The sequence below is a fragment of the Pleurodeles waltl genome, chromosome 10 (genome assembly GCF_031143425.1).
Source record: "Pleurodeles waltl isolate 20211129_DDA chromosome 10, aPleWal1.hap1.20221129, whole genome shotgun sequence".
NCBI classification, from domain to species: Eukaryota; Metazoa; Chordata; class Amphibia; order Caudata; family Salamandridae; genus Pleurodeles; species Pleurodeles waltl.
The window spans coordinates 773,046,815-773,190,993 of record NC_090449.1 but is presented as its reverse complement, the minus strand read 5'-3'; positions in this window follow the sequence as shown (position 1 = coordinate 773,190,993).

Sequence of the window (144,179 nt, the reverse complement as noted above, 5' to 3'; positions counted from 1 at the left end):
TCCTACAACCACTACCTCTTCCTCCACTCCCAAACCCCCTCCATCTACCCGTCCCAGGGTGTCTAAAAAAACTTTTCCTGGCTAACATTGACCTCTTGCCTACAATTCCCCCCGTCCTTCCCCTAGGGCCAGGCTTTCCAGGTCCCTGCCCAGCACCTCAGCCACCACATCCCCAGGCACAGTGGTGCCAGCAACTGCGGAGCCATGGAGTGCGCCAACCATCAGGGCTGCCAGTGTGCCACGGAGCGAGGGCAAGGACATTCTGCCACCTGCTGAGGTTAAAAAGGTGCCCACATCCCGGAGGGAGAAGCCAAAAACACCTGCCACCAAGGGGTCAGCGAAAACAAAAGGGGATAGTGGCAAGACAACTTGGCCACCATCAAAAGTGGGGAAGGGCCAAAAACAGAAGGGCAGGTCAGGATCGTGCACTGTGGCACAGACTGAGGGACCAGTGTCACACCTTCTGTCCATATCCACGCCAACCTGTACGGCGGAGAACACCACCACCTGCACCGCCACCTGCACCACCACCAGCACCGCTACCTGCACCGCCTCCGGCACGTCTACAGCCGCTGCGACAGTCCCCAGCCTCTTCCCCGGTGGGCAGCCGTCCGAGGCTGCAGGCGACATCCTGCTTTCTCACTCAGCTGGTGCTGACACATGCTCCGCCACCACCGACCCTGCCGCCAGCAGCGCCGCCACAGACCCCGCCGCCAGCACCGCCACCACAGACCCCGCAGCCAGCACCGCCGCCATAGACCCCGCAGCCAGCACCGCTGCCAAAGACCCCACCGCAAGCACCGCCATGAATGACACTGCCGCAAGCACCGCCAGCGGCTCCACGACGTCCTCAGACAGTGGCACCACCGCAGACATGGCTACCATCCCCAGTGGTTAGTCGTCCGAGGCTGGTGGTGAGTTCAAGGACCCTGGGCAGCTTCCATGAAGCATCACTGTCATCATAGTCGTCACCTGCATAAGAATGCGAAGCCGCAGCAGTGTGGGGTATGTCTCTGCCTCCATGGCATATTCTGCAACCTGCACCTTGGCAATCTCATGGCACACACACCCAGGAGAGTGTATTGTTCTGGCCACACTGCACGTGGAGGACTCTGGGCCCCATGCCCCCTCCAGAACCAGTGGAGAGATACATCCACTACCTCAGTCCTTGGCAGGATGAAGCACTCTGGGCATCATGCCCCCTCCGGAACCAGTGGAGAGATACATCCACTACCTCAGTCCTTGGCAGGATGAAGCACTCTGGGCACCATGCCCCCTCCGGAACCAGTGGAGAGATACATCCACTACCTCAGTCCTTGGCAGGATGAAGCCCTCTGGGCACAAAGCCCCCTCCAGAACCACACCCACTACCTCAGTCCTTGGCAGGATGAAGCACTCTGGGCACAAAGCCCCCTCCAGAACCAGTGGAGAGATAAATCCACTACCTCAGTCCTTGGCAAGATGAAGCACTCTGGGCACAAAGCCCCCTCCAGAACCAGTGGAGACTGTTATCCACTTGAGAGACTGTGGCTTTGCACTCCCCAGGATACAGCAGTGGGCAAACCACCCACTGGAAAGACTTGAGAGACTGTGGCTTTGCACTCCCCAGGATACAGCAGTGGGCAAACCACCCACTGGAAAGACTTGAGAGACTGTGGCTTTGCACTCCCCAGGATAAAGCAGTGGGCAAACCACCCACTGGAGAGACTGGAGAGACTGTGGCTTTGCACTTCCCAGGATAAAGCAGTGGGCAAACCACCCACTTGGGAGACTTGAGAGACTGTGGCTTTGCACTCCCCAGGATAAAGCAGTGGGCAAACCACCCACTGGAGAGACTTGAGAGACTGTGGCTTTGCAATCCCCAGGATAAAGCAGTGGGCAAACCACCCACTGGAAGGACTTGAGAGACTGTGACTTTGCACTCCCCAGGACCAAACTGTGGGCATGGAGCCCCCTCGTGGAGCAGTGGCGTTGTTCATTCATCAAGCTGAGGTGCCCCCCTCCCCCTCGCCCTGAGGTGCCTGTATATTTTCTATCTGATGCCCCTCCAGTGTTCTCTCCTTTTGGAGTTAGGTATCATGTGTGGGCCTCGCACCATGCATTTTGGGCCCAGCGGTCCACGGACAATGATTGGTGCACTATCCGGACTTGTGTATTTGGTGTACATAATTGTATATACTGGATTTAGAATTTTGATAATGATATTTCACATGATTACATTTGTTCAAATCAATTCCTTTTGTCCTTGCGTTCTTCCAGAGGTTGGGGGGGGTGTATATGTAATGTTGCAGCATGTATTTGTGTGTATGGTGTTGTGGGTGGTTGTGGGGTGGGGGTGTTGCGTATGTGTGTCACTTTCTTTTCCCTCCCCACTCCCCTGTGTTGTAGGTCTAGTACTCACCGTGGTCGTCGCCGCCGTCGTTGGAGCTCCTGATAGAGGAGCAGGAAGACCATCATCGGCAGTATCTGCAATTCAGGCTCCATGGGTCCTGGTTCCTCGTGGGGTGTAGAAAGGTGAGTGTTTTCCCTTCTGTGTACTGTTTCCGCCGTGGTTTTGTTTGCATTGGTTCCACCCCAGAAAAGGTGGCGGATAGGCCTGTTGTGATAGGGTGGGCGGTACTTTGTCTTCCGCCTGTCTGTTGGCGGTGTCCACCGCGCTGTTTGTTTGTCCCGCAGTGACGGTCGGAGTGTTAAAGTGGCTGGCTATGTTGCCGGTTTCCGCCACGGTCGTAATCCAATTTTTTTCTCCGCCGGACTGTTTGCGGTATTACCGCCGCTTTAACACCGACTGCCAGGGTTGTAATGGGGCTCCTATATGTATGAAGGTAGAATACAATACAATAAATACATCTCCTGGCCTGCACTAATTGTAGCACCATAACTGTCGGCTGTCAGGCAGTCAATGGTACCTCATACAGGTTCCATAATAATTCACTTATACAGCTTGACACATTTGCGCTCACATAAGGTAAACCTGCTAATCGATCATGTCCATCACCCAGTGCTGTATCTGTCTACATAAATTAAACCACCCATCACTAACTGAACAGGCATGGAATAATTAAAGAGATCAGCCATGTGCCGATGGCCAATGGGGGACTTTAATTTAGTCCAACACTGCAGGACCCAACACCCATATCCTATGACCGCTTCTTGACAACTCACACTGACAATAATTTGCAATTGATATTCACCAAGTACATCCTAGCAGATCTCTCCACAATTTTCCCTCCAACCTCCCTCCAACCTATGCCTGCTCAGGGTCATAAACTTTAAACAAAATATCTCTGAATGGACCATTTAGTACAGATAAGAGGACTATGATCATAATAAATGCCATAAAGGGTACAAAGCTGTCAGTTTGCTGAAAACCATAAACAACATGTGTGTTGTCTCTCACACTTCTTCATCCATCACACCGCTAAGAGCTGCGCCATAAAACATGAAAACCACAACACAGTGGTCATCATGAATGACATGGAAACACCTCTCACATAGGATCAAGACAAAGGCAATTCACTTCCAACTATACAATCTGCGTGGGGTAGCACGCTACCCAATTAGGCAACCACTTCAGTGTCCCACAAAGGGATAGTAAGAGCTAAATAAATGTTACAATACAATACATATACAATCAGGAGGACAGTTAAAAACATTACTATTTCCTAGATAACTGCATCTCCCCACATCACAGCACAAGAACCTAGTAAGTCAGTCCTACCCTCAAGCGCAGTCTTCAGCTTTCAATGCACAGATTGAGAACAACCCAACCAGCAAACTGTTTTCAATAAACAGGTAAGCTCAAAGGGCCGACCTAAGGTTCGCTGGGGGTATTATATAGTTATGTTCTTTCATATATCACATTTATGGCCCACAATAATTCTAAGACCATAATACGCAGTGGTCAGTAGCCAATTGTAATTTATACCTCTTACATTCATATAAGACATAGCTGCTATGAAGGTTGACCATAACTATTACTATACAACCAAAAAAACAGACATCACCAAATGAACAGACATGGAATAACTGAAAAAACTGCCACACACTGCTGGAGAATTCAGACGACCTTAATATAGTATGTTACTTCAGGTCCCAAATATCTATACACCCTAACCTCTTCTTTACTTCTCACAATGACACTTCGACATGGGATGACAGTAAAAATACCCTTTCCAGTAGGCCTCTCCACTTATCTCTCCCTCCAACCATGCCAGCTCAGGAACACAACTATAGATAAACATCTCACATTGGACAACCCAGTGCAGTAACCATCTAAGCAGACTATAATCATAAGAAATACCACAAAAGAACCGGCAGAGCTGTTCAGAGATACCAGCACACAGAAAACCATAAAAGTATGTGGCTATCCCTCACACTTTAGCATCCAAGTCTACTACGTGCTACATCCTATAACATGATAACTGCACCTGTTCATGACACAGAAACATTTTCCACATAGGATCACACACCAAAGACAATACCCTTCCAACTACACACTCTACATTGCGTAGCTTGCTACACATGTAGGTAACCACTTCAGTGCCCCACATAACGGTAGTAAGTGCTATATAAATGCTGCAATACTATACAATAGATTAAATACAATACCTAACACCAACGTATAATTTGTCATTTGCAGCCGTGCTGGGAGATGTTGGATATTCTCTCACCTACGAGTGCTCCTTGGTGGTGGCAGAATGATCAAGTAATTGCTTTGTAGGAGCCTTACTTTTCAAACGGATGATGATGGAGCTGTTTTTGTTCCTCTGTTGTCTCTTCCAGAAAGGAATATAGGAGTGTTCTTTGTCCTTTTCGAAGGAACTAACCTGATTTGTGAAAATCTTTTCCACCTCTCTGAAGCCACAGACTTCAAAGTCTCATCCTAGGACTTCATTTGTTTGGTTGTCTTCAACCGAAGAGTAGACCCATTAAATGGCAATTTTCTTTAATTTCACTATTTTTGATCTCTTTTCTCCCCTGTCTCACCTTGGCAAAAAATGTCCTACATTTGTAATAGGAATAGAGGTGATTGATAGTATTGCAGTGTTATATCATCTGTTGATTGGTTCCTGGACAGCCATTGTTAAAGTCAATAGTTAAGCCCTGATGAAGTCCCTTGTTGGACAAAACGTGTTGGCTGGTCTGCATGGCAGTGTAAAGAAAATCAGTAAAGCTCTATTGTGATACTACTACACGGCTCCTCATTGGATGAATGGAGGCTGAACCAGATTTGCGAGGACTATTATTTTTGATGCCTTGATGAACTTTTGAAACTTTTATTTCTCACATAAATAATTTTGGTATGTACTACAAGCGCTCCTCATCATTCTGTGGGGTTGTGGTTCAGAGAGGTACAGCCTGGAACATTAAATTCATTTGCACCAACTACTACCGAGGAATCAGCTGGTACCAACTCTTCCAGAAACCACTGAACTACTTTTCAAGAACCCTCTTCACTATCTGAACTGAAGATGGGTTTGTGAAGGCTAGCATCATGGCATCTAATAATCCAGGAACTAATGGGATGAAGTTGCAGCTTAGTTTGGATTATCTCAAGAATAAGTGAAGTTCTTACTTCTGGATTGGAGATCTGAAGATTAAACTTCTTTGCCGCCCAGTTGAGAAGTTTCTGACAAGTGACAAGTTCACCCATTGGAGAGGTTCTTGTAGGAACAGAATCCAAAGACGCTGGACAAAACTCATGGCAGCCAAAAAAGGAGGATGCAGAGCTAGAACACAGAGAAGATTTACACTGTGGTCATCTCTATACACTGCCTGACTTAGACCCTCAAGACCCATGATGCCTGTATAGAGTGACATATTCTAGCTCTTCTTCAATACATCTCTTACGGGAACAACCAGGTGGAGATCTTTCTCTGGACTGTAGATGACACTCCTCTCTATAGCCAACATTCTCCTAGCTAGGTTGAGTAACAGTTTTCAGGGCCTCAAAAGAAGGCTACTGAGTAGGCTGAACTCTCTACAGTGAGCTTAGTGCCACAGGAGGATGGAGTTAATCACCTTCCACAGACCAAACTGCTACCACCACCATAGATGGCTCCAGCAAGAAAGGCAACAAAGGAACAGCTCTCTTTCTAGATTTGCGGCAGATGACACTAAAGTTCTATCCAAAAAGGGAGAGATCCTGAGAGACATGGAGCCCTTAAGTGCCAGAATGGCCCATGCAGACAAGGGTTGACTCAGAAATCTCTGAATCCCTTGCTATTAACGTGTGTTTGTGTGTGTCTTTGTGTTCAGTGGCTAGACACTGATCTTCCCCTTCTGCTCTTTGATATCTAGCACCTCCATTCTGATTGTCTCAATGCCAAACAGGATCCGGAGAGATGGTGATAACAAGCTGATGCCAATTTACCTTCAGAAGTGGCCTCTGGGGTAATGAGAGAGTGAAATCAATCAGTCACTCTGGATTTGTAAAGCACGGCTAATCACCAGAGAGAGTATCCAGGTGTCGGAGGTATGGCGGCAGGGGGCTCAGTTGAACATCCAGGTCTTGAGTCCTTTTCTGAATTAAAGCAGGGATGATGAGGTCCGTAGGTGAAGCAGGAGGTTGTTCCAGACCTTAGCAGTGAGGTTGCTATGGCAGATGGGGGGGATTGAAGTAGAGGGAGGTGGAGCGCAGGTCTCTGGAGGGAAGGTGGATGTTCAGTCGATGGTTGCTGTATGCTGGTCCCCGATGGTGGAAGGCTTTGAAGGTGTGGATCAACATCTTGAACTGTCTTCTGAGTGGGTAGCCAGTGCAGATTCTTGAGTTGGGGGGGTAATGTGAGTTCATCTGGGGATGTCTGGGGCCAGCCTGCTTGCTGCAATTTGAATCGTTTGTAGTCTCTTGAGGAGGTGCGAGGTGATTCCAATGCAGAGTGTGTTGTCTAGTCAGCTGGTGACAAGGGCATGTGTGACGGTGCATCCGGTATCGATGGGGAGCCACTTGAAAATCCTGTGGAGCATGCAGGGAGTGAGGAAGCAGGCTGAAGAGACTGCACTGATCTGTCTTCTCATAGTGAGCTTATCGTCTGGGGTGATGCCCAGGTTGCAGGCATGGTCAGTCGGAGTGGGTGAGGGTTGAAGTTCAGGGGGCCACCCATCGTCGTCCCATGGGGATGTGTTGTTCTGGAAAATCAGCACTTCCATCTTGTCTGTGTTGAGTGGTAGGCAGTTGTCTGTCATCCAGTCAGCAATGTTCATCATGTACCTGAAGAAGTTGGTCAGCATAGCAGAGGGCTTTTCTGATAACGAGGATGATCTGGGTATCGTCGGCGTAGGATATGATGCTCAGTCCATACGATCTGACGACGTTGGGCAAAGGAGTCATGTAGGTGTTGAACAGGGTGGGGCTGAGGGACGAACATTGAGGGAATCCGCAGATGGTGTTCTTGAGTAAAGGACGGAAGGCAGATTCTCTGGGCTCAACCAGTGAGAAAGGAGGCGATCCACTTGAGGGCATCTCCCTGGATTCCAACCACTGAAGCCTTCTAATCAAGGTGTGGTGTGATAATATGAATGAATGAATGCATAATTTATTGTACAGATAATAAAATCCAATACAATTCAAACAAAAAAGAAGAGCGATCAGGAATACATTTACAATCGAATGTTAAATACATACCAAAAAAACTCCATAATTTAAATGCACATACCACAGTAAGAAACATTCCCACATAATAATATAAAACCCTCAATAAAAATAAAGCTGGACCGCCAGAGCCCAGATCCCCACATGATGCATGATAAACAGAGGAGCTCACAGTACTCAAAGCCCTAAAGTACTTTAGTGCGTTGAATGATCATTAAGTTAGATACCAATGCGGATCGCAGCCCAAGGTGCAACATTGAAGCTCAGCAACCTGGCAAATTACTACAAACCAACAAGAGCGGGAGACAATTCCAAACATAATTATCCCCTAAATTTGGTTTGGGCGATTTTAATAGATTTGGTCAGTAACACCTTCAGCATTAAATTCGCAGGAGCCAGGGACTTAATAATGGCCTGTCGACAGGAGCGAATCCCTAGTTCCTTCCACTTACTCCAAAGCAAAGATCTACAAGCCTTAAGTAGAGCTGGACCCAAACAGACCACATGTTCAATTGTCTCCTCCGCGTTACCTCAACCCCTACACATCACCCCTCTCCAGGAGTTAACCACCATAAGGGTAAATGTTTAAAAAAAAAACAATCACCCATCCATAAGGCCAGAAAGGCTGTGATAATGTGTTGAATGCTGCTGAGATGTTAAGGAGGATCAGGGCTGCTGTTGTTCCTTGGTCAAGGAGGGATCTAATGTCCTCTGAGGATACAATCAAGGCATTTTTTGTGCTATGGTTGGTGCAGAATCCAGATTGGGAAATATCCAGAAGATTGTTGTTCTCCAGGTGATCTGTGAGCTGGTGGCCTTCTCTATGACTGGTAGGAAAGGGGAGCAAAAAGATGTAGCAATAGTTCTTGATTCGTCTGAAGGTTTCTTGAGTAGGGGTTTGATTTCTGCATGCTTCCATTCTTCAGAAAATGTGTCCACGGTGATGGATGCGTTGAGGATGGTGGTGAGCACGCTGCTGATGGTCTTGCTCCTGAGGTTGACGGTGTGGTGGGGGCAGGGGTCGGATGGAACTCCAGAGTAGACGGAGAGCATAATGGCTCTAGTGTCTTGTGTGGTGAGCTAGTTCGAGGTAGATCGCAGGTGGTCGTGTTCTGCATCGGTAGGATAGGGTTGGCTGAGGATGTTGATGGGTTGGGGTTTTGAAGTTACTGTAGATGGCAGAGATTTGTCATGGAAGATGTTCACCGGGGAGTTGCAGAGTTTCTGTGAAGGAGTGATGCAGTTTTCAGTGGCTGTGTGGCTGGAGAACTCTCTGATGTTGTTGAAGAGACCCTTGCTGCGGCTGAAGCTCGCTTCAATGTGGTCGGCCAGGGCGCTTTGTCTGTCTTTTTCCGCAGTCAGTGCTATTGGTTGAGGGCAATTTTGAACTCTGTATGGTCTGTGGGCTCCCTGTTGGTGTACCACTTCCTTTTGAATTGTTCGCAGATGTGCTTCATGGTTCTTAGTTTTGTTGTGTACCAATTGGCTTGCTTAGAGGATTTTTTAAGGTTTGCTGGGGGCGACTCTGTCAGTGCAGTTTGTGATCCATGCAGAGAAGTTCTTGACTTGTTCTAGGTTGGTTGTGGAGTGGCGACCCTGAAACCGGCTCCATGATGCTTGTTTCCGGTCCAGGAAGAACCTGGCCCGGCAGTTCGGGCTGGACTGTTCCCATGGGTAACAGGGTCAAGACTGATTTGCATATGGCTGAGTTCAAACTGGGGTGGCATGGTGAGCAAAAGAATTGATGGATTAAACCCAGATCTGTGACTGGGGGTGAATGTTTGATTGGTTCCGCATTCCGTCCATCATTTGTGTTTGCTTTGCTTTTGTCGCCATAAGTGCGCCTGGTATGCCCAGACGTGGGTCCCGGGCTCATTGTGGCACTGGATTCCAGCTAGCCTGGCTGATGAAGGGTGATACCCTGAAACCGGTCCCAGGATGCTTGTTTCCGGTACAGGGAGAACCTGGCCTGGCAGTTCGGGCTGGACTGTTCCCATGGGGAACAGGATCAAGACTGATTTGCATTTGGCTTAGTTCAAAAAGGGGTGGCATGGTGAGCAAAAGAATTGATGGATTAAACCCAGATCTGTGACTGGCGGTGAATGTTTGATTGGTTCTGCATTCAGTTTGCTTTCCTTTTGTTGCCATAAGTGCGCCGGGTATGCCCAGAAGTGGGTCCCGGGCTCATTGTGCCACTGGATTCAAGCTAGCCTGGCTGATGAAGGGTGATACCCTGAAACTGGTCCCAGGATGCTTGTTTCCAGTCCAGGGAGAACCTGGCCTGGCAGTTCAGGCTGGACTGTTCCCATGGGGAACAGGGTCAAGACTGATTTGCATATGGCTAAGTTTAAACAGGGGTGGCATGGTGAGGAAAATAATTAATGGATTAAACCCAGATCTGTGACTGGGGAGAATGTTTGATTAGTTCCGCATTCCGTCCATCATTTGTGTTTGCTTTGGTGATTGAAGATAAGCTTTGGTGTAGCAGGAGAAGAAGCAGTGCTGGCAAGAGGAAGGTCCTACCATGGATTGGGGGAAGGTGCAGCAGCAATTGTTGTTGAGGCATCCTGGGTCCAGGGCTTAAAGCTCAGCTGTGGAGTAACTTTAGGTGGCTGTCGGGCCAGTTCCTGGTGCTGGACACTGTTTAGACGTGGACGGGCTTGCCTTTGGTCCTGGGAGGTGTGAGGGGGTAGCAGGAGGCGGGAGGGAACAGAGCAGGAAAAAATGGCGGGAGCAGTGAGCAACAGGAATAAACAAGCATTTGCAATGCAACGGGTCTCACATTTGCTCGAGTTAGAGCTAGTAGCGTTGTAAACTCCTAACAGGACTTTTCTTGCCACACAAATTACAAGAAAAAAAAACACTGCGGGATCGCGCTATGTAAAATGCAGCGCGATCACGCTGAAATTGAAAACGGAAAAACAAGCGAGATTGCGCTATGTAACCACAGCGCGATCGCACTGCGTGGAAAATAAAAAGATAAAGTAGTCCGGAAACAGTGCTGAAAACATCGAGCCTCAAATGGTTTCAGTAGTTTATCGGTGCTGTGTAGGTGGGCTAAACACCAGAAAGGGCATGACTTATGCAAGCGGATTTTAAAAGGCAAGCCCACGAACCAATGAAAGTGACTGACGTGACATGGGCGTGGTTAGAAGCCCAAAGAGAGATTACAGCATGGGACAGAGCGCTTTGCACACGCCCTTAAAAAGGGCAAACAGCAGTGAAAATAAAAGCAGCACAAAAGAGCAGAGAGCTACACAGCAAGTGAGGGACTATGTTAGTCCCAGATACAGATTGAGCCTCCGATGGGGCTGATTCAGAGTTTGGTGGAGGGGGTTACTCCGTCACAAACGTGACGGATGGCCCGTCCACCGTATTACTATCCCATAATAGCCTATGGAGATCGTAATATGGCGGAAAGGATAGTCTGCCAAACTCTAAATCAGGCCCATAGTCTTTGATGGAGAGAGATGCAGGAAGACACACCCCAAAGACATTGTGGCTATTATTCTTCAACACCTTACCCCAACAGGGAGGAAAGCACTAAGGTGTCAAATAAAGGCAAAAAAGCTAGATTTGGTGCTGAAAGCCACATAATGTTTAATGTAGAGCATGATTATACGTCATGCTTTATAATCTTTACTTCGTTGATTATAAACTTGAACAGCTGCCATTAATACAGCTTTGTATAAAAAAGCTAACATTCCCAAAAGTCTTGGGATAACATGACAACCAATCATCTCTGGCCAATGCCCACACAGTCAATTTTCTATTTCCATGCTGCCTCTTTTCTTTGGCGATGTGTGCTGTGACTGCCACATGGAGCCTCCCGTACAATCTGGAGATTGACACCCCCAGCAGGCATGTATTCCTCACGCCGTTCTTTTTCAGGCTTTTTTCGCCGATTTGCCATTTTCAGGTGCCATAGGCATATTTCCTGTATAATCATGGCCGTGGGGTTGGTACAGCACTCGCGCGGCTGTCCTCGCGCTGTGTAAAATTGCCCTATGAGCCCATTAATTGGTAAGATAACGCCCGCAGAGCCTGCACTTGGTTTCTCAAGTCTCACCAAGTTTTATAAGGGACACAGTCCTAGGCTGACCCACAATAATTTTGGGGTGTGGTGTCCCTGATTGGAGAATCCGGTCTCCCCATAAAGGTTTACTGGACAACCAGTACCACATTGCCACCTATAATTCATATTGCAGCTTTTTTGTGGACGCCATGTGAAAGCACATATATTGAGGAGGAGGAGGCTTTGTCCTTCCTTCCCTGGGATCACGTTGATGCCTCCATTCACAGGGTAGTTGCAGAGTCTATTGCCTCTGTGGGACAACATCTTTACTGGCAGATTGCAGAGGAATATGCGAAAAACGAACTCTCAGACAATCCCTGATAATGGAACCACATGCCCAAAACAAAAATACATAAGCCTGCGTTTCTGGCCCACACACAACTACCTGATGGAAACCCACTTTAGACCCACTATCTACCCTTCTCTGAATATGGGGACAAGGATGATTCCTATGGGGACTCGGATGAAGAGGCAGGCCGCTCGCAGCCCTGGCTTCCTCCATCAAAAAACTACAACTCGGACCCCCACCCCCAACAACTGAAGGGACTACGGTATTGTTGGATCCCCATGATATCATTCATCCGTGATCAGTGGAATGGGTGCTTGCTACTAAGGTAATAAAATATGTTGCAGGCCATCTGTGCAAACCATTAGAGAAAGAGGCCCACAGCTGCCTTCAGGTTGAGTGCCCCCGACTCTCGTTGGAGAGAAAGTAGCCCTTACCCGTGAAACTGATACCAGGAAGGCCACCTTCCTAGCTAAGTTCATCAGAGATCCCAAGAATGGGATCGATCGAACTGCTGTTCATGCCAGGACAAACTCCTGGATGCAGTGAGACCCATTACAACAATTTTAGACATGGCTGAGGAAGCAGTGCTCAGACTCCCTACTATCCCCAGAGGTCCTCTCAGACTGGGCTCAGCAAGCCATTATGTTTTAGGGAATTAACTGCACCCTCTTCACTAAGTGCCGCTGCTCTCTCCTGATTAAAGGGGACCCCAAGCTGGGGGATCTAGCATCGTCAGAAGCAGGTCCGGTGGCCCAAGGGGCTCTTTTTGGCAACCCATTTGTCAAGGAACTTGGGAGGTTTGTAGCCACCTTTTAATCCCTTGATAAGGCCCAGACTTCTATCAAACTGATTTTCAAATCACATGTTTTTCACAGGGCTGGCAATTGCAGCGGGCCACTCGGACAGCAACCCCTCTTATAACCCCCCGCCCCGGTCAAGGCTCGAGACACAGACAATAAAAGGACCAAGCATGTTTTGCTTCTTTCTATCCCATCAGAGGCCAGCAGTTCTGCAGCAGAGGAGGATCCAGAGGACGGACCTCCAACTCCACCAATCACGGCAAGTTCTCAGTTAAAAGTACAAGGCCGTCTGGTGATTTTTTCCACATTGGGGCATTTCTCACTACAGTCCTATGGGTCCTTCCGACCATCCAAACAGAGTTCTATGGTTCATCCAGACAATGGGCTTGGCCCAGGCCTCTAACCTTTTCCTCCACAGAGACCACCTTTATAGACAAAGAGGTGACTGCCATCCTCCACAAAGAGGTTATTTGCAAAACCTCTCCACACATACAAGTTTCAGCAACCTTTTTCTGGTCGACAAGCGGAATGGAGGTCAATGTCTAGTAATCAATCTCAGGGATTTCAACGAATGCCTGGTGTACTGCCATTTCAAGATGGAGGGGATTTATCTTCTCTGGGACGTGCTCCACCTATTCGATTGGATGGTACGCCTGGACCCAAAGGACGCTTATTTGACCATCTTGATCTTCCCACCTCGTCTGCATTTTCTTCAGCTTCTGTGGCAAAACCAGACATTCAAATTCACTACTCTTCCCTTCGGCCTGTCATCTGCACTAGGGTGCTTCACAAAGATCCTCTGGCCTGGGGTAGAGCAGCTATGCACACGGGGCTGAGAATTATAATTTATTTGGAAGACATGCTTATCATGAATCAACGTCCCCGAAAGGTCCCTTCAACAACAAACAACCATGAATCTTTTGGAAAGCCTCAGCTATGTGATGAACATGTGCAAATATCTCTTAACCCCCTCCCAAAACACAGAATTCCTGGGATTTGTGATAGACTTCCGACAGCCTCCGTGACTCTCCCGTCCTGGAAGGTAGTGAAGATTTGTCACAAACTGCGACAATCTCTCTCCGGAAGGTTTAAGTCCCTTCGGCAAATAGCACGGCTAGTGGGCCTACTTTCGTCATCTATTCAGACAATGGTGGTCATTGCAACCCTGGCGGTCGGTGTTAAAGCGGCGGTAAGACCGCCAACAGGCCGGGGGTAAACATTTTACAACTACGACCATGGTGGAAACCGCCAACAAAGACAGCCACTTTAACACTCCGACCGCCACGGCGGTACAAACAAACAGCGCGGCAGTCACTGCCAACAGACAGACGGAGGACAAAGTACCGCCCACAGTATCACAACTTACCAATCCGTCACCTTTTCTGGGGCGGATTCACCGTGGATAAAAACACGGCGGAAACAGGATTCCGAAGGGAATACGCTTACCTCTACACACCCCACAAGGAATCAGGACACCATGGAGCCAGAACTCCAAATTCTCCCTGCGATAGTCTTCTTGCTCCTCTACCAGGAGCACGAACGCCGGCGGCGAAGACCACGGTGAGTACTGCCCTACGACACAGGGGAGAGGGGAGGGAAAAAACAGGGACACACGCAACACGCAACACCCCCACCCACACCCTCACCCACGACAACACACACACTAATACATATTGATACATCACATTTACACCCCCAACCCACCCGGAAGAATGCAAAGACAAAAGAAAATGAGTGTAACCATTGTAATATATTAAAAGCAAGTAGGCAAAAATATATGTATACACCATTAACAAAATACACACCAAGCATAGTAGTCCAGATAGTTCTCCAATTAAGTCCGTGGAACACTGGGCCCACACAGTATGGGCGAGGCCCACACAAGATCCCAGACCATGACGGAGAAAACACTGCAGGGGCATCAGAGAGCAACTAAACAGGCACCTCAGGGGAAGGGAAAGGGGGGCACCTTAGCCGGTTGAGTGCACGGCACCAAATCCACGAGAGGGCCACATGCCCACTGTTCCATCCTGGGGGTGCAAAGCCACAGTCTCTCAAGTCTCTACAGTGGGTGGGTTGCCCACTGTTCCATCCTGGGGAGTGCAAAGCCACAGTCTCTCAAGTCTCTACAGTGGGTGGCTTGCCCACTGTTCAATCCTGGGGAGTGCAAAGCCACAGTCTCTCAAGTCTATACAGTGGGTGGGTTGCCCACTGTTCCATCCTGGGGAGTGCAAAGCCACAGTCTCTCAAGTCTCTACAGTGGGTGGGTTGCCCACTGTTCCATCCTGGGGAGTGCAAAGCCACAGTCTCTCAAGTCTCTACAGTGGGTGGGTTGCCCACTGTTCAATCCTGGGGAGTGCAAAGCCACAGTCTCTCAAGTCTCTACAGTGGGTGGTTTGCCCACTGTTCAATCCTGGGGAGTGCAAAGCCACAGTCTCTCAAGTCTCTACAGTGGGTGGTTTGCCCACTGTTCAATCCTGGGGAGTGCAAAGCCACAGTCTCTCAAGTCTCTACAGTGGGCGGTTTGCCCACTGTTCCATCCTGGGGAGTGCAAAGCCACAGTCTCTCAAGTGGATGCCTTTCTCCACTGGTTCTGGAGGGGGCATGGTGCCCAGAGTGCTTCATCCTGATAAGGACAGAGGTAGTGGATGCCTTTCTCCACTGGTTCTGGAGGGGGCATGGTGCCCAGAGTGATTCATCCTGTTAAGGACAGAGGTAGTGGATGGATCTCTCCACTGGTTCTGGAGCGGGCATGGTGCCCAGAGTGCTTCATTTTGCCCGTGCTGGACTCAGTAGCGTCAGCGCCCTTGGCGTTCATGGGCCAGCTTTGCTTGGGACGGCGGTGCCCTGTTCAGCGCTGCTTGAGACGGCGGTGCCCTGTTCAGCGGTGCTTGGAGCGGCGGGCTCCTTTGCAGTGACTCAGCTGCTGGAGGTCCTTCATGGCCCAGCGGGGCTTGTGCTGGCGGTCCTCTCTGTCCTAGCGGGGCTTGTCCCGGTCGGTCCTCTCTAGCCCAGCGGGGCTTTGGCTGGCAGTCCTCTCTGTCCCAGTGAGGCTTGTGCTGGCGGTCCTCTCTGTCCCAGCGGGGCTTGTGCTGGCGGTCCTCTCTGTCCCAGCGGGGCTTGTGCTGGCGGTCCTTCATGACCCAGCGGGGCTTGTGCTGGCGGTCCTCTCTGTCCCAGCGGGGCTTGAGCTGGTGGTCCTTTCTGTCCCAGCGGGGATGATGGCGGTCACCTCCAGGGCAGCTGGGCTGGTGCTTGCGGTGGCCTCCTGGGCAGCTGGGCTGGTGGCGGTGGCCTCCTGGGCAGCTGGGCTGGTGCTGGCGGTGGCCTCCTGGGCAGCAGGGATGATGGTGGTTGCCTCCTGGGCAGCTGGGCTGGTGCTGGCCTCCTGGGCAGCGGGGATGATGGCGGTTGCCTCCTGGGCAGCTGGGCTGGTGCTGGCGGTGGCCTCCTGGGCTGGTGGCGGTGGCCTCCTGGGCAGCTGGGTTGGTTCTGGCGGTGGCCTCCTGGGCAGCGGGGACGATGGCGGTCTTCTTCACCATGCTGCTCTTCCCAGACTTGCTGAGTTTCTTGTACCCCTTCCCCACCTTGGAAGGTGTCGCAGCTGACTCCACACTCCCACCGGGACCCCTGGGAGCGGCTTTGGTGGCTGGAGTCTTCCCCCTCTCCTGCCGGGCACTGGCCAACTTCTGATGCTTGACAGGTGGTGGACTGTCTGTGCTGTGGCTCCGTGCGACACTGGCTGCCCTGGTGGTCGGTGCACTCCAGATTCCGGTGACTACAGGCACCACTGGTCCCGGAGATGTTGTGGCTGAGGTGCTAGTTCGGGACCTAGGAGACGGACGGGGTGGGAGAGGTGTGGGAAAGAGGTCAAGGTTGGACAGGAAAACATTTTTGGAGACACTGGGACGGGTAGCTGGAGGGGGTTTGGGAGTGGAGGAAGAGGTTGTGGTTGTAGGAGGTGTTCATTTGCTGACTTTGGGTGAAGGTGCATGCGCTGGAGGCTGTTGTGAGGTTGATGGGTGTTGGGTGGTGTGTGCCTGCGTTTGTGTATCTTGGGAGGGGGCGTCACAGACACACTGGGAGAGGACACAGGTGACGTGTGAATGGTAGTGGGGGTGATGACTGCACAGGAGCGGAGCGTGATGGTAGGTGTGCTGGTGATGATAGTAGTGGCTGTAGAGGTAGTGCATGCAGGTGTGAGTGTAGACGAGACTGGGAGGGAGGAGGGAGACGAGGAGGAGGGGGATACAGTGGAGGCAGTGGATGTTTGTGTGTCTGCATGTGTGTGATACTTGCGTGAGTGCTTGTGGGATGTGTGGTGCTTATGTTTGCCTGAGCTTCCCTTGTGTGTTGACGTGTGTGCATGCTGGTCTAGAGGTGTGCTTGGGATAGGCTGGGGTACAGGGGATTGGGTCTGGGTGGAGGAAGTTGGAGGGGGGAGGCTAGAGACAGGGACAATGGCTGCCATCAGTGCTGAGGCCAGAGTCTGAAAAACTTGCTGAAGGGCCGCCTGACTAGAATGAATGCCCTCCAGGAATGCATTAGGTTGTTGCAACTGCCTTTCTACACCCTGGATGGCATTCAAAATGGTACACTGCCCAACAGTGAGGGACCTGAGGAGGTCAATGGCCTCCTCACTGAGGGCAGCAGGGGTGACTGGGGCAGGGCCTGAGGTGCCTGGGGCGAAGGTGATGCCCACCCTCCCGGGTGAGCGGGCACGGGGCAAAGGCTGAGGGGCTGCTGGGAGGGCAGGTGCTGGAAGGGGGGGTGGCGGCTGTAGATGGGGGGGCACAGATGTTGCCGTCACCACAAGGGAGCTCCCATCAGAGGACGAGTCTGTGTCAATGGTCTCAGCATCCGTCCCCACTGTGGAGCTCCCCTTGCCCTCCGTCCCACTGGTGAAGTCCGATTCTGTAGTGTGGCCCTCCATGGCCATGTGGGATGCAGCCCCCTCGTGCTCCGGTGCGACTGCTCCTCCGCCTGACGATGCTAATGCACACAAGAACAGGGAGACCACAAAAAGGGGGGTGGAGGACAGAAGAAAGGCATGTTGAGTGCATGCATTACGGCTACCGTTGGCAGACACGACAGACACACAAGCCCCCTGCACTACGCCGCGCTCTTGGGCTCCACTGTTCAATTCCTGGGAAATGGCCTACTAGGCTATGGATGACATCTGCTCACATGGATGACACAGGGGCATGACTAGGTGTACTTGACACTCTACAGAGGTGAGGTGGGCTGCCACATGGCCTGCCTTACAGAGGGACCTTGCCTACGGAAATCGCCCTGGCCTAGGGAAACCCACAGCCCACCTCCCCTACCCAGACCCCTCCACTGCGCGCAAAATCAGCACAATGAGAGTGTACTCACCCCCTTGTGGCTGCTGTGATGCCCTCAAGTGCCCATCCAACTCCGGGTACGCTACCGCCAGGATCCTGAACATCAGGGGGGTCATGGTGCGACGGGAACCCCTCCCACGTTGGGAGGCCATCCCCAGCTGAGCCTCTGCCGTCTTCTTGCTCCAGGGGCGAATGTCCTCCCATCTTTTCCGGCAGTGGGTGCTCCGTCTGTGTTAGACTCCCAGGGTCCGGACGTCCTTGGCGATGGCACGCCAAATATATTTCTTCTGGTGGGCGCTGACCTACATGAATTGTACAGGGGGAAGAGAAACTTATTACCAACTGCACCGTCACAGTCATTGGCCCCCATCCCTACCCTTGGCACGTGGCACATGCACTCACCGTCGTTTCATGCATGCCTCAATCTCCCCCACGCCCCCATCTTTCATCCACCCCAGTCCACACAGGCATAGCCCATACAGCATGCTCCCAGAGTACTTACCTGTTTGTCTGGAGGACCGTAGAGTAGCGTGTACTGGGGGAGGACCCCATCCACGAGTTTCTCCAACTCCTCCAATGTGAAGGCAGGGGCCCTTTCCCCAGACACTCGAGCCATTGTCTCTTCCAGACCGAGGTCACAGCAGCACTTGCAGTGTAGGTCCTCTCCTGTCGAAGATCAGGTATCGAGTGATTCAAGTGATAGAAAATGGCGGTCACGTCGGCGGCGGTGCGTACCGTCACCGCCGGCGTACATCCTCATTGGCTCCTGGGACCCATAGGGTCCAATGTTAACTAATGCAGCATTGCACCGCGGTCTTCGACCGCCTACCGCGATGGTGTACAATGCCAGCGCAGTTACCTCACATCCCACTGTCCCACTTTACAGGTCAGGCAGCTGCCATTTCAGTGGCCTACATGGCTTCATTTTCAACTGCGTCACACATACCTAGGCCTAGACTCAACACAAATACAGGCCACTTTTTAGATTATGGTTGGTGTTCTGTGTAAGCTGTGTGTACGTACCTCTGAGTTGTTTGACTCTGTGCTCGCTGTTGTCCTTCATACGCACCGTCCGCTGGGACATGTGAGGAATGGCGGTATCCTCCGGTGTAATGACCGTTGGTGGACCTGTCGACAATGGAGGAAAGACATGTGATCATCACATACAGGCTTGACCGTGCCACAATCCAGGAACTGTGTACCCAGTTGGAGCCAGACCTGATGTCAGCTATCAGTCATCCCACAGGAATCCCCCCTCAAGTGCAGGTGCTGTCAGTGCTCCATTTCCTTGCAAGTGGGTCATTTCAAACTACAGTGGCCATAGCATCAGGGATCTACCAGCCTATGATTTCCAACGTGTTGTCCAGAGCATTGTCTGCCCTGCTGAAACACATGTGGAGCTACATCGTTTTCCCTCAGCTGGAGGATTTGCCTACAGTGAAAGGTGATTTCTATGCCCTGGGACATATCCCCAACATCATAAGTGCCATTGATTGGACACATGTGGCTTTGGTACCCCCCCCCCACAGGAGTGAACAGGTGTACAGAAACCAGAAGAGTTATCATTTGATGAATGTACAGATGGTATGTTTGGCAGACCAGTACATCTCCCATGTGAATGCCAAGTTCCCTGGCTCAGTGCATGACGCCTACATCCTGCGGAATAGCAGCATCCCTTATGTGATGGGTCAACTCCAGAGGCACCGTGTCTGAAGGCCAGGTTCAGGTGCCTCCATATGACCGGTGGATCCCTATTCTACTCACCAAAGAAGGTGTGCCAGATCATCGCGGCCTGCTGTATGCTTCACAACTTGGCTTTGCGATGACAGGTGCCTTTTCTGCAGGAGGATGGTCCAGATGGCGGTGTCGTTGCAGTTGTGGAGCCTGTGGACAGTGAAGACGAGGAAGCAGAAGAAGAAGACATGGAGAACAGGGGCTCAGTGATCCAGCAATATTTCCAGTGAAACACAGGTAAGAATACAAACCTGCCTACTACATGTACTTTAACACTACTACCTCTCTACTATCTGTCGTTTTCACCCAGTGTATGGTCACTGAGTTGTCACTTTCCCTTATGATTTCACAGATGTGGGTCCCACAGTGTGACTTCTGCTTTGATTCCTCATGGACTAGAGCTGTGTGATATAGGTATGTTGACATTACAAATGAAAGAGCTTTTTGCCACAGTAATTGCTAATACAGTATTCTGAAATCACAGACTGATTCCAGATTGTTTTGTGCTTTAAGGTTGTTTATTTTAGTGCTCTAAATTGGAGGGGTGGGCAAAATGGTGAGGGGTGATGGCGGAGGAATGTCCATGGCAGAGTCTAGTCTATTAGTCTCACAGGTGCATTGCCCAAATGGGCATACGAAGTGGAGCTGGGGCAGTTTATGGATGGACAGGGTGACAAAGTGGGACAGTAGGATAACAATCAGGGTGGTCTCATTTCTTGGTGGGGGTCTTGGCATCGTTCTCTGTCTTTGTCCTGGATCTCAGGGACCGTTTGCGAGGTGGTTCTCCCTCTGCAGGGGGTAGGGTGCTGGTGTGGTGGTCCTGTGGCGGTGCCTCCTGTCCACTAGCGCCGGCGGAGGTGGTGGGCAGTTCATCGTCCAGGCTAGTGTCAGGGGCCCTTTGTGGTGCCACAGTGTCCCTCCTGGTGTTGAGTACTTCCTTCAGCACCCCTACGATGGTGCCCAGGGTGGAATTGATGGTTCTGAGTTCCTCCCTGAAGCCCAAATACTGTTCCTCCTGCAGGCGAGGGGTCTCCTGAAACTTGGCCAGTACCGTTGCCATCGTCTCCTGGGAGTGGTGGTAGGCTCCCATGATGTTGGAGAGGGCCTCGTGGAGAGTGGGTTCCCTGGGCCTGTCCACCCCTTGTCACACTGCAGCCCTCCCAGTTCCCCTGTGTTCCTGGGCCTCCGTCCCCTGGACCGTGTGCCCACTACCACTGCCCCCAGGTCCCTGTTGTTGTTGGGGTGGTGGGTTAGCCTGGGTTCCCTGTAGTGGTGGACACACTGCTGATTGACGTGTCCTGGGGACGGAGGTTTGGGCCCCTGGGTGGGTGTTGTGCTGGTGTTTCCAGAGGGGGGAAGCTCTGTGGTGGCCTGTGACTGAGTGAGGGGAACCAACTTTCACGAGGTCCCCGATGGGCCGGGCTGGTCATCTAGATCCAGTTGGCCAGAGGTGCTTTCATCACTGTGGGCCTCTTCTGTTGGTAATGTGGGCATGTGTGGACCCTCCTGTCCGGTGACGTTGGGTAGGGGTCCTGCAGGGGTATAAAAGGATGTTTATTACATCTGTGTGTGCCATGGTGTGCAATGGATGGGTGACCGTGTACCTCAGTACTTGCATTCCTGTGTGGGACCTTGTGTGATGATGGTTTAGGGGGGTGTATGGGTATGTGCAGTGGCCATGCTTTAGTGATGGGTGTCCATGCTTTATTGTTGCATGCAGGGCTTGGGGTTAGGATGTGTGGTTTGTGATTTTGGGACATTTGTGAGGAGTTAGAGTGATTGGGGTGAGGGTGGGGATATGTGCTGGCATGCAGGTAGTGTGGGGGATGTAATAGTTAAGATTTGACTTACCTGAGTCCATTCCTCCACCTACTCCTGCGAGGCCCTCAGGATGCAGAATTGCCAAGACCTGCTCCTCCCATGTTGTTAGTTGTGGGGGAGGAGGTGGGGGTCCGCCGCCAGTCCGCTGAACCGCAAGGTGGTGTCTTGAGACCACGGAACGCACCTTCCCCCGTAGGTCGTTCCACCTCTTCCTGATGTCCTCCCGATTTCTTGGGTGCTGTCCCACTACGTTGACCCTGTCCACTATTCTTCGCCATAGCTCGTTCTTCCTTGCAATTGAGGTGTGCTGCACCTGTGATCCGAATAGCTGTGGCTCTACCCGGACGATTTCCTCCACCATGACCCTGAGCTCCTCCTCCGAGAACCTGGTGTGTCTTTGCCATGCCATGGGGTGGTGTAGGTGATGTGTGGGGTGGTGTGTGTGGTGATAAGTGTGCTGATATGTAGTGGTGTGTAGTGTGAGGTACGTGGAAGTTATGTGTGTTATGGTGTTGAGTGCCTGTGGATGCTAGTATTGTTGATGGTGGTGTCTCTCTCTGGCCTTCGTTAGTGATTTTTGGTCATAGGGGTTTGTGGGTGATGTGGGTGTGTGTTTTATATTGTATTGGGTGTGTGAGAGTGGTGTGTGTATGTCTATCAGGTGTGTGTATTTCAAATTGTCCAATGTGGTAGTGTTTTGTATATGTGTGTGTATTTTGAGCGCGGCGGTGTGTACCGCCAATGGAATACCGCGGTTGAAAGACCGCCGTGTGGATTCGTGGGTCGTGATAGTGTGGGAGTATTTCTGTTGGCGTGACGGTGGAGGATTTGTTTTCGCCAGTTTATCACTGACCTCTGGTGTGGCGGACTTGTGTGGGTGTCTGAATTTTGACGGATTCCGTGCTGTGGGGCATAATAGCTTTCGCGATTTTCCACGGCCGCGGTGGTGTGTTGGCGGTCTTCTGGACAGCGGTATGCAGCTTTTACCGCCAATGTTGTAATGACCGCCAATATCTCCAGTGCCACTGCACTACCAAGGGTTACAGCGTCTAAAGGCCCATCATCACTTCAGAAAGGGCTTGACATACTTCCAACGAGTCCCATGTCTGACGAAGCCAGGCCAGAGATCCTATGCTGGCCTTCCCACGTGGAGGTCTGGGACAAGAGGGTGATCTTTAGTTCCAACCCAGACTTGATAATCGATGCCAGCAGATTGGGCTGGGGCACTCACTGTGGGGAACTCTCCACTGGAGGAAGCTGGTCACATGAAGAACAGGGGTTACACATCAATTGCCTGGAGTTCCTGGCGGGCTCATTCGCGGTCTGATGCTGGACCAAGGATAGAATCCAAACCTGTATCCTCCTCCAGATGCACAACATGTCAGCTGTATGTTACATCAACCATCTCAGGGGAACCAGATCGAAAACTCTCTCAGACCTGGCAAAGGAGTTCTAGCAGTATTGCCTGGACCAACACATTTCGGTCACGACTAAATATCTTCCAGGCCAAGCGAATTAGGTGGCAGACTGGCACTCCTGTCCCCTTCACAACTCGAACCAATGCAAACTGGACTCAGATGTCTTCTTGATCTGAGACAGGTGAGGTCCCTTCTTGGTGGATCTGTTTGCCTCCCGCCTGTACCATCAAGTGCAACAGTTCTTTAGCTGGAGACCAGACCCCTCAGCTGTGGTAACTGATGCACTTTTTCAGGACTGGATGCTGGAGAGGGGCTATGCATTTCCCATGATAACCAGGGCATCTGCCCAAATGCGGAGGCAGCAGGCGGACATGATTTTGGTGAAGCTGGTTTGTAGGTCACAAGTTTGGTTCCCCAGTTCTGATGGAACTATTTTAGGATTATCCAATCCTTCTCCCCCTCTTTCCGTCTCTCCTCTGGATTCAAACCTCATGCCGCATTGGCTGATAACGCAAGGCTTCTTCTTTCTCATGGCATGGTGGATTACCAGAAACACTGGAAAATCCCAGAGCTTTCAAGCCATGCTGAGGTCCTCTTGTCCCAAGCCTGGGCAGACAGTGCAACCAAGCAGTACAGATTGGCCTGGACAAGATGGATGGGTTGGTGTGTACGACAGAGTCTGGATCCAGTGCATGCAGAGGTAGTCCAGATTCTGAACTTCTTGTCTGAGTTGTCTTCTGAGGGGGTGGCCCATAGCTCCAAAAATACTTTCTGTTCTGCTATTTCTGCAGGGCATACGCCTATTTATGGTTCCCTAGTGGGAGAACACCTTTTGTGTGGAGATTGTCGAGGGATATTCACCTCTCCTTGCCTCTAGAACCCCAGTATTCGGTTCTGTGAGATATTAACCATGCCATCAACCTGTTAATCCCCTGGCAACATAATAGGGTTTTGTCCTGGAAAGAGCTGTCAGATAAGTTGACTACATTAGTGTGCCTGGTGCCCTGTCAAAGAGTCTGTGACGTTCGAGCCCTGGATATTATAGGAAGTGTATTTTCCCCTAACGGGGATGGACTAAATCCAATATCTGCATAATTTCTTACCCAGCATTAGCTGACTCCCCGAAACTGTTTGTAGTGAGGTGCTTGAAAACATATGAAGTAATGACTGATTGCCTTCTAAAAGCCACAGAGCCATTTCTCACCCCACGACTACCCGTTGGGTCCTGCAGGAAGCAGGTATTAACGTGGGAATCGTTGGGGCACACTCTGAGAGATGGGTTTGGACCTCCAGAGCCTTCCATTTAGGAGTCCGTTTGGAAGATATCATGAATGTGGTGGATTGCTCGCTGTACTCCACCTTCAAGAGGTTTTACTTCAAACCGGTGGGAGATGTGGCACAGCTGGTAATCAGCAAGCTTTAAACTAGCATAATTCTCGCCTCCGGTCCTGACTTAGAATTAAACATTTCCTAACAAACATAAAAGAAAGTTTCAATTCCATTAACGACATGGAGGCAAGGATTATCCCACCCAGCAAGACGTTCTCAAGTGGCCCCCCGTTTTCAGTAAGTGATTGATTTGAACTGCCTTGTTGTTGATTGTGATGTTTTTCCGCTCATGTGTAATTGAGTTTCTGAAAATGTCTATGGCTGACTGCGTTGCTATTACCTATAACAGCTGTTTTCTTCTATAAGAATTGATAACTTGTTGAATTTAACCATCCTTACCTTTGGCTTTTACTTTCTCAGGGAATGATGGTTCCAAACATGATTTGTGAGTTTGGGATGGTAGCATGATTTGCATGAAGAAAAAAGCAGCATGGAAACAGAAGATGAGCACTACTTCGAGATGACTCCTTGTCATGTTATGTTATCCAAAGGACTTTTAGAAATGTCAATTATTTTATACAAAGCTTTGTTAATGGGTGCTGTTCAAGTTTATAATCAGCAAAGAAAAGACTATAAAGCACAATCCTTGCCTCTGTATCCTTAATAGAATTGAAACTTTCTGTTATGTTTCTTAGGAAATTTTCATTGTGTCCAGGATCTTCCACACAGAGTGAAAAACAATCAAACTGACTGTAACTTTTCTGGGCAAGATGGGATACTTTAGGCTTCCAATGTTTTTATAGGAGCACCATTTCCTTTTATTTTACAATACTTAAAATATTTTAAATGGTGTTTGTCAGTCAAATGCACTGCTGTTTCACAGTAAATATTTAAGTTTCAGCATATTTCTTTTCATGGACTGGGCTGAGAAATAAGGGAATTTGTCTTTAAATTTGTGTTCAGAGATCTCACTCATGTCCAGAAATATTCTACCTTTTAAGAATATCAGAAGGAATCCCATGGTGAAGAAATAAGGGACCTATTTTGGTCTATTACAAGAGGTGTAACTCTATCTAAGAACAGACATAATGGGAAAAAGATAGTTTATTTGGAGGCTGAACATCACCACCACTTTTAAATTCAAAAGTCTATTTTGAAAATTAGACTATGCATTTATGATTATGATATTATGGTAAATTGCATTACATTTCATACATGAATTATAGAACTTATTTTATATAATGTTTCATACCAAAGTGATTGTCTTTCTAATGGTTGTAAACATCACATTTTCATATATCATTTTAAATAGTATTCCACTTATTCACCTCTGCAGGATGAAAGTCTGAGTTGGGCTAGTCGGGATTCCCGCTCTCGACCTCCAGTTCACTCTAGATGCTTGCACTGATGGCTTAACTTGCTGACCCACTTTGAAGAGGAATGAAGCGCAGCAGTCAATTGCATCATAGTATTAGAATCTTATGCTATGAAGTCATACAACACTGTTCATCCTTCAGACATGGTCTCTGATGAACTCTAACACAGGAGGTTCAAAAAGAATTCTTTAGCAACTTTGCATTATAATGCCTATTTAGATTCTGAGGCATGCATGTGTAGGTTATCCGCACAGCATTTTCTTAAACCCAATTAACAAAATATAGCAACATTAAAAAGCCAGATGGATGATTATGAATTAATTTATAGTTTGTACTTTGGAATTTTACCAGAAATCAAGGAATATAAATGTTCCACCTCTTCCAGGTTACTCTGGAAATAAAACAAAACAGTGGAATAAAAGTTCACCAACAAAACCTAATATTGCATACCAACAGTGTTGGAATCAAATGTGGCTTCCCATCAACTCTCAGCTCATTTCAATGTCCAAATTCGCAAAGGTAAATAGCCATGTGTACATTTACTCCTGTATATTTAATACTACAGCTAGGTTGAAAGTCTACACTTTTCTTGTATTTAACATTTCTGAGTGTATATTTACACTTAGGTGTTTACTTTCATGTCTCCACCCCATCACTTCAGCCAGTGAAGACATCTAGGGCCATATTTATACTTTTTGACGCAAAACTGCGCTAACGCAGTTTTGCGCCCCAAAAATTTGCGGCGGCTAACGCCATTCTGAAGCACCATGCGGGCGTCGTATTTATTGAATGGTGTTAGCCGGCGTTAGCCGACCGGCGCTGCCTGGTGTGCGTGAAAAAAAACGATGTACACCAGGCAGCGCCGGCGTAGGGAAAAATGGCGTTTGGGCGTCCAAAAATGGGGCAAGTCAGGCTGAGGCAAAAAAATCGCCTTAACCCGATTTGCGCCATTTGTTTTTGGCGCCCAGACGCCATTAACATGACTCCTGTCTTAGCAAAGACAGGAGTCATGCCCCCTTGCCCAATGGCCATGCCCAGGGGACTTATGTCCCCTGGGCATGGTCATTGGGCATAGTGGCATGTAGGGGGGCACAAATCAGGCCCCCCTATGCCACAATTTTTTTTTAAAAAAAATACTTACCACAACTTACCTTTTCTTCCCTGGGATGGGTCCCTCCATCCTTGGGTTTCCTCCTGGGGTGGGCAAGGGTGGCAGGGGGTATCCCTGGGGGCAGGGGAGGGCACCTCTGGGCTCATTCTGAGCCCACAGGTCCCTTAACGCCTGCCCTGACCCAGGCGTTAAAAAGAGGCGCAAATGCAGGTTTTTTTGCCCCGCCCACTCCCGGGCGTCATTTTTGCCCGGGAGTATAAATACCACGCACATGCCTGGGAGTCATTTTTTAAGACGGGAACACCTACCTTGCATCTCATTAACGCAAGGAAGGTGTTCACGCCCAAAAATGACGCTAACTCCATGAACTTTGGCGCTAGACGCGTCTAACGCCAAAGTATAAATATGGAGTTAGTTTTGCGTCGAATTTGCGTCGAAAAAAACGACGCAAATTCGGCGCAAACTGAGTATAAATATGCCCCCTAATACTGAATTTACTAGTTTAAAATTACTACCAGTAACTTTTCACACCTAGGTGGAGATCTCCGCTGCCATGGTAGAGATCTCCTTATAGGAAAGTATAGGGAAAAATATTGAAGTTTATTATTCTTAAAACATTTTTTTTAAATACAAACATAAAATATAATTGTAAATTAATTTGAAATATGTATTCTAAAGTTAGAACTATTAAAAATGAAATGCAGCAGCAAATTAACTTATTAAATTAAATGCATTTTAAATAATTATGTAATTGAAACATGGATAGTATTTTCAAATAATATTTCTTAAAAAATAATATTAAATAACTCCGACCCTCAGTAACATTTTTATTTTTATTTGAAAAGTATTATATATTATGTTATGTGTAGCATTAATTTAAATTTATTTTAGTTTTTTTTACCAATACTTAAGTATATATAATTTTATTTTTAAACTTAGTTTATTACATTTTAAAATAAATACATTAATTAATAATTATACGTATATGTATACATTATTTGTGTCTGCATGTGTGTGTGTGTGTGCATGTGTGCATATTACAATTTGAAATAATTTGATTTAACACTATTTCTATGTAATAGTGTTCTAAGTTCCTGTCTCTTTTTTTCCTATGAGTCACCAAGTGTGGCAGTTGACTTAGTCCAAGGATGGGCTTAGATTTAGTTTTCTATTGTTTTCTCATATTTGGGGCTGTAGTAGCTATATAAGAGTTGTTTGTGAGTAGCAATGGCTTACTTGTTTGTGTGTGAACGTTTGTAGTGGCCTTTCCCTTCCTAAACACCTTTGAGTTTTCCGTAAACACCTCCCATTTTGATATATTACCAATGTTCTGGCCATTCCCCTTGTACCTCTCACATTACACCTACATTTTATGTTTATGAGTGCAGAGATTTCCATCACATTGGCAAAGATCTCAGCATTGAAATGATAAGATAGACAAAGATCTCCACATGTGAGTTTGTGGAGAGCATTTTGTAGCACATGGATAGTATTACTGTAGCACGACTTTAGGTACTATAAAATGCAGTTTGTCCATCAGGCCATAAATCTTTATGTGCCTCAGCAGAAAGGGCATTTGTTTCAAGAAAGCAATCAATGGAAGTTATTATTTTTTGAAGGGATAAAAATGTACAACTTGTGTTTTTTTTTGCCAGTGGTAGAAGATATGTGTATTTCATGGGGAATAGTTGAGCAGGACTGGGGGACAGTAACTATAAGTAAAAGTAAGATATGCATGGCCTCTTTCACAACACTTATTAGTATTTTTGAATGGTAGAAGCTCACTTTTTCTGGAAAGGCATCTGCTCCTGATTCTAACATAAGCAAAAGTAGGATGGGTAAAGGATTTGACCGAGTGAAGTTGAGTCTTACACAAAACATAAGCAATTTTAAAAATCTGGCACTAAGGTGCATCCTTTTTAATAATACAGGAGAAGCAAAATGTCACATAAGCTCCAATACCATAAAAAGGAATATCAGCTAAATATTTGCAAAGCAGTTGATGATACGTTAGGTTGGAGGAAATATGAAATCTAATTTCTTATTGCATACTGATCACAGGTAATACTGTGTCAACAAAGAGGGATATGGCCAGTGTCAAATTATAGATGCAAGATTTAAGAAAGGCTTTGGGGGAAACCCCCTACTGTGGCCACAAAGGAATTTCAAATTTTGGACTTAAATGAATTTGGGGCTTAGGAATTGGTACCTTATTTAAATAATATATATATAACCGGAAGAATCACAAGATCCTGGAAAGTATGCGGGTCATTCCGACCCTGGCGGTCGGTGGCCGCCAGGGCCACCGACCACGGGAGCACCGCCAACAGGCTGGCGGTGCTCCTACGAGCATTCTGACCGCGGCGGTTTAGCCGCGGTCAGACGCGGAAAGCCAGCGGTCTCCCGCTGACTTTCCGCCGCTCGTAGGAATCCTCCATGGCTGCGGAGCGCGCTCCGCAGCCATGGAGGATTCCGACTCCCCCTCCCGCCATCCAGTTCCTGGCGGTTCTCCCGCCGGGAACCGGATGGCGGGAGGGGGAGTCGCGGGGCCCCTGGGGGCCCCTGCCGTGCCCATGCCTATGGCATGGGCACGGCAGGGGCCCCCGTAAGAGGGCCCCTAAAAGTATTTCAGTGTCTGCAAAGCAGACACTGAAATACGCGACGGGTGCAACTGCACCCGTCGCACCTTCCCACTCCGCCGGCTCTATTACGAGCCGGCGTCATCGTGGGAAGGGAGTTTTCCCCTGGGCTGGCGGGCGGTCTTGCGAAGACCGCCCGCCAGCCCAGGGGAAAACTCGGAATACCCTCCGCGGTCTTTCGACCGCGGAGCGGTATTTCGGAGGGGGGAAGTCTGGCGGGCGGCCTCCGCCGCCCGTCAGACTCAGAATTAGGGCCTATGTCTCTTAAAATGAATCCTGTGAGTGAATTGATTCCTTTTCTCATTCATTGTTTAAAAGCCACCTTTATGCTGACCACTGGTAGAGAGCTTAATTTTGGAAAATTAAGGATGACGTATGTAGGGTAGATTCAGTATATCCATTGAAACAGAAGAGGGGTGAGAGGCAAGAGCTGGGCTGAAGTATATCTTCTTACTAAAAAAAACACAAAATCCTACAGACAAAAAAAATGTCACAAATAGAGATTATAACTTTTGTTGTTTATTTCTCCATCAGGTTCATATAGACAACCAAAAACAAATACATTTCCCACCAATTATGGCGGGTTAAACAACATCAGATAAGCCAATCAATATTCCCATTGAAGAGGTGATGATCTGTAATGTTTCCCTTCTTTCTTCGCCATTCCAGCAGCAGATAGGTGCTTTCTGTTTTCTCTCCACAGAATTGCCTTTTTTGCCTTGGCTTACTTGTGCTTAATGTACAATGTCACTAGTGTATGTATTTGATACTATCTTTGGTAAAAGTAACAGTTTCGTTACTTTGCAGGGAGCTGCAGGATTGGATTCCGATTCCCTTGTGGATGATTTGATCTGCTCGGCCGCACTTACCACTTCGGTCCTCAGATAGCTAGAGGGCCCTTTCCTCACTGCACGAGTCTTTTCCTGACTGCTGGGAATTTAGGAGTCTTCTGCAGTCCCACAGATTAAAAAACATGGTGGTTGAGCATCGGTTAAGTCTAGAGTGCAGAAGGCACTGCCCTGAGAGCCTAGAGAATAACGCCCATGCAGGGTTCAGTATTGTTCAACACCCCCCAGGGGTCTGTAGTCTGTTTTCTGTACAGGGATAGCCAATGCTCTGCCCATAATTTCATATAACACACAGGGTGATGTTCCCTCCTCTACTAAGGCCCAGCCTACTAAAGTTGTCAGATCCCTGACTGCCATATTCCATTCCTCGCGGCCACTCATCAGGCCCTCTAAGCACTTTTTATTATTAGGACTTTGGTCTCCCTATTTGGTCGACCAACTACAATGTTTCAGGGGGACGATGAGGAGAGCATGGAGGAAGAAGGGGTATATCCTTTGGGAATCCTACCTGGTAGAGAATGTGGATGCCTCAGTTTAGCGGGCTACTAGAACAGCCCTGGAGGCCTCGGAGAAGAACCTGACTGAGTTGGCCAACGCCCATTCTAAACTCCGCCCCTGGAGGGAAGATACTCCAGGATTTTCTAAGTGGCCCACAGAACCTCCAGGGTAGCCCAAACCACCTAAACCCATCAGAGATCATCATTCTGAAGATGTTTTTGATCACCTCAATAAGGCGTTCCTAGCAAGTGACTCGCATTCTGGGGCACAGGAGGATTAGTTCCCTGTTCAGTAACCAGGACCCTTTTTTGGTGGAGCCACCATCCCCGTGATACAACCTCAATATTCCCCCCTCCATCCTCAGATGAAGACAAGGACGCGCGGAGACCCTAGCACTCCACATCAGACCCTTCAAATTTATCTTCTGGTCACACAACTCAGACAGACCAATTACTAGTGGACATGTTGGACCCTGATGATACATAGCAGCCTAGTCCTCTCGCTGGGTCCCAGTGGAAAAGGTGGTAGCCTATGTGGAGGCTAAGGTCTGCACACCTCTGGACAAGGAGGTCTGCAATAGGCTACGGGCCGAATGCCCCAGGCCTACCTTGGAGGGGAAAGTAGCCCTCACCCCTGAGATAGGTGCAAAAAGGCTACCTTCCTGGCTAAATGTATCAAAGATCACAAGAAGGGCATCAACCAATACCTGAAGAAGACCAATGGGCCATAGTCTTCTTGGGGAATGCCAACTGTGCTGTCTCTACTGAGAGATTCTGCTTCCTTCTAATCAAGATAGACACTAAGCTTGGGGACCTCGCCACCACAGAGGCAGGTCTGGTGGTGATGGGAGGCCTGTTCGAGGACCCCTTTATCAAGGAGCTGGGGAGGTTTGTATCTACCTTCACCTGCCTAGATGAGGTGCAGGCATCTATTAAAAAAGATTTCTCCACCAAGGTTTTTCCTGGAGCAGGCAGAGGTAGCGGGTGCTCGGCAGGCCACTTATGTTACAGTGCCTTCCAAAGAAGACAGTGCCCCAGAAGAGGTATCTATCAAGACCCATCTAAATTGGGGACTTTCTTCCATTTCCACAGAGGCACCTTCAGAGGTGGAGCCGCATCCTATACCTACTCAGGTAAGAACGTCATCCCTGCATCCTATGGAAGTGCGGGCAGGCATGCAGTTTTTTCATAACTGGGTTTTTCTGACCTCAGACGTCTGGATTTTGCAAACAGTAAGGGGCTTTCACCTAGAGTTCTACGGGTCTCCCATACAATAGATTCCTCCTCAAAGGCTAGTTTTTTCAGAGACCCAGGCTCAACTCATAGATTGAGGTTTCCAACCTTCTAGCCAAGAGAGACACAGTCAGGTCCTCTCTTCACCTGGGTTCATCAGCAACATCCTTACTGGTGATAAATCTTCAGGATTTCAATGAGTGGTTGGTATACCACCAGTTGAAGATGGAATGCATTCACCTTCTGAGAGACATCCTGAAACCGGGAGACTGGCTTGTTGGACTCGACCTGAAGGATGCCATCTCACTATTCCCATCTTTGAGCCATACAGCTGCTTTCTTCAATTCATGTGGGATCATCTGGTGTTCAAGTTTTCCGCACTCCCCTTCGGCCTCTTTTCAGCACCTTGGTGCTTTATGAAGGTGATAAGCCCAGAGATGGAATAATTTAGAATGCATGGCATTCATCTCATTGTCTACTTAGATGACATACTTCTGGTGGATCAGTCACCGGATCAGCTGAGGACACATTTGTCTTCTGCAATCTCCCTGATGGAAGATATGGGGCTTGTGGTCAATTACGACAAGTCAGACATTATTCCCTCTCAGAGAATTCTGTTCCTGGGATTTTTTAATAGACTTCTTACAGACTTACCTTAGTCTTCCCACCAAGAAGCTGTTGAAGATCAGTAAGGAACTGAGAAGAGCACTTGCCACTCTAAAATGCACAGATAGCTTGCCAGTGTGGTAGGACTTCTCTCATCCTCCAGCCAGGTGATGTTTCCTGGACCACTTCACTTCAGAGCACTCCAGAAGCTAAAGGCCTCACACATCCGAAGAGGACTCACCAATTCAGAACTAGTTCCTCTTTTGTCAGAGGCCAGGGAAAAGATTCAGTGGTGGCTAGGTCACGTGGCGGAGTGGAACGGAAGGGAAATCTTTGGTTCTCAACCGAACATTGTAAGCAAGTCGGATGCCAGCACACTCAGCTGGGGTGACAGCTGTGGAGAATCTTCTACAGAAAGACCCTGGTCAGAACATGAATGACACCTGCACATCAATTGGTTGGAACTCCTGGCTGGGTCATTCGTGATCAAGTTTTGGACCAAGGACTGAGCCAGGGCTGTGTGCCTTTCTGGATGGATAACAATAAGGGACATCACTACAATTGCGCAGGGCTTGCAGAATTACTGCCTGTACAACCAAATCTCTGTGGTGGCAGATTATCTTCCGGGCAAGGTCAACCCAGTAGCGGATTGGAACTCCAGATTTCTCACCAATTAGAACGTCTGGCACCTGGACCCTCCCATGTTCCACTCTCTGTCCCAGACCTTCAGCCTGTATTCAGTGGAACTTTGTGAGTCCAGATAAGATCATCAAATTCACAGATACTTCAGTTGGAGGCTGAACCTGGTGTCGGCTGCAACTGAGGCATTTCTGCCCAATTGGAGCAGGGAACAGGGCTACGTCTTTCCCCTCTTAGCAAAAATAATGAGGGTCACGACACAGGTTAGGCTGCAGCAAGCATACTTAGTGCTGATCACTCTGGTCTGGAGATCTCAAGCTTAGTTTCCAGTTCTTCTGGTGCTTTCCTGTGGCTTTCCAATTGGTCTCCCCCATTATCTTTACATTCTGAGGAATCCAGATGGCCTTCCACACCAGATGGTTCAGGACAATGGTCTATCTTTGATTGCCAGGAGGTTTACTGGCAGAGATGGAAGATCCCAGGCATTTCAAACAAAACTCAGATGTTTATCCTCAAGGCATGGACAAAAGGTTAAAAGATACAGATCTGTGTGGGGATGATGGCTGGGTTGTTGTCATCAACAACACATGGATCCTGTGGAATCAGGCGTTTGTTAAAATTCTGAATTTCCTGTTGAAAATGGCTCATCAAAGCATTGCATACAGACTGGTAATAAAGTTAAGTCGGCTAAATCAGCAGGACACCTTTGAGTGGCTGGTCAACCTTTCGGGGAACACCCTCATTGTGCAAGCTGTTAAGAGGTATCTGACTGCCTCTCCCACCGGAACCACAGTACTCAACCCTCAATGTCAATCTTGTTCTTAATCTATTTTTGTCCTGGCCTCAGAACAAGTATCTGAGTAGGAAGGAACTAGATAAGATGGTGATGTTACTGTGTTTGGTGTCTTGCATGTGTGTATCTGATGTTAGAGCTCTTGACCCATCAGGTCATGGGGTCTCCTTTACTGTTTCTATGTCTACCAAAACTCATCACACTAAGGTGATCTCATACCTGGCCTTTCATGGCTTTCCCAAGTTGTGAGAGGGGGATTGTTTTAAAACTTTTGAGCATGTCACTGAGGAGGTCAGACCTATAAAGGAAAAACAACTGCTCATTGCTCTTAGGAAACTTTTAAAATGGTTTCTTCACAAACTATAGCCTGATAGGTCAGCTGGATCACGCAAAAGGCAGGGACAGACACCACCCAACTTGATGTCTAGTCTGCAAGAGGAGCCATGGCTTCTAAAGTCTTTATGGTAGAAGCAAGACTGCAGGACATCATGAATGAGGCAGCTTGGTCCTTCAATTTCGTATTTAGGAGGATTTACTTTAAACCTTTTGGGGATATCGCCTCTTTGGTGGTAGGTAAGCTTTAACTTGCATCCTCCTCGCTTCTGGTCCTGGCATAGAATGAAACATTTCCTACCAATCATAAATGCACATTTCAATTCTATAAAGGATACGGAGGCAAGGATTATCCAACCCCACAAAGTTCGGATTATTTGTCTTCTTCCTGATGGTTAAAGGGTGAAATTAAGTGGAGCACTGACTGCTTAAAACGTGACACATATTTGCAGGTAACTTCAATAATTTGTCATACTGTAATGATGACAATAATAATAATCAAAGTACACAAGATGGATTAAGCATTTTCATGAATATCTCTTTTAATCTGAAGGCACAGACCAAAATAGAGACGGATGAAGCTGCTGTCAAAGAAAGAGGAGGAACATTCCAGATCATTAACTCTTCAGTGGGGATGCTGTTCCTGTTTCCCCACCCTCTGCTTGATGGGATACATAGTTGTTTTGGTCATCTATATGAAGTTGCTGGAGAAGAAAGGAAAAAAGTTATGCAAATTCCTCGCCTTTGTGTTCTTAATAGAATTTAAATGTTTCTTTATGATTTCTAGAAACATTTTCATTCTGACCTATTAAAGAATGTGCGGTCAGCAATGTTAGTAGGCTTTCGCCTCCAAGGCTGTGCCGGTTTAAATGATGCAAGACCCTCGTCCACCTGAGTGGAATGATTCATATTTAGATCTGCTCCTCATCCAGGCTTACTTAATAGTAGTCTAGAAAGACTCCCGCAATGGGAGCTATTACTGGAGATCTTTCTGTTATTATGCTTGATATAATCATGGGAATATACACAACTAAATGTTGCTAAGGGTATCTATCGGAAAACTAAGAAGACTATTTTTGGGAGTCTATAGAAAGAGTAAAAATAGTATATATTGGGGGTGTGGCTAAGCCCCAGCCAAGATACCCGCAACATAACAGAGCCCTGCAACTGCTAATTTGAATCCCCCACACATCCAACTATACATCCGTCAGTGCTACAAGGACTGGCAGAGCCCGAGGTGCGAGAGCGGCCCGGGACTGAATGGTGTGATTATCGACCGTCAAGGCCACCCTGAAGTTGCAGGAAGCAGCTGGTGCGGCCTAGAGGTTGTGAGGCAGCCATTTGAGCAGGTGTGGGCCTGGAGCTGGGGGGGAGAGACTTTCCCTGCCCCTCCCGTCCTACCTGAAGCACCAATGGAGAGACGACAGAGGAGTGGCTGACTGCTGCGGGAAGCGAGTGCTGAACAAGGGACTCTGGGGGGCCTGGACAAAAAAAAAAGCTCTGCACATCCAGCGAGGCAGAGACCACAAGGAGCATTGTGATCCTTTCCATCCCTTGCTTCTGTGGAGTGGACGAGGTGTGGCCGAACAGCAGAGGGTCCCATCGGCCAGCGATCAACTGCTGATCACCAGCAGTGTAGCACACGCCTAAGACGGATAGCCTGCGGCACCTGGACAGGCCTGAGATGCTTACGGTGAAGGATGGGCCTGAGAAGAGGCAAGAAGGCCCCAGGAACTTTTGGGCATCTGCTTTCCTGAGAAGGCTGTGTGCGGTGAGTGGGGCATGGGTGTTATTCCCTCATAGCCTGGTTTGATAGTTCCTCGTCTCTCTTTCCCCCAGAACTCTTGGGGCCATAGAAGAGGTGATAGCCAGACAAAAAAAACTGTTATAGCAATTTGGGGGATAAAGGCCCCTCGGAGCCTGACCTTTTAGGCATGCTATAGCTGCAGTGACACATTTGGTGAGAGACTTGAAGTGGCCATTTGAAGTGGTGGATGGTGACTGGGCTCTGAGGACACAGACACGGGTGGGCAAGAGGCTATAGACAGCCCAGTGCCGCGCACATGTTAGGGCTAACAGATAGAGAGGAATTGCTGGGAAGACCAGGCGGCCGAGAGGCAAACCGTGTTGAGTGCAACAGAAGAGGAGGTTTGCAGTCTAGTGTCTCGGGAGCTGCCTGGAGGTGCCCTACTCAATATGGTGAGAAACAAGGAACTGCCGCCTCCATAATTGAACAAAATGGACAAATATGCCATTCAGAGACCGCCAAAGGGACCGTAGTAGGGGAAGATGCAGGGAGAGATCCGACTGAATAACAGAATTCCACAGCAGAACCATCACTGAGGGCAATAATGGCACCCATCCGAGGCCTCAAAGGCTCACTAGAACCAAAATAGGATGCTGTGACAGTTGATGTCACATGCCTCTCTGCAGACCTTAAAAAAGTCACAGAAAAGGTCACAACTGCTGAGTCAGACATTGCTCATCTGCAGTCCACCTCCAAGAGACTAGACAGTCAAGTGCAGTTTCTCACTAAGAAATATGAGAGGATCATGGTCCGGGTTGAAGATCAGGAGGGCAAAGCAAGGAGGAACAATATTAGAGTGGTGGGGTTTCCGGAGGGAGCAGAGGGTCTGAGTGTTGAACTCTTTCTAGAGGACCTCATCACCAAAACACTTCACCTCAAGAGACTATCTAACTTAATTACAATAGAAAGAGCACATAGTGCTCCGGTCCCCCTACCACTTCCTCTGGCCCCTCCCACAGTCATCATTGTAAGGGGATTTACCTTCTGTGAAAGGGATGCGATACTGCAAGCAGCCAGGTCTTGCGGTGACCTCCAGTTTGAGAATACCATAATCTGGATCTTCCAGACATTACACTCCAGGTGCGACAAGAAGTTGTTTTCAAGAAGTCAAAGAGGCAATGCGTGAGAGTAAATTTAAGTATATGATGCTCTTTCCGGCGCGCCTATGAGTGATTGCAGAGGGTAAGGCATGGCATTCCACTATGCCAAAGGAGGCGTGGCTTGATGGTTGGCGTACCTCGAGCCGCTGAGCCAAGTGTGACAACAGAGGCAGGCATTGAGGAAACGAAAAAGAAGGTAAACACTTGATCAGTCATAACCCTAGGCAGGACACAGAGCAATCAGCACCATCATAAAATGCTAACTCTGCTCTACGGCTAACCGAGGAACCTCCGGGCTGGAGCACAGATGCACTTCATTGAGGTGTAGGTGCTGGAGTGTGATGTGGGGTCCTGACCTGAGGGAAAAGATGAGCCTTGGATCGGTCTCAACTGTGATGAGTGGGTGAAACAAGTTTATTTTGAGGGGAGGGAACGGGACAATGCATGATATAGAGATTCGGTCCAGGTGCGTGACAAACAGGAACAAAAAAGGAAATGTGGGTATTCGAAGCAACTGTTTTTTAAATTTTTTGTTGAAAGCCAGTAGAGGTGGCGCTAGCCCACCCAAGAGAGTTAAGCTTTTACTATGGGCGACAGGCACTCCGTCGGTTGGAGCGGGTGTGCAGTTCTAAGCCTGTTTTGTTGGGTAGCAGTGTGGGAGGAGTTAAGTAACCAGAGACAACTGCGTTGAGTTTGTGTATCATGTTCTTTTATCATTGTAAAAGTACAATCCCTGAATGCATTGACATCGAATGTCAATGGGTTGGGTAGCAGAATCAAGCATACCATAGTCTTGCAATAACTGCGCTGATATAATCCTTTTATAGGAGACGCACCTGAAGGGAAATAAATATAAAGCCAAGGATAGGTTTGGGTACTCTTTAGTAGCACACAAAGGCTACACCACAGATTCCAGTGGAGTAGGTATCCTTATAAAAAAATCAGGCTCTTTTATTTCAACTTGCACCTGATGGGATCTCCTTGGCTGATATGTGGTGATATCAGGAGTCTGCGAGGGACACAAGTTCAATATTTGTATGCCACACCAAAGCTACAGGAACCTACACTCACTGATATTGGGGCCCTATTGTAGGAAATGCCACCCGGGATCCTTATACGAGGAGGTGACCTGAATTTGTTCTGCACATGCAGCTATTTCCGCTCGGACTACCTGCTCACCTTATGGGCCTACGTAAAGAAATTTAGGGTGGCCTCCCATCGCCAATGAGGGATCTCAGACCACTCACTAGCGGGGGAGAGATCATTGGGTCCAACTAAGACACACACATTGCCCACTGGGCTAGTCCCCTGTAACCTGTAGGACAAGATGGAACAATACTTTGAAGAAAACATGGATTCAGTGAACCCAGCCTGCATCTTGTGGGAGGCCTTCAAGACAGTTATTCAGGGGCATACACAGGACCTAATAGGGCAGAAAGAGAAGGAGCACAAATTACAATGTGAAACGCTTGAGCGGGATATTGATGCTTTGGAGGCCCGATGTCAGTCGGGGGCCAAGGGAAGGGAGTTAGCCTCCAGCATCAGCTGTATCTTAAGAGACAGAAGCTGCAAGTGCTGGTGAAACACCATGGCTCACGCACTAGCATCCCAATGGCGACTATATGACGTTGGGGACAAAGCCAATAAACTGTTGGTGTAGCTTGGTAAACAGGAGCAGTCCCGGGTCAGGGAGATAATAGACCCCAAGGGGGTCTCCACATGTGTCCAACTATGCTATTGCAGAGGCTTTCGTGACATATTATGAGGGGCTATATTATTCGGTGACCCTGGAGACTGAGGGGGGCTGCTCAGACCTCCTGAAAGATATCCAACTTCCCTTAGCTGTCGGATAAGGACACAGATGCCCTGGAAGGGGACTGACTGAAGAAGAAGTTGCTTTAGCATTGCAATGCCTCCAGCCGAGCAAGGCAGTGGGATCTAAAGGTCTAGCGGCAGAGATTTTTAAATGCATGACGACAAAGTGGCAAAACATATGTTGACCATGTTTCAGGAGGCAAGAAGGGAGGGGATACTGCCAGTGGACCAGAGGGGCACGACAATAGTGGTAATTCAGAACAAAGGAGCCTCCTACAGGCCTATCTGTCTGCTAAATATAGAGGTCAAAGTATTGGCGAAGAACTTAGCGACTTGACTAGGGACGGTAATCACTAAAATGATACACCCAGACCTATCTGGTTTCATGTCACTTGGGAGTACAAATTTACCAGACGGGGAACAAGCAGCACTTATTTCCCTTGATGCCAGCATGGCCTTTGACAGTGTGGAGAGGCCCTATATCTTTGCTACTCTTGAGAGGTTTGGGCTTGGTCCATAGTTTTGTGGCTGGAGTCAACTCCTATACCAGGAATCAATGGCTCAGGAGCGGGTCAATGTTACACTCTCCAGGGCCTTCGCCCTGTATAGGTGCTGTTGGCAGGAGTGCTTGCTTACCCCCTACACTACTTGCACTAGCACTTGAGTCTCTAGTGGCATGGGTCCATCAGGACCCCTTGAGAGAGAGCACTGGAACCAGTAGGACATGGGAAGAGGGTATTTCGCTATGTGCTGATGGCATATTGCTCTAAGTCATCATATTTGCATTGGTCCATTGATAGGATAATGCAGATTTTCTGCATTTTTAAGGAGCACTCAGGATATCAATTAAACTGGGATAAATCCTTGGTCTATCCACTGGCAGGGGCCCCTGCGCTGCCTCCGGACTGCTCTGCGTTGATCGCCAGACACGGCTTTACATACCTGGGTGTGTATGTCACCAGCGACCTGGAACACTTCCTTTAGGTGAACCTTCTACCACAATTGAGTAGACTACATAGTGGGCAGCGCAACTTGTGACTGTCTATGACTGGGCATTTGCAGACCAGATGGAGCCGGCGCTTTTAGTAGATAGAGATGCGATGAGGAATGGACGCTATGAGTCCACATTATATACATGGTTGAATGAGTGGGCCTTGCCGATACACACCAGTACTTAGTGAAGGTTTGGTATCCGGCGATGCGCTCTTTGGGATGGAGAAATACCCTGAGTGCCTGAACCCGCTGTGGAGCAGTGATCTCCTGAGTGAGGTTGTAGCTCTGAGAGGATTTAAGAAATGGGCACTTCTGGATACTGATCATCTTGGGGATGTTTGAAGGGACCAGACATTGGTGACATTTGATAATCTCCAACAACAGTAAGAAATGGCAGAGACCCAGTCTTATAAATATGTACAGACATGCATTGTGCTGTCAAATGATGGAGGGTGACCAGCTGCCCGAATCGGCCCCACTGGAACCTATCTCCATGATTTATAAGAAGTTGATTCAAAATTCCCCTGCTCCATTGACCGCCCTACGTATGGCATGAGAGGGAGATGTTGGGGTATTAGAAGATGAAGATGGGGTGGAGGCGAAACAGAACCCCAGGGAGATGGCAATACAGGCTTGTTTTTGATTGATCCAATTGCTGATACTACACAGGACTCCAGGGTATTCCTGCATAAGATGAGCCTGGGGGATTCTCCACTTTGTCTGAGGCAATGTGGACGGGTGGGAATCTTCTTCCATGTACTATGGACCTGTCCCAAAATACAGTGGCTTGTGGCAGGGAGTTCCGGATAGTCTTGACTGGGGTACTCGGCAGGAAGTCCTCTTAGACCATAAACTGCCCCTCTTGAATATAGACAGAGAGGAGCTCTGGCCAAGGTACCAAAGTCTATGGATGATGACAGAGGCAGGGGTGGCAAAGTGCAATATAGCGCTTGTATAGGGAACAGGGACACCTACCGAAATAGAGGAGTAGAAGGCAGACCTGGATGTGTGCCAGGGGGCGGAATGAGTGGTCTACCAGAGTAGGGGATGCACCAAAAAATGGGACAAGCTATAGAGTGTCTGTTGCACTTACAGGGGTGTGAACAATGGAGGGGAGGGAGGGCAAGGGTAGGAAGGAAGGTAGACGTACGACCCACTCTAGAACTTTCACTGCTATTGTTAACAACATTGATGCTGCATGCTTAATATGTGTGTGAATTTGTTGCAAGCTATTTCTGCAGCCTGACGGATACTGTATCAAAAGCTGCTGCTTGTCTATTCTAAGCAATAATTGTTTTACGTTGACTAACATACAGATTTAAAAAAGAAAAAAGAAACATAGCAGGGTGTTTGAGGGTAGTAATTGATCCCCTCATCCCTTGATCGACTGTTTCAGCTAATGTTTAAGAGCCTTTGTAAGCCTGGGGCCCTCTACAGTACCTGGAAAACGAACTAGACCCATCTAAATCCAATGAAATGAGAGGTATGTGCTATAAATACGCAAAAATAATTACATTTGTATACGTGTGGTTCACTTTAAGCAGAATCGAGTTTTCACACCAGTTAAATAGAGATCAAAACCAAAAGCACATCAATGATATATGTGGAAAGCCAACATTATCACATTAAGAGGTTCCATACAGTAGCCTGTATAGGTAAAGATTGTATACAACTACCCCATAACAATCCATGCACCTACCACTCCCACAGTGTTTTCCTAAAAATCTATAAATGATGTGATAAAGTATTCCCTGTTCAAATATGTATAATACTTATAGGCTTACCCTATACAGATGAGATACTGGGCACCATTGAGCGGGCTCTGTTGTAACCCTCTATAGTTAATCATTACATAAATCAACTTTGAACCCTAGAATGAAAAGAAGATAGTTAAACCTCCTTCCTCAGTAGAGGAAGCAGTGTGAGTGATGAGGAATCTGCAGAAAAATAGAGAATCTACCAGAATCAGCGTTATTGGCGGTAAGTAACTTAAACTTCTGATGAAAACGTCTTCCTGCAGATTCTTCATTTTTGCAGGAATCCAGTAGTAATATTTAAGCAGGAGATGGAGCCGTAGAAATCGAGTCAGGGCAAAAAAATATGGGGCACAATCTGGCAAAATGAGAATGAACCCTTGGTTAGAAAGTAAAAAAGCAATGCTTCTTAGATTAGTACTTAAAATTGCATCGGGTGCAGCGTCTCCGATACTGGGCATGGGAACCATCTCCCTGCTTCCATGGAAAGCTGAATAAGAGCATCAACCTTCATCCTGAGGGAGTCTTATAGGTTAGCTGCTACCAGGGATATTCGCCACCTTCTGTGAATAACTTGACAGACCCAACATAGTGCCCAAGACCCCACAACGTCCTTTGTGTTGACTCAATGGACAGTACTGGTGTCTGACAGAATCTGGACGTTTCTCCCTCAAACCCTCAAATAGAAGGAAGAAAGGCCATCAGGGTAAGGCAGACCACTTGCAGGAAGAGTACATTTGTGTGCTGGCGCTGCTACACATGAACCAAAATCCCAACACCATCATGCCATCCAGTTGAGCACCCCATCCCACTGAGGAGGCAGCTGTGACCATGGTAGCCTGAGTTTCTGGGAATGAATACCAAATTCTTACAAGGTTGGAGGGGTACATACACCAGTGCAGAGCTTGCTGCACCTAAGACAAAGACGTTGCCTCCTCAGACACAAATGGTAGGCTCTCCTCTGCCATCTAGTGTCAGGCACCAACAGGATGCGTGAGGCCATGATGCACAAGTCCAGCTGAACCATGACCCCTTCTTGAGTCAGGCACAGTTGAATTATTGCCAAAATAGCAGCAATTATCTTGAGAGAAGCTGTGGTTTTCTTTAGACACAAGGGTGATTACTCTAGCTCACCATTATTCATTGGCCGAACCTGACCTTGGTAAAATCCACAGGCTGCCATGCCAACAAATAATCTATCTCAAGACTTTAAGTATTGTTTAAAAATGCCTCAAGGGATTTGGCCTTGATTTACTCAGCTCTGCATTTCACCAAATGTTCCCACCGCACTACTGCATTCTTCTAACACTAAGGGCCACGTGTACATAGCATTTTTCTTGTCGCAAATGTCCAGTTTTGCAGAATCGGGCCGTTTGCAACAAGAAAAAAACATTTTGGTATGTACAGACCCTATTTTGCGATGCAGTAATCTATTTACTGAATTGCAAAATAGGTTTGCGAGTCACAATTAAGAAGGGGCGTTCCCACTGACCACTGCCTGATCTGAAAAAATTTAAAGAAAAGTTTTCATGTTTGTTTTTGAAATGCATCCCATTGTCCTTTAAGGAAAACAGGCTGCATTAATTAAAAAAAACGGCATTATATATAAGCAGTCACAGACATGGTTGTCTGCTGTCCCCAGCAGGCCACCATCCCTGTGAGTGCAGCCATTCCCACTGGGGTCGCAAATTGCAACCTACCTCATGAATATTGATGAGGTAGGTCATTTGCGATCCCATTGGGAATCGCAAATAGTGTGAAGTACACTGTTGTACATATGGTTTTGCGACTCGCAAATAAGTCGCAAATTGTGAGTCGCAAAACTTGGGGTCGTACATCTGGCCCTAATCTTCTTGCAAAAGTGGATTAATACGTCCTCATAAGAAGGCAAATCTTTGGCAGTGTAACATACACATCTCTGAAACAACTATGGCCCTCATTCTGACCTTGGCGGTCTTTTCGCAAGACCGCCGAGTTACCGCCGCGGTGAAGACCGCCGACCGCGGCGGTATGCCGCTGTGCGCATTCTGACTGCTGGGAGCGTTCCGCCGGAAAACCGCCAGCAGCCACACTGGCGGTCGGCGGGAAAGTGGAGACTGGTCAACCTCCACCGCCACGCCAGCAGAACACCGCCCACAGAATTACACCCCACATTTCTGTGTGGCGGTCTTCTGTTGGCGGTCTTCTGTTGGCGGTCACCTCCCCATGGCTCCTGTCACCTCCCGGAGGACCAACGCACAAGGTAAGTTGATCGTCCGTGAGGGGAGGGGGTGGAGGGGTGTTGTGTGATGTGTGCGTGCATGGGGGTGTGCGTGGGAGTGTGTAGAGGGGGTGTGTGAGTGCGTGCATGCGGGCGGGGAGTGCTGCTGTGCCTATGGGCAATGTGTGTAGTTCGGCGGGTGCGCATGTCGGCATGTATGTGTGCGGGTATGTGTCCCCGTTGTGTATGTGTGTGTGTAGGGGGTGTGTATATGTGCATGTAGGGGGTGTGTGCATGTCGGGGTGCGTGTATGTGCATGTCGGGGTGGGGGTGGGGAGGGGGTTCGTACCACCTCTGGGGGGTGGCAGGGGGGTGGAGGGTGTGGGGGGAGGACTCGGGGGGGCAGTGGGGGGTGGGGGAGACCCCTATCAGTGCCAGGGAAGAAATTCCCTGGCCCCGATAGTGCCTACCGCCATGGTTCGCATGGCGGTTCCCGACCGCCAGAAACCACGGCGGTAAGCAGGGTCATGATACCGTTGGCGGTCTTGGGTCGACCGCCGGACCGGAGTGCGCAGACTCCAGCCCGTCGGTCATGACCGCCGTGGCTGTCGGAGTGGGGAAGTGGCGGTCGGTCGCGGCGGTGACCGCTGCGGTCAGAATGCCATTTTTAATACCGCCGGTCTGTTCGCGGTCCGACCGCCGTCTCTCCGCCGACCGCCAAGGTCAGAATGAGGGCCTATGCTTTCTCGGTAGAAAAGGTGGCTACTTACCTTACTTTCAGGAAAAGTCACTAACCCACCTTTTCATCTTGTAAAACGATTTCTCATTTCTGTCTTTAGTGCTAAGACATCTACAGGTGTATGCAACTAACATAGCATAACATAATATATCATAACATATCACAACATAACAAATCACAACATTACACAACAAAACACAACATAACATTTAACATAAGGGCTGAGTTAAAGCTTGCCCTAATAATAGTGTCTGTGTGTGTCTGAACTGAGTCTTCTGGATGTTGATGGTAAAGCCCAGGATGTAAGATACATTAATTGCTTCTGGAGATTTTTCTGGATCAGCATCGGGCCTCCACTGTCATCAGCATCTTGTCCCAATACAAAAATGCATGGACTCTCAACCTTCTCCGTGAAGCTGCCACAACCACCAGTGGAACACATCCATGAATGCTGATGTTGCGCGACAGCCGTACCCACTGCAGGGGCAGCAGTATCCCTGGAGTGAAAACCACAATTCAGGATCTGTTCTGATGCGTCCAGTGATTACTCACCATATCGAAGAATGCCATCTATTTTAGGAGCCTGGCAGTTCCTAGTTTTTGCAACTATCACAGGGTATGGACGTTTTAGACTAAAACAGATGTGGCATTAGCCATGCTGAGTGGCAAGCTGCTAGAGGTAAAAACTTTGCAACCAAAGCCATCAGGTTTTTCAGATTCACTGTCCAGGGGAGCCATAAGGTGTGCATTTTGGTTCTGTTTTGAAGAAGACGCTTGAGCCACCAGTCTCTCCCTGGTTGTGCAGGATAAAAAGAAGTATGGGTCATCTGAAGCGGGTATATAGAGTCTGGTGACTATCTGTGAACTGATGGGCCCGGAAACAGTGCTGTGTAAGCAGCCTCATGAAACGCAAGCAAGGGTTCTGCAGAACCTTTGAAGGATTGCAATAATTCCATCAAAATGTTAGATTTTATTTCCACAGTCAGCAAAGTCAGTTCCTAGGCCTCCACCCTCTTTCAAAAGACTGCTGTAAAAAATTAAAATTTCTCAGAGTCAAGGTGATAGGAGTAGGAAATGTACCCTTCTGAGGACATATCTATGCTACTGGCATTTTGCAAGTAGAAGAACACACCAGAATTAGTATTGTAAAGTGGCAAGAGTCATTATCCTCCAAGCGATTATCGTCCTTCCCCATAATCAAGGCACTTGAACTAACAATCTTCAACAAGCAGGCAAACCTTTAGGGGCTTCAGATGACACTGCACCCTATCTGCCTCTTGACTGGTGCCAGCTTTATATGTGGTGCTCTTATCAACATTGAAAGAAGAGCCAAAGAACAACCCAAAATAATGGTGATAGGCAGTAGCCCAGAGGGTTGTGGAGCTGTCCAGAACAGATCTCGCTTCAGTAGCCAGAAAGCCTGGATCCTTGCAGGGGTAAGCAGGGAGACTGAAAACTCCAGTCTCATATTCTTAGGCACCAGGGTTTTTTCCCTAATTTCAATGAATAGTCTGGCTTCTTACGGGAAGATCTCTAAGAAGAACCTTCTCTTACATTTGGGAGAGTAGTTCCACTTGGGCTCCTCCTACTAGATGGCCTACGGGTGCCTGGAGGCACAAGAGTCACCTGCTGAGATGTAATGCCCAGAATCTAGACATCACATACAGTCATCATGGAGGTCTAAAAGCTATATCTTTTTTGGCACCATCTGTAATGTGTGAAGCCTGACAGATCTGATGTAATAATTGTTTAACAGCTGAGGAATTATTTGATGAAACACCAAGAGAGAGAAAGAGAGCTTTGGACTGCCTCGATAAGCCATGGCAAAACAAGAACTAACACCAGTGCGCAAGTTTGTGACTAATATATTCTTTCACGTCCAGAAGTACTTTTGAGGCTGGAACCGTGTGGGGCTACTAGGATAGGTTCTCATAACAACCCTATTTTTCTGGAAGACTGTATGTGGTTATTTCCAGTGCAAAGAGTGAATCTCACTAACCCTGTGTGCAGAACATGTGGCCATCTGAAACGCTGCCTTCCAGGACACATGCTGGAAAGTGGCTTTGTGAATAAGCTCAAATGGTCAACACACTGAGAGAAGGTCTCCTAAAGGGTGAAACAACTTTCTTAATTCCTTCTGAAAAGCTGCTTATAACTGGGATTTTTTTTAAAAAAAAGATGCTTGTTAAGGATTCTTTTTATAGCACCAATGGCAGTTAGATGAACCTTTATTAAAGAAAACTGTGACCCAGCTTTATCCAAATCTGGCTGGATCAATGTGTTTTTGACTATAACAGATGTGCAAAGTCATTCATTTGAAAGAGTAAGATAGTCTGGAGTATGGACGTCTTGTTTCTTTCCAAATGCTCATGCAATCTAACAGAAGATTTCAATGCCCAAACCTGCAAAGTTCATGATATAAGACAGATACAAGATCTGGTCACTGAATTTGAACAGAAGATCCTATCTGCACAGCAGTTTTCTGTATCATCATTCCGATACATTTAGTAGGTTGGTGTACTACCACTGCCTTGGCCACTCAAGAGCGATGAAGATCTGTTTCTCTTCAGTGATTACTGATGGATTCAGTTAGATTGGAAGAAATATGAGCACAAAATTATTTTACAAACTGATCATAAGAGCATTCCTCAGAGTGCCTGACAAGTAAAAACCAGAATGCATAACACAGGTATTCAACCATTGTTAAATTGCCTGCAGTTATAGAAACAGAGATCTGGATCTTAAGCCTCCCTGCTTACCGATGTAATACATCATCTTTGTACTGTCTCTTTTTGAACAAGCAGGGATGTTGTTTTGAAGCTAAGTAGGAAAGGGTCAGATGAACAACCATCAACATCAGTCGGTTGATGTGATAAGGTTTCTCCTTCCATCAGCATACCAACCAAACAAGGATGAATGATGGCCTGGTATGATGGCAGGGTATTCAGATAAAAAGGAACACATTTAGATCAGTCGTTCGAGATTACCAAGGAAGATAGTTGGCTTAAGGTTGAGAAAGAGTCAATTTGTCTTCCCAGCTTTCAGAGATCTGGCACCACTGGTCTTCAGGACACTGCTGTCAGAGTCCCATCTATAACTATGAGTTCAGTACCAGAAAAAATGTAGGATGCCATATGGCCCAGAAGTGTTTAAATTTGGTGTGCCCTCGGATGTCGCATCCCTAGAAGTTTCTAACACTTCAGAGGAATAGAAGACAGTCTTTCCTCTGAAGGATACACTCTTGCCTATTGTGTGCCTATGACTAATCGCAGGTGATGAATGGACTTAACTGAGACTATTGTAGACTTGAAATGATTTACTCTGAGGCCTAACCACTGAAGTACAGAGATTAGTAGGTTTAAGTGATACCAGGTCCCCTGAGATGGCAACACTTTTATAATCTAATCATCCAAGGAGAGATACACAAAAATGTAATTGTCCTTAGATGTGAAGTGACTACCACCATGCACTTTGAAAATGTTTATGGATTTGATTTGGAGGCCAAAAGTAAGAACAATGCAGTATGTCCAACAGAAATCATGATAATATGTAATGTTTTCTTATGATGGGATAAATAGGTAGGCTTCCTGAAGATTTATGGCACACATCCAATCAATTTGATGGTGATTACATTAGATTTTATGAAGTATCAACATACAAAACTTCTCTTTATTTGCATATTTGTTTGTTCATCTCTGGTTGAAAATGGGGCAATATTATTGCTTTTGGCCCTTCTTTATAACCGGAAGTAATGGGTGTGAATTCCCTTTCCTTTTTGGGAATGAGGGACCTGTTCCACTGCCATTTTGATCAGAAAGGTGCTGATCTCCAGTTGGAGTAACTCTTGATGGTTTTTAAATGTTTTCTTTAGAGGGGTGAATGAAGAATTAAAACTCAGAAAATAGCCATTTTGCCCAATATTTAACACTCATTTGTATTCTGTTATGTTCTTCTAGATAATTGCTGGTGTTTCCTCCACATCTAGGCGGCTAACAGAAGAGGAGGAAGTGGAGAGCAGGATTTTCTGTGGCAGCTGTTGTTTGATGGCAACCTCACACTTCTGCAGACATCTGAGGCTGGTAGGACTGCTGATGTTGCTGGTACTGTTGTGTCCACTGAGGGACTTGTACCTTCTGTTGGTGGGCATGCCTATTGTACTGTTTGTGCTGGTGATTCCTGTACTCTCTTTCTTGAGACCAACAGCTTTGATTGTATCCAACTCAACTTTCATATACTCAAATGTGTTATTCACAAGGGGATCCAAACAGAGTGGTTCCAAAGAACGGCATGTTTAAAATTCCCAGTTATGCTTCTAGTTTCAAGCTGGTAAGGGAAATCCATGATAAACGAAGAAGAGCAAGACTATCACAGTATCCATGGACGGTAAATCAGCGGAGTCAGGAGCAGCGCTTAATACTTGGCTGAAAACAAACATTCCCTCTTGTAACACAACTGAAAAATCCTATCTGCTTTCACAAGGTGGTTTCTCCTGGAAACATTGGAGAGTCTCCAAGAGGAAACTACCATAATGCTGGAGTAGGGCTGTAGCAGTCCCCATCTTCACGGCAGTAGCATATGTATAACAGTCCTTTTGCATCCATTTTATTACTCTCCTTTTCAGGAGGTCTTAATATGTCGCACCAGACACAATCACAGAATCTAGGGGAGGATCTCCCTGTACAACAAAAAGATCTTGTTCAGGCTACTTTTATTTTCCCTCCAAGAACAGGCATGCTGGAACACATTTCTCTGAAATCAGGATCAGCTCCATAGTGGGTTGTAATGACCTGGAACCAAAGAAAGAAAAAGTTGTGTAGAGAAATGGTAAGGGAGGGTTTCAATGATCATTGAAGTCTTTGGCTGAGTTGTTGGTATGGGTACAATTAATTTTGAAGCAACCTTTAGCCAGACTTCACTAAACATTTTGATATCACTATAGGAGAAACCTTCTCTGGAGGTGAATCAGAACCGCAGAATACTACCTGATTAAAAAGAATAAAGGAAAGGAAGAGTAGGGAAGGTGTGATCTAAAGCGATGAGTGGTTTTAGAGCATTATGTGGCTCTCATTTGATGAGCTGATTTTGAATGGTGTGATCTTGAAGGTGGATGAAGAGTGGAATGACATCTTGAGGCCTTTGACAAGTTGTGACTCCTTCTGTGAATGTAAGGACTCTTAGAACACCTCCTGCGAGTTTGTGATCTCCATCATCATAAAGAAGACGATCTGTGAGTGAAAGTTGAAGAAGAAGAAAATCAGGCTAATATTTGGCCAATTTAATGGTTGACTGGCTTGGATGATTATTGTGCCATTTCTGGGGTATCATGCTTGATGCAGCGGAGAGACTGAAAAAGAGTATTGGAGCCTGCTCTGTGGTTTTATCCAGGACTGTGCGTAGGCTGGTAAGGAAGGATGTTGGGTTCCCGAAGGAAGTGTCAGGGCTGGGATACAAACGTATTTTTCTGTACTGTCTGAAATGTCAGTGACGGAGGGAGGATTACCAGTGAGGTGAGATATAATGAGCGATTCCTTAAGGGGACATTGTTAAGACTGCCTGTTTTAAAGTTCATGAAACTGACCTTTAGAAGAGAGCTCTATTTATCAACTACATTAGCGCAAAGGCACAGGCATAAGTAAGTCTCAGAGAGAGATGGACGGCATCTCTCGGGGTTTGGAGGATGATAATGTTTCTAAGATTACCTGGAGGAATTCTCTGTTGTTCGGATGACAGGGTGAAGCAAGTGAAGAGGTAGCACTGGAGAATAGGGTTGGGGAGGAACTGAAGAAGCCAAAGAAATAGGAAGCTTGTGGGGTGCAGCTACACTGCCAGCAATAATGATAGTTTTTTGTATTTGATCAGAGTTATAAAGACAGAAACTGTTGGGAGGACTCTTCAAGCAGAGGTAGAGGAATCAATGATGAGCTTGAGAAAGTCCCCTTGTTTTACTGGGGCAGAAACAAAATCTGGCATTGTTCTACAATCTGTCCCGCTGAGAATTATCTTAGCTTTGACAGGGGTAGAACTAGATTGATGCATGCTGACCTCAAGTTTACAGCACTGTTTGTGGTATATAAGGTAAGGCTTAACGAAACTGGGTTGTGAAGGTTGATCTTACCTCTCCGTAAGGAGCAAATAAATCAGACACCTTTGATGGGAGGTTGTTGATATTGCACTTGTGGCTAAATTTAAATCTAGTCTCTGTCTTTCTCACTAATTCCAGAATGCCTGAAAGACATTTTCTTTTTATACCATCCACACAAAAAATGTAATAATGCATTGAAAATATCCAGAATCACCCTTATTTATATGGCTCTTAGGAATTAATATAATTTTTTACATTTAGGAATTTTACATAATAGTGGCGTTTGTGTGTGTGTCTAGCAGAAAACAATTGCCAGACATTAATTTATTTAAAGATAACCTTCCAATTTGATTTAAAATGTCTATATCACTCTGTGAATTACTGAGGTTGAAATGCAGAGGTGTCCCTAAAGAACGGTTATTGTAATCAAATGACTACCCTTGTCAAATATTTTTTTCCACACACATTTATATAAACATAACACTTGAAACCTACCTCATAAGTTGCATGCATACGTGCAAGAGCATCAGCTAATTGCTGCCTGTAGCTTTGTCTCATCATCTTAAGTTTCTAAAAAGTAATTTGGAAATAATGAAGTATGAAAATACAGTTGAGAAACAGATTGTAACAAATACAATGCTGAATAAATGTGATAACAAGCCCTGGGGATGACAATTAGTCTTATGAAGGAAAGTGCCTTTTGTGGCATTGATGGATTTAAGTACTCAATAAGTCTTCAGATATGTACTCTGTCACTCATTTTTGCACTCATGCATCCATTAATCCATGTACGGAATCATTCTTGAAAGCACCCTCTGACACAATTACAATAAAACACACACAAACTCCTGAGAAATACAAGATAAGTTCAAAGAAAATAAATAGAAAAAAGAAAACATGCTGCCATCCAAACACAAAGGGCCTACGCTTGCAATAATGAAACTAAACATAGCAGTGGTTGTCCATCTTGCAAAGGTTTTGTTTAAAGTTCAAGCACAGCCATTACATTTAGAAGCAATATGCTGACTAACTTGAAATGGTAAAAAGGATGATACGCTATTGACAGCAACATTTCATAATGCCCTCTTGGTTTAAAGGACTGCAGCTGAAGTGAGTGTCAAGAAAGTGACCCATTAGTACTGGTTGAAGAGAGCTGTAGTATCCTCTTAAGTAGCATTAAAATAAAAGAACAGAAGCAAATAAATGAAAGGAGATCCAGAAAAGGAGAACATTAAAAACTAAAGGACTGGCCAACCAGCTCTGACACTGAACCACAATCACTTTCAGGTGTATATTCACAGTAAATGCTGCTTTTCACAGGGCAAGAGAGCCAATGACAGATGTGGAGTGAACCATAACCCCATGCAGTTTGCTGTCGTGGATTGAGGCACAGTGTAAATGATTCTCAGACAGACCAATGGCAGACCAGAGTAGATCCAAAGGCCCGCTATGTATCTATATGGTCTAATAAATCTATTATTTAATTTAATTATTTTTATTATAAGATCCTGGTAGACAGCAAGGAAGAAATTATATTAAGAAATATTAAATTGAAAATCTTGTCCCCCAGAGCTTGTCAGAGGATGTAACCAACACCAAATCATTTCCTAGAAAGACAATCTGTGACATGTCATGTAAAACAAAAAATACCAATCTAAATGCGTTAATAAAAAGTATCCTTAAATGTCTATTGATTTTAACACATGCTTTCACAATTAATGTCAGGTCTACTACATTCACTGTAAATTGTATAAACAATACAGCATGTAGCCTTTATCAGGATGGTGTTGCAGTGGTCATGTCTAGTGCTGGACTTACTATAAAAGTGTAAAGGCCTGATTTACTAAGATTCCAATTGTAAATTGTATTGAATAATTTGCAATTTGCGATTTCTTAATAGGGATCTGTTTAAATGGATCTGATAGAAGTGGATGCAATTTGCACACCTACTTCTGCAGAAAGAATTGGTATTTTCTGAACCAACTTACCAATTAACAGTTTGCCTCACAATACACTACATAATTAATATGGGACCAGCAGACCACAATGTCTTGGATTGTTTTTACATAACTCAATCATTTTTTTCAAAATGCAGCCCGTTGTGCTAAAAGGAAACCAGGAAGTATTTAAAAAAAGAAATGGATACTTTTATAAACATTTTGTGGAGGCACGCAGTGGTTCCAGGGACCGCCGCCTACTCCTAAAAAGTGCTTTTGTTGACCTTTACAAAGGGTAAGGTTCCCCTTGGAGACCCTCTTCCTGTTTGTGAATGCTTAGCACCACGTTTGATTAGGTGGTAAAAAAATATATATTTTGTGACTGGATCTTGATCACAAAACTTTAATACATAAGATAAATAATCTGTATTTGGAAGGGACAACCTTTACATGCCCCTCCCAAATACCAATTCTGTATTTATTCTAAAACTCCAATTGCGATTTGCTAACATGTTACAGCATCACGTTTTGGGCTTCGTACATTTAAAAAAGCTATTTTGAGGTCTCAAGGGCTCAAATTTGACCATTCTGACTGTAACGTCTCTTGGTTAATTAGGCCCTAAGTGAATACAAAAGTGCAGTTTGTGACTTCAGAAAAGTAGCGAAATTACTCAAAAGTGCAGGCTTACTCTAAAGTGTAAGTTGCTTTTGTGATTCAGGCCCAAAGTTCTTTTATTCTACCACAATGCAGGTAGAAACAATGAAGTAGTACAAGGTATAGAATGGTAGAAGCATTTATATACAGCTTACTATGCCCGACAAACTGCTGCCATACTATTGCGGATGGGCTGCACGCTACTCTGTAGGAGCTCAGAGTTAGCAATATAGTTGTGCATAAGGGCTATAGATTGTCATGCTGTTTCCATGTAGTGTCAGGCTTCTGAAATACTCTTTTCATGCATATTTATTGTAAAAATTGTATATATGGTCATTCAATTGTCACAAACATTAGTAACTGGTATGGCAACCTTTGTTACTGATTTATGTCGTGTATATGGATGCCATTGATTGTTATGTGTTCGTAATCTAGTTGTCATGTCATTGTATTTCATGCCATTATTCGGGGAATACATTTGTGAAATTGTGCTACATACAGACACGCGCTCAGCTGTATGGCTTTCAGTTACTGAAAGTTATGAGTTATTTCCTGGAGTTCATGCTTAGCTTAATATACCAGTCGATTATCACGTACATAGAGTATACAGGATCATTGAGTGAATACATTACGTAATATCCATTTGCACAAGGCTGTGAACATCTGAGAGTCAGAGCATTCCGGGGAAGGAAGGATTTGATCTGATAATATATTTTATAGCGTAATGCCTCTTTCACTGACCATGGGAAATTATTAAATCTGAGAAATCAAAAAGTTTCTTTAAGAGCATGCTCTAACCAGAAGTAAAGCGATCTTCTGTAGTGGGGAGCAGGGCTAGCTTTAGGGCGGTGAGACCAGTGCGACTGCACTGGGCGCTGACCTGGAGGAAAGCACTGGCCTCAGGAGGGTTGGGGGCCCTGTGTTTAGCAATAACTTAAGATGTAAAAACACCTGCTGCAGAGTTCCTTGTGCGCCCAGCTTTTCAGGCAGGAATAAAAATGAGAGAGAGATAAAGACAGAGAGAGAAATAGAGAGAGAGAGAGAAATAGAGAGAGAGAGAGAGAGAGTTTTGTTTACTGACAGTTTTGAATGAGTTAATATGCCTGCTGCAAAGAACAGATCTGTTGTTATGTGGTTAGCTGAGTAGGTTCTGAAAACCAGCATTTACCAGGTCTTTAAAACAAATGAAATGTTAATGAGAGAGGGGCTATAAAGAGATGAGTGATACTTGCTACATGATAGTGAGGGAATCTGAGGAAGAGGTCATGGGGTGGGGCGCTAAAAAAACTGTCGCACTGGGGACCACCAGCACTAAAACCGTGGGGAGGCCTAGAAATGTAATCCAGAAGCATGCACAACACATACACACAAATCAAAAAAAGTACTGTGAGCTAATCAGCAACAAATTAGGCCATGCTAATAGAGTCACACAGCAAATATATAATGAGAGCATTCCAAGACAAGACAATGCAATCAACACAAACACATGCTATGTGAGAACAAGCACCAAGCATCACAAGAAAGCAGGCAGAACCACACTATATGCAAATGGAACGTAACAAACTCTTTGCTAGTACAAACAAACCAACAGGACAAAATAAATATATGTCATGCGACATTAGCAACAAAAGACAAACTAGGCAATATGAGACAAAACAACACAAGACCCACCACTCATACGAAGAACACAAGGCTATTCACAGCACCACAGCACCACTATACCAGAAACTATGTATGCTTAGAAAACATGAGTTGGTAAATAACAGCATGATCATGGCCAGAAAGAGTATGAAGCAGATTTGGCAGCAGTGACTACATACATGCCAAAATGGTGGCATTGTAAATATTTTTTTAAAGAATCGGGGGACTGCATGTACCTTTAAGTGCACCTGTTTTCCTATGCTCTACATTCTGGTTTCAGTGAAATGATATGATATGACTGTTGGCAGTTGATTCCTGGTGTTGCCCGGGGTTCGGGTATAAAGCCTACGCAGCACCTTTGACGGGATTTCTGGTCATTTGGGACTACTATAATTTGGCAACAAGCTTCTTCTCATCACCGCAGCCCCTCTGACAACCCTACATTTGCAGAATTCTACAGAAAGAACTGTCATTGGGACTTGTGTCTACACTGCGTTGGATTTGGAACATTTGGCCAGGTGTTCTTTACGAAGTACTCTTTTATTGCCTCACAATCGCAAGGGAAAAAACAAAGATACTTTTGGAAGATTTGTATGTTTTTCGTGAGGGTTGTGTACCCACCATAAATGTTGCATTCTTGTGCACTCCTGGTGCACATACGACTCTCTGGGCGTCCCATTTTTTAAGGGAGTTCGGGAGCTCATTGCTCTTCTATCAGAGTTTTTGGCTGACGCGTTGTACTCATCACTACGCATAATGTCTTTCTCGGCTGAGGAGTGTTACGCATTATCACGATCTACGATGAACACCACCAGTTTTCGATTGGGATGGCATTTTGTAGTTAACGACAGATGTCGCCATTCTGGACGTGGACGATGCTCAACATGATAACCACCATTTTGGTTTGGGGGTAATGAGAAATTTTCTAGCTAATGAGAAGTAAAGTTTCATTTCTATTAAGGACACAGAGGTGAGGATTATGCACTTCTTTTTTCACTCTTTATTATAGCAGGTTCAAAGGTTAAAGAAAAAAATGTAAACACTACATATCCCATGGTCCAAGGGACAGTGTCTGTTAGACCTGGCATCCTTGATATGGTCTCCCCTGTCTTTTTTGCCTCTGCTTCCCATGTTTTGACTGTGTGCTGGACTATGTTTTTGGTACGGTGGGCAATTTACCACTGCTGACCAGTGCTAAAGTGCAAGTGCTCCTGTGTAAAATGTATGTATAATTGGCGTTTCCATGATTGGCACATTTGATTTACTACTAGGTCCCTAGTAAACTGTACTAGTGGTGCCCAGGGCCTGTAAATCAAATGCTACTAGTGGGCCTGCAGCACTGGTTGTGCCACCCACATAAGTATCCCTGTAAACATGGCTCAAATCTGCCACTGCAGTGTCTGTGTTTTAAACTGCCAATTCGATCTGGCCAGTGTACCCAATTGTCAGGCCCCAACCTTCAATTTTTATACATGTAAAGCACTCCTAATGTAGGCCCTAGGTAGCCCCATGGTCAAAGAGCAGTGTATGTTAAAGGTGGGACATGTACTGATGTTTTTTACATGTCTATGTCCAGTGAAATACTGTCAAATTTGGTTTTCACTGTTGCGGAGCCTATCTCTCTCATAGGTTAACAAGGAGGCTGCCTTTAAATATCTTTTAGGTGCAGTTTCCCTTTGGGAGCAGATAGAAACAGGGACTTTGGTGTCTCTGAACTCACAATTTAAAAATACATCTTTTGATAAAGTTGTTTTTTAAATTGTCATTTGGAAAATGACACTTTTAGAGAGTGGGCATTTTTTTCCTTAAATCATTCTGTGACTCTGCCTGTTTGTGGATTCTCTGTTTGGGTCAGACTGACAGTTGGGCGGTTTGTGTATTCCGTCTAGACAGTGAGACAAAGGGAGCTGGGGTGTAGCCTGCATATCCTTATGGGCCATCTGAGCTAGAGTGGAGGAAGGAGTGGTCACTTACACCTGAATGGGCCTTGCCTGCCCTTACACAATGCATTCTCCAACACCCTGGTGTGTGACTGGGGCCAGGCCCAGGCAAGGCAGGATCCTGTGAACAAAAGAGACCTCCCTTTGAAGTTTGCCTACTTCAAAGGCAGAAAGGGGTATAAGTAGTAGACCCAAAACCCCAGATTTTTAGATTATTTCTGGCTTCAAGAGAAACCTCTGCCAAGGAGAAGAGCTGCAGGAGGGGTACTGCCTCTTTGCCTGTGCTTTGTTGGGTTGGCCTGCAGTTGCTGCTTCTGCCTTAAAAAGAAGACAAAGACTGGACTTTGTGGTATATTCCTGCTTGTGAAGAATCTCCAAGGGCTTGGACTGAGCTTGCCTCCTGTTTTGAAGTCTCAGGGCCATCAAAGACTTCCTCTGCCAGCTCCTAGACTCTCTGCTGAGACTCCTGCCCTGCCAAGTGGTGCCCATTCCAGTCCCTGGGCCCTTGAAAGGTGAAGTTGCCAGAACAAGGACTGAAATCCATGTACAGAACACCTTGTGGGGAAAATTTCGACGCACCACCTGCAATGCGGCTGAAAATCGATGCTCCACCTGCATCGCGGCTGGGAGATCAAAGCATTGTGGCTGGAGAAATGATGCAACACCCACTTGCAGCTGCTGATAACAATGCAATCCCTCCCCCGTAGCATGGTTTTCCATCACCGTGTGGCCGGATTTCACACGCATCATCGCTGGGCATCAAAATTCAACGCAAGCCTGCACAGATCCGTGGTGCCTGTCTGGAAATCCACACTTCGCTCTCTTGTGGGAGAGAAAAACAACGCAGCGCCTATCTAACTGGAGTAGAAAACAAAGCACGCTCTCAATTGTGAGTGAGAAATCGATACATCACTGACTTTTACGATACACGCTCGCCCGCAAAGCTTTAGTTTCGATGCAAACCTGGTACTCTGTGTAACAACAATGTTTCCATTGTTTTCTATGGAGTAAAACTTTTATTCTTTTGAAAATCTGTATCTTGACTTGTGTATGTTGGATTTTTGTTGTTTTGGTCTGGTTTAATTTAGATAAATACCTCCTATTTTTCTAAACTGGTGTGGTGTCCATTTTGTAGTGTTCTCACTATATTACTGGGTGTGTAGGTACAAATACTTTACACATTGCCTTTGAGATAAGCCTGTCTGCTTGTGCCAAGCAGCCAAGGGGGTGAGCAGGGGTTATCTTGAGTCTGTACTTCCATTGCCCTGACTAGAGAGTGGATCCCTGCTTGGACATAGTGCAAACTGATTGCCAGTCAGAGACCCCATTTCTAGCAGTGTCCATAACATACAACAGCCAATCCAAATGCAGTCCACAAGCCCAAATATAATCATGGATCCTAAAGTCCTTCCTTGTCTTCACTGCAGGAGTTTAAGTTCAAGCGGCTTCAATAGGTCTTGGGATCAGAGCCTATGAATAAAACACAGTTGTTAAATGGAGTACACATGTCAATATTGCCCAATAACAACAGACCTTAAACCACAACTATCTAATCTTAGTACTATATACCAATAAATCCATCACAGTAGAACCATCATCTTACATTTCCTTAATATATGGATGAGAAACAACAACAAAACAAAATTCTTCCATTTTTTATGTGAATGAAAAAACAGTATCACTGATTATTAGCTGCATTATACTTACTGTTACATCCAAATCTCGGAGGGTGACGTATCCCCAATGTGTTGCGAGGGATCATCCTCGCCTGTGTGTCCTTAATAGAATTTAAACTTTTCTTCTGGTTAGCTGCAAAAATTTTAATTCTGTGTCAGGAACGGAGGTGAGGATTATGTATGTCTAAAGCTTACTGACCACCAATGCAGACGCTTCATGTATAGGTTTGAAATAAAACCTTTTAAAAGTGGACTCTGAAGACCAGTCCGCCGCATCCGTGATATCTTCTAGTCTTTCACCTACATGGATGGCCTTAGAAGCTATTGCCCCCCTCGCTGAATGAGCACCAAAAACATGGGTATTGATTCCCCCCTCTGCCATTATCCATTTTACACCCCTGGCAATGGAAGGGACAAAACCGCCTTGAAGGGTTTCTTAATGGTACTCAACAACTGTTGCTCCTACAGCAGTCTGATATCTGACACCTGCCCACACACAATTTGGGAGCAGCCGCAAAGGCGGGAAATGTTACTGACTTGGTATTGGATTTGGTTCGCCTAGAAATGGTGAACGTAACACCCTCCGGGAGGAAAACACTTGCTATAATATCTAGAGCACTGACATCTGAGACTCTCTTACAAGAAATTAGGCAAAGCAGAATGGCCAACTTCAACAACATTTCTTTCCTAGAAAGATATTGGTTATCTTGCCATTTTGACAAAAAAATGTAGAACCAGATTAATGTCCCACAAACCAGAATATCTGGGCTCCGGGGGTTTTAAAATCTTGATGAATTTCAGCAACTTACAGACCCAAGGATGTTCCCCTACTGGAGTATTGTTGTTGGGCGGGTATCCTGCCGAGATCGCTGATCGGATAGAATTTACCCTACATTAGGCCAAACCGAAACCCACCAACTCCGCCAGTAAATTGAAGATATCTGTAATCGGGGCCCCCACAGGATTCAGGTGTCTCTCCAACAACCAACGAGCCCATCTGCACCAAGCTGATCTGTATCTCTTGCTTGTCTCTGGGGCCCATGTCTGCTGAATGAACTTCTCAGCTTCCTTCAAAAGTCTGAAGTCTTTCCATCATTGCCGGAAATCCTCCAAGCCATGAGGTTTAGATGACCCTTCAATACAAGTGGATGTGGATGGCTGAGGGGGTCAGAAGGACCTGGGGGAACAACGGTATTAGAATCAGGACTTCCCATGATAGTTCCAAAAGGTCAGGGGACTGTGCTTGTGATTTCCAGAGTGGTGTTATGATAATGACTGAAGCCCCCTGACGACAAACTTGAGCCATCACTTGTTCTGTCGACCAGTGTTGGAGGAAGATGTCCACCACCTTGGCATCCAGGTCGGGATGCCACCTGAAGTACTTCAGGAGTTGAGTGTTCAGTCTGGATGCAAACAGGTCCACAGTGCACAGACCCTACCAGTCCATGGCGGCCCGGAAGATCGATTTGTTCAGTTGCCAGTCGCTGGAATCCTCAATATACCTGGAGTTTCAGTCCGCTATTGTATTCTGAGACCCCGGTAGGTATTCTGCCATCACAGAAATCTGATGCCTTAAGCAGTAGTGCCAGAAGTCCTTTGCCAGTTCCGCTAGTGCCCTTGAGTGCGTTCCATCTAATTAGTTTATGTATGGGACCGCTAACACATTGTCCATTCTGAGCAGAATGCAGCAGGAGACCCTGTCCAGGGACAGAGATCTGATCGCGAACTATCCAACCAGTAGTTCCAGGCAGTTGATATTTAGGTTCAGTTCTTCCTGTGTCCATCTCCATCCCATGGAGATCTCGCCACACTTGGTGCCCAGCCCTGGTGGCTGGCATCTGCCTCTATGATCAGATCTGGAGAGGATCCAAAGATAGCTCTCCCGTTCCACTGGCCCATGTGGTCTATCCAACCATTGCAACTCCGTCCAAGCCTCTGAGTTCAGAGAAATCAGTTCTGAATTTGTGAGGCCTCTCGTTAGGTGGGATGCCTTCAAGTGTTGTGAAGCCCTCTAATGTAGAGAACTCGGAAAGATGGCCTGGATTGAAGAAGATAACAGCACAACTATCCTGGCCAGTTGTCTTGGGCAAATCCTGTCCCTTCTCTGTACTTCCTTTAACTCTTTCCTGATCTTGCTTACCTGTGATTCCGGGAGACTGAGAGTGGCCACATTGGAATCTATGAGAAACCCCAGGAAGCTCATGTTCTGGGCCGTTGTCAGTTCTGATTTCTGTCGATTTATGACAAAACGTAGGTCCTGCAAGAAGGCAATGGTCTTGGTTAAGTGAGATAGAAGTTGCACTCTATCACAGTTCAGAAAGGACCTCAAAACTTGGCTCTTCACCTGATCCCCTCTGACCATCACTTCTGCCCCCGCGCATTGAGACCCTAACTAGTGAATAGCGGCACTCTACAAATATACTGATTGACAATTGGCAAGCTGGTGCCCCATAATAAGTCCCTAGCATATGGTACCTAGGTACCCATGGCATTGGGGTTCAGGGGATCCCTATAGGCTGCAGCAGCATATATTTTACCATCCATAGGGTGCCCAAGCAAAGGGTTCTGCAGGACTGCCATTGCAGCCTGTATGAAAAGATGAAAGCACCCTTTCACTGCCACAGATCACTTATAAGTCACCCCTATGGCAGGCCTTCTAGCCCAGAGGGCAGGGTGCAAAGTACCTATGTGAGAGGGCACCCCTGCACTAGCAGAGGTGCCCCCACAAACTCCAGGCCCATTTTCCCAGACTTCAGGAGTGCGGGGACACCATTGTACGTGTATTCTGGACATAGGTGAATACCTATGTCCAGCTACATAATGGTAACTCCGAACATAGGCATGTTTGGTATCAAACATGTTGGAATCATACCCCAATGCTTTTGCATGCATTGTTTGTATGATCCAATGCACTCTGGGGGCTCCTTAGAGGACCCCCCCCCAGTATTGCCATTACAGCCTTCTGAGGTTTTTCAAGCAGCCCAAGCTGCTGCCACTTCCCAGACAGGTTTCTGCCCTCCTGATGCTTGAGAAGCTCAAGCCCAGTAAGGTAGAACAAAGCATTTCCTTTGGGAGAGGGATGTTACACCCTCTCCCTTTGGAAATAGGTGTTACAGGCTTGGGAGAGGTAGCCTCCCCAAGCCACAGTCAGTGCTTTGAAAGGCACTTTTGGTGTCCTCCTTGCATAAACCAGTCTACACCAGTCCATGCTCTGGCGTGAAACTGGACAAAGGAAAGGGGTGCTCAGAGCTCCTTCAGAGTGTACCTGGGTTTTGCCATCTTGGATTCTAAGTTGGCAGGGATCTCTGGGAGCATCTGAGTGGCCAGTGCCAGCAGTTGACATCAGAGCCCAGCTATGTGACCAATCCCCCTTCAAGGGATATTTAGGGTCTCTCTCTTGAGTCGTTCCTCAGATTCGGATTGCAAGACTCCAGCAAGATTCCTCTGCAACCTCCAATTCAACTTCTGACCGAAGAAACTGCATCTGGACGCTCCAGGACCCGACAAGCTGCAACAAAGAAGCAAGACGCCTCCTGCAACACTGTATCCACGGCTCCTTCCAGCAACTGCAACAATTCCCCGGTCGTGCATCTTCTGTAGACAGCACATCTTCAGCCAGCATCAGAAGTAAGAAGGAATCTCCCTTGGAGTGAAAGAGTCCTTCCCCTACTTCTGCAGGCGCCAACTGCAATGACGACCGGCGGCGTGGATCCCCTCTCCTGCTGAGCTGCATGGATCCTGCATCACGGGTGGTGGACTGAAGTGGTCCTGGCGTTCCTCTCTTCCGGGAGTCTAACTTGTGTGGAGGTAAGCCCTTGCCTACCCACACAAGACAGTACCCTTGTGCACGATGTACTTTGCAGCTGCCATGGATTGTTGGGATCTTCTCCATGAACTCTTCAGGCATCTTGAAGCTCCAGCCCCCAGCACTCCATCCTGCAACGCACAGCTCCCAGAGTGGTTCTCCGGCGGCGTGGGAGCCTTTTTTGTAGTGCTGTGTGGGCCTCTTCTGTGACTTTCGTGTCCCCATCCTGTGAGACTCCTGTGGGTGCTGCCTGGGCTTCTGTGGGATCTCTGTGTTGCTGAGGGCCCCCTCTGGCTCTCCCTCCTGGGTAGAGTCCACCTGGTCCTGGCAGCTCAACTTTCCCCTAACCACAAGTTTTGCATGTGCTAAGGCTTGTTGGTGGGATCCGATGGCACAAACCCAACTGCAACCCTCCTTCCAGCGTGGGACATCACCTGCATCCTCCAGGAACTCTACTTCTTCTTCTTGGATGCAGTGCTGACTCTCCTTCTTCACTGTTGACTCACCTCTTGCACCCTTAGTCTGGTGAATAGGGGCTCCTGCCCTTCCTGGACTCTGCTGTGCTTCTTGAACTTGGTCCCCTTCTTCCACAGGTCCTCTTGTCCAGGAACCCACAATTGGTGTCTTGCAGTCTCTTCTGGGTTTTGAATTATTATTCTTTTCTTCTAAGTGGGTGTTCTGGGGAATTTACAGTGATTTACTCCTGCTTTCATTGTCGCTGGGGTGGGTTGTGGTACTTACCTTTGGGCTTTTCTAGTACTCCCAGCTCCCCTCTACACACTCCACTTACCTACGTGGGGGGTGCATTCCATTTTTTACATTTATGGTTTGTGCTCTTCCTCTTTCTCTCTATTGTGATTTTTCACTAATTGCTCTGTTTTCTAACTATTTTTATGCCTATTTGTGCATACTAGTGTATATAATGTGTGTATTACTTACCTCCTAGGGGAGTATAGCCTCTATGGTATTTTTGGTATTTGTGTCACCAAAATAAAGTCCCTTTATTTTTGTAACACTGATTGTTTTCTTTCATGTGTGTAAGTACTAAGTGTGACTACAGTGGTATTGCATGAGCTTTGCATGTCTCCTAGATAAGCCTTGGCTGCACATCCACAGCTACCTCTAGAGAGCCTGGCTTCTAGACACTGACTACCCTACACTAACAAGGGATACCTGGACCTGGTATAAGATGTAAGTACCATAGGTACCCACCACACACCAGGCCAGCCTCCTACATGTCTCAAGGCACACTGCCTCAAGGATAGAACACTCAATACACAGCTGAAAGAACCAGCTAGGACAGAGTGTACTGCAGCCTGCCCCCTAGAGCTCAAGTAGACAGCATTGTCAAACACAGAAATAATCAGTAGTGTCCAGTACAGGGCCCTCTCCTCTAAAATAGTCAGTACCAGGTCTACTGACTGTATTGCTGAAGTTTTCGCCTGCCTCCCTTATCATCTATTTCTCTGATCACTACTGTCCCTAATGCAATGGACACCATTTGGGACAAACTGATAGGTCATCTTTCTGTGAACCACCACAGCCTCCGTCGCAGGGGTTAGGAACTCAGTGTGAAGGATAGAGTTGCTCAGTCTCACTCAACAGTTGCCCATCCTATCTTACATCACGGGGTCCATGACTAACCCATTCACAGAATCTAGGGAACCCAACACCCCATGTCCAACCTCCTCAAAGTCAGTCTCCAGCTGACTAGGGTACTCCTGTATCCTCAAGGGCTACTACTTCTCTTGCCATCACCTCATGGGCCATCCTATCTCTGGGGGCCCACTATTTTGAGATCCCCTAGCCACCACTATCCCTGGCTGCTAATAGTGGGAGACCTAATAACAATATACTTTTACTCACATTCAGTGTCTGGTCAGATAACTCATGGCCCATTCCACTCCAGGTGTTCCATTGCACCCACCAGCACTCTTAAGTCCCAATAAGTCAACCCACTCTGTGGTCATGGCATCTGCCATCAGGGGGAGATTTTATACAGAAGCATTACTCAGTGTAAGTCCCATCCTTCAAACCCACACATAATTTTACATGTCTCTGTATAACTCCTCCCCTTCCCATCATCACCTCCCAGCTAGCACAGTCAACCGCAGCTTCTCAACCATGATGTGAATACATTTTAAAGCCCCTAAACCTCCTTTAATGTTTGTGCATCCACAGGGTGTGTAACTCAACAATGTGTGCCCCTGACTACCTAGCCTCAGCACATGCTGATTTGGTCCTGAATGGGGAAGACAATTGTAATTACTGCTTCCACCTGTCCACACTCAGGCACCAGAGCAAGAAAATGAGAGCAGCTAAGCTGTGTACATTGAGAGCTCCCTTTTTCACAAGGGCCACCTGGGGTAGGCCCAGGGCCTGGCTGACTGTCGTACTGGCTACATCAGCTTCTAATAGAGGTATTTTAAAAGGTAACACAACAGCACTCACATCCCCAAAAGGGACCCATCACCTCATGTACTCCCTAGGTTTGAAAAGTAAATCCGCTTGGTGTTTACTGACAGCGAGGATGCCTTTGACTTTCCAGGCAACTGCTGCAGTGCTAAAACATGCAGTACACAAGTGACTACTACTTTTATTAATATACCCAGCACGCCTGCACATATTTGCTCTAGGTTTTCAGCCTCTTGCTCTTGGTTTACAACCATCAGCTCCACTTTCTAGGGGCCCACCAACCTTCAGAATTTGGCTGATGTTCTGTCACCACCCTTCCTTCACAGTTGGGATGTTCTCTTCCATCACATTCTTCCAGCACGGTTAGGATCCAAATTCCTTGCACAGCTCCCTAAGTCATCAGGCCATGGGTCTTATTTCAGATCTTGCCAGGCTGTTCCTACTAGGAAGGATGTCAGCAATCAGAGATCCTAGCACTAGCACTCACATAATTCCCACTCAGCTTGCAGATTGGGTCATTTTACTGATGTTATGTTATGTTATGTTATGTTATTGAGACTTATATAGAGCCAGCTACCCGGAGGCCTCGTAGCGCTGATCAGTTTGAAAAGTTTAGAACATACTGGAGGAATCTCAAACTTCCCTGGAGAGGGGGAACTTAGAAGAATTTAGAATAGCCAGGTTTTAATGGCCTTGCTAAATTCAGTCTCCTGATTCATCATGCGAATATTCGTGGGTAGGGAGTTCCAAAGTCTGGCTCCCTGGTACTTCAGGGATCTTCCTCCCCATGATGTTCTCTTTACTTTGGGTACCACTACCAGGGCTTTAGAAGCCGATCTCAAAACTCTTGTGGGTGTATGTAGTGAAATTAATGATTTTAGATAATGAGGATCCTTTTTATATAGAGCTCTGTGGAAGAAGCAAAGAGCCTTAAACTTTATCCTTTTTGCCACTGGAAGCCAGTGCAGTTCATTCAGAGCTTTTTTAGCTGATGTGGTCCTAGGCAGATTAAAGAGCAGACGTGCTGCAGCATTTTGTACCACCTGTAGTTTGTTAACCACATAACCTGGAGATCCCAAAAAGAGGCTGATCTTAAAGATAAGCACACTTTCATAGTGCTTCAGTCTTTATTCTGTTATTTGTGCAGTTTGGAAGTATCAGTTGGCTTTCTTTAGTTGTAGTACACATCAAAGTATGCAATCACTTTGAATCAACTAAGAGCTTTAATCTAATTTTTATTGAACCATTGTGACGATTAACTTATACAGAAAAGGGTCCTGTCTGTATCCTTATATTCTACACGGTTAACTTTATCTTCAGCTGCAAAATCAGAAGCAACATAGATGTGCCTACTATTTATGGTTGTTTGTCAACACATATTTTACTCATGAATATGGTTGGCTTTGAACATTCGCAGTGCAAATCCAGATGAGGGCAAGTTAACAGTAACTTTAAGAAAGCTCAAGGTGACTTTATAGGAAAGCCAATTTTTGTACATGTAAAACTATATCCCCCCTTGACCGATCTTCACTAAACACAGAGACAAAAATATTTTCCAGGACATCTAAGAAAATGCCAAATTTGGTACAGAAGAGACATGTCTCTCAATTCCTATGAATTTTTTGTGTGTTGAAATGATGATCACCAAACTGAAACAGCAGGGCAGCCTTTAAGTTATGCAGTGCCTTTTTTGTTTTGTGCAAACTGACCAGCCGTTTCAAGGATATAAGGCAAAATGTGTAGTTCTTATGTGCAAACTAAAATATATATGTCTTACAGAAGTTGGATAATGAAAGCGCCATTTGACTAGGTGCAAGTCTATTAACAGTACACAAATAACATTGAAGAAAACACATAAGAGTTTACCTGAGCATAGCCCACGCCTTGACAATCCTTAATAATGTACACCAACATATACAGTAGCTCCCTTGGATCACTGTTGTATGACTGAGAAACAAACACTTTGTACCATGATGATATCCATGGGGAGCAGACAAAGTGTACACCACAGAGAGAGAAGTCAAACCTGAGGTTGGTGTGCAAACGAACACAGTAATCATTTCAATGGGACATAAGATGGTTAACTTTGTACAGCACACACCTGAGTTCAGCATGAGTGAAGCATGCCTTGGGGGAAACAGCCTAAACAACGACTCTTAAACATGAGGTGCGTTGTCCACGAAAGAGGAACAACGCTTTTGTGAACAACAACTCTGTTTTTCTCTGCCTTAACCATGCATGTCCTGAATAACGAACATGCATGGTTAAGGCAGAGGAAAACAGACTCAGGAGAGGACGCGGTCAGATAAGTGGGGTTGGGGGGTAGTTTTAGGGGTGGGGATGTGGGTAGTTTTCGTTTTTAAGGGCACGGGTGGGGGGTCGAGGTAGTTTTAGTTTTTTATGGGCGGGGTGGGGGGGGCAGGGTAGTTCAAGTTTTAGGGGTGGGGGTCGCTGTAGTTTTAGGGCGGGGTGGGGGGTCAGGGTCATAGGTTTTAGCAGCTGGGTGGGGGGTCGATGTACTTTACGTTTTTGGGGCAGGGGTTGTGGTAGTTTTAGTGTCGGGTAATTTTAGGTTTTAGGAGCTGGGTGCGGGTAGTTTTAGGGGCAGGGGTCGAGGTAGTTTAAGTTTTAGTGGCGGGGTGGGGGTAGCGGTAGTTTTAGGGGCAGGGGTGTGGGGTCAAGGTCATTTTAGTTTTTAGGGATGGGGTGGGGGGTCGGGTAGCTTTTTAGGGGCGGGTTGGGGTAATTTCAGGTTTTAGGGGTTGGGGGTCGGGGTAGTTTAAGTTTTAGGGTTGGGGTTGAGGTAGTTTTAGGGGTGGGGTGGTGAGTCGGGATAGTTTTAAGTTTTAGGGGCGGGGTGGGGAGTCGCAATAGTTTTAGGGGTTGGGGCCAGGGTAGTTTTAGGTTTTAGGGGTGGGGTAGTTCAAGTTTTAGTGGCGGGGTGGGGGGTCAGGGTAATTTTAGTTGTTAGGGGTGGGGGTTGCGGTAGTTTTAGTTGCGGGTTTGGGGTCGGGTAATTTTAGTCACTGTAGTTTTAGGGTGGGGTGGGGGGTTGAGTCATAAGTTTTAGCGGCTGGGTGGGGGGGTTGAGGTAGTTTAAGTTTTTGGGGCGGGGTTGTGGTAGTTTTAGTGTCGGGTAATTTTAGGTTTTAGGGGTGGGGTAGTTTTAGGGGCAAGGGTCGAGGTAGTTTAAGTTTTAGGGGTGGTGGTGGGGGGTCGGTGTAGTTTTAGGTTTTAGGGGCGGGGTAGGGTAGCAGTAGTTTTAGGGGCAGGGGTGTGGGGTCAGGGTCATTTTAGTTTTTAGGGGCAGGGTGGGGGGTTGAGGTACTTTACGTTTTAGGTGCGAGGTGGGGGGGTCAGGTAGTTTTAGTTTTTTAGGGGCAGGGGGCGGGGTTGGGGTAATTTCAGTTTTTAGGGGTGGGGGGTCAGGGTAGTTTAAGTTTTAGGGGTAGGGTTGCGGTAGTTTTAGTGGCAGGAGTGGTGAGTCGGGTAGTTTTACGTTTTAGGGGCGGGGTGGGGAGTCACAGTAGTTTTAGGGGTGGGGGTCAGGGAAGTTTTAGGTTTTAGGGGCAGGGGTCGGGATAGTTTAAGTTTTAGGGGCGGGGTGGGGGGGTTGGGGTAGTTTTAGGTGTTAGGGGTGGGGGTTGCTGTAGTTTTAGGGGCGGGGTGGGGTCAGGGTAATTTTAGTTTTTAGGGGCAGGGTGGGGGGTCGGGTAGTTTAAATTTTAGGGGCGGGGATGGGGGGTCAGGGTAATTTTACTTTTTAGGGGCGAGGTGGGGGGTCGGGTAGTTTTGGGTTTTAGTGGCAGGTGGGGGGGTCGGGGTAGGATTGTTTTTAGGGGCAGGGGTAGGGGGTCAGGGTAGGATTGTTTTAGGGGCAGGGGTTTGGGGTCAGGGGAGGTCACATGCTGGAGTCATGCATGCCCTTCCACACATGCCTTTACCAGGCATGCCTTTACAACGAAAAATCGCTGTTAAGCCATTCGTAGTAAAGGCATTCGTGGTAACAACGCGGCCGCTGATCCGACCGCATTGTTCAGGCATGCGTGGTTCCAGCATACATTGTTCCGTTGTATATTCATGTCTTGGTGGTGTCCAAAACATTTGCCCATCAACCCACACAACAGTTCTCTGGTGCATAAGTTTGTACCCTCAAGTCTGCTTGCAGCAGACACACAATGGACCCAAAACACACACAGGAGGTTGTAGTGGTCAAAGCCCACGCATTGGCAATGTGCAATGACATGTCCATTACACACACACAACAGTTCACTTAAATATATGGTGTTCTACTCTACTTCATTGCATATTTTACCAGTTTGATGGTCACAAAACATGTGATACAACTCACACACAAACAACCCAGAGCAGTGGTTGGCATGGGTAAAGATCTTTCTTTAGCTTTGCACGAAAAACAGGTCTAGCGCACCATACAACATTTCATTTGGACATATTGGTCCTCATTGTGACATTGGCAGTGAGTGATGAAGTGGCGGTAACACCGGCAACAGGCTGGCGGTAATTACCGTCAAATTATGACCATGGCGGAGAAAACTCCCATAGAAATCCAATGTACCACACCAACTGCCAGGGTGTAAACAACACTCACCACGGAGGTAGCCAACAACAGCCAGGCAGAACACAAAGTACTGCCCACCATATTTTGACCCTTCAATCTGCCATGATTTCCAGGGCGGTACCAACGCCATCAAAAGCCTGGCAGGAACACTCCACAGAAGAGAAAAGACTCACTGTCGGAGACACAGGGAAGAACAACGCCACCATGGAACCGGAACTGCAAGTCTTCCCGAGGCTCATCTATGCCATGCTCCACCTGGAACACCAACGCCGCAGACGATGGTAAGTACAGCCGCCCAGCACACAAGGGAGGGAGGGAGGAAAACGAGAGTGACACACACAAGCACAACACACACCCGACACACACACACCATACACACAGCAAGCTGCAGATGAAAAACAATGGCACACGACACACAGCAGATTAATGCAAGGACAACAAGAATGCAGTAATGAGAATGTATTGATATAAACAGCTACCAAATAAACCAATTGTACGAGAAACAAATATGTACCAATGTACACAAAGGGCCAATGCCCAATCCAATGTACTATGGGGCCACATGGCCACAGGGCACAGTCCAAGACCCAACTCGAACCCTGACTTAATCCAGAAAGAACTCTGCATGGGCATCAGTTTGCAAGTGGGGAGGCACCTCAGGGGGATGGGGGTAGGGGACACCTCAGCCAAATACGGGAACAAGTCCCCTGGTTCTGAAGGGGGCTTCATGCCCATTTTGCTGTCCTGGGGAGTGAAAGGCCACAGTCTCTGGAGTGGGTGACTTTCCCATTGGTTCTGGAGGGGGCTCCATGCCCATTTCTCTGTCCTGGGAGGGCAACGCCACAGTCTCTTGAGTGGGTAACTTTCCCACTGGTTCTGGAGGGGGCTCCATGCCCATTTCTGGGGACTGCAAGGCCACAGTCTATTGAGTGGGTGACTTTCCCACTGGTTTTGGAGGAGGATCCATGCCCATTACTCTGCCCTGGGGAGTGCAAGGCCATAGTCTCTTGAGTGGGTGACTTCCCCACTGGTTCCGGAGGGGGCTCCATGCCCATTTCTCTGTCCTGGGGAGGGCAAGGCCACAGTCTCTTGAGTGGGTGACTTTCCCACTGGTTCTGGATCGGGCTCCATGTCCATTTCTCTGTGCTGGGGAGTGCAAGGCCACAGTCTCTTGAGTGGGTGACTTTCCCACTGGTTCTGGAGGGGGCTCCATGTCCATTTCTCTGTGCTGGGGAGTGCAAGGCCACAGACTCTGGAGTGGGGAACATGCCCACTGTTCCTGGAGGGGGCACCTTGTACAGCAGTCCCTTCAGCACGGTCTACATGGCTTTCGCTGGTGGTGATGGCTGCACTGTGTCATCTGGAGGTGAGGGCTGCACAGTGTCAGCAGGTGAAGGTGCCTCCTGGGCAACCTCTGCTGGAGGTGAGGGCTGAACTGAGGTGGCAGTTGGAGGTGCCTCCTGGGCAGCCTGTCCTGGAGGTGAGGGATGCACTCCCTCAGCTGGCGTTGGGGGCCCCGTGACCACTGAGGGGGTGCTGGTGTCACTCTGACAACTTCAGCTGGAGTCGAGGGCTTCTTCCCCTTCATGACAGGAGGTGTTGGATCCTTACCCTAACTGGCAGGGGTTGAGGGCTTCTTCCCCTTCAAGGCAGTTTGTGCGTGTTCCTTAGCCTTCCGGGCAGGAGTCGAGGGCTTCTTTCCCTTCATGGCAGGAGGTTCAGGCTCCTTCCCCTTCACGGCAGGAGGTGTGGGATCCTTAATCTGCCTAGCTGGTGGAGTGGGATCCTTCACTGACTTACCACCACGACTAGGTGGTCCCACCACTGTCCGCATGGACTGTTTGGCTGAGGTGCTGGGCTGGGTCGTTGGGACCCTGCACTTACGGGCAGGACAGGGAGGGGTAGTGGGAGGGAAGAGGTCAAGTTGGGCAAGAAAAAGCTTCTTATGGACGGTGGGGCGAGATAAGGGAGGAGGGATGGGAGTGGAAGTTGAGGGAGTGGTTGTAGGAGGTGTATGTCTGCTGGACTTGAGTGAAGGTGCATTTGCAGTGTGCTGATGTGAGGTGGATGACTGTTGGGTGTGTGAGTGCTTGCTATTGTCTCCTTTAGAAGGGGGGACAGACAGGCTGGGAGAGGACACAGGGGATGCGTGCATGGATGTTGTGGAGGTGTCTGCTAGTGAGGTGTGTGTGCTGCTTGGTATGGTGATGCTGGTGGTGGATGTTGATGCAGTGCATGGAGGTGTGAGTGTGGATGAGATTGTGAGGGAGTTGGAGGAGGGGGGGAGACAGTGGAGGCAGTGGATGTGGTTGTGTCTGCAACTGTCTAGTGTTTGCATGAGTGCTTGTCGGATGAAGTGTGGTGCCTGTTTGACTGTGCCACACTGTGCATGCTCGTCTGTATGTGTGCATGGGATGGATTGGGGTTGAGGAGACTGGGAAGTGGTAGTTGGAGGGGGGGCGGTAGGTACAGGGACAATGGCTGCCATCAGAGAGGAGGCCAGACCCTGAATCGATCTCTGTTGGGCCACCAATCCAACTGTGAATTCCCTCCAGGAATGCATTGCATTGCTGCATCTGGGATGCCAGCCCCTGGATGGCATTCACAATGGTTGACTGCCCTACAGAGATGGATCTCAAGAGGTCAATAGCCTCCTCACTTAGGACAGCAGGGTTCACTGGGGCAGGGCCTGAGGTGCCTGGGGTGAAGGAGATGCCCACCCTCTTGGGTGAGCAGGCACGGGCAACTCGCTAAGGGGCTACTGGGAGGGCGGTGCTGTTACAGGGGGTGGCGGCTGTACCTGCAGCTGGGGTGGTCACAGAGGTGTGTGCCACCACCAGGGAGCTTGCATCGGAGGAGGTATCTGAGTCTGTGTTGTCACCTCCTGTTTCTGACGTGGTGCTCCCCTCGCCCTCCGTCCCACTGGTTCTCTTGGTGTCAGTGGACTCTGCCTCCTGGGTCCTGTGGGATGCAGCTCCCTCTGTCGCCAGTGCCCCTGCTCCTCCGCCAGACGATGCTAATGCACACATGGACAGGATGACAGAAGAAAATAAGGGGGAGAGAAAAAAAGAAAACACTGGGACAATTACTGCACCAACACCACAGTTGCCATACACAGCACTGTCACACAGGGATCAGGCTTGAGCACTATGCAATGCACTACCAGTGACTTGGTCAGATGTCACGGCAAGATGAGGGCCACACATCGCCAACTGCACCCCTCCTGGTACCCACAAAGCGCTGACTGACATGGAATGCTAACAAGCTAGGTTACCTGCACTTTCCATACACCCATTATCCTTGAGCTGAATCACGCTGCAATGTCTGGCCTGCCTTAGGGGCACTCAATAACTCATATCCACCACCTATATCCCATGCCAACTGCCAATTATTGTAGTAATGCCCACTGTACTCACCCCTTTGTGGCAGCTGTGATTCCGCCAAGTGCCCATCCAGCTCTGGGTAGGCCACCGCCAGTATGCGGGCCATCAAGGGGTTTAGGTTCCGATGGGCACCCCTTCCTCATTAGGAGGCCATCCCCAGCTGGGCCTTCGCGGTCTTCCGTGCCCAGCGTCTCATGTCCTCCCACCATTTCCGACAGTGGGTGCTCCGCCTGTCATAGACTCCCAGGCTCCGCACATCCTTGGCGATGGCACACCATAATCCCTTCTTTTGATGGACGCTGACCTGCAGAAGTAATACAGACAGGAGGACACCATTACACATACAATCCAGCCTGTCACACATATGGCCCACCAATCCCGTTTCCGTCACCATTGGCACACACTTTGGCTGGCGCAGACCATGTACACCACCACAAGACATTCCCCCCCACATTACACAATGCTTGCACACACATCTCCATTCATCCTTCACACATGCATCGTGCCCAAGGTGTACCTCACCTGTTGGTCTGGAGGCCCATACAACAGTCCGTACTGAGGTAGGACCCCATCCACCAATCGTTCCAACTCCTCCGAAGTGAAGGCAGGGGCCCTTTTCCCGGTCACATGGGCCATGGTAGGTTCCAAACACAGGTCACAGCAGCACACGCATTATAAGTGTTCTCCTGTTGAAGGTCAGGAAACAAGTGAGGAATCAAATAGAAAATGGCAGTTACGTCCATGGTGGTGTACGCCACTGTACTCCACAGGGCCCCATATTATCCAATGAGGAATTGCACGGCTGTGCAAGACCGCCTTCTGCCACGACGCACAACGGCGGAGTTACCTCACTTCCACCTGTGCCTACATACAGGACAGGAGGTCGCCATTTCATGGTGACGGACAATGGTCATATCAACCTTAACTGTGTCACATTCTAGATCAGCACATACCTCGCCATTCCCACTGTCCCATCACATAAATGCACTACGTACACTGAGGTTGTGGTTCCATTGTTCAAATTGTGACAACATACTCACTCTTGTGTCCCTTAGATACCTATCGCTGTGGATAAATAGGAGGAAGAGACATACCCCGTGTACAGACCCCTTGTGGTCTTGGCTACACTGGAGGATTTGCACATAATATTCACCTATAGACTGGACAGGGCCACAATCACAGAGCTGTGTGACCAATTGGAGCCTGCCCTGATATCTGCTATATGTCATCTGACTTGGATCCCCGTCTTGTGCAAGTTCTCTCAGTGCTCCATTTCCTGGCAACTGGTTCTTTCCAAGTGACAGTGGGCTTAGCAGCAGGCATGTCACAGCCAGTGTTCTCAATCGTGCTGGCAAGATTTTTGTCTGACCTGGTGAAACACATGTGCAGCTACATAGCTTTCCCCCAGGTGGAATATCTGGTCACTGTGAAGGCCGAATTCTATGCAATAGGAAATATACCCAATATTGTTGAGGCCATTGACGAGACACATACTGCGTTAGTCCCCCCCGCCAGCATGAATAGGTATTCAGCAATCGGAACAGTTTTCACTCACTAAAAGTGCAAATGGTGTGCCTGGCGGAACAGTACATCTCCCACATCAATGCTAAGTATCCTGGGTCAGTACATGATACCTTTGTTCCGAGGAATAGCAGCATCCCAAATGTGATGGCCCAACTAAAGAGGCACAGGGAGTGGCTAATAGGTGAGCCATGGTCCTCACCCATTGTATGTTAGTATATGCCTTCAGGTGTCATTCCCATAGCATTGTGTGAGGCTAAATGTTGTCCCTCAATACTTGCCGGTGACTCTGGCTACCCAAACCTATTGTGACTGCTGACCCCTGTGAGGAATGCCAGGACAGGGGCTGAGGAACGTTATAATGATGCACATGGGTGAACCAGAAAGATCATCAAGAGGAACTTCGGGCTCCTGAATGCCATGTTCAGGTGCCTCCATCTGACAGGTGGATCCCTATGCTACTCATCCAGGAAGGTCTGCCAGATAGTACTGGCATGCTGCATGTTGCACAACCTGGCCCTCAGACGGCATGTACCCTTTCTGCAGGAGGAGGAGACTGGAGATGCCCCTGTGGCAGCAGTGGACCCTGAGGACAGTGAGGATGAGGAGGATGAGGATGAGGACAACAGAACATCAGTTATCCGTCAATACTTCCAATGACACAGTGCAACTGACGATTCCTCTGACTATTGATGTTTTCTGCGTGGCTGTAGTATGATGGCATTAACTTCCATTGCATCTCAACTTACTGTCACCTATGGCTTGACATGTTGGTGAGATAAGAACTGTGTACTGATGTGATGACTACAGACAACTACAGGTCCTTATTTCTATGCTTTCACAGTGTTCAGATCATTTGCACTAGATGTGACTGTTTCCATAAATGCACATTTTCAACACATAAAGTGGGTCATTATGAACATGGTGGTAAACATCGTTCCCTGCCGTGGCGACGGTGAACAGAATCCCGCCATTGGCAACGAACAGAAACCCGCCATATAAAGATGCAAAAATCAGAATCTGCCAAAAATATTCCTGCCACCAGTCACCGCCAGGGCTTTGTCTGCAAAAATGCTGGACATCCCACCCCACCAGCGCCGAGCACACAAATCCCCGCTCTCCAAATAATGAAGCACAAATCACTGCGGCGGTCAGTGGAAGTAGAACGACCATTGGCAATACAGACCGCCAGGGCCAGCAATGGGACCCAACAGTAAGAAATGCACACATTGGCAAGTTTGAAACCCACACTCCTGACACACATCCACAACACTATAAAGCACTCACAGACACACCCCACAATCCTTTGCATCGCCAATAGGACAATTGAGACTGAGAACTTCACAAGCAGACACTGAACGCCACAACACATGAATCACACACCCAACCACACAACAGCACCTTCACCTAGATCCACACAACACACCACTCACAACACACACCATGGTACCCCCCAAGCACCCACGCTTCACAGAAAGGGAGCTAAGGACCATGGTGGACGAGATACTGAAGGTCGAGCCACAATTATTCGGGGCCCAGGTCCAGCACACACCCATCACCAGGAAGACGGAGTTATGGCAGACCGTTGTCAACAAGGTCAACGCAGTGGGAAGTAATCCATGCACGAGGGATGACATCTGCAAGAGATGGAAGGACCTGCACGGGAACGGGAGGTCCATGGCATCCCAGCACAACATTGCGGTCCAGAAGACTGGGGAAGGACCTCCACCAACACAACCCGACTACACTGACTGGGAGGAAAAGGTACTGGCCATCCTGCACCCTGAGGGCCTCATTGGACTCACTGGAGGAATGGACTCGGGTAAGTTGCCTACAATTACCCTATATCCATCACACCTGTAATGCATGCACCACCCCTCCAACAGCCACCAGGACCACTACCCCACCCAGGCCACAATCACAACATCTAGGCAACCTGCATGCCCACAACTCCACCAACAGGCCCACATCCCCACCCCTGTGCACAGCCACCTAACCCTGCAAGGAATCACAATGGCACTACACCACCCACAATGCACCTCCACATCCAAAGCAAAATGTAATGGCAACCTCACAAAGGGACCCTCCATGGCCGAACAGTGGAAAACCTGCACAAAATAGCCCAGCCCTGTGCACCCCATCCGATTTTGCAATTGTAACAGACATGTCCATTCCCCCAACAGGCACCACCACCCATGCAACCCTGACGGACAGGACAAGGAGTGTCAGTGCCCCACATGGAGACAGAGGCACCACCCAGGACACTGGAGAGGGAACTCTGGATAGTGAGGAATACCTTCGCCCCTCACAAAGTCCTGGACTGTCACCATCCAGCAGCCCCACATAGGACACCACTGACATCCCTACCACCCAGCCACCAACATCAGCAATGGGCAACCGATCCCACACCTGTGTATCCAGGCCACAGACTGGTGGACCACAAGGACAGAGGCCACAGTCACCAACTACCAACAGGCAGGAAGACAATGGCCCCAGTACAAGTGGTACCGCCAGACCTGTTTGGGGGGACACAGGCACAGAGGCTAGGCCCAGTGGGAGGGCATCAGTGGCCCAGGGGGAAGGCCAAAGTATGGATGCTACAGCCCAGGACTTGATCTCTGAGGTCCTGGGAGCATACCACCATACCCAGGACAGGATAGGCCAGATTGTGGCTACCCTGGAGCAGAGTCAAAGGCTGCAGATAGCCCAACATCAAGAGACCATGGAGCAGTAGAAACTGCTCAATACCACCCTGGCCACCATAGCAGGTGCGCTGCTGCACTGCGTCCCAACCCAGCCTGAGACCCCCACAGAACAGGAAGCCCCTACCACAGACCAAGATACAGACCAGACAGCAACATCAGCAGCAGCAACTGGACTGGTGCCACCATCTTAGGACAGACAGGAGACCAGCACCTCAACCCATACAGGCCAACAACAGGCACCTAAATGGTCCCTCAGGCCCAGATATGGCACTGGAACACCTGCCAAGACCAAGGCCCCCTCTAAGAAGTGACTCTGACAAGAACTGTCCCCCGAGTGTGCCACTGAACCACCATCCCCACTGTGCAATAGCAACCCAAAACTTGTAAATAACAGATGGACATATTACCACTGCCAACAATCGCTGAGACCATGTAGCCAATAGGGACATCCACCAGTAGCCCACTCCCATCACTGTAAAGAGCACCATGGCATCCCTGACACAAAATAAAACACATGTACACCAATGTCAATGTCCCCTGTCAGTATGTTGAATCAAATTGAAGTGTGCATGCAATTGTGAATTAAATCATTTATTCGTACCTTGATTGCAGGAATGGCACCCCATGCATTACATGGGGTGGTGTCAACAGAAATGTCTATCAAGTTGTTCATCATGTCACACGTCACATGCAAACCTGGTCACAGTGACAACGTCTATAGATCCAACACCCCCATAGAGGATAAGAAATACCGACAGTATGCAGCACGGACAACAACAGCATCAAATAGTACCTCTTAGTCACTGGAAGTATAGTTAGATCAGTTGGTTCCTGGGGTGTACATCTTCCCCCTCCTCATCATCCCCATCACTCTCATCCCCTCTCAGAGGAAGCTGGTCTGGATATACAGCACCCTCCTCCTCCAAGAGGGGAATAGATTTCCTCACAGCTACGCTGTGCAGCATGCAGCAGGCTGCCACTATTCTACACATCTTCTCAGGGTCATAGGCCAGGGATACCCCAGAGATATGGAGGCAACAGAATCTAGCCTTCAGGTGTGCTCTATCACCCTCCTAGTACGTCAGTGGGCCTCATTGTAATTCCTCTCAGCATCTGTCCTAGGATTCCTCACTGGTATCAGGAGCCAATGCATGTTGGGGTAGCCAGAATCACCTGCAAAAGTGGGCAAAACAGGACTGTCTCTGACAACCCTCAGTTGTAGACAGCTTGGTTGTCAGCTGTGTGCCAAAAATTGTCAGAGACACTTACCTATTATCCATCCTCTGTCCCCTTGTAGTTGTTCCATCATGTGTGGCACACTGCTGTTCCTCAGCACAAATGAATCATGGACTGATCCAGGGAACATGCCATTCACATGTGAGAAGTACTGGTCTGCAGTACACACCAATTGAATGTTCATGGAGTGAAGGTTCTTAATGTTTCTGTACACCTGTTCACTTACTCTTGGGGGATGAGAGCTATGTGGGTGCCATCATCCTCCCAAGATGGCACCCACATAGCTCTCATCCCCCCCATCCCCTCCAACCACCTCTACCCCTTCCAGCACCCCACTCCCTTCACCCGTCCCAAGCACACATTCTGACAGCCATGAACACACCTCAACACACAAGAAGCACACTGAAAAACACAAGCACCACACTTCCCAACACAGGCATACACACAGCCAACATACAAAGGCACACACACCAACATCCACTTCCCCCAGTGTGTCCACGTCTTCCTCCTCCCTGTCTGTCACCTCTACATGCACACTCACAAGCACTGCACCCTCATTCACTGTTACTGACCCCTTTCTGGTAGTCATCACAACATCAGACATCCAATCATGCACCCCAGACACCAACCTGCACTCACCACAACAACTTTGAGTAACACATGCAGCACAATCACCAAACTTGCAGACACCCAGAAAACATACATTTACACTAGCAGCCTGTCTTGTCCCACTGTGTCCACACCCCCTCCTCCCAAGACACTCAAACTTTCGCAGACACCCACCCAACACACTTCTACCACACCTCAGCATACTGTACAGTCACCTGCATCCACGTCTCCTACACCTTTTACGACCACTCCCTCTACCTCCACTCCCACACTTTCCTCCAGGTCCATCCCAACTGCCCCTAAAAAACTTTTCCTATCCTGTGTTGACCTATTCGAACCCACTGGCCCACCGTCTCGTCCCTAAACGTGCCGACCTCCTTGCCCTGTCCACTCCTCCCACATCACAGCCCGCCCCGTCTGCCATTCCCATTCCCGTGCTACTTCCCCTGTGAGCAAGAGACCCCGTGCTGGCCCAGGTACATCTGCCGCACCGCAGTCCAAGGCCACTCCACCACCTTCAAAGGCCAGACCAAAGCCCCCTCCATCTCCCAAATGTAAACCCACCCCCCCAGACATAAGTCCCCACCCCCACTACCCCCTGCCCCTGTTCCCTGAGGTTCCTGGATGCCCCATTGATGCCCCTTTCATGGTGGAGTACCATTTGCACTTGTGGGATCCAAGTTGGGGCCATTTGGGCCCATCGGCCTTTTAGCTATGGAATGGCCATTGGCCTACTGTTGAAATTCTGTTGCTCCTGGAGCTTTATTAAAGTTTGTGTGGCCAGTGTTGGTTTTGGCACACTCTGGATCCGTGGTTCATCGTTTCTTTGTGGGGGAGTGGTGTGCACATGTGTGTACTTTGGGCAGGTTGTCTTGGCCTTGTGTCGGGTAAGTACATCTTGTTCAGGTGTGTATGGCTTGTGCTGTAGTGAGGGGTTGTGGGTGCAATGGGGGGTGGGTGGAGTGGGTGTGTATGTAACTGTGCCCTTTCTTCCCTTGTTTAGTAGGTTCCGGTACTTACAGATGTTATCTTCGTCAGTGGTCTCAGTCGTGGGGGTATATGGCAAGGAGCAGGACTGGCATGATTTGCAACTCTCTCTCCATGTCTGCTTTGGTGTGTTGTGTGAGCCTCCGGTGAGTTTTTCCTTTTATTCGGTTTGTTTCCACCTGGCTTTGCATGGCGGTAGTTCCCGCCCGGAACTGATGGCGGTCTAGTGCTTCATTATTTGATGGGGAGGTAGGGCCTTTCCGTTGACCTGTGGGCAGCCTCTTCCGTTGTTGTTGGCACTCCTCTGCTGGCAGTGAGTGGTTTTCAGGCTGCCTGTTTTTCATGAGCTTCATAATTTGGCAGCCCAGACCGCCTGACTGTTGGTGGTAGTTACCGCCACCGGTGCGGTCTTTACCGCCGTGTTCATAATGAGGGACAAAATACTAGTAGTCAAGTTGTGTTCAAGGGTGTTCATTGTAGTGCTATGATATTGAGGGAAAAGTGCAAAGGAATAGGGTGATGGTGGAGGAATGTCCAGGGTATTGTTCCAGTCTGTTAGTAGCACAGGTCCAGTGTCCAAGGTGCCATAGGAAAGGGAGCAAAGGCAGTTCAAAGTGGACAAGGTGACTGTGTGGGACCCAAGGGGGACAATCAGGAAAGTCTCATTTCCTGGTGGTGGTCTTGACAAGTGTCTCAAGCTTCTGCCTGGCTCGCAGGGAATGTTTGTGGGGTGCTGGAGTAGGGGTGCTGGTGGCCTGTGGGTCCTGTGGCGGGGCCTCTTGCCCACTAGCTGCAGCGGAAGTGGAGGGCTGGTCAATGGACTGGCTAGTGGTAGCGACCCACTTCTGTGCTGTTGCCTCCCTCATGATGTTGGCCATGTCTGCCAGCACCCCTTCTATGGAGATCAAGGTGGTGTTAATGGCCTGCAAGTCCTCCCTGATTCCCTGATACTGTTGCTCCTGCAGCCGCCTGTTCTCATGCACGTTGTCAAAGATCTGGCCCATTGTGTCCTGGGAATGTTGGTAGGCTCCCAGGATCTCGGTGAGTGCCTCCTGGAGAGTCAGTTCCCTGGGCCTGTCCTCCCCTTGGCGCACAGCGGTCCTCCCAGTGTCCCTCTTGGCCTGTGCCTCTGTCCCCTCAACGGTGTGCCCACTGCCACTGACACCAGGTCCCTGATTGTCTTGGGGGTGAGGTGTGGCCTGGAGTCCCTGTACAGGTGGGCACACTGCTGATTGACGTGTCCTGGGGACAGAGGTGTGGGTATGCTGGGAAGGTGCTGTGGTGTTGGATTCTGTTGGGGGAAGCTCTGTGGTGGACTATGAGTGGGCTTGGGTGACCGACTCACCAGTGGTCCCTGATGGGGCAGGTTGTTGGTCCAGATCCTGAAGTCCAGAGTTACTGTCATCACTGGGGGCATCTTCTGATGAGGGACTGGATAGTTGTGGCACCTCCTCTCTGATGACATTGGCTGGGGCACCAGTGGGGATGTAAGTGATGTATTATGCTTCATGCCTGTGACATATTGTACATCCCTGGCTTTCCCTCTATCTTTGCTGTTGCCCTGCCACCTTTGTTTGTGTAGGGTGATGTATTGTGTGATTATTAGTTCCCCTATGCTGTGCATTCTTTGGAGATGGATGTCCATGCAGGGCTGGGAGGGCTGTCCATGCATTGGTATGGCATGCAGGATTTTGCATTGAGGTTAGTCAGATGTGTAGGTGCAGTGTGTGGGATGGAGTGGATTGATGGGAGTGAGGGTGAGGGGGTGTGATGGCATGCAGGTATGAGGGTGATAAGTAGTAAATGTTGACTCACTAGTGTCCAGTCCTCCGGCTACTCCAGCGAGTCCCTCAGGATGCAGTAATGCCAAGACTTGCTCCTCCCATGCTGTGAGCTGTGGGGAAGAGGTGGGGGTCCATCTCCAGTCCTCTGTATGGTGAGCTGTTGTCTTGCTGCCACGGAACGTACCTTCCGCCGTAGGTCGTTCCACCTCTTCCTGATGTTGCCCCTTGTTCTTGGATGCTGTCCCACGGCATTCACCCTGTCCACGATTCTCCGCCATAGCCCCATCTTACTGGCAATGGATATATGCTGTACCTGTGCACCAAACTGCTGTGGCTCTACCCTGACAATTTCTTCCACCATGACCCTTTACTCCTCATCAGTGAAACGGGGGTGCCTTTGTGGGGACATGAGTGTTGGGTGGTGTGTGTTGGTGAGAGTGTGTTGAGTAATATGGTGGGGTGTGTGATGTGGGGTGCGTGAGAGATATATGGGTGTATGTGGTGTGTGTGCCTAGTTGTCTCTGTGCTGTTCGTGTCAATCTCCTGGCAGTAATTGTTGTTTGTAAAGGGTTATCAGTAATGTGAGTGGGTATTTTATAGTGCGGTGGGTGGGTGTGGTGGGTGTATGAGTGTCAGGTGTGTGTTTTTAGTATTGGCCAATGTGGTAATGTTTTGTATGTGGGTGTCCATTCTGAGCACGGTGGTATGTACCGCCAATGGTTTACCGCCATTGAATGGCCGCAATGGTGAGTTGTGGTTCATAATGTGGTGGGCTTTGTTTTGTTGGCGTAACGGTATGGGTGTTGGTACCGCCACTTTAGCACTGACCTTTGGGCTGGCAGATGTGTATGTGGCAGTATTCTGTAGGATCGATGTGTGTGTGTTATAATATGGAGAATGGATATTCACCACCATGGTGGTATGTTGGCGGGGTCACCGCGGTGGTAAGCGGGATTTACCCCCAATGTCATAATGACGGCCATTGTGTATTAGCCATAAGACACAAAGAATGGACACATAGCACACACCCAAAATCAGCATGACCGAATGCATGTTCGCCAACACACACAATTCACTAAGACTTCTGGTGTTTCATTTTCCACCATAAAACTATGTACCATTTAGTTGTTCACAAACATCAGATAGTGCACACCAAGGTGCTGTGTCAAACCACACACCCATCTCAGTTGAACCTACATTGTGTTTAAAGAAATACAATGCTATTTTAAGAACTAACGCTTCATGCTGAAAAAGATGCATTCTGAACCAAATTGGTGGTCCTAAGGGAACGTAGGGTCCTAGGAGACATGGTAGAAATTGTACCAAGACATTATTGAAAAATGGCTCCTTCACTCACTGTCAATAATTGTTGGATACAAGAGATGATGGTTCAAGATCCTATTCTCCCAGTCATCTTTATTTTTAGACCCGAGTACAGCTACACAAATGCTGCAGATCAAAGATGTAGTGGCATTAAAGTCATCTGCACTGCTGTCTTTTGGTGCAGAAGGTTTGTCAGCCTTCTCCAACATTTGTGGAATTGGCAACTTCAGTGCCTTTCCAAATGTGGGAGGGGGTTTAGCGCAATCTTCATCCTTTAAAGTATGGTGGCACTGGTCTTGTCCACTTCACTAAGTATGGACAACTCTCCCACTACTTGGCAAATGTCAACACACAATGCATGGATAGTACTACAATTGCATGTTTTGCATCATATTTGTTGAGCTCAAATGGTATTTAGACATATTCTATCAGCTGACATTCAAAATGTGTGCATAGAGATATATGTGCCAACACCCGGGAGTCTTGGGACCTCTTAGCTAAACTGAGATATCAACCACAGCTGCTGTAGGTCCAGTCTTCTGCCCTCAGCCATGGAGGCACTGAATCCATCTTCCCCACCCCCACTTCCATTTACAGCATCCACTTGCCCCCACTTATCCCCATTTGCTCCCCCACCCTCCGAAAGGAAAATAAGGCACCCATTTTGGTTTTGCCCATATGTGCCCAAAACACAACAGGCATCATTGAAAAGGGGAGGGTCTCCCTTTTTCAGTGATGCCCTTCTGCCATGGATTCCTGCTGGGGGTTTGTGGCAGAGAGCGCAAACCTCAACCAGGGATTCCACAACGCACAAGGAAAATTTGTTTTTCAGAGTGACAGGGTTCAGTGCCCTTACATGATGTGATCGTACCCCAGTCCTGCGCCACCACTCCAGAAAGGAAACTATGGCAGCTATTTGCTTCAGTATCAAGGATGTCTGAGGTCTTTCTGCTGAAAGACGCATCTAAGGGAGAGTATTATGGATCAGCACACGAGGTGATTTTTCAGTCGTGAAGTTCCACCCAATGATGTCTTCCAGTGATATGGAGGTACATGCTCATGGTAGGCATGATGTTATTTTGCAAGCAGAAGCTGTGCAGTTGAGAGACAGTGGCAGTGTAAATGAAACTGAAATGCAGGCAGATACCGCGCTGAGCACAGGGAGAGTGCTCACTTAGCAGCCCCCAATGTAGGTCATCCAGAAATGTCCCCATTCACTGCAGATGCTGAATGTAAAGACAGCACTGCATATTCTTTCCCTATTGACTACTTCCATTTTTGTGTGGAAGCTTACTTCCTTGAAGAAGTTGTGCACCAGACAACTTTGGATGCTGAACACTTTCTGAGGGAGCATTGAGGTACTATGGAGCCCATGCTAGGTACATCTGTTGGCTCCCACTTTGCTTGAGGAGTTGATAACATTTCTGGACCCTGCGCTTAATATGGGAATAGTGCACAAACCAACCAAACAAAAAACACCCAGCTTTACACTGGTCATGAGCAGAGACAGGTTTTTCCTTCTGCACTGTATATACTGCATTTCAGTGATAATTCTGCAAAACTGATCATGGACTATCCAAACCGTAACAGGTTGTTCAAAATTCAACCTGTCATGGAACATTTGTCTGCCAAGTTTCTAGAGATTTATACTCCTAGGAAGAATATAGGGGTTGACGAGTCATTGATCATATATAAAGAATGGCTGTTTCTCAAGCAGTATATACTAAGGAAAAAAGCTTGTGACAGCATCAAGATACACATGTTGTGAGAGAGCTCCACTGTTAATGTATACTGCCCAAGAGTATATTCAGGGAATGACTCCACAATAAATCCTGCAGGTAGCCCACACTCATTAGGAATCAGTTAGGTGACTGAATGGAGCTTGCACAGTCACTCCTTTATAACGGTTATAAGCTTTATGTGGATAGTGTCTATACAGGTATCCAGCTGTCCATCAAGCTGTACAAACCTGGCACCATGGCCTGTGGTACAATTCAAAGGTAATGTGAAGAATTCCTCCAGAGCTTGTTTGTAAAAGCTTCAAAAAGTTCAAAGCAGATCATTGTATTGCAATAAACTGCTCTATATCAGATTCCAAGATTGGTGGGAAATATATTTGTTCACTACTCTTCATGGTAAGAACACTTCTCCGGTTACGGTCTGGGGTCCGATGGTCATTTGGCAGAAGTCCACAAGCCCCACCAGCCTACTTGAATACAGCAACCACATAGGATAGTGGATAAAAATGACCAGGTACTCCAGCCATATATTGTACCTCTTAAGACTTACACATGGTATAAGAATGTGGCTAACCACCTGATATAGCTGACAACATACAAGCATGTGGTCCTTCACAAGGTTTTCCCCGGGTTTTTCCCTCGCCGCTGAGCCCCTTCTGCCCCGCCCCTTCACTCCCATTGGCCGCCCCGCTCCCACCTCCCAGCTGCTCCTCCCTCCCTCTGCCCTCATATGGAGGCCGCGAAGCGGCCACGCAGCGGCCACGCGCAGCGGACGCGCCGCTGGCGCGCCGAAGGCACGACTAAGGCAAGCCCGTCTGCGCCCGTCCGCGCCTGGACCGCACCCAGCACCAGAACCCCTGGAACCCGCACCCCCCGCAACGCCAGACTGCACTACGACGCAAGCACCCTCCACGCACTCAACACCAGACGAGACCACCCCTACTACCGGGCCACCCAGAAACGCACCCAGGGGACTTTCACCTGCTGGAACTGCAGATTCGCCAGCATCAAACCCTCCACACCACCAGCCAGAGAACCCAACCACCTCCGCTGCATCCTCCTCAAAACCCGCTCCGCTCGCAAGCACGCCATTTGACTCTGGGACCTCCTAGACTCTACCGCCCCCGACGTCGCCTTCCTGACGGAGACCTGGCTGAACGCCACCTCAGCACCAGACATCGCCATAGCCATCCCACAGGGCTACAAGATCTCCCGCAGAGACCGCACCAACGGAGTGGGAGGAGGAATCGCCATCATCCACAAAGACTCAATCAAAATCTCAACGAACACCGATGACACCCTCACCACTACCGAGCACATGCACTTCCAGATCCACACCGACCCCAACACCACCCTCAGAGGAACTCTCATCTACAGACCTCCCGGACCCCGCCCACAGTTCAGTGACACCATCGCCGACCTCATCAGAACCCACGCCCTTGCTTCCACGGACTACATCCTCCTCGGGGACCTGAACTTCCACCTCGAGAACAACAACGACGCCAACTCCACCGCCCTGATCGCCAACCTCGCCAACCTCAGACTCAAATAGCTCGTAACGACACCTACTCACGCCACTGGACACACGCTCGACCCCATCTTCTCCGCAAGCCCCCACGTCTCCTTCAACCACATCACCGAACCACACTGGACCGACCACAGATGCGTCCACTTCACCTTCAGAAAACCCACCACACACCACCGCACCCAACAGCTACCACGCCGCTGCTGGGGCAAGGTCACTGAGGACCAACTGACTACCGCCCTCGCCCTGAGACCACCCACTGACCCCACCGACCCAGACACCGCTGCGACCAACCTCACACAGTGGATCAACGAATGCGCCAACACCTTCGCCCCTCTCAAGACCTCTACAACCAACCACACCAACAAGAAAGCCGCCTGGTTCACCGAGGACCTCCGGATCTCCAAGCACACCTGTCGGAAGCTGGAGAAGAAATGGCTCCACGACCGAACACCAGACAACAACACAGCCCTCAAGAGCGCCACCCGCAGACACCACCAACTCATCAGGACCGCCAAGAAGACCGCCTTCAAGGACCGCCTAGACAACAACGCACACAACACCAAAGAGCTCTTCAGCATTGTGAAAGAACTCTCCAACCCCAGCTCCAACACCAACGACATCCCGCCATCTCAAGACCTGTGCGACTCCCTGGCCACCTTCTTCCACCGCAAGATCACCAACATCCACGACAGCTTCAACCCCGACCCCCCCACACCCACCACCGAGTCCACCACCCCTACGACTACCACTTGCACCAGTCGCCTGACCGTCTGGTCCAGCGTCAGCGACGAAGACACCATCAAAACCATGAACTCCATCCACTCCGGATCCCCATCGGACCCCTGCCCTCACCACGTCTTCAACAAAGCCAGCGCAACCATCGCGCCCCACCTCTGGAAAACAATCAACTGTTCCTTCGAGACAGCAACCTTCCCAGAAAGCTGGAAGCACGCTGAGATCAACGCCCTTCTGAAGAAGCCCAAGGCGGACCCCAAGGACCTCAAGAACTTCCAGCCTATCTCCCTGCTCCCTTTCCCGGCAAAAGTGACCGAGAAGATTGTCAACAAACAGCTGACCCGCTACCTTGAAGTTAACAACATCCTGGACCCGTCCCAATCCGGTTTTCGCAGTAACCACAGCACCGAGACCGCCCTCATCGCCGCCACTGACGACATCCGGACCCTGATGGACAAAGGAGAAACAGCCGCCCTCATCCTCCTGGACCTATCAGCAGCCTTTGACACGGTCTGCCACCGCACCCTATCAGCACGCTTCCATGACGCCGGTATCCAAGAGAAGGCCCTGGCCTGGACCACATCCTTCCTCTCCGGCAGAACCCAGAGCGTCCGCCTCCCACCCTTCCGCTCAAAAACCACTGAGATCATCTGCGGCGTCCCACAGGGATCCTCCCTCAGCCCGACACTGTTCAATATCTACATGGCCCCCCTCGCCCACGTCGCACGACAACACAACCTCAACATCATCTCCTACGCCGACGACACCCAGCTGATCATATCCCTCACCGAAGATCCCCACACCACCAAAGCTAACCTCCACTGAGGAATGAAGGCCGTAGCCGACTGGATGAAGGACAGCAGACTGAAGCTGAACTCAGACAAGACGGAGGTCCTCATTCTCGGACCCACCCCATCAGCCTGGGACGACTCTTGGTGGCCCACGTCACTAGGCACAGCCCCGGAACCCACGGACCACGCACGCAACCTGGGGGTCATCCTCGACTCCACTCTCTCCATGACCAGGCAAGTCAACGCCGTCTCCGCGTCCTGCTTCAACACCCTCCGTATGCTCCGCAGGATCTTCAAATGGATCCCCCTCGACACGAGGAAAACCGTTACCCAGGCCCTCATCACCAACAGACTCGACTACGGGAACGCCCTCTACTCAGGAACTACAAACAAGCTCCTGAGACGACTCCAACGCATCCAGAACGCCTCGGCCCGACTCATCCTCGATGTCCCCCGCCGCAGCCACATCACACTCCACCTGAGAGGCCTGCACTGGCTCCCCGTCAACAAAAGGATCACCTTCAAGCTCCTGATCCACGCACACAAAGCACTGCACAACACCGGACCCACCTACCTCAACAACCGACTCAGCTTCCACACCCCCACCCGAAGCCTCCGCTCAGCCAACCTCGCCCTCGCCACAGTCCCCCGCATCCGAAAAACCACTGCCGCCGGCAGATCCTTCTCCTACCTCGCCGCCAAGACCTGGAACACTCTCCCCACCATCCTACGACAGACCCAGGACCTGCTGGCCTTCAGAAGACTCTTCAAGACCTGGCTATTCGACCAGTAGCACCCCCCCCTCCCCAGCGCCTTGAGACCTCGCGGGTATGTAGCGCGCTTTACAAATGCAGTGATTGATTGATTGATTGAGCACTGGGAAATTAAAGTCCTTCCTTGATTTTCAGTTGGCAATGTTGGAAACTGCTTAGGAAACAGTAACCTTTACTTTATCAGTTGTGGAAGACATTGCCAGGCAACAGGATCAGTGCTTTGCTGATCTTATTTTCTCTAAAAAGAGGGTTGACCATATTGCTAATGCAGAGTTGGCACTCGGAAAGAAAAGGAGGCAGCTGACACAGTATTACTGTCCTGAGTGCCTATCTCAGCCGGGCCTGTGTGTTCCAACTTACTTCACTTTGACATACGCCATGTTTTGATGGAGTCCCTTGTGCGCCCAACCCCAAGGCCCTTAGGCCCATATTTATACTTTTTGACGCAAACCAGCATCGGCGCTGTTTTGCGTAAAAATCTTTACCGCCGGCTAACGCCATTCCTATGTGCCAGACGGGCGCCTTATTTAAGGATTGACGTTAGCTGGCGTTGCGGGCTGGTCAGAGTAAAAAAAAAGACTCAAACCAGACAGTGCCGGCGTAGGGAAAAATGGGGGTTGTGCATCAAAAAATGGTGCAAGTCAGATTTGAGTAAAAAATCATGGCTCAAACCGGACTTGCACCACTTTTTGAAACACACAACCCCCATCGGAATGACACCTGTCCTAGCAAAGACAGGAGTCATGCCCCCTTGCCCAATGGCCATGCCCAGAGGACTTCTGTCTGGTCGGGTGTCATTGTATAAATATGGGGTAAGGTTTGCGCCGATTGTGCGTCAAAATGTTTGACGCACATTCGGCGCAAACAGAGTATAAATATGCCCCTTAGTTTTTCTGGAAATGTTGTTTAGGGAACTTAGTTGAGTCTGCCTCAGCATGTTTACCCCAGTTTTCAAATGTAGTTATGCTCACCCTATCTGAGAAATGGATGAGCACATGTGCCTTGAGACATCCCCAACTTTCTTCCACACAGTAGTAAGATTTGGCATAAAGAGTGCACTAAAGAACCAATAAAGACAAGTATTTCTGTGGTTAAGCAGGCTGCCACAGGAAGGGGTTAAAAGAGGTTCTTCTGGCACATGCACAGTAATATTCAGGACTCAGAGAAAAACAGAGCCATGAAGAGGTAGTCAAAGCTTAGAATATGCTTGTAATCATAGGGAGCTCGTCTAGGTAAAGTGCAACTGTTCAAGGTACCAGTGACACATATCAGTGCATCAACTACTACTTACATAGTTCATACTTGTGGCCTGTTTGCCACCTTCATTTTCTTTCAAAACATGGCAGATGTTCCGTTTGCCATATTACAAGTAAATTTCAGTCAATGCACTGCACACATCGGTGGACAGGACTTGCACTACATTTTTACAGAATAATGTCAAACCTAAAGACCTTTAGACACTTTGGACGTACTCTTCAAAGATCTTAGGAGAATGTGCCTCATCATGTTTACCACAGTTTTCAAATGTAGTTATGTTCAAACGGTTTTAAGGATGGGTCAAAGAAGACATCCTCAGACATCTCCAACTTACTACTACACTCTGAAAGGAGTTAGATTTTGCACAGTGAATGAGTTTAAGACAAGTCTTCAGGAGCGTAAGCAGGCTGACAGAGGGAGGAATTACTAAAGATCCACCTGGTAACTGGCTCATATTAGGGCTCCAAGTGGGATATGAACAGATAGCCAAAGGAATCATGTGTAGATAGAAAGCAAATGGTAAAAGTAGAAATGATACACAGATGATAGAATCAACCACTTAAATTGGCTGGTGGTATGTATGCAGTGGCGGTATATGTGTTGTGGTTTGCAGGAGGTGTGCTTGTATATAAGTAGTTGCTCACTAGTTCTGTGGGAGTATGTATGTGATGGGCCCTTGAATGGTGTTGCTTTGATGATGTGATTGTTGTGTGAGTGTTGTATTGTGTTGTGCATTTGACTGGCGGTGTGAATTCTAATACTGCTATTAGTATTTGCTCTTTGAACCCGTCACTACTGGTTGTGCCAACATCAACTGGTATGAGTCTGTACTCCTTCCGAAGCTACTCACATTGCCAAGAAAGGTTATTTTTCATGCCAAAAAGTTGATGTCTCCTGTTAGAAACTGTGTCTCTGGTTGGCAGAGGTATGCAGCCTGTCCTAATCAGGGTAAGTCACCCCCCAAATTAACCTGTGCTCACCCTCTGGTAGCTTGGCACAGAGCAGTCAGGCTTAACTTAAGAGGTAACCTGTAAACTACCTGTGCAACACTTAATTACAGTAACACAGTGAAAGACACCATAGAAAGACTCCACATCAGTTTAGAAAAAATAAAGACTATTCATCTGAGTGAAACAAGATCCAAATGACAGGGGACACCTCAGGCAACGATAGGACTAAAAAATGGCAGAGTCCAGTGGCACCAGGAGAGCTGCAGGCAGTCGTTGATGTCTCTGAGACTACAGAAACAGGGGACAAGCCAACAAATCCTTGGAGAATCTTGGGTTCAAGGATGCAAAGAAGAAGTCCAGTCCTTCTCACTGCAGGCAAGAAGCAGCAGGCCAGCACAGTAAAGCGAGTAGCAAAGTGGTTGTCCCTCCTACAGCACAGCACACAGCAAGCAGTAGGCCAACACAGCAATGCAGTTGCAGATTGGCAGTCCCTCCTGGCGGCAAAGTATCTTTGGTTCCAGTAGAGTTCTGATTTGGTGGGGTTTGGGGTCCAGTACTTATACGCAAATGTGCCTTTGAATTGGGGGAGACTTCAAAGAGGCCTCTGAAAATCACAAGGTCCATGCCCTTCCTTCCCTGGCTCCAGACATTATACAGGGGGTATGAGGCCCTTTGTGTGGGGAGATCCATAGCTCTATTCAGGTGTGAGGCAGTGGTAACTAAGCTCTACCCCTCCCCCATCAAGTTAGTTAATGGCCCATTAAGACCCATTAAGTCACACCTGAGCTCCCATTGTGTGTGACTGTTTAGGGGGAATGCACCAAGTCCAGCTGTCATCAGTCCCAGAAGTGTATTCAGAGTCATGCAGAAGCACAAAATGGTTAAAGTAAGAAAATGCCAACTTTCTAAAAGTGGTAATTTCAGACTTTCAATTTAAAATCTGACTTCACCATAAGTTGTGGTTTTAAATTGTGAGTCCAGAGACATCAAACTCAAATTTTCTATAATTTCCCAATTGGAAGTTACACGTAAAGTCTGCTTCAAGGTACCCCAATATTCACCTATGGGAGAGATAGACCTTGCAGTAGTGAAAAACAAATGTAATCGTTTTTCACTACCAAGACATGTTAAACATAAAAGTGCATGTCAAACTTTGTAAATACACTGCACCCTGTCCTTGGGGCTAACTAGGGCCTACCCTAGGGGTGACTTATATGGAATAAAAAGGAAGGTTTGGGCCTGGCAAGTGGTTGCACTTGTCAGGTCGAAACAGCAGTTTAAAACTGCACACACAGGCTGTGCTGTGGCAGGCTTGAGGCATATTTGAAATACTAATGTAGTGGGTGGCACAATCAGTGCTGCAGGCACACTAGTAGCAAATATGGGAACTCTGGGTGAAATTAATTTTGCGGTTCTCCACAATTTCCTGAACTTTCTTTTGCAGACGTGAGACAAATGTTTGATTTTAGCCAAAATTTTAGGTTTACACAGCATTCTCAATAAGAAAACAAAATGGAATCTATGTACGTCACACCACCCTGGACTTCCTAGGTGTCTATTTTTCAGAAATGGCTGGGTTTGGTACCATGCCCAGGCCCATATTTGGTAGCAATGTGGCTACCTACATTGCCAAAAAAGGTCATTTTTCATGTAAAAAATGTGAGGTCTCCACACCATATTTTGAGGCCTTTGCTATCGCAGATGATTGCCACACCAACACAAGTTCAAATCAGATCCAGAGTCGACATGGGTGAGACCGAGGCACTCATACTCCTGGACCTCTCTGCAGCCTTTGACACTGTCTGCCACCACACACTCAGAACACGCCTTCACGACGCAGGGATAAGGCACAAAGCCCTGGACTGGCTCACCTCCTTCCTCACCAATAGAACCCAAAAAGTCCGACTCCCCCCCTTCCAATCGCCCGCCACCAAAATCACCTGCGGAGTCCCCCAAGGCTCCTCCCTCATCCCCACACTATTTAACATATACATGACCCCACTAGCCAACATCATCAAACCCCATGGAATCACCATCCTCTCATATGCCGATGACACTCAACTCATCCTCTCCCTCACCCGCAACCCCAACACTGCCAAATCCAACCTACACAACACACTCATCGACACCGTTACATGGATGACAGCCAACCACCTGAAACTCAACTCAAGCAAAAACGAAATAATCCTCTTTGGCCCACACAAAAACACCTGGGACCCCTCATGGTGGCCCACCACGCTAGGCCCTGCACCCACCCCCGCCAACCACGCACGCAACCTCGGCATCATCCTAGACTCCTCCCTCTCGATGACCCAACAAATCAATGCTCTCACCTCCTCATGCTTCAACACACTCTGTATACTGAAAAAAACATTCAAATGGCTCCCCACAGAGACCATAAAAACTGTCACTCACGCACTCGTCAGCAGCAGACTTGATTACGGAAACTCCCTCTACGCCGACACCACTCTAAAACTCAAGCGCAAACTACAGCGCATCCAGAACTCAGCAGCACGACTCATCCTTGACCTCCCCGACACGAACACATCTCTCCACACCTCAAATCCCTCCACTGGCTCCCCATTGACAAAAGGATCACCTTCAAGATCCTCATCCTTGCACACAAATCACTCCACAACACAGGCCCTGCCTACCTCAACGAAAGAGTCACCTTCCACACCCCCACACGAAACCTCCGCTCTGCTGACCTCTCTCTCGCCTCTGTCCCCCGCATCAAACACACCACCACCGGGGGCAGATCCTTCTCCTACTTTGCACCCAAAACCTGGAACGCCCTCCCAACCCACCTCCGCAAGACCCAAAACCTACTTCTCTTCAGGAAGGGCCTCAAAACCTGGCTTTTCGAACAGTGATCCTCCCAGCCCCTTTACCCCCCACCCCCCCCCCCCCCACCGCCTTGAGACCCTCGCGGGTGAGTAGCGCGCTTTATAAATCTCTTTGATTGATTGATTGATTTAATTGGGAGCAGTGTGGAGACACAGAATAGAAGAACAATTGTTATTACCAATAAGATTTCTTTCAATTTGTGGCTATCAAATATAGGTTAGGGTGTAAAAAAAGAACACATTTGTAAAAATGCCCTATGAATCACATGATAGTTTGGGTTACCCCAATTTCAAAGATGTACATAGACCAACTATTCCTAAACTCGGTGTCTTGTCCACAATTCAAAAATACATGTTTCCTTCTAACCCATTTCCTATTCATTAGATTTTACCACATGACCTGCTGAATGGTTGGTACACACTGGAAAATCATTATAAACTGCAGCTCAGTTGTGGGCTCTGGGATCTGTGTGTTTTTGGACAATCAACAAACACTACATATCCCTGTGACTGGAAGGGTCGGACAGATGTAATGGTATTTCTAATGTAAACTGTACCTTGGGGCAAACATTTACAGATTCAAAACTGACACCAATTGCTATTTGTCCTGCTCTAGATGCTTTTAGATACGTCAACACCATCACCTTCAGTGGTGATGTCCTTAAAGGTGGCAAAGTTTATAGTAGGTATAGTCTAAATACCACCACAATGATAAGGGGTCTTCATATATTCCACTAAGACAGTATATACCACAAAATGTCTCGGAAGCAACTGCAGGTCGCACAAAACATCGTATTGAGATAGTAACAAAACTCTCTCACCTCGGGCACAGAATGTACTGGACAGTAAAAGAGTGCTGAACAAGCGGAAAAATGATCGTACCTGGGTTAATCTACGTCAGATACATAATCAGAAATGCTAACCTCAAAGGAAGTTCCTTCCACCGCAATAGCAGTACAACGTGTCCGTAGGAATTACTGACATCCTTGCTGCTATTGTGATTGCTCTGGCAAACAAATATGCAGCGGTAGATGAAATAGCGAGAAATGGCATTTAGTCATTCATGTACATCAAGCTGAAAGTCCGTACATATTAGTAAGGTGGCACTTTTCACTCTTCTGTATTGTAATATACTGTGAGGTTTTCTTTTTCTGACCCTTTCTCTTTGGCCACCATATTGTTTCTATGTCATAATTACTTCGATTTAATATGTTTTTGTAAGCTCGCCAATTCTTTGTCAACATTAATGTCACAATCACAAACATTGAAAACATTTAACAAAAATAACAAAAAACAAACAGAGATATACGTGAGGGTGCTAAGTAACATGCCTTACAGCACTTTTTAGATTAAGCAAAAAGACTCCATTACAGTATCAGTAAGAAGGACACTATGAAACAGTTATAGTCTGTTGTATCTTACACTGCCACGCCAAATACAGCTGTACTGGTAATTCCCAAAATTTGAAGGAATGACACAAGTGTGACTGCGATAGGAATACATCACTTTTGGGTTGAGTTCAGTAGTAAAGAGCCACTTTTTGAGTTGAGCAATTCACAGTCAGAAGACTTCACAGGCTTTACTGGGCTTGTATAGAGGCAAGCCCTTCCATCTTTTCCAATCAAAGGTGTGAACATGTAATATGTTCAAATGATTTCCTCCGACGTTGAAAATAATTACTGTAGGAAGGTGATGACTGTCCAGCAATGTAGGTATTCAGCCTTTACCACGCATACTTTACCAAGCATTCCTTTAACCATGCAATCTTAAACGTTGGTAATTTTCACGAAGGTAAGTATGTATTATGGATTTTTACCCTTACCATGCAGTACTTTACTATATAGATACGTTTTATTTTTAAATAACAGGATCTTTATGTATTTTTTTTTTTAAAGGGGTTTAGGTGTGGGTAAACAGCAGTAAAGGATATTTTATGGATTTCAGGTTGTGTAGGGGTAAAGGGAGGTAAGGGTGATTTTAGAGTTAAAGGGTGGGTCATCGGTAAAGTGTGGCAAAGTGGGCTTTTGGGTTTAGGGGTGGGTAGAGGTTGTGGGAGTTAAGGTGATTTTAGGTTTCAGAGGTGGGTAGAGGCTAAATGAATTTAAGGTGTAGAGGCGGGTAGAGGTAAAGGATGAGAGGGGCAACATAGGGTTTAAGGAAAAGGTAGCACCAGTGGGTAGTTCTAGTTAAGTCTGCTTTTCAATAGGAAATGGCTTTTTTGGTTTCATGATAACTTTGGTGCCGTCTGACAATTCTTCACAAAACTTGCCAAAAACGTGCTCTTTATTGCTTAGTTTCTTCATAGAAAGTTTTGGAATGATCCCTCAAACAGGGGCTCAAAAAAAGTGGGGGAGTCCCAAAATGCAAAATCCCCATGCAATTTCCGCAGGGATTGTTGAAAAGGGCAACAGTCAAAATGGCTCAACTGAATTACACCAAATTTGTCAGAAAGCGAGATCTTGGTCCTCAAAGCATACTTCTTGTGATTTGGTGTGAATTTGTTCAGTAGTTTAGGAGAAATTAAGGTGCAAAAATATTTCCATATCTAGACAGTTGGGTTCGAGGGCTTTGGCAAACTCAACATAAAAAAATACAGTGCTCCAATTATCCGAGGGGGGATTTTTTTCCCTTTGATCATCCCGCTCCTGCCGAAGTGAGAACTCTGATCGGCTCACCCCAACCATGAATGTAATCTTGGGGTGGGCATTACAGGTTTTGGGGATTGTCTGGGTGGGCCAGGGCCTGGAGTTCAATGTGAACTATTATTTGGGGAGGGGCCATGCGTAGATCTCCCCACAACTACTCCGAGCCAATTAAGGCCCCGGGGAAACCATCTCCTTTAGCCTGGTGTATTTCTAAAAGGGTAGGGGGGGCGTGCCACCCACCTCCATGAGCCACTCTTGAGCATGGGGATCCCATCTCCTGGGACTGAAGAGTAAATAAAGTGAAGGGGGCATGCAACCCCATACCCCTGAGTCACTCTTGGGCCCTGGGAACACCATCCCCTGGGGACATTTGTTTTTTAAAGAGGGGAGGGGCGCACACCATCTCCCAGTGCCTGATATTGTACAGTATCCTAGGGAGCCCACTCCTGGGACACTGTGATTCCCTGCCTGTGACAGTGTAGGCATATCCTGACTGCACTCTCTTGGGCACTGAACTCAACTTTTCTCCAGTCTAATGGGAGCCGTTGAAAAATCCAGCTCTTGCACAGACAGGAGGTAAGATAAAGTGCTAGCACCTGCCAGCACCCAGTATGGTGCTGGCTGGGCCGGTAGAACCTTCGGGCTCCCCCTGCAGCCTCCAACTGCCCAGCAGTGTAGGAGCCCTGAGTGGGCACTGAGGCACCCCCTAAAAATGGATGAATGGCTGGCTCCTTCAAAGGAAGTTGGCTCAGGCCGCAAGGTCCTTGGGGCTCCCCCCGTGCCCCACAATAACCCCTGCATTGTGGTTGTCCCAAGTGGGCGTTGAGGCACCCACCTACAATTAAAAAAGCAGCAGGGACATGCAATGGAAGCCAACTGGGGTAATGGGGGCCCTTGCGTCCCGAAGCAGCCCTCCAAAAAATTGGAGTTGTGGGTGCCCCACGAGGGCACTTGGGCACCACTTAAGAGAAAAAAATGCTGCCTGCTGCCAGTACCTACTATGGGTACCAGGTGAGGAGCCGATTGGGGCCACAGCGGCCGTGACCCCTAAACCAAATGTATACTGTGGTCTAGGTGGGCACTGGGACACACACAATAATATTTATTTTACAGAAAATTGAATAACACATGAGCGGCAGGAGACCCTCATTTACTATTCAGGGTTCCTTGAAGAAGCGCCCCATAATTCCCTTGGAGGGCTATTTGCATATTTTCTGTGTGATGTCCTTGGAAGAGGCAGGGGCATGGATGGCTGCAGGGGGTGCAGGAGCACCCCCAGCAAAATAAAAAGAAAGTAAGGGTCCAATTCACGAAGGTAAACTTAGACTTTTGGTCTAAACTTAGATGAAAAGTCTAAGTTTACGACTTTGGGAATTCACAACGGGCATTTACAAGTAGTATCTTTATGTCTGCACTCAGGGCAGATTCTCCTCACTTGGGGCAGAGTAATTGCAATTTCACACACCTGTAGACTATTAAGACCACCTGCATTCCAGCACTACAAACCACATAAAAGCACCACACATCCAAGGCCCTGGTCTTTCCACACTGACACTGTGCCTGCCTATACTGTTCCTGGAAATACTGGAAACATGCTATACAAGATCTGATGAGCAAATGTGAAACAGGTCTGCATACTGAGGTGAAATCATTTAGAAATTTGAAGAGACCACATCATACGTCTGATGCATGATCCCCCTCAAAATGAAGGTTCTCCAAAGGTAGGTGATACAAGATGTCCTAGTAACTTCTGACATTTAACTACCAGTAACCTTAAAATGTACGTTTGCCTGTTAATGTGAAGTCTGGTGGATGTCAGTGTCGTTTTGAGTCAACAGTTGCCCAGTGCTGCTATTGACCAGGGTGCTGCATATAAGGGTCAAGAGGGACACATGCGGCCCCAACACCGATAAAATGCAGATCACTAGTTTATACTAAGACATTTATAGGTAAAATATTTACTATCATCCCTTGCACTTAAATATGGACCTACATGTCACATTACAGCTGCTGCCAGGGCATCCTCGTTGTTCATGAAGACACCATCCAGGGATTTGGGAGACATCCTGGCTGCAGCAGTGAAACCCACTACCAGCTGTCCGTCAGGTAAGCGTGCCGTAGAGTATTGTAAACTATTGAATCCCATTTCATTCATAATGACCAAATACTTGTGGAAGGACATTAGTAGATTTAGACACTTTTGCATGGCATCTGTAGTTGGTGTGTAAAATGTTCCCAACATAATCAGTGATGTGTGTCAAGTGTGCATGCTAACATATGAGGAACCAGGAAAGATTAGACCCCCTCCCAGGGTCTCCTTCCCAGCGGTGGAGGGACACCCTTGTCCTCAGGGTCCGTTTAGCAGAGAGTACACAAATCAAGCGGAGTCACCAACTGGAGGAATAAAGAGAAGTTTATTACATGGATTATAGCTCGAGCTAATACAGAGTCCCAGGACAGTCAAGTGACTATCCTACGGAGGCTGCCCCTTCACTCTGGGGCACCCAACCTTATATACACACAAAACTGCTTAGTCAGAAGACAACTCCACCCCTAGCGTATTCAAGGTCCTCTGCGGCCTTCAGAATATTTCAGGGATACATTTGTGGTGGGAGAAGGTACAGATGCAGCTGGCAGGAGGTGGCAACGACCTGTACGAACCTGTTCTGGCAGTTACTGATTAAGCACAAACATTCTCGGAACTACGGTTAGAACAAGTAAATTACAGCAATAAGCAGATTGCAGCCCAAGGCTGTGAACACAAGGTCAATCTTCAAAGTTCAGGAGGTTTGTCGAGCACATGGCAGCATAATAAAGATAAACAGATGCCTAGCAGCTATGGTGTATGATTAAGTTTATGTACATTTTCTCAATCCCTCCTTTTGCCATTGTGAGGCAAGTTTGAACGTCATTCAGTGTCTATGTTAATGGACATAAGGTCTTTTATCTCCTGCTCAAGGGACAGCATAGCCGTGTGTTGAGGAGGGCGAACAGGCCAGGGGGCAAGAGATGCCATACAGCAACCGCACAAAGCAGGTAGGCACTGTACACAAAGACAACAGGTGAGGAATACAGCAGCAAGCACAAGAAGGAATATTAGTATCTTCCAGCCCCATTGGGAAATCAAACCCCAAAACCAGTCGGTCAAGGACCATGTGCCTTCGTCTTGGTGTATTGTGGACGCTATCGTATGCAACCTTTGAATGGCTTTATACACTGTAGGGGCATTGTCCGGTATATAAATGCAGCAGCTCGATCCGATCAAAGTACAAACTCCACCACGGTCTGCCAAGATGATGTTAAGAACCATTCTGTTTTGAAGAGTAACAAGGCGGTCAGCAGCGAGCTCTGCAGTGATGTTACTCAGAGCTCCTGCTGTTTCATTTATTGTTGCTTCCACGACTCGTGTGAGATATTTGATATCTCTACTGTTCATCATAGGGCCCCAAAATGGAAGGACTCCTTTAAAGTAGTCCAATGCTTCTTGTGCTAAGGTATCTTCTGCAGATATTACCCCTCTCTGAGTCCTGTGGTGTTGAGGGCCAGCTGTGTAAGTTGGTGGTAGTAACCATGCAATGTAACACATGCCGGTCCAGGTGGGTACCAAGGAGGTGTAGGCATTATTAAATATGAGTTTCGTGATGGTATCATGGTAGGCCAATTAGTTCCATTCAATATTACCATAGCATTACAGTTACTGGCACCTACACTTCTATTACCACTTTTCTGAAAACAAAGTGGAGCCTTGACCTGTGTTACAAAAAATCTTCGGCCAATCCGGGGTGTGGTATTAAAAGATAAAAAATATATGTCAGCAGACCTATTTCGTCGGTCAGCATATTCTGATTTTTCTTCCTTTGTTCCATAGACTCTCATTCCAGTGGGCCAGCATAACCGGTATAGGTGGGTGACCAATAGCCCAGAATTAGTAGCATCCATTGAGGTAGCCCAAATGGCTGATAGTTCATACCAGGCGCTGCAGGAGCCATCAAAAGAAAAAGGGAATAAAATATATGGCAACCTTCTTTGCACGGAACTCGGTAGCAAGCCACATATCCAACAATTTGTTCTATTTACAGCCAGCTGATGTTGATGTAACATAGATATGAAGGTATTGTTTTCATATTCCTTACGTCGTCCTTCCTCATGGGGTGGTAAGGAAACATGGCTGTGTTCTGAAGGCGGTGGCGTAGTTGGTTAGACCTCTGAATCAGAATCATGCATTACCCACCCAATGCAGGACAGAAGTACCAAAAATAGTATTGTTATGGTGAGACAAGCGATACGTGGGCCTAATAGTCTTTTTAAATTACTTATTTTCTTCTTTTTTCCTCTTGTCTTCATGTATAACACCCATTTCTCTTTATTGCTTGTCCCACTAGCAGTTCAGTCCGACCTAAGTGCTGCCTGTGACTGGTGGTTGCTTCACTGTGGGGTGATACCAGCAGTCCTATTGACACACTCTGGTCCGCCCCGACAGACAAAATCACGGCCCTGCAGCTATCGTCAGACTTAGTACAGGGGACAAGCAATCAGTTCATTGTTCATTTTCTTATTTTCGTGGGTGGAAATCGTATCTTGTGGACTGTGGTAGGTATGGTCAGGAAACAATTGTTCAGTGTGACCTAAATCTGAGGGAACCTCCTGCAGCACACTGTCGTTCTGTTTTTTACCCTCCGCGTAGTGTTGCTGAAATGGTCCTCAGTCGTCGGGTGGTCACCACTTTTTATTTCATCAGAGGGTACGAACAGGAGTACTTTCTTGCAGTGGGATGCGTTTATCCAATTCTTAGCTCCCTCGACTTTAACTGCTGTTCGAGTAGCAAGGAGGACCTGTCGCGGACCTTTCCATCGAGGTTCGAGACTCTTTTTCCGCTGGAAATTCTTTGTGAGAACCCAGTCGCCAGGTAGTATCTTGTGACCTGGATCAGTGGATACAGATGGGAGTGCTTCACACACCTGTTGGTGAATAGAACGCAAAGAATCAGTGAGTTCATTTAAATAGTCCATCAAAACAGGATGTTCTAGTTCTGAGTACTTGTGAGGTCGAGGGACCCCCCCAGACATTTGCTGGCCTTCCCATCACTGTCTCATGGGGTGACAACCCTGATCTAGAGTGAGGCGTCATCCTGACAGACATTAAAGCCAGGGGCAACGCATCCGGCCACCGTATACCGCGTTCTGCGCATATCTTTGACATCTTCAATTTAAGTGTGCCATTATATTTTTCAACTAGTCCTGCTGACTGGGAGTGGTTAGCTGCATGAAACTTCTGGTGGAGGCCCAACCCTTCACACACCCTTTTCATCACCTGCCCTACAAAATGACTCCCATTATCTGACCAGACACACCTTGGGACCCCAAACCGTGGGAAGAACTCCTTCAGAAGTACCTTTGTGGTAGTAAGGGCAGTATTATCTTTAGGAGGGTAAGCTTCTACCCACTTACTAAACATACAGACCACAACTAGGACATATTTCAAGTTGTTACACCTTTCCATCTCATCTCAATATAATCCATTTGTAGTACTTCAAAGGGATACGTTGGTGGTGAAAAATGCCCTTCCCTATGTTATGTTGTAAACAAATCATGCAGGATTGGACCAGTTGGTCAGCTACTCTTCTGATATTTTTATTAGACCAAACCGGATCAAGCAAATCACAGATACTTTTTGAACTAACGTGTGCAGGGCCATGGGCCATAGTCACTACTGGCAGAACGAATGCATCGGGTAACATCCATCTTTCCCTCTGTGACAGATCTGTCCAGCACAGCGTATTTTCATCTAACTTGGCCTTCCCCTCTTCCCATTCCTTTTTCTCCTGTTCAGTTGCCTCATACTGTATCTTCCTGACACTCTCTACCGTGTTCCCAAATATTTCATGGGGACGAACCTTCTCTGTACTATCTACCACATACATGTGTCCTGTCTTTGCATACGCTGTATCTTTTGCTGTCTGATCGGCTAGGGCGTTGCCCCGTCCAGTTTCATCTGTCACCTTTTTGTGTGCACTACACTTCATGATAGCCATTGTTTTGGGCAATGCCAGGGCAGAAAGTAAGTTAGTTATAAGGGTCCCATGTTGAATACGTGTCCCATGTGAGGTGAGGAATCCTCGTTCTGCCCACAAGCGACCAAAATTGTGTGCTACGCCAAATGCATACTGACTGTCCGTGTAAACATTCACATTAAGTCCTTTACTTAACTCACAGGCTCGTGTTAGAGCTATTAATTCTGCGGCCTGAGCAGAGTTATGTGGTATTCTAGCTGTTTCAACTACAGTGGTAGCTGTTGTAACTGCATAGGCTGCAGAGGTAGTGCCATCGGGTAGCTTGATGCATGAGCCATCTACGTATAATATGCCATCAGGGTCTTTCAGTGGAGTGTCCTGTAAGTCCACTCTCCCTTTTGTTTCATCCTCCGTCCGGAGAATGCAGTCATGTATGTCATCATAAGAATCTTCAGTTTTTTTCAGTAATTGGCAATAAAGTGGCAGGATTGAGCGTGTTGCACCTTTTTAATGTTATATGACTAGCTAAAAGTGTCAGTTCATAAGTAGTTAATCGTGCATTAGTAAGATGCTGTGTTTTTGTTTTGTTTAATAGTGCGTCAACAGTGTGTGGGACCAACAGGGTGAGGGGTGAATCCATGACTATCCCGGCCGACTGGCGCACTGCGACCGCTGCAGCGGCTACTGCCCGTAGACAGCTCGGGAGTGCACAGGCCACTGAATCCAGTAGGGCCGAAAAATAAGCACAGGGGCGTTGTTTGCCGCCATGCTCTTGGGTTAACACTGATAGTGAACATCCATTTCTCTCGCTCACATATAACTGAAAATCTTTACGATAATCAGGCGTACCCAGTACAGGTGCTGTGCAGAGTGTATTTTTCAATTCATCAAAACCAAACTGAAAATCGTCATTCCATTCAATTGTTTCAGGACAATCTTTGTGGGTGAGATGCAAAAACGGTTTTATCAGAAGAGAATAATTAGGAATCCATTCACGACAGAAGGAGGTAATACCTATAAAGGCCCTAACCTCTCTCTGTGTCCTTGGAACCGGTATGTCTCGTATAGCTTGTATTCTCTCAGCCGTCAACGTACGTCCCTCCTTAGACAGGAGGTGTCCTAGGTATATAACCTTTTGTCTACAATATTGCAATTTGGAGAGGGAGACCTTATGGTGATGGTGTGCAAGATGTTTCAATAAGGCTACAGTATCTGTTTTACAATTTTGTTCTGAAGTGGATGCTATTAAAAGGTCATCCACATATTGAACCAGCGTCGAGGAGCAAGGAAAAACAAGGGTATGTAATTGACCATTGAGGGCCTGGCTAAAAATGCTAGGTGATTCAGTATAGCCTTGTGGAGCCCGACAGAACCGGAAACTGCGACCACCCAGTGAAAACCCAAAGATATGTCTGCTATCCTGATGAATAGGAATGCTAAAGAATGCATTCTTAAGATCGATAACAGAGAACCAAGTAGCGGAGGCAGGTATCATTGTTAATAATGTCGTAATGTCAGGAACAACAGGGAACTGGGGTATTACAATTTTATTGACCGCCCATAAATCAATAACAAATCGGAGTCCTGGAGACGCAGTGCTATTAGATAATTTTTTATGAACAGGAAGGACAGGACTGTTGCAATCATTAGCACGTGTTTCTTCAATGACACCCAAATCAATCAACTGGGTCACAATATTTTTGAGTTGTTGTTCAATGTGTTGGGATAATTTGTATTGGGGAAGACGAGGTAATTTGGCATTGGCTTTCAAGCGTATGACATACAGTGGTATGTCCAGACATCCAACATCGTCCTTATGTGTGGCCCATAAAATGTCTGCCAAATCTCGAAGTTCGGGTGGAAGTGGTCTTGACAAAAATTGTGACGGGGAAATATTTGGACCTAAAGTGACATGAACTCCATCCGGAGAGCAATAAATGGTGGCGTACAATTTCTTTAATAGGTCCAAACCCAAGAAATTCTCACTACAGGCTGAAGTAAGAATGCGAGGGGAGCTAATGGTGTAAGGACCTATAGCAACATGCAGCGGCTGGGAGACTGGGTTAGCCACGGAACACCAGAAAAACCCATAGAGACGTTAATATTGCCAGACAGAGGGACCCCTTGGACCTCTTCCTGTTTAACAGAACTTTTGGTGGCCCCAGTATCTACCAAAGAATCATGTGAAGTACCGTCTAATTGTACCTCAACGTGAGGGCCATTCTGCCTAACAGGAATAGAAACTGGCCCCACCCCCCTCTGTCGAAGGCTGTCCTAGTCAAAGGAGGACCCCTGACCTTCATACGCATCATAGTCGTCATTAAAATATTGACGCTGGGATGAAGCATCAAAATAATTCGGGCGGGGGGTACTGTGGGACCGTGAAGGGGCCTGCTGGCGGGGTCTGTCTGCAGGACCAGACCTACTGCGTGGTCTGTTGTCCTGTTGCGGTGGGGGCATGGGGCAGCCTGTGGAGTTGTCCTTATTGGGGCAGTCATTCTTCCAGTGGCCCTCCTGCTTGCAATAGGCGCACTGATTGTAGGAGAGGACGTTGGGACTGCCTTCTGTCATTGGGCGGTCCTTGTGACCTTGATCTGGACTGCTGTTGACGGGGCTGAGGGTAGGCCTGCTGAAATAACACCTTCGTTTTCAACTCCTTCGTTTTTTTCTCGTTCTTTTCTTGTTCTTCTATCTCCCTGTTCTCATAATGTTGGGCCATTGTCAGTATTCCAGTGGCAGTAGAGACTGGCCACGTACTTTCACACAATTTCAATTTTCCCTTTATGTCTGGTAATAAATTGTCCACGAATTTGTCAACAAAGAGTCTTATCCCCCCTTCAGTAGTCATGTCTTGGCCGCTGTAATCAGAAAAGACACCCTCAAACCTTGTATAAAAGTCCGAAACACCCTCGTCCTTTTTCTGTTTACAGGCGGCCAATTTATCCCAATTTATCCTGTGTGGTGCAAGTATGGTCTTCATTAAATCCAAAATACGCAGTGGGAGAGCCAATATAAGTGGGTCTGGTTTCGCTCCCCCAACCCTGTCCCTTTCTGCTGCTTGCAATTGGTCCCACGTGCCCCCTAGTTCAGCATGGTCGTGCCTCCGTACTTTTGACCATACTTCCTGCGGGACTACTACTGCCATTAACATGTCAATATCGGACAACGTCATAGTATAGGATTCAAGAATTTATTGCAGTTCTTTATAATATCCTGCAGGATTCTTACGGGGGTCAGGTAAGGCGGCTTTTAGGGTATATGTGTCAGATCTTTTCCATGGCCACATTTGTTGAAAATGCCCTGGGGTAATAACTTGGCCAGCGTTATCCATCACCGGCTCTCGCCAAACCGGCGGAACCTCTCTCATGGGAAACATGGATGCCCTTATAGAAGGGCTACATGTCCACAGGCGGTCCCTATATACGAGAAGAGTAACAACATAATCATGTAGACCAGAACCAAACGGCAGTTCAGTAGAGGCGTGTTTTCGGAGGTCCACCAGTCCCGCGGGAACTGAGGAACCATCATCCTCATATTCTTGTATTATAATGTTGCACATAAGGGTAGCTGCATGTAACTGAACTAAACTATCCCATTGTTTCATAGTGTGGATAATGTCCCTGACCCCATTGTCATTCCAATTAGTCACCCACCTCCGTGTCATTTCTTCAATGACATCTTCCTCTTGTGAATTAGAGAACAAGTGTCCGCGGAGGGTGCGCTTTCGCGGGGTCATGGGACAGGGGGTATGTGTGGTGTCTAAACAGGAGTCGGGGTGGGCCAAACAGGGGCCAGTCGAGGGGTGTGTACAGTCGGGCGGGGTGTATCCTCTATAGGTCTGGTGACAGGAGGGGTGGTGGTGGGTGGCGGAGCACTCGCCTGAGATCCAACCGGGGGTGGCACAATAGGGTCACCTGGTGCAGGTTGAGGATGTAGTGTAGGATATATTGGTGGAGTATATAACGGGGGTTTATCTAACATATCGTTTAAAAGGGGGTCTTCCTCTTGTGGCTTATCCACTACTGTCCTGGAAGGGTAACACTTATCAGTTTGTAAGTGAAGCCTTCGGTCATGTTCTAACATTTTCTGTTGATGTTCAGCTACGTCAGAGTCATATACCTTTTCAGTCACCGTCCTGGTCTTATGTCTCTGTAATTCTTTCTCCGCCTTCCTACGTCTTTGGTCTGCTTCTTTCTGCCAAGTCCGTAGTGAATCAAACATCCCTGGTCTACTTTTTGTCACAAACAAACGTTCCTGTAAATAGTCTAATTTATCTTTATCAAATGTCCCGTGAATAGGCCATTGTAAATCAGAACTACCTTTGGTTCTTTTTCTCCATATATCAGACCAGATAATCGGACCTATGCCATATTTAACATATATATCATGATTCGGAGTCCCGGCCGGAGGAGCGGGGCATGTTTCCTCCAGGCGGGAGTCCGTACTGCAAAGACAACAACACAATTTCCTAAAACAACTGAACGCTGGCATTCTTCCAGTATTCTTTTTTTTTTAATTCTTACACCAGTGGTTTGAATACACCAAATGAGTGGCAAATATGCCCTTTGCTTCCTATATACTTAAATGACAACTGAGGTCAGTCTTACCACTGATGTTGATCTTTGCAAAGAGCAATAGAAACGGTACAATACTCACAGACCTATTTTTAGACAGGAATCTTTCAATTCCCGTCCTTACCTGACACTTCTGTTATAGTCCGACAGTTGGGGACTCCAGTAGTTCACGGAAAACAGAGACCCGAATTCAGACAGCGCCAGGAGAAGTCAAGCCGGCTGGAAGACACGCAGTGGAGATCCGCAGGTTCACGACAGAGAATGAAGCTCAGAATCTGGTGTGGGGCGCCTCCCTTGGAAGTCCAATCGTGAGTCCTCCGTCACCTGGTCGGTCCCCTGGATGCCTGACTCGGGTCCCTGTTCGGGCGCCAATTGAGGAACCAGGAAAGATTAGACCCCCACCAGGGGTCTCCTTCCCAGCGGTGGAGGGACACCCTTGTCCTCAGGGTCTCTTTAGCAGAGAGTACACAAATCAAGCGGAGTCACCAACTGGAGGAATAAAGAGAAGTTTATTACATGGATTATAGCTCGAGCTAATACAGAGTCCCGGGACAGTCAAGTGACTATCCTACGGAGGCTGCCCCTTCACTCTGGGGCACCCAACCTTATATACACACAAAACTGTTTAGTCAGAGGACAACTCCACCCCTAGCGTATTCAAGGTCCTCTGCGGCCTTCAGAATATTTCAGGGATACACGTCTGGTGGGAGAAGGTACAGATGCAGCTGGCAGGAGGTGGCAACGACCTGTACGAACCTGTTCTGGCAGTTACTGATTAAGCACAAACATTCTCGGAACTACGGTTAGAACAAGTAAATTACAGCAATAAGCAGATTGCAGCCCAAGACTGTGAACACAAGGTCAATCATCAAAGTTCAGGAGGTTTGTCAAGCACATGGCAACATAATAAAGATAAACAGATGCATAGCAGCTATGGTGTATGATTAAGTTTATGTACATTTTCTCACATATCACTCATGCAGAACATTAAGATGCTGTCACTTCCTTCTCAAACTGCTGGATCGAGAAGCATATCTTCTGCTACACACATGAGGAGGCAGGTCTAGCAGCTGACAACAAGGGGGATTGTAATATCATACGGAGCTGTGGCTGGAGCTTCTGAGTTTGCTTATCATTGCACATCTGCATTGAACACCTCAATGATATGGTGTGAGCTGTCACGTGTAGGAGTACACAAACCTGATCACATGTTGGACATCCCTTGATGCACAGATAATTTTACTCAACCCTTGCGTTGCACCACAAAATATTCTAAGGCAAATACTTAGCCTGTTGCAACCTCTGTCTTTCAGCTGCTGAGGAAGATAAGTTGCTTCTGGGAGAAGAACCATCCACCAGTGGCGGGCGATAGGCAATCCAAGGGGAGAACTCACTCCTCTTCCAAGCAGCCTTGTCAGCTGCCAGTAATGTACAGCAGGAGTATGAGGAAGTAGAGGAGGATGAGGAAGCAGAGAAGAAAGAAGAAGATGAGGATGATGAGGTTGATCCCTTGAACACCATTGTTGGCCTACTGGGCAAAAGGTCGAAGCCAACACAGTGCCTCAAACTCCACCCTCAGGGATTGCCCATTCCTAGGAGTCAGCCAAACAGTCAAAGCGTTCACATACCCTAAAACAACCATCAACCCCTCCCAGCCCTCACGTCTAGGTCAGACATGTTGGGTCTCCTAAACTCTCCTACTGTGACACTGCATCCCTGGGCTTCTCTCCACCATCTGCAGGACCTAGCACCCCTGGTGAGGATCAGGTATCCGCAAGGCACCAATCCCCGGCCCACCGCATCCCACCTGCCTCACCCCCCCGACTGACCTGATGGTGGTATCCAAAGCTGTCGCATGCGGAAGGGGCTGGAGGTTGGTCATGGTGGCCAGTGGGAGGAGGACTTTTTCCAGCAGCAGGCTGATGTGAGAGAGGACATTCATGCCATAAGGGCTACTCTGTCTGATATTTCAGACTCATTACAGGACATGCACCAGTTCCCTTGGATGGTCGATGGAATGACCCATGTCTTGGACAGGATGAATAAATATTGGCAAGACATGTCAAAGAAGATAAATGACATCATAATCATCCATAGGCAAGAGGGTGCAAGACACCATGCATTAGCCATGAAGATAATGAAGTGCATACTGAAACTGACCCAAGGTCTGCCTTTATGCTCAACACATGAAGGGGACCCAACACATCTACCTGCACCACATCACACCTAGCCACTTGGTACAACAACATGCACCCCCCACCAACCTTCACAACGCACCATTCCCCTTGCACATGCTCCTCACTGCATAGTCACATCCCCCATCTGTACAGCCACCATCCCCCCCTATCCGGTCACATCCCCCAACTGTACAGACAACATCACCCCCTGTGCAGGCACGTCCCCTACCAGTACAGCCAACATCAACCCCTGTCCAGGCATATCCCTCACCAGTACAGCCACCCTCACCCCCTGCACAGGCACAAACACACACACATCAGCACCAGCAAGTCAAACGCACTTACTTACAGAGATACACTACCACAATTGCGTAGTCATAAGAGGGATCAACCATGAACTGAATATATGTTTTCACTACACTTTGTAAATTAAATATACCTTCCACATTTCACATGAGTTGAGTAATAGTTGATGATGGTCAATTGGTTTATTTGCTTGTAGCCCATATATGTGTTGATGAGTGTGTGTACGACATATATTAGCAGAACCATCTGTGTGTAAAGGTATCATGTATAAAACATAGCTAAACACATAATAATGTAACTTCAAAAGTTGGAATAAAGCAAATATAACCTAACACGCAACACAGAGAAATCTAATAGAATCTTAAAACATATTGGGGAAGGGGACTTGGAGGGGGGGAGGACAAAATAAATACAACACATCAAGAAGTGTCAGGAGAACCAGTCTATGTACAAGGGGTAAACAAAAAACAGTTGACTGTCAAAACAATGTCCAGTCACTGGCCATCCTCACTGTCATCCTTTGTAATGATGTCCAAGTCCTCTGTGCCTGTAGACTGTTCTTAGCTGGCCGGTGCAGGACCAGACACCCCACGGGAGTGGACAACATCAAGGGTACAAGGGGAGGCAGAGGAAACAGAGAAGGATGTTGAACTGGGAGACACAATAACAGTGGTGGTGGGGTGGTACTGGACCAACGCAGACAAAAAGGCTGCACCCAAAAGAAGTGATGGAGGCACTGAGGTGAGCCATGTCTTGGGATTGTACCTCTCAGAACATACGGAGTCCATCTCGGATCTCCTGTGAGATCTGACAGGACATATTCCCCTCACTCTCAGGTACCTGCACCAGTTCCTGTGAGGCAGCCCGAGAAATAATTGTACATGCAGGGATTTGGGTAGAACAAGAGGGATGTGGGGTGGCGGGGTCAGGTGCCTCCCTCAGCTCTTCTGGGCAGGCACATGGAGGAGGAGTAGTGGATGGGGGTGCAGTTGGGGGCCCGATGTAATGGGGCCTCTGGAGTTAGTTTGGTGGCAGGCTCAGACCGCATTGGTGCCTGCCCTGGGGACACTACATCAAAATACTGGTCTTCTGGGCCGGGGGAGACTGACATTCTCCCTTCCTTCCCCAGCTGGTGGAGTCCCTCTCAAAGCCCCCACCCCTCCCAATCTCCGCAGACTCCACCCGGGCTGGTGGTGTTGTTGTATCGTCCGTTCCACTTCCCTGCCCCTGGTCCTGGGTAGATGTTCCTTGGCCAGCCTGGTCCACTGAAATATAAGGCAAACAATTATGTAGTTGGTGTTCAAATCACCACGGAACTCACAACAACATTGAGCAAGTGCTGACTTTGTAATCGTTTGATCTCACTAGGCAATGTAATGTTTTTGGAGGCAAAAATAATGTGTTTATTCACTGTAATGACCTGATATTAGGCACACAATAACATATGTATCAAGCTACAATGTTTACTAACCCTCACATTCAGCATTGGTGTGAAGTGAGTTTCAGGCATTGAAACATAGTTATTTTCCAATGTAAAAATATCACAAGTGGGAATAAAACACAGTAAAGTTCTAGGATTATCCTGCAATGTGCAGAGTCAACAGTCATACGCTTATTATCAAATGTCATTTGCTGTGTGGCATACTGAAGCACCACGTATCTGCAAAATAGGGTGTACAGATACAAACCCTGGAATATGACCTTTTCTAAGATATGAGTCAAATATTGGGATATCCCTAGGGAACATTGGACAATGTACAAGTGCCTCATACAGCATGTCAGGATAGCTCTGTCTATGCTGTATACTGTTATGCAAATGTGCATAGTTAGGACTTTGACCTTGAAAATAGAAATGTGCCATTGCATTAAAGATGTGTGTTTGTCCTCCTTTTTTTGTTTGTTCCATTCTTCTCAAGACAAGTATCACAAAGTCAGCCCTTATTTCATTAACACAAAATATGTTATTCAACGTATAAACAAATTACAAAAAAGCATGCACAAGACAGCATGCAAAGCCCAAAGCCCTCACATGCCAACACTAAACATTGTGCATGCCCTTGATTCCCCACTGGAAACAACAGTTATGAGGTCCTTTGTAGACTAGTTCTGATTTTGTGAGTTCATTTATTCTGAAAATGCATCTAAAAGTGAAATTGTCCCCAGTTGTGTTTACTACACTACAAGTCCCAGAATGCCCACACGAAGCAACCTTTAAATTGCTCTAGGAAGGCCTTGACCTCATAAATACGGTAACCATTTGGCACAATAGGGTGAAGGCTGACAAATACACATGAAGCAACATCTCTTTCACCTCTCACATCATACTGCTAGACATATAAACAGAGGTTCATGCGCTTCCCAGGTCTTTGCTGCTCAAGCGGCTCCAGCTGAGCGTGGAGGGTTGGCCGTGCTGTTCTCAGGGCCCTACGGTACAAAGGGCTAAGTGGGGGCCTATGTACATGTGGCTGGGAGGGCAGGCCCAAGTCAGGCCCCAGAGTTCCTGGGCCATGATCCTGGCCAAGCATTGTAGATCCCCCCAGTGCTTCTTACACATCTTGACCCACCAATGTTAAACACCCAATGCACTGCAGCGTGCTGCAATGTCCTGCCAGAACCTGTTGTGCGCTGCAATACTCAGCTGTAGTTCTGGATCCATATAAACCTGAGGGTACTCATCAGCACCCCCTCTTTAGGATGTTTAATTCAGGCTCGCTGAAATGGGGGCCGTGTCATATAGTCCCTTAGCCATGTTGGGGACAACTCAGGTATACAGAGCAGCAGGATGGTAGAGGATATTGTATGCAGGTGAGGATGCTCAGAATGGCTGTAAAATAGCTGCCAGGTGCTTTCTGTTATGAACTCCCTGCTGGTTGTTTCCTGTTTGTTATATCTTGCATCATATTGTTGGGTTCCAGCCCGACTGCTGAGTTTTCGCCCCGTGTGCAGACTCTCTGTCCCATGTGCGGAGTGTATGTACTCTGTGTGGAGACTCCACACTCGGGTGGAGAATCCGCGCTTGAGCTGCAAAACAATGAGTAACTTTAAAAAATGACACACAGGCAACAATAAGGCAAGAGATATAGGGGGTCATTCTGACCCTGGCGGTCATGGACCGCCAGGGCCAACGACCGCGGAAGCACCGCCAACAGGCTGGCGGTGCTTCTGGGGCCATTCTGACGCCGCGGTCAGAAAAGGGAAACCGGCGGTTTCCCGCCGGTTTCCCGCGGCCCCAGGGAATCCTCCACGGCGGCGCTGCAAGCAGCGCCGCCATGGGGATTCCGACCCCCTTCCCGCCATCCTGTTTCTGGCGGTTTTCACCGCCAGAAACAGGATGGCGGGAACGGGTGTCGTGGGGCCCCTGCAGTGCCCATGCCACTGGCATGGGCACTGCAGGGGCCCCCTAACAGGGCCCCATTAAGATTTTCAGTGTCTGCTTGGCAGACACTGAAAATCGCGACGGGTGCAACTGCACCCGTCGCACACCAGCAACTCCGCCGGCTCCATTCGGAGCCGGCTTCCTCGTTGCTGGTGCTTTCCCGCTGGGCGGGCGGGCGGCCTTTTGGCGGTCGCCCAGCAGGAAAGTCAGAATGACCGCCGCGGGCTTTTGAATGACCCCCATAGTACCTAACATTACAGGTATTTTACATTCTTTTCTGTACCATCCTCACCACATATAGAAGAGCAGAACACTGATACAGGTTACTTAAGCTGGCTAAATTGTAATATGCATTCGTATGATTGTACTGCATCACATGAGCACCACGCAAAGTGGTACATGCATGATGCAAAGCTACATATCAGATATAAGAAGCAAAACAGCAAATTTCAGTGGCTTAGGACGGCCTCAGAAATCAGTTGTATGCTGCACATGTTGTTGTGTTATACTTCTGTGCTCTGGCGTGCGATGGTTATTTCCACGCAACACAAATAGATTTGTACACAAACACTATTTTTGAATACTATGTAACCTTGGAAGATTACAATAGCCATACGCTTCCCCAGGTGAGGCATAATGAGGAGCCAATTCACTATTTGTCCCATGCAGCACACATTGAAAGAGGCTAAAGCCTCCCTGGTTTGTCTATGTGCATAAGGTGTCTTCTGTCACACAAATGCAAATGTGCATACAACACAAATACCTTTGCACCATGGTGCAAGGGTGTCTGCATTGGCACTAAGCACCCCATTTGCACCTGCTCAGGGGTAGAGGACAGAAATGTGCCATATGCCTCAGATATGGCCCTTCCCTGACATATCAAAATTACACAGGGCAGCAAGGCGATTCCATGCGCAGCACTGTGCCACCTTTTAGTAAATATGCCCCCAAACACATGACACAGCCTGACACCCTCTGTCACGTGTATTGGGCCACTCGCCATTGTACAGTCTGACACTCAGCCAACCTCCGCTAAACAATGGGGAAGATGTGCTTGTTTGAAGTGCCCATATTTAAAAAACTCTAAAGTTGACATTCACTTTTACAATTTTCAGTTATGAATTTAACATTCCCTTCCTGTACACCGTGCCAAACGTAAAAGACTCCATGGCACAGGTCTGCTCAGCTAGTCAGCTTGCAACGCTGGCCTGCATCATGGTAAAATGGCAGAAATGCACCATATATATAGCATACAGCACATTTCTGTGTTGCCACCAGCACTGGTGGCAATGGGCTGCCTAGCACAAACCCAAGAAGCCATGCACTATGGCGGAAGGGTGTCTGCGTTGCATGCAGTATTGTTTTGCGTAGTAAGGGGCACTTTCCTGCACTAAAGCAACCCTGGAAAGCTTTTCCCTCTTTCTATGTGTGCTTACACAATGTAGCAAAGTTAGAATGAGGAAAAAGGTGGATAAACAATGAGATTTCTCCTTGTTGTACCTCCCGCGAGGAGGCATAAAGTTTTAACACATCCCGAATATACAAGGTCTTGTAATCTTGGTATGCATCTAAATCCCTGGGTTTTGGATGGAAACATTGAACGCTTCCCTTGTGCAGAGTAAGACACTGTAGAGTATTGTGCTGCCTTGCCTCATTCCATATTTATGAGGGTATTCAAAGCCATGCAAAGTGATATGTTTGCAAGGTCTGCATCGCCATTGCATCACAAGAAGAGATGCTACTGTGGCACACGGGGCTCATGAATATGGTACTTGGTGTGTAGAAAGTTTAAGATGTCCACTGTCCAGGAAGATCACACTAATAAGTTGACATGCACTCCTCTTAGGCAATGGAGTCGTTTGTAAATGTGTCCACACTTCACACTGACATGGGCACGAAATCTCTAGCACGGACTTTTGACTCTTGAAAAAATCTGTTGTTGACAAACTATGTGTATGGTTTAAATAGAAGTCTTAGGATGAAAGTTCTGGACAGTGTTAAATGTCCACCAATCATCATTGACAACAGACTATGCAACCACATAAAGTCCGTAACACAACTAGTGGCTCAAAAGAAAAAAGTGTCAACCAGCTGGTCACCCACCTGCATAACCTGCCCTATGTCAGGTACAATGGCCTTGTTCCCTGGATTCAGACCTAGGTGAGGGTTCAGAGGTAGGTGTAAGGCATGATTTACTACAATGTTGTGTAAGACACAACAGGCTAATATAATCTTGCACACAACCTCAGGGGAGTACAGCAGCACACTCCCTGTATGAACAAGACATCTGAAAGGTGACTTTAGTACTCTTGATTATGGCTAATGGCCCTATGTGTGCCCTATTGTACCTCTGCTGAGGTACAGTAATTGCACATATGTAGATTGGGAGCAGATGAGGGGAGAGTGCATATGCAGCATCACCTGAGGAAGGAGAAGTACATTTTGTGATGCATGTACCTATAGCATTTATTAAGTTACTAACATATGAATGGTACATGCAGTGTCTGCTGTCATAATGTATGTGTAGCTAAAAATATCTACATTGTGATGGATGTGTATGAAAACAAATTTACACATATGCAAACTTCTCTTATAAAAGCTGAGCTGCCACACACAAACCCTTTCAGACCTTTCAACATGTCACTCAGTGTGTTTTATACTTACCCTGAAGCCACATGTTGCCCAATTCTCCCGCTGCCAGTCACTGGGCCAGAGTTGACCTGCAGGATATGTAGCTGTCATGTGTACTACCGATGAACACTGCATGCACTTCCATAAAGCAGCCACCGGCATAACACACACCCTGCATATTAAAGGAGTGTCAGAGGTGTCTGTTGCAAAAGATGTGGGCTTTGTGGCGAGGTGGCTGAAGTGCCACATGAGTGTAATCGATTGCACCAACCACACGTGGGAAGCGGGATAACATGTAAAAACCCTGGCAACCCTTTGCATTCCTGCCAGTGTGTGGGGCATACATATGTACTAATGCGGTCACCTACTTATGCATCGCAGAACCTGATGCAAGCATCATGACTTGCTTGCCAGTGATATGGCCACAGTGTCACTGGACACCCTCTGGAATGAGCCAGTGGCAAAGAAATGGAGAGCTGCTAGGATCTTAATATAGGCTGGGATGCTGTGGGAGTGGCAGGTCACTGAATCAAGATCCTGCTCCCACTCAGAAACCATCTCCAGGATGACATAAGAGGGAAACCTGAATCTGGCCCTGACACCTTGGCTGGACATCCCAAAGAGGTTAATCCTTTGTCCGAAGGTCCGCTCTGCTCTCCTCCTCTTTCTACTCACATAATTTTGTCGCATGACCAGGGGCAACCCAACAAACACACTGAGGGGGTCATTACAACATTGGCGGTAAAAGGCGCTTATCGCCGTGCAGAAGACCGCCAATACACCGCCGCCGCGGCGGTATTCCGCCACAGCTATTATGACACACATCTTGGAATCCGCCGAAATTCAGACACCAACACAACACCGCCACACCAAAGGTAAGTGATAAACTGCCGGAAACAAATCCTCCACCTCCACGCCAACAGAAACACGCCCATGCTATTACGACCCACGAATCCACGCGGCAGTCTTTCAACCGCGGTATTCCATTGGTGGTACACACCGCCGCGCTCAAAATACACACACATCTCCAAAACACCGCCACATTGGACAATTCCAAATACACACACTTGATACACATACAAACAACACTCCCACACACCCAACACAATATAAAACACACACCCACATCCCCCACAAACCCCTACAACAAAAAAATCACGAACGAAGGCCAGAGAGAGAGCACAGAATAGACAACCCCATCACACAGAGGCACAACACCATCACCCACACAACATCCACGCACAAAACACCACACACCACAACACTCACCACACTCATCACCACATACACCACCCCACACATCACCCACACCACCCCATGTCACGCCAAAGACACCCCCGCTTCTCCGAGGAGGAGCTCAGGGTCATGGTCGAGGAAATCGTCCGGGTAGAGCCACAGCTATTTGGCTCACAGGTACAGCACACATCAATAGCCAGGAAGATGGAGTTATGGCGCAGAATAGTGGACAGGGTGAACGCCGTGGGACAGCACCCAAGAAATAGGGAGGACATCAGGAAGAGGTGGAACGACCTACGGGGGAAGGTGCGTTCAACGGTCTCCAGGCACAACATCGCGGTACAGCGGACTGGCGGCGGACCCCCACCTCCTCTCCCACAACTAACAACATGGGAGGAGCAAGTCTTGACCATCTTGCATCCTGAGGGCCTCGGAGGAGTCGGTGGAGGATGGGACACTGGTAAGTCAAATCTTAACTACCATATCCCCCACCCTACCTGCATGCTATCACACACCCCCACCCTCACACCCTCCCCTATCACTCCAAATCCTCACTAATCTACCCATAACACAAACCACCCATCACAACACCAAACCCTGCATGACACAACTAAGCATGGACACCCCTCACTAAAGCATGCCCACTGCACATACCCAGAACACCCCCCCAACCATCATCACACAAACCCACACACAGGAATGCTTGCACTGGGGTACACAAACACCCACCGATTGCACACCATTACACACACACATGCAATAGTCATGCTCTTATGCCCCTGCAGGAACACGAAGGACCGTCACCACACCAGAGGGTCCAGACAACACCACTCCACCCCCAGAAGAGGCCCACAGTGAGGAGAGCAGCTCTGCCCTACTGGATCCTGATGACCAGCCCGGACCATCGTGGGCCTCGGGACAGTCGGTTCCCCTTGCACAGGCACAGCCCAACACTGACCTTCCACCCTCTGGTAACACCAGCACAGCACCCACCCAGCGGGCCCAAACCTCCCTACCCAGGACAGGTCAATCAGAGGTGTGTCCAACACTACAGGGAACCCAGGATAACCCGCCACCCCAACAACAACAGGGACCTGGGGGCAGTGGTAGTGGGCACACGGTCCAGGGGACGGAGGCACAGGAACACAGGGGAAATGGGAGGGCTGTTGTGCGACAGGGGGCGGACAGGCCAAGGGAACCCACTCTCCACGAGGCCCTCTCCTCCATCATGGGAGCATACCACCACTCCCAGGAGACGATGGCGACGGTCCTGGACAAGTTGCAGGAGACCCTGCGCCTGCAGGACTAACTGTATTTGGGGTTCAGGGAGGAGCTCAGGACCATCAGCTCCGCCCTGGGCACCATTGTAGGGGTGCTGAAGGACATACAGCAGACCTTGAGGGACACCGTGGCACTCCAAGGGGCCCCGGACACCAGCCAGGACGATGAACTGCCCACCACCTCCGCCGGTGCTAGTGGACAGGACGCCCCGCCACAGGACCACCACACCAGCACCCCACCCCCTGCAGATGGAGAACCACCACGCAAGCGGTCCCTGAGATCCAGGAACAGGACAGAGCAAGATGGCAAGACCCCCGCCAGGAAATGAGACCACCCTGATTGTCCTCCCACTGTCCCACTTTGTTACCCTGTCCATACTTAAACTGCCCCAGCTCCACTTCCTATGCCCAGATGGGCAGTGCACCTGTGAGACTAATAGACTGGACTCTGCCATGGAAATTCCTCCGCCATCACCCATCCTCATTTTACAAACCCCTCACATTTCTGAGCACTTCAATAAACACCCTTGAAACACAAAACAATCTGGAGTCAGTCTTTGATTTAGTAAATATGTATTATCAATGACAGTGTCATAATGGGTTTCCCATTGTAAGGCTAACATACCTATGCCACACATCACAAGTCCTTGAAGGATGCAAGCAGATGACACGTTGGTAACCACACCTGTGAAACCGTAATGGAAGGGTACAACTCAGTTACCAAATAGTGATTGAATTCGAGAAACAGGATAGAGGTAGTCGTGTGAAAGTTAATGTAATGCTAAAAATGAAAATGTTCTCACCTGTGTGTCACTGGAAATATTGCTGTATGACTGACTCCCTGTTGTAGTTGTCTTCTTCCTCAGCTTCATCCTCATCACTGTCCACAGGCTCCACAGGCTCCACAGCTGCTACAACACCGTCATCTGGATCATACTCCTGCAGAAAAGGCACCTGGCGTCGCAAAGCCAAATTATGGAGCATGGAGCAGACGATGATGATGTCGCACACCTTCTTCGTTGAGTAGAATAGGGATCCACCTGTCATATGGAGGCACCTGAACCTGGTCTTCAGGAGGCCGAAGGTGCGTTCGATCACCCTCCTAGTCCGCCCATGGGCCTCATTGTAGCGTTCCTCTGCCCTGGTCCTGGGATTCCTCACTGGGGTCAGTAGCCAGGAAAGGTTGGGGTAACCAGAGTCCCCCAATAGCCATAAACGGTGCCTCTGGAGTTGACCCATCATATCAGAGATGCTGCTATTCTGCAGGATGTAGGCGTCATGCACTGAGCCAGGAAACATAGCATTTACCTGAGAGATGTACTGGTCTGCCAAACAAACCATCTGGACATTCATTGAATGATAACTCTTCCTGTACACCTGTTCACTCCTGTGGGGGGGGACCAGAGCTACATGGGTCCCATCAATGGCACCTATGACGTTGGGGATATGTCCAAGGGCATAGAAGTCACCTTTCACTGTAGGCAAATCCTCCACCTGAGGGAAAACAATGTATTCCCTTATGTGTTTCAGCAGGGCAGACAACACTCTGGACAATACGTTGGAAAACATAGGCTGGGACATCCCTGATGCCATGGCCACTGTTGTCTGAAAAGACCCACTTGCAAGGAAATGGAGCACTGACAGCACCTGCACGTCAGGGGGGATTCCAGTCGGATGGCGGATTGGTGACATCAGGTCTGGCTCCAACTGGGTACATAGTTCCTGGATTGTGGCACGGTCAAACCGGGAGGTGACGATGACATGTCTCTCTTCCATTGTCAACAGGTCCACCAGCGGTCGGTACACCGGAGGATTCCGCCATCTTCTCATATGTCCCAGCTGACGGTGCCTACGAAGGACAACACGAAGAACCAGTCATTATTCCTCCAGGTATGTACCCACAGTTACACACAAGACTACACCACTCACAAAACCCTTCCTGTATGTGTGTTGAGTGTAGGCCTAGCTATGTGTGACGCAGTAGGAAATGAAGCCATGTGGGCCCCTGAAATGGCGGCTGCCTGACCTCTAAACTGGGACAATGGGATTGTGGGGTAACTGCGCTGGCATTGCACACCGTCACGGTAGGCGGTCGTAGACCGCGGTGCAATGCTGCATTGGTTAACATAGGACCCTATGGGTCCCAGGAGCCAATGAACAGGTGCGCTGGCGGTGATGATGCGCACCGCCGCGGACGTCACCGCCGCGGACGTCACCGCAATTTTCTATCTGTTCAATCACTAGATGCCTGACCTTCGACAGGAGAGGACCTACACTTCAAGTGCTGCTGTGACCTCGGTCTAGAAGCGACGATGGCTGCTGCGTCTGGGGAAAGGGCCCCTGCCTTCACTGCAAAGGAGTTGGAGAAACTGGTAGACGGGGTCCTCCCCCAGTACACGCTACTCTACGGTCCTCCAGACCAACAGGTTAGTACACAGGGAGCACGTTGTATGGGCTAGGCCTGGGTGGAGAGGGCTGGTTGGAAGAGGGAAGGGGGCAGAGTTCATAGCACAACAATGCATGGGAATGAATGGGCCACATGGCCAGAGTAGGGAGGGGGCCACTCACAACGACGGTGCAGTTGGTAATGACTGTTCCTCTTCCCTTGTGCATGTCATGTAGGTCAGCGCCCACCAGAAGAGGGACATTTGGCGTGCCATCGCCAAGGAGGTCCGGACCCTGGGGGCCCACCAGAGACGGGGCACCCACTGCCGTAAGAGATTGGAGGACATTCGCCGCTGCAGCAAGAAGACGGCGGAGGCTCAGCTGGGGATGGCCTCCCAACGTGGGAGGGGTGCCCGTCGCACCATGACCCCCCTGATGTTCCGGATCCTGGCGGTGGCCTACCCTGAGTTGGATGGGCGCTTGAGGGCATCACAGCAGACACAAGGGGGTGAGTACAACAACATTCTGCTGACTTTGCGTGCAGTGGAGGTGTCTGGGTGGGGAAGGTGGGCTGTGGGTGTCCCTAGGCCAGGGCGAGTTAGGTAGGCAAGGCCCCTCCGTAATGTAGGCCATGTGGCACTCTACCCCACCTCAGCAGAGTGCCAACTCAAGATACAGTTGTCCCTGTGGCATACATGTGTGCAGATGTCCACCATTGCCATGTAGGCCATATACCAGAAATTGCATGTGCAGAGGGCAGGAGCACGGCGTAATGCAGGGGGCTGCTGCGTCTGTCTTGTCCGCCAACGGTAGCGGTAATCCATGCACTAAAACTCTCTTTCTTCTGTCTCCCCCCCTTTTTCTGCTCTCCCTGTCCTTTTGTACATCAGCATCAACAGGCGGAGGTACAGTGGCACCGGAGCACGAGGGAGCTGCATCCCACATGGCCATGGAGGGCCACACCACGGACTCTGAATGCACCAGTGGGACGGAGGGCGAGGGGAGCTTCACGGCGGCCACGGGATCACCAAGCAGCGACACGGACTCATTCGCCGATGGGGGCTCCCTTGTGGTGGCGGCACCATCTGTGCCCCCCACCTCTACAGGTACAGCCGCCACCTCCCCTACCAGCACCGCCCTCCCAGCAGCCCCTCAGCGTTCGCCCGGTGCCCGCTCACCCAGGAGGGTGGGCATCACCTTCGCCCCAGGCACCTCAGGCCCTGCCCCAGTCACCCCTGCTGCCCTCAATGAGGAGGCCATTGACCTCCTCAGGTCACTCACTGTTGGGCAGTCTACCATTGTGAATGCCATCCAGGGTGTAGAACGAGAGTTGCAACACGGTAATGCATTCCTGGAGGGCATTCATTCTGGTCAGGTTGTCCTTCAGCGAACCCTGCAATCTCTGGCCTCAGCACTGATGGCAGCCATTGTCCCTGTGTCTAGCCTCCCCCCTCCAACTTCCTCCACCCAGACCCAATCTCCTGTACCCCAGCCCATCCCAAGCACACCTACAGACCAGCATGCACACAAGTCAACACACACAAGTAGCTCAAGCAAACATAGGCACCACACACACCACAGGCACTCACGCAAGCCTCACCCATGTACAGACACAGCAACATCCACTGCCTCCACTGTGTCCCCCTCCTCCTCTTCTCCCTCCTCCCTTCCAGTCTCGTCTACACACACCTGCATGCACCACATCTACAGGCACCATGAATCGCACAAGGACACCCAGCACCACAAGCCGCTCACCTGCACTTACCACCTCCACTGCCATTTATATGTCCCCTGTGTCCTCTCCCAGTGTGTCTGTGACGCCCCCTCCCAAAGTACACAAACGCCGGCAATCACTCACCCAACATCCATCCACCTCACGACAGCCTCCAGTACCTGCACCCAAAACACCTAAAGTGACACCTCCTACAACCACCTCCTCTTCCTCCACTCCCAGACCCCCTCCAGCTACCCATCCCAGTGTTCATCAGAAACTGTCCCTCTATAAAGTTGACCTTTTTGCCCCCACCCCACGCCCTCCAATTCATCAGTCCTGTCGTAGCGCCTCAGCCAAAAAGCCTCCAATACCAGTGGTGCCTGTTCAAGGTTTGTGGAGTGCACCGGCCACCAGTAGGACCCGGAGCGAAGGCACTGGCAGCCCACCCCCTGTAAAGGCTCTAAAATTGGAGAGTGGACGACGGGACCGTGTTAAGACTCCTGTTGGGAAAACAACTGACATGGGTTCCAAGGGGATTGGAGAGTCAGCTGTGACTCCACCAAAGGTGGGGAAGGGCCAGAGGAAGTCTGCCCAGCCTGTTTTGAGTGTCACAGCGGAGAAGTGCGCCATAATTTCCGGCGATCGACACACAACCGCCAGCACCGTCGTCACTGGTCCGGAGACCACCGCCAGAGTCACAGCCCAGGAGGGCCCAAGTATCATCACTGGTCCAGAGACCACCGCCGGAGTGACAGCCCAGGAGGGTCCATGTATCGTCAATGGTCCAGAGACCACCGCTGGAGTCACAGCCCAGGAGGGCTCAAGTATCGTCACTGGTCCATAGACCACCGCCGGAGTCACAGCCCAGGAGGGCTCAAGTATCGTCACTGGTCCAGAGACCACCGCCGGAGTCACAGCCCAAGAGGGCCCAAGTATCGTCACTGGTCCGGAGACCACCGCCAGAGTCACAGCCCAGGAGGGCACAAGTATCGAGGGCAGAAGTATCGTCACTGGTCAGGAGACCACCGCCACCGCCGGAGTCAGTGCCCTGGAGGGCCCCGGCTGCCACAGCCCCGCTGGGCAATGATGGAACGTCATGCCACACACCAATGCCCAGTGTAGAGAACGTCATGCCACACACCAATGTCCGTATCTGAACCGCCATGTCAAAGCACCGCTGAACAGTCCGGAACCGCCATGTCAAAGCACCGCTGAACAGGGCAAAGACCGCCATGTCATGGCACCGCTGAACAGGGCAATCACCGGGCAGGAATGAATGGCCCGCCACATCAGGCATCGTTATCCCATGTGCAGCTGGGACAGTGACAGGACAGGAACTTTCACGGGGAGACTCATCCAGTCTGGGCACCAGTCCCCCCCAGTACCAGTAGAGACCTGCATCTACTTGAGAGACTGTGGCTTTGCACTCCCCAGGATGGTAGAGTGGGCAAGCCACCCACTGTAGAGACTTGAGAGACTGTGGCTTTGCACTCCCCAGGATGGCACAGTGGGCAAGCCACCCACTGTAGAGACTTGAGAGACTGTGGCTTTGCACTCCCCAGGATGGCACAGTGGGCAAGCCACCCACTGTAGAGACTTGAGAGACTGTGGCTTTGCACTCCCCAGGATACATCAATGGGCATGGAGCCCCGTCGTGGATCTGGCTTTGCAGTCATCCGGCTGAGGTGCCCCCCCTTCCCTTCCCCCTGAGGTGCCTGTAGTACTTCTATCTGATGCCCCGGCAGTGTTCTCTCCGATTGTGGTCAGGTATCCTTTGTGGGCCTCGCCCATGCATTTTTGGACTGTTGGTGCACGGACATTGTTATTTACATATCTGCACTACTTCTTGTATTGTATATAATTATGACTGATTTTCAAATATATATCTGTATATTTTTTTATGACATGTATATTGCCACATTACAAGGTTTGACCGAATTTCGCATTGTCTTTTCATTTTTCCGGGGGGATTGTGGGTTGTTACTGTGATTTTTGTGAATGCATTGGTGTGTATGTTGTAATATGCGAGGGTGGGGTGGGGGTGTTTGGTGGGTGTCCCCCTAACTTTTGCCTCCCCCATGTCGTAGGTGCAGTACTCACCATTGTCTTCGGCGCCTACGTAGCTGTTGGTCGTAGAGGAGCAGAAACACAAGGGCAGGGAGTATTTGGAGTTCCGGCTCCATGGAGTCCTCGTTCCTCGTGGGATGTGTTCAGGTGAGCGTTTTCCGATAGCAAAAGCTGTTTCCGCCGTGTTTTTATCCACGGTGAATCCGCCCCGGAAAAGGTGGCGGATTGGCAGGTTGTAATATTGTGGGCGGTACATTGTCTTCCACCTGTCTGTTGGCGGTGACCGTCGTGCTGCTTGTCTGTACCGCCGTGGCGGGCGGTGTGTTAAAGTGGCTGTCTTTGTTGGCGGTTTCCGCCAGGGTCATAATTCCCTTTTTTTGTCTGCCGGCCTGTTTGCGGTATTGCGCACCTTTAACACCGTCCGCCAGGTTTGTAATGACCCCCTGAGTGACATGTTGAAAGGTCTGAAAGGGTTTGTGTGTGGCTGCTCAGCTTTTATGTCTGCAGACAGGCTATGATCGGCTAACAACTTCCAGCTGGAGCTGGGTGGGGGGATGGTAAGCACTGACACAGGTGTGTGTGTGGTGAGTTTGGGAGAAACTTACGATTTTTATGTTTGTTCAAAGATTTGGAGGGGTATATTAACTTCACAATTTGACAGTCTGCGCACCGTTGAAGCCTGTGTGTGGCATGGGGTTTGCTGTGTGCCAGGGGATGGCTGCAGGGCCTGGCTGCAGGCTAAGTCCTGCGGCCAACTGCGCCAAAGGCGGTATGCAGCAGTGGTTTTGGTAACGTATGGTAATTACATTTTAATTTATGTTAAAAAAACTTAGAAGTTCAATAAAAAACAAAGATTACAAGGACACTATAGGTAGCAAATAGGATTAATAAACAAAGGTTATAGGGACGTTATAGTGAGGAAATAGATTTAAAAACCTTTAGAAATTCACTAAAAAACAAAGGCTACAGGGACTTTATACTTAGATTCTCGATTTTACACACACAAAACCACTGAAATTCAGCAGTTATAGTTAGAGTTATTTCAAGGAACTATGACACATGCCCTAAGGTAACTATAACTTGTGCCCTCGCCATGCACTGCTAATTGCCCCACATATTACATCATTTATGACATCTTCTATGACTTCATTGATAATGTCAGCGCAACACTTGCTGCAAAATTATTGATGAGAAAACTGCATGGCAGGCTTGAGTTATAGTTACCTTAGGGTACGTGTTATAGGTACTTGTGATAACTAACTATACCTGCTGAATTTCTATGGTTCTGTGTGTAGAATCTGAGCCCAAGTAGAACACCCTTGCATTCTTTTTTTTTTAGTGACTAGATATATATATATATATAGTAATTGTAACCATTTATATTGCAATATATATATATATATATATATATATATATATATATATATATATATATATACAACAACAATGCTCGAAAACTGGCTCCAGGCGGCCCGCGATGGGTGGTGCGTAACACCGGCAGAGCGAGCAGGTTACAGAAATAAACCAAGTAGATAACGCACACTCAGGACTCCAAAAAGCAAAGGTATTTATTAACACAACGCGTTTCGGCTGTCTAGCAGCCTTGGTCACGTGCATTGTAAGTCCAATCCACATCACTTAAATAGCATCTAATCAGAGACATAGAAACAGGACAGCTGTACGAGCATGCATACACAAATAAATAAACTATTTGAACCCAGAGTAACATACCTGATATTATAAACTCATCTTGCATACTAACATTCCTACAGTGCTAGAAAATACTGGTGAATTGACAACATATCCTAACTATATAACTATATATTTGTTCATATATTCAGTGTACACCACTGTAAGTAACCTACTGAGAGAGAGGGAGAGAAAACATAACATAACAGACATGACTTCTGTGTATATTTTGATAAAAATATCGTTCTTTCACAAGCCAATACCCGAGTGTCCAGAATATTAATCAATCTCTCCCCACCCATGTTGTCAAACCTTACATAAATCAATGCAGGAATTATGGGCCAGATGTAGCAATCTTCCAAATTGCGACTTGCAATTTGCGAGTCCCAGCGACTCGCAAATTGCAACTCGCAATTTGGAATGCAGTACGGTGTCTCAGACACCGACTGCGACTCGCTATGGGGTCGCAATGACCCAACTCATGAATATTCATGAGGTGGGTCGCAAATTGCGGCCCCATAGCGAGTCAAGGCACTCGCAAACATGGAGGTCTGCTGTAGTCAGCAGACCTCCGTGTTCGTGACTGCTTTAAATAAAGCAGTTTTTTTTTTTTAAGTGTAGCCCGTTTTCCTTAAAGGAAAACGAGCTGCACTTAAAAAAAAAAACGAAACCTTTAGTTTCGGTATTTTTTCAGGGCAGGGAGTGGTCCCTTGGACCACTCCCTGCCCTGAAAAAATATTTTTGGGTCCATTCACAAAGTGGAAGGGGTCCCATGGGGACCCCTTCCAATTTGCGAGTGGGTTACCATCCACTTGAAGTGGATGGTCACTGCGACTCCATTTGCGACCGCGCATCCCACTGCGAGTCGCAAATAGGAAGGGAACACCCCTTCCTATTTGCGAGTCGGAAATGCATTTTGCGAGTCGGAGCCGACTCGCAAAATGCATTTCTGCATTCCGGTGAGGCTTTTGCGACTCGCAAACGGCGTTTTTGGCCGTTTGCGAGTCGCAAAACCCTTGCTACATCTGGCCCCATGTGTGTAATAAATCAATATCTGTACTGGTTCATGCAGCTGTAATACACTAAAAGTAAACATTTTAATTTAGATTTTTTTAAAAATCAAAATACAAAATAAAAATAAAATAACAAAATATGTGCAAAGAAATAGCAAAATATGTGCAAGAAAGTTTCTTATCTCTATATCCAACACCCAATTAACCACGTGCAGAGAGAGAGACAAGTTATGGAAATCCATCTATAATCCATCCGGCCTCATTCTTTTGAATGCTCTAATATTCATGAAGGTGAACAACTTTTGTCCATTAGCGATGTTGACACTTTGATAACCCTTCATGAGTTAGAGAGAGACCAACCTATACAAGCAGGGGGGAATGATTTATATCAAACTTTAGATGGCTTGGGTATTACCTATGATCATACAGTTTTGTCTGGTTTTAAACCTAAGTCTACATTTTTTCTGAATATGAATCATGACAACATTGATACTTTCTATGATATGGTTGTCCAAGATTTGATACAATTTCGGCATCAAACATGGTTCAAACCTAGATACAGCTACAATCTCTCATATGAGCAGAGAACTATTATTGAGTCACTAGCAGAAGACAGTAATATCATTATTTATCCGTCTGATAAGGTGGGCAACATAGTACACATGGAGAGACGGAGATACATTGATGAGGTTATGCGACAACTCAATAATACACAATTTTATATGCCTGTGACTAAGGATACATATATGAATAGTATCACAGGAATATGGCAACTTCTGACCGAGTGGAAAGATAAGGGTCTTCTAAAATGGGGAGAATATTGTTTTCTGAAAAAGGATTTCCCAAAGTTACCTATATTATATATTCTTCCTAAGATTCACAAGAACAGGGACAATCCTCCAGGAAGACCGATAGTTTCCTATTGTGGCAGTGCACTGGAAAATGTTTCAAAATACATTGATTTATTTTTGAGGGAATTTGTTATGAATTTACCATCTTATGTTCGGATACTTAAGACTTTTTGGGTAAACTGGAAGGTATTTTCTGGGAAGATGATTATATATTAATAACTTTAGATGCTAATTGCTTATACACCATCATTGACCATGAGAAAGGTATACATGCGCGCAGACATTTTTTACATACTAGATCATTACGATACCTGGCACATACTTACATGATTGTTGAGATGATAAGATACTGTCTCACCAATAACATTTTCTCTATTTAATAGAGTGCTTTATAAACAAATTCTCGGGACTGCCATGGGAACTTGCTTTGCTCCCAGTTTTGCCTGCTTATTTCTGGGCTGTTGGGAAGAAGAGATCTTTAAAAATGAGGAAAAGATATCCGGAAATAAAACAGGCCACTTTGTGGCTCAGATATATTGATGATCTATTTATAATCTGGAAGGGAACTGAGGATGAGGCTAAACGGTTTATTGTCAAACTTAATGACAATGACCTCAATATTAGGTTAACATACAATATGAGCCAATCCTCTATTGAATTCCAGGACATTAAAATCAATTTCAATGATAAGATGATCAATACACAACTTTTTTGCAAAACTACGGCGGGCAACAGCTTATTGCATGCTACTAGTGGACACCCTGAGAATCTTAAATGGAGCATTCCATATGGAGAACTACTGAGGGCTAAAAGAATCAGTAATACTGATGAGGTATTTGAGAGAGAACAGAGAGAGATGATTAAAAGATTTAAACAAAGGGGTTACCCGGATTGGGTGATTAAGAAGGCTACAGAAAAAATCAAGAGAGTAGAAAGAACACGGACTCTGTTTGATAACACTATCAAGACAGAAAATGAGGATAATGAGGACATCAGATTGATTTTAACTTACAATGAAGATACAGCACAGATTAGGAAAATTATTTAAAAAAATTGGAATATTTTAAAATGTGATCCCACTATTGGTAATGTCATTTTTAAAAGACCACAGATTACCTATAGAAGGGAACGAAATCTTCATGATATTTTGAGATCAAATGATGTCACTTCTATCCCCCAAATAAAGGAACATAATCTGCAGGGATTTTTCACATGTGGATATTGTAAAGCATGCCGTAACAGCGTGATACGAAAAGAGTACCCTACTTGTAAACCAGGGGTTAGTAGATAGATTAAGCAATTTTTGACATGCAGTACTCCGTTTACCATCTACATATTGGAATTTCCCTGTCATCGATGGTATGTAGGCAGTACTAAACACAATGTTAAGAAACGCATTCTTGAACACATGCGTGCTATTACACTGAAAGATACCCATTATCCCGTAACTAGATATTTTCAGGATAAACATAATTCTGACAATTCTCTGTTGACATATTTTGGTATTGAACATGTGCCATCGCATCACAGGGGTGTCAATAGAGAATTGATTCTACGCAAAAAAGAATCCAGATATATTTTGGATCTGGAAACAAAGACACCGAAGGGTTTAAATACTGGTGAGGAACTTAATACTCATTTTTTTGAGAACTAATTCTTAGATACTATGGTGTGTTTAGTTGTTGTTGATGCGGTCTGTAGCAACAGAGAGTTTTTTTAATGGATAGAATCTCTGACTCATTAGTTTTTAATATATTCAATCTGATTATGTCTTTACAGAAAGAATGAGGCCGGATGGATTATAGATGGATTTCCATAACCTGCCTCTCTCTACACGTGGTTAATTGGGTGTTGGATATAGAGATAAGAAACTTTCTTGCACATATTTTGCTATTTCTTTGCACATATTTTGTTAGTTTATTTTTATTTTGTATTTTGATTTTAAAAAAAATCTCAATTAAAATGTTTACTTTTAGTGTATTACAGCTGCATGGACCAGTACAGATATTGATTTATTACATATATAATTCCTGCATTGATTTATGTAAGGTTTGACAACATGGTTGGGGGAGAGATTGATTAATATTCTGGACACTCGGGTATTGGCTTGTGAAAGAACGATAATTTTATCAAAATATACACAGAAGTCATATCTGTTATGTTATGTTTTCTCTCCCTCTCTCTCAGTAGGTTACTTACAGTGGTGTACACTGAATATATGAACAAATATATAGTTATATAGTTAGGATATGTTGTCAATTCACCAGTATTTTCTAGCACTGTAGGAATGTTAGTATGCAAGATGAGTTTATAATATCAGGTCTGTTACTCTGTGTTCAAGTAGTTTATTTATTTGTGTATGCATGCTCGCATCGCTGTCCTGTTTCTATGTCTTTGATTAGATGCTATTTAAGTGATGTGGATTGGACTTACAGTGCATGTGACCAAGGCTGCTAGACAGCCGAAACGCGTTGTGTTAATAAATACATTTGCTTTTTGGAGTCCTGAGTGTGTGTTATCTACTTGGATTTTTTGGACTTGGTTTACATATGTATATATAAATATATATATATATATATATATATATATATATATATATATATATATATATATATATATATAATATTTTAGTGTTGCCGCTGTGTAGTTTTAGGGCCTGATTTAGATGTTGGCAATAATGGTCCTGCCGCTAACTTTTCACCTTGAAACCCGCCCGCCGCCTGCCATATATTTGTGTTGGCAATACCCTAGACGAAAGACTGCATTCCAACCGCTGTCTCCACTATGAAACACCACCCGCGTCCACAGTAGGAAAGGGAAAAGGGAATGTTGGCAGGACCGCTGCCAGCCTTCCTGCTGTGCAGATTTAGATGTGCCTTACCACCAAGGAACAAGTGACAGGATTGGGGAAAAAGGGGGTGAAAACTCTGCTTTTTTCCACCCCCACACCCACCCGACTCGACACAAGATGACAACATCTACTATCGCTGCTGCCACCATTCCACAGAGAAAACATGACCACCTTTCTGTCAACGGACTCCAAGGTAGGGATGTCGCATTGCCAGGGTATGTTTGGTGGGCACTACAAGGGAGATGGGGACCACTGGAGACATATTCAAGTTTTTCTTTTATCATTGTGACATGCATATGTCAGGGACACGAGTGGGACAGGCATGAATGGGGACAGACTAGTACACAACACATATGGCACACCTAAAAAAATGGTGTTATGGAGCCAGTACTCATTGGCAAATGAATACCACAATGACAGTACATTTACACCTGTCAACTGTGTCCATGTGTGCACATTGCCAGGGGACCTGTGCCTGTCATGTTGTGCTGCGAGTGGTGTGTGTGAGTCAGTACGTGTATGTGTGTATGTGATGTGGTTGGCTGCTTGAGGTGTGGGAGCAGGTTTGTGTGAGTGTGTTTGTGTAGGTGAATGTGTAGTTATGTTGTTTGTTGTGGTTGTGTCATGTGTGGGAGCAGTGTCAATGGTGTGTGTATGTTGTGTCATGGATATAGGTCAATGTGTGTTTTCAGCATGTATGGGTTGTGTTGTGTCGGAATGGCAATGGGTAATTGTGCGGATGTGTTGTGTGGTATGTGTGAGTCACTTACTTCTCTTCCATATCCCCTGCCATTGTACGAAGTCCGTAGAGTCCAGCTGCCTTCTACCGCCATCAGCGAACCACCACCATTCAGACTGCCAGCAGAACTGTAACATCTAAATATGGCAGGCAGGAAGACCATTGCTGTGATGGCATTTCTGGTCAGCGACCGATGTGGCTTGGCTTTGCGACTGCCAACATCTAAATCAGGCCCATACTGAGGTTAGCTTTCTCGTAAGAAGATCATTTTTTGTTTTGTTAATGACTTTGTTGCAGTTTGACAAATTTTCACAAAACTTTCAAAGAAAGTTCATCAACCTCTAGTTATTCCTAGAGCATTTTGGGGTGATCCGTCAAGAAGGGCAAAGAAAAAGGGGGTGTCCTCAAACACATTTTCCCTTTGCAATTTCTCTTAGGAATTTTAGACAGCATATTGGAAAAAAGAGCTGCAAAGAGTTACACCAAATTTGGCAGAAACCTAGATCTTTAGTCAGAAAGCCTGCTCTATGCGATCTGGTGTAAATCCGTTTAGTCATTTTTTTTTAATTGAGATGCAAATGTTAGAAATATCTGGACAGTTGTTGTTTCAGACATGCTCTAATTAGCCACTTTACGGGTCTAGTCAAAACCTGATCGCCTTATCCACTCCCAGATATTTTGGTGTATATTTTATTTTAAAATTCATCTTAATTTCATATAATTTCCACCACAGTGAAAAACCAGCACTCAACATTTGGGATAGTTCAACACTGCTATGTCTTTAATCATGAGCAAACTTGATTATTACAACACTACTCATTGGTTATCCAGAGAACAAGATATTTATCTTTGGTAACGCTGTTTTCTGGCAAACACTATCAAACTACTGATTCCTCACCTTTTGTAATTTCCCCAGGCACCTCATTGGATACTGAACTTTTCAGCAATTGCTCCTGCATGTCGGTTGGCAGTACTGTCGGACCCTGCAGTGGCCGCAGGAAGTAACAGCATGAAGGTGTATATAGGTGCCATCCTGCATGCTGAAGTCATTTTTCTCAGACGTAGATCGAACTTGGATTGTAAGTATGACAGTGTGCAAAGTCTATCTTGGGACCTTTTTAGAACCATTAAGTCCACTCTACAGAATTGGGAGGCGGAAGGGTGGTGAACACTATGCAGATAAATGGACAATAAACCTGAAAGAATGCTGCAGAAGGTAACAAATTGTTCTCTGATGGATAGTTTACTCACCTTTTGAATACCTCTAAAAAGAAGGAGGGTGTGAGGAGTAAACTTACAACATGAAGCCCTGCAGCACCGAGTGAGTGAAATGGCCCTCCCTGAGGACCTAAGCATAAGACATGGGGCCTCATTCCAACCCAAACGGGAACCGCCAAATGGCCGCTCCGCGGTCAGAAGACCGTGGATGCCATTCTGGCTTTCCCGCTGGGCCGGCGGGCGACCGCCAAAAGGGAAAGACCCTGCAACAAGGAAGCCGGCTCCGAATGGACAGAGCAGACAGTGAAAATCTTCATGGGGCCCTGTTAGGGGGCCCCTGCACTGCCCATGCCAGTGGCATGGGCAGTGCAGGCGCCCCCAGGGCCCCACGACACCCGTTCCCGCCATCCTGCTCCTGGCGGTAAAAGCCGCCAGAAACAGGATGGCGGGAAGGGGGTCGGAATCCCCATGGCGGCACTGCAAGCAGCGCCGCCATGGAGGATTCCCTGGGCCAGGGGAAAACTGGCGGGAAACCGCCAGATCCCCTTTTCTGACCGCGGCTTTACCGCCGCGGTCAGAATGGCCCTGGAAGCACCGCCAGCCTGTTGGCGGTGCTTCCGTGGTCCCCGGCCCTGGCGGTCATGGACCGCCAGGGTCGGAATGACCCCCATAATATGTAATGCCTGGTGAAGGGGTGGATAGATGCAGATGTGGCAGCCTATTATATGTACAGCATCTAAAAAAAACACCTATCACAATAGCCATATTGGCGGTCTTGGCTCTGGTCAAATGAGCCCAAAGGCCTTCAGAAAGTTCCTCCGAAGATAGGGTTTCACACATTTCTATGCACAGGACAATCCATCTGCACAAGGTTCGTATTGGAACCGCCCCTCCTTTTTTTGCTCCGGCAAATCCAATAAAACGTGGATCATCCACATGGTGAACTATGCAAAACTAACACCCCTTCTTCCATCCAGCCAAGGAAGCCTCTCCTGAGTGTGACTGTCTCCTGTCGAAAGGAATACCACTTTTGGTAGAAAAGATGGCAGAGTACGAAGCACCAATTTGCCAGGCAAAATGTTGGCATTTGGTAGTTAAACTGACGGCACATGTAGCTCACTGGCACATGCATGCAGAAGTAACGTCTATGAGGAAGAACTCTTAACAGTCAACAACCTCAAGCAACAGTGGAGCATATGCTCAAAAGCCAAGCAACAAATAAAAAACGCAAGGACCAAGTGAAGGTCCCACAGTAAGATAATAAAGGGTGCAGGAGGAAACATCTATATAAATTCTTTCAAAATTGGCATGACAACCTGTGACTTAACCAATAATAGTTGGACAGACAAATTTAGGCAGACCAATAGGGCCTACAAATAATGTTTAATGGTGCTCACAGCAAAGTCACACAGGCCAGTGACAGAGCAAACATCAGAACATCAGATAGCTTGAAGTGAAGAGGCTGAGCCTAACAATCCTTGCATCAGCCATGAGCTCTACTGGCTTACCAGAATAAATTGACTTGGTAGGCAGGCACAGAGCCATCAGGATAATATCCACCACTTCAGAGGGCAGATCAACACCTACTCAGTTAGAGGCACTCTACCTCCATGTATGAAGGTGTGGGTTGTGGAGCAGAACCCTTCCCAGTTGTTGAGACACTAGTTTCTACAAAAGAAGTAGATTGAAAGGGAGACAAATGCTCAGGTGCTCTGTGGCAGAAAAGTACCGGGAATAACATCCACTGCCTTTCTATGCTTCTGGAACCTCCTCCATGGCCCTTCTGGCCAACAGTAACTAAACTTCCTGGTGAAGGATGGAGGCATTGCCTGCTGATGTCTGCAAACAATACAGGAGAAGCAGGAGGGGGTGGGCACAAAGGTGAGGGAGTAATGAAGTTGAACAATCTGCAGTACCCATCAGTTTAAGGTCAATGCTTGCCCACAATGCAAATCAAACCGAATTCTGCCTCCTATTGGCTGTCAGTGACCACTGGAGGGGGGATCAGAGATGCCTGGTTGCAGCTCCAGTGGATAACAAGGAGTTAGAGGATTGCTGCACTTTCAGATGGATATGGCTTCTGCCACAACTATGTTGTTTTATGACAGAGAGGGTTGTAAGTGCTGTAAGGGCTACTTCTGGTGATAGACAAGACCCCAGGCATATCCTCTGAGCGTCTGGCACTGTTGCCGAGATTGGTGGGCTGGAGACAGCAACCCAAAAAAACAAGCCATAGCATGGATGTCTTTGAATCACTTCAGCACACTACCAACTTTTTCTCCAAAAAGCCTGGTGCCGTCAAATGGCATATCCATAAGAGATGCATGCATGGTCCCAGAAAATCTGGTGTCATGCATCCATGCATGCAGGTGGATCACCATACCGGTGCCAATGAAGTGACCCACAGAGTCTGTTGTGTACAGCCAGCCCACAATATGTACTTAGCCACATCCTGTCTATCATGGATCGGTTGTACAAATGCATTTCTGAATTTCTTGGTGGGTATAATCTCAACTGTGAAGTGCCCTAGCAGATAGTCAGCGTTTAGGGATCTCAGTGGCAAACTGACAGAGATAAAAAACCTTCCTTCCAAACACATCAATGCACTTTGATTCGCAGTGCAGCGGGGCAATGGGGAATGCCTTACAGTTGACCTTGCTGGTGGAAGCCTGAACCACCAAGCTCTGAAAAGTCAGGTACTGACTCAGAAAGATAGGCTTCCCAGGGGCAACCCTGTGGTGCCTTGCTATAGGACAACTAACAGGTGAAGCCAAGCACAGAGCAGACCAGGACTCAGTCAAAGTTTTCATTAGAGGCTTAATACAAATCAGCAAAGGCTCTGAAGCCACTAGCCCAGGCTATAAGATCTCTGTCAGCAGCTTTACCTTGGTTTCTATTGTGGGCAACATAGGGTCCAGCACTTCTGTGTCTCTGCAGACTACTTCCACAAAAGAGCCATTCTCCTCTGTAGACAGTCCCATTGGAAAGACCAAATCTGTCCAAGGAGGGGTCTCCAGGTCATTAGTGTTTTTAAGTCCAAATTTATACCTCCATCAGTGAGTGTAATGAGGGTTCAGTAAATCACACACCAAACACATAGTGAGCTATGGACACTTTTGAGTAGTGTATGTTTGTATCACCTAAGAAAAAAATGCTTGTTTAGCCATCAACCACAACTAGTGGCATGCTTCATTATCGGGCTCTACATTCTAACATTATTATTGTTGGGATGGGCTTCTTTTACTTTTGAGGGGTCTTGAGCGACATTTAAGGGAATAATATTACTTTGGAGAAATACACTCAATAATCCATTGTGTTCTGATTTGCTACAGACAAGATTAAAAACAATAGATGAGGATGGAAAGGGAAATTATTATCCTGACATCCTATTATATCAACATGTTTCAGTGTTTACTGCCCACAGGGTCAAAAGGTTTTCATCGGGACTGTTCTATCCCTATTTGTTTACTTGTCACTGTCAGTAATCTTTGATTTCCAGTTACCATATATGACACAATCAATACAGGAAAAAACAAAAAAATGCAAGATTCTCGCTTAGTATCTGGTGGCAAGGTTATTCCTATGGCGTAATCACAAACACCCATTACATTAAATCAGTTTGGTATTTCCACATGCAAAAGTAACTGGTGTTACACAGCAGAGTGTGTTGTAAAGACTCTGCCCAGGTGCTGTAAGAAGTACAGCACCTGGGCACAGTCCAGATGCTGTACTCCTTACAGCACCTGGACTCTGCCCTCTTAGAGTCTTGCCAAGCCAAGTGGTACCAAACCAGCCATGGGCACCTGGAAGTGGGTATTAAGTGCTGCAACTGCCAAAATCCATGCATCAACACCTTTCAGAACCGGCTCAGCTCCATCGACCCCAACACATCACCGATGCTGCAAGGATTGAGGACATCACATCAGTGACAGAGCGGCGCATCGCATCCATTCCTGACGCATCCCTGACTTTGCGTGGCTCACAGCTGATGCATCGCCTACATCCTCAGGATCGGCGCCAACATATCGCCTTCTCTGATGATCGCATTCTCCTCGATATTGACTCGACCACGAACCAAGGTCCTGTTTTAGTGGGCCAAGACTGGTCCCTGTATCCGACCCGCATTCCACTGCAGTCGGCCTGAACTTTTGAATCTGACCCGGTCAAGGGCGACCAGATAGCCCTGTTTGGCGCTTTTTGTTGTTTTGGCCTTACTTTATTCATTAAATTAAGCTCTATTTCTGTACCCAGGTCTGATCTTTTTGTGTGGTGTTTTCAATGTATTATTGAAGTGTTGCACAAATACTTTACACATTGCCTATTAAGTTAAGCCTGACTGCTCTGTGCCACGATACCAGACTTAATTTAGGGTGTGTATCTGACTTACCCTGACTAGGGTCGGGGTTCCTGCTTGAAAAGGGTGTATATCTCTGCCAACCAGAAACCCAATTTTTAACATTAGTGATCAGCGGTGAAGATAGGACATGTGGTTGTACAGTGCCATTCAGTAATTTGGTGCACACTACCAATCCATACTGAAGACCAATTCAAACTCATTTTCAATTATCCATGATTGACATTTTTTTTTCGAAAATCATGTCTCTGACTAGGGGTTCTACATCTGCACCTACAAATATGGACTTTGAGCTAGCCCACCTTCAGGGTTATACTGTGGCACAGCTCAAGACTTTCTGTAAGGCAATTGGGATTCCTGCAAAATGCCCCAAAAAGAAGGTGGAGCTGCAAAAGTCGCTGAGGGCCTGGGCAGAAGCTTGTGCTGCTTTGAATGTAACCCCAAAGGAGGATGAGGAGCTGAATGAGGAAGAATTGGACCAAGACTCACAGGAGAGTCTGGGACTGCTACCCATGGAGGAGGGGGGCAACATCATACCAGGATAAATGATTCCACCCCGATCAGGGTGCAGTGTGTCATCCAGAGGCCCGTCCCCAGAGAAGGATGTGGACAGGAGGGAGGAGAGAAAATTAAAATTGGAACTTGCCAAATGGTAATTAGATAAAGACAAAGCTGAGGCTGAGAGAGCCTTGGAACAGAAGAGATTAGCAATGGAGGAAAGGAGAATGGCCCATGAGCCGAGTTTAAAGGAACTAAACATCAGAACTAAGCAAGTAGAATCCAGTGGTGGCAGCATCACCTCAGTGACTGCTGGAGATGAGGGTCCACATTCCCAAAGGTCTGGTGCCTGACTTTGTGGTGGGACATGACAGAGGCAGATGGTTTGAGGCTTTTGAGATTGCCCTGCAGATGCAGAAGAACCGTGAGAGGAATTGGGGGGCTAGTCTGGGGGTACATATCCCAGATAAACGGAAGGACACCCCACTGGCAATAGATGTGGGTAACAGGATGAGGTAGGGCCCCGTGAAAGAAGCCCTGATCGAAAAGTATGGCTTGACCCCAGAGCAGTATAGGGAGAAGTTCAGGGACAGTCAGAAGCTAGCCCAACAGAAATGGGTGGATTGGGTTCATTATTTTTGCAAGGCACCTTATGGTTAAGTAAAGGGCAGTAAAGTGAAAGATCATCAGGGGCTGTAGAACTTGATCACAAAGGAGCACATGTTCAGTCTTTGTTTTCCGTATCTGTGCCATCACCTTCTTGACAGTAGGTTCTATGACCACAGGGAGCTTGTTAAGGAGGCGGACCGCTAGTCAGTACCATGGTCCACAAGAAGGTATCTGGGAGTGGGGGAATCACCACAAGGGAGGGCAGGGTCCTCGACAGTAAAATGAGAGGGGGACAAAAACAAAACCAATGAATTCTCTAAAGGACCCCAAAATAGTTCTGGACTTCCATCCCCCTACTGAGATGAAAAAAAGATGGTCCCTGAAGCTAGGTCTGCAGGGAAGGCACCCCCTAAGTTGGTTTAATGGCAACAGGAAGGGCACTTTAAAGGAGATGTCATGCATACCAATCAGGCACAGCCTCCCACGATAGGCATTCAGTGGAGTTGGCTGGTGTAGCAATTGGGGAAGAGATTGTACTAGATAGTGAGGAGGACGGATTAGAGGTTACCTTAATGTTCCTGGCTGACTGAGAGATGGATCAGAGAACCCATATACCTAGCAACACTAGGAAGTACAGGCAGAGGATCACCATTAATGGGCAGTTGGTGGAGACTGTGAGAGGCGTTGGAGCCATAATGACAACCATCAAGTGTCATCTGGAGCCCTCATGATAGGTAGTCCCTAAAGTGTTCTACCAAATTGTTGCAGCTGACAATCATGACAGCCACTCCCCAGTGGCTCTGATTCCCTTTGAGTGGGGTGGGGGAAATGGTGTCTCAGGTTCCTTTAGGGTAGCAAGAAGTCCTTCCATGCCTGTGGATTGTATGCTTGGCAGGGACCTGTAGCAAACCGCCTGGAAGGATGTGGAGCTCCGGTCCCACTTGCAGACATTAGGGTTGGTTGAGTGGGTGTGCCTGACCACCTGGTCCATGGCAGTCCGAGAGGGTGGTCAGAAGAACCTGGAGCCTGGAAAAATGTCCAAAGGTAGCTGCCAAGTAGTGGAAGGGCAACGGGCACAGGAAGCACGTTCCTAAAATTCACATGGTCCCGAAGGTTGTTGACCCTGAGGGGGACGTCTCAGAACCTACATAGGAGGATGTGGTTGAACTGGAGAACCTGCATGAGCTGTCCATCTGGCAGCAAGAATGGGGTTCCACCAGGGAGGAGTTCTGCAAGGCGCAGAGGAAATGCTCTATGCTTGTGGGTCTTCGGCAACAGACTTAGACTCAAGCAACTGGTGATGCGTCTGGTAAACACTTGATCTACTGGGAGAATGTTCTCTAGTATAGTGAACCTCAGGCTCCCGAGCCTGGTGCAACCATTGTGTTGGTGGTTCCCCAGTGCTACAGGCCCTTCCTACTGGGGCTGGCTCATGACGTACCCCTGGCAGGTCATTTGGAGCAGGACAAGACTTTGACAGGCTTGGCATCCACCTTTACGGGCCTCAAATGAGGAAGGCCTCAGATGCGTTCTGCAGGTCTTTTCCTACCTGCCGGGAGAGTGGCAAGACAAGGGGAAATTACAAGGCACTGTGCAACCGTTTCCTGTCATTGGCACCCCCTTCTGAAAGGGTGGGCATCAACATCATTAGGCCTCTAGACCCCAAGCCACGATAACAGATTTGTTCTGGTCTTGGTGGACCATGCCACTTGATACTCTGAAGCTATCCCTTTAAGGAATGTGATGTACCCGCTGTGGCCAGGGCACGGATGGGGTCTTTACTAGTGGGGGCTTCCCCAAATACATTGTATTTTATAGAGATACCAACTTCATGTCAGGGTACATGAGGGCCATGTGGAAGGAGTGTGGGATAACCTACAAATTCTCCACTCCTTACTACCCACAAACCAACTGGCTTGTTGGACGGTTCAATAGGACCCTAAAAGGCATGATTATGGGCCTACCAGAGCCCATGAGGCAGAAGCGGGATGTCCTCCTGCCATTCCTTTTTTTTGCCTACAGGGAGGTACCAACAAATGGGGTTAACGTTAGCCCCTTTGAGCTTCTGTATGGGCAATGGGCACCCTGTGAGAGGACCTCTCAGTGTTGTGAAGAAGGGCTGCGAGCAAGCTCTAAGGATAGCCTCCCAGGATGTGGTCAGCTACATGCTTGCACTCCACAACCAACCAGACAGCGTGCTTCTGAAGCTTGCGCAGAAGAATCTGTAAGCCAGTTAGGAGGACATGAAAGGTTGACCAGAATGACACTCTAGTAGTCGGGTTTCAGCCTGGCCAAAAAGTGTGGGTGATGGAGCCTGTGGAGCCAAGGGCCCTAGAAGACCAGTGGTCTGGGCCCTATGAGGCGAAAGAGTGTAAGAGTGAGGTCATGTACCTGGTGGACCTCAAGATTAGACTCCCAGGAACCCTTTAAGAGTCCTTCAAGTCCACTGCCTCAAGTCACACTTCAAGGGGTCTGAGATTACTATGCTCCTGGATACTGATGATGGGGTGGATGAGGAGAGTGAACCTCTCCCCGACCTTCTATCTTCCAAAGAGCAGGATGTCTCAGTGGAGGGTGTCAGCCTCTTCCCTACATTGACCCTAGATCTACAGAGAGACTGCCACCAATTGCTGGGGCATTTTCCCTCTTTGTTCTCCCTTACCCCAGGACTCACTATATGTGTACCCATGATATTGATGCTGGGAACAGCACACATTTGAAATACAAAATGTACAGATGGTCTGAGAAAGTGAGGGCCAGTATTAAGGATGAGGTCTCCAAGATGCTGGTGCTAGGGGTTACTGAGCCTTCAAACAACCCTTGGCCCAGACCAATGGTGTTGGTCCCCAAGGCTGCTCCTCCAGGTATCATACTGAACTTAGGTTCTGCGTGGACTACTATGAACTCAATGCAGTCACCAAGACAGGCACACACCCCATCCCCAGATCTGATGAGTTCAGAGTTTGGTGTGGAGCTGCCAAGCTACTCAGCAAGTTTGACTTAACATCTGGGTACTGGAAGATTGCCTTGACCGAGGGGGCCAAAGTGAAGTCTGCGTTCTCGACCCCAGAAGGACACCTCCATTTCCGGATCACGCCTTTTGGATTAAAGAATGCCCCTGTCACCTTCCAGAGGTTGGTTAACCAGGTCCTGGCTGGGTTGGAGAACTTCAGTGGCTCCTACCTAGACAACACTGCAGTATTCAGTTCTAGCTGTAAGAACCATCTATTCTCACCTCCAGGAAGTGCTCCGGGCTCTGCAGAGTGGAAGCTTGATTCTCAAGGCCCTTAAGTGCCAGATAGGGCAGGGTTCAGAGGTCTACTTGGGTCACCAAATGGGAGGTGACAAGGTGCAGCTCCCCCATGCCAAAATTGAAACCATCCTGGCTTGGGAACTTCCCAAGACTCAGACAGAGGAGACAGCCTTCTTAGGCCTCACTGGCTATTACAGGAGATTTGTCAAGGGACATGGCACCACTGTTGCCCCCTGGCTGTGCTGATGTCCAAAAGCAGTCATGTCACGTGATCTAGACCAAGGCATGCCAGAAAGCTTTTGACACCCTGAAGGAGGCCACGTGCACATCACCTGTGCTCAAAGCCCCTGACTTTTCTCAAGAGTTCACTGTACAGACAGACGCCTCAGACCAAGGAATAGGGGTTGTGCTCTCACAGCTAAAAAAAGAGGGACCGGTTCAGGCTGTACCCTTTATTATAGGAGGCTACTTCCAGGATAACAGAGGTAGAGTGAAATAGAAAAGGAAGCCTTTGCTGTGGTCTGAGCACTGAAGAAGTTGAGGACATACTTGTTTGGTACCCATTTATGGGTTCAGACACACCACAGACCCCTCAGATAGCTTATGCAGATGAAGGTTGAGGATCCCAAACTATTGAGGTGGTCCATCTCCTACAGGGAATGGACTTTACGGTAGAACACCACCCTGAATCAGACCACACCAATGGTGATTGTCTTGCTAGGTTCTTTGCCTTAGTGAAGAGAATTCCTAAGGGGTTGGATACCTCTCCCTACTTTCAGCTGGGGTGGATATGTATAAGACCTTGAAATCTTGGTGTGGTTCCCCCTGACGTTTTGCCTTCAGACCTCCTGTTTTGCTGACTTTGTTTTGCTGCTTTAGGATTCTGGGCACTTTACTACTGCTACCAGTGCTAAAGTGCATGTTCTCTCTGCTTAAAAAATTGTAAAAGTGTCTTTTTCACAATTGGCATAGTTAATTTACTTATACGCCCCTAATAAAGTGCACTACAAGTGCCCAGGGCCTGTAAATTAAATGCTGATGATGGGCCTGCAGCACTGATTGTGCCATTCACCTCTGTAGCCCTTCAAACATGTCTCAGTCCTGCCATTGCAGAGCCTGTGTGTTCAGTTTTAAACTGCCATGTCGACCTGGCAAGTTAACTCTCTTGCCAGGCCCACATCTTCATTTTTAATACATATGTCACTCCTAAAGTAGGCCCCAAACAGCCCAAGGGCAGGGTGGACATGTACTTTTACGTTTTACATGTCCTAGTAGTGAAAAACTCTTACATTTGTTTTTCAATACTGCAAGGCCTCCCCCCAACTGGCTAACATCAGGATTACCTTATTACATTTTATAAGTGTAATTTGTGATTGGGAAGAGATGCCACCCCCAAGTTTGGTATCTCTGGAATCACAACTTAAAATCACAACTTATGGTGTAGTTGGATTTTAATTTATAATTCTGAAAATGCCACTTTTAGAAAGTTGGCATTTTCTTACTTTAACCATCTGGTACCTTCTGCCTGTCTCTGAATACATGTCTGGGGTAGGTGATAGCTGGGCTTTGTGCATTCCCTCCAGACAGCCACACACAAAGTGAGCCTAGGTGCGAATGGCAGGCAATCCAATACCTGATGGGCCACCTTAGGCAGGATGGGAGGGAGGAGCTGACACTTACATCTGAATAAGCTGTGTCCTGCCCCCACACAAAGGACTGCCTACCCCCTGTAGTGAGTCTGGAGACAGGGCAAGACAGGCAGGGACTGCATTTCAAAGGCATCTCTTTGGAGTCTCTCCCACTTCAAAGGCATTACCAGGTATAAGTACTGGACCGCAGCCGACACCAACTCAGTACACTTCTGGACCTGTGGATACTCTGCCAGGAAGAAGGACTGGTGTGTTGCTGAAAAGACTGCTGGACTCCTGTTCTTCTGTGGTGACCTGCTGATTAATGTCCTCCCTGCCTGAGAGTGAGAAAGACTGGACCTGCATCTCTTTAACCCAGAACGAAAGTGACTCCAAGGACTTGCCTCCTGTTCGAATCTCAGAAACATCAAAGACATCCAACCCATCTGCCTACATCGCTTGGACTCCGCCATCTGAGAGTCTTGCTCTGCCATGTCGTGGCAATCCAGTCCTGGGCCCTGGAAAGTGGCCATAAAGAGCTGCAACTGCCAAAGTCCACTCATCTGAGCCGTTGCGCCGCTGCTGCGAGGATGGAGGACATAAACATTGCTGACGACGCAGTGCATCACTTCCATTTCCGACACATCCCCAACTTTGCGTGGCTCAGAGCTGACGCATTGCCTACATCCTAAGGGTTGACGCACTGGCTCCTGTGTTCCTCACATCGTGTCGTCGACTTCAATTAAACCGCGGACTAGGGTACTGTTTCAGTGGGCCAAGGCTGGTCCCTGAATCGACCAGCACTCCATCGTGGCTGGCCTGAACTTTTGGATTTGACCCAGTCTAGCACGACCAGATGACCCGGTTGGCGCTTTTTGCTTTTAAGCACTACAGTTCAGTTTAATATTTAAATATCCATAACTCCGGGTATACTTAGAGGATTTTTGTTGTTTTGGTCTTATTTTGTTCATTCATTTCTTTTTAAAATAAAAACTTTGTTTTATTGATTTTTCAGAGTAACACAAAAAAAAGCAGTACCAGGTTACAAGTACAAAAAAAACAGAAGTACTACTTCCACATAGTATGTATGGTGTGAATGTTTGACATTGTTCAGCTTCCATTCATCATCTGTCCTTTTTGCATTTGTGCCCTTAGTGGGAAAGGTATGCCCAGATGTGGGTCCCGTGCTCGCTATGCTACCAGATTCAAGCTAGCCTGGCTCATGAAGGGTCATACCCCGAGGCCGGTCCCAGGATGCTAATTTCCAGTCCAGGGAGGACCAGGCCTGGT